Genomic DNA, 108,007 nt, shown 5'->3' with positions numbered 1-108,007 from the left:
TAAATTAACAATCCAAAGTTGTTTCTAAGCACAAAAGCGGATCTACTACACGAGAAGGAAGGAGTCCTAATTCCGCAAGGCTTTACCTTTTCTTCTAGCTGCCGTCTTCCTGCTGCCCCAAAGACCATTGCCAGGCAATTAACCTGGGTCGCGCTAAATGAGCCTTCCTCTTCGTTTACAATTCGCACGCTTGCCTCTCCCTCTCTCTCTGGCCACCTGACCGCCGTTCCCCGAAGACGGGAATTTGCCGTCTTGGAGCTCTTAAAGCACGACGCTTCACAGATGCAGAGAGTCACGCGCACGGAAACGGATGGACGCAGCGTCCTTTCCGTAACGCGGTACGCACCTTCCGTTAGATGTCGCTCATCTGTTATTCCGATCGCTATTACCGGCGAACCTTCCTCACCGGGAGGAACGGGCTTTCCCTTTCGGGGCGACGGAGACGGCTCTCGCTCGGTTCCCTTTAATTTTATTACTTCGGCTCGCTTACGTTTTTCTGTCTCTCAGCTTCAGCCGTGGCAACGAATCTAAAAATTAAATATCCTATCTTTCCTTTTCTACGTACGCGTGTACGATAAAAACAAAATACAAACGACCGAAGCAAAACTAAGGCAGCTACGTTAACAAGAGGCGCAGGGCAGCAACGGGTCGCTTAGTCCTCAGCGCTGCCTCCGGGAGGGAGGCCGAAAGAACGATTACCTTGGTTACCCGGGCCAGAACGCCTCCTACTGTCGCAGCTTCTGGGGAGATCGAGGGTCCGCTGCTGCATTTTTGCTTCCTCCTTTCAGCCCGCCCCTTCAGGAGTAAACGCAAAAAAACCGCTCGCTCGTCCGGCTTGCTCTTTGTCAGCATTTGCTATTGTCGGTTCCGCCTCTGTAACAAAGAAGACTACAGAAAATTGCATTTCGCTTCCAACAAAACACTTCGATTTACACGCGTTCTTTTCTCTTTCCCGTGGTTTTTTTTTTTTTCTTTCCCCCCTTTCTTTCTTTTTCCTTCTTTCCCTCAAAGGAAAGGTCTTAATACACCGCTTTGCATCGTACGTTACGGGGTAAGCCGTTTGGAAACACTACAGGGCCGACGCCGCGCCGCAACCCTGCTCCGGGGCCCGCCTGCCCCCCCGCTCCGCTCCGCCGCGCCGCCTCCAGCAGGGGCGAGCGCGTGCCCCGGCCCGCGCTGCCAACGAACTGGCGCCCTAAACGCCGCGCACGCAAAACGCAAAGTCACACCCGCGCTCCCGGCGCGGCGCCGGGTCCCAGCCCGCCGCCCCACTCGCCCCGCACCGCCGCCTCCACGCAGCGACGGCCGCAGCGGGCAGGATGCAGCCCGACGCCCCCCGAACCTATGCGTTCGCCTCACCCGGGGGCCCCACATCCTTCACTCCACGCCACCTCCGCACTCACCCGCCGCCGCCGCCGCCGCCGAGCGAAAAACGCCCTCCCTGCTCGCCGCCATCTTGCTTCCCCGCCGCCGCGCATGCGCCGCTCGCCAACGGACTGCGGCGGCAGTGACGCTTGAGCACCGCGCACGTGCCGGCTCGGACAGCGCGGGGGGGGGGAGCGAGGGAGCGGGAGGGGCGGGGGGGGAGCGAGGGGAGCGGGAGGGGAGCAGAGGGAGCCCGAGGGGCGGGGGGGAGCGAGGGGAGCCCGAGGGGGCGGGGCGGAGTGCGAGGGGAGCGCGAGAGGCGGGGGGGAGCGTGAGGGGAGCAGGGGGGCCCGAGGAGCGGGGGGGAGCACGAGGGGAGCCCGAGAAGCGGGGGGGGGAGCGCGGGGGCGGGGGGGAGCGCGAGGGGACCAGGGGGGAGCGCGAGGGGCGGGGCGGAGCGCGAGGGGAGCAAGGGGAGCCCGAGAGGAGCCTGAGAAGCAGGGGGGAGCCCGAGAAGCGGGGGGGAGCGCGAGGGGAGCAGGGGGAGTGCGAGGGGCGGGGCAGAGCGCGAGGGGAGCAAGGGGAGCCCGAGGAGCGGGGGGGGAGCGTGAGAAGAGCCTGAGAAGCAGGGGGGAGCCCGAGAAGCGTGGGGGGAGCGCGAGGGGAGCCGAGAAGCGGGGGGGGAGCGCGAGGGAGCAGGGGAGCCCGAGGGGCGGGGCGGAGCGCGAGGGGAGCAGGGGGAGCGCGAGGGGAGCAGGGGGGAGCGCGAGGGGAGCAGGGGGAGCGCGAGGGGAGCCCGAGAAGCGGGGGGGAGCGCGAGGGGAGCAGGGGGGAGCCCGAGGAGCGGGGGGGAGCGCGAGGGGAGCCCGAGAAGCAGGGGGGAGCGCGGGGGTGGGGGGGAGCGCGAGGGGAGCCCGAGAAGCGGGGGGGAGCGCGAGGGGCGGGTGGAGCGGGGAATCCCGAGGGGCGGGGGGGAGCCGGGGAGCCCGAGGGGCGGGGGGGGAGCACGAAGGGAGGCGAGACCCGCAATGGCATGCTCGCGCCGCGGCGCTGCAGCCGGGCGGCTCACGCGTGCGAACCGCAGCCCGCCGCGGCAGCCCGGACTCCCAGCGAGCGCCCGAGGCTGCCCGAGCCCGTGGCCGCTCCAAGAGCACCGGGAAGGGGCGACGAGCACGCTCCATTCGCTTACCCGTTACCGAAACGGCGGAGAGCAGCAGCAAACATGGCGACCGGCACTGAGCATGTGCGCGCCGGGCTGTCTGCGCATGCGCGCCCCCCCCCACCGGGTGCAGTACCGCTTTTTGGACACAGGGTGGCAGCAGTGAGCGCGGCGGAACGCTGTGCGCGTGCGCGCCCCCCCCACCGGGTGCAGTACCGCCTTTTGGACACAGGGTGGCAGCAGTGAGCACGGCGGAACCCAGTGCGCACACGAGCCCCCCCACAGGTTGCAGTACCGATTTTTGGACACAGGGTGGCAGCAGTGAGCACGGGCGGAACCCAGTGCGCATGCGCGCCCCCCCTTTATCGTGCCGTACCGCTTTTTGGACGCCCCGAGGGCAGCAGGGCGCGCGGCCGGCCGCCGTGCGCCTGCGCGCCCCCCTTTCCGTGCCGTACTGCTTTTTTGACGCCCCCGAGGGCAGCAGGGCGCGCGGCCGCCCCGGCACGCGCACACCGCTGCAGAGCCCCCCCGCCCGCCCTTTGCAGACATTTCACCACCCTCGCCTCGGCTCATCTGCCTTTATTTACAGCGCCTGCTGCGAGGCGCAGCGTCGCCGCGTGTCGTGCTCGAGCCGCTGCTCCTAGAGGCTTCAGTAACAGCGCTTTCCTTTGAACATCGTTGCAAAATACTCCACAGACAAAAAAGATCAGAGGCTGCACTTAAAAAAACAAAACGAAAACAAAAAAACCACCCACCTACTTAACGGGACAATTTGCAAGCGTTCCAAGAAGCAGCCGTTCTTCTTTAGAACTTTCGACCTCTCGCCTTTACTGATCGTTAAACAAAATAAACAGCCCAAAGCAAGCCGCGCTATTTGCTTGACAGACTGCTCGGTTTTTATTATTAAACGGTACGAGATGCTGGCACGCGGCATGTCTTCTTCGGATTCTTGGGCTGACGTTCCTTCGGGCCGCACGCACGCGGTCAAAGGCGTCTTTTTCACGTCCCGCCGTCAGGGCCTCCCAGCAATTCCCGCAGCGACTCCCCCCTCGGGACAAACAGCTCGAGGACACGCACGGTCTTGCTAAAAGAACGGGGGGGGGGGGGGAACAAACGCGTGCGCTGAGCGCGGCACTCGCAGACCCGATCTTCGGGTCCAAAAGAAAACTCTCTAAAGCGGACCAGGCGGGCCAAAGAGGTCCCTTCTTTGCGCCACGCTTCTTTCCTCGCACAGGACGTCGGCCGCCTCTGCCCGCTCTCACGGTATCCCCTACCGGCAAGGACACGGCGAAACGTTTCGGAAACGACGGCGTTTCCCAGAAGCGTTTCCGCCGCCTTGGGAAAACGGCCGAAGGAGAGGCTCACGCGGGGGCGCGTAGCTAGAAAGAACGCTCCGCACAAAGGCCTAAAATGACCAGCCCGGAGCAGGGATCCCGGCTCTCCGGGAGCGCAGGAGTTCTCACGTCCTTACTGAGCAGAGACCGCTGCCCGTGAAACACGAGACGCCGCAGCGACGCCGATCGTTGGAGGGAAGCCTGCAATAAGAGCGAAAGAAAAGCAGACGTTGAGGACAAAGACCAAGTTACGAGCCCCTCGCGATTCAGACACGCTTCTAGATTTACCGCCTATTTCAAGGCGCGCCTTCGGCAATTCCGTCCAATTGATTTTCCCCGAAGCCCGAGACGCGGACGAAACGCCTCTCAAAGGAAGGTACGGCATAACCGCTCTGGCCTATAAACTACCGGTTTCGACGCAGGAAAAGCACAGGGAAAGCACTAGCGTTCCCCCCAAGAAACCACGTCCAAGCGGACCGATGAAGTAGGCCCCAAGTCTGAAAGCGGACCTAAAGGAGCCCGTTTGGCGGTCGCGAGCTGGAATACACCGTTCTCCTTCTCACTAACAACCTCCCGTAGAGACCGGCAGCTGTACAGCGCCTTCTACGCTACACGGAGGAGTCGGATAGCGGGCAGATGCCGCGTCCCGAATGCGCAACTAGAGATTGGAACGCACGGACGTAAACAAACGCCCGTGACGTAGCGGAGGTCTAGCGTATTCACGTTTACCGTGCGTCAGTTCTCCTCTGCGGACAGGCCGTTCCATCTTCTTTACTCGTTAGCTGACAGACGCCCTAGGAGAAAGCAAAGAAAGGAAGAAATTCAAAAGGAAATGAAACAGATCGGAGGGAGCCTCAAAGGCTTTGATCCATCCCCCCAGGCAGCCGAACCACCTTCGCAAAGGCACACCTCAAAAGACACGTCCTTCCGGGATCGCTGCACAGCCCAGCCAGAAAAGAGGAACAGAAACAAACAGAACGAGAAGGCTGCAGAGGGGGACGGAGGGCCGGAAAGGAGCCTGCTGTCCAGCGATGGTATTTTACCGCTCCTTGCGCGTTAGCAGCCCCTTTCAGATGCTTAAGCCCAAATTCTCTCAGCCCTTAACAGCTTCAGTACCCGCGGCACCTAGTTTTTTCCACGCTCTCCAGTCTTCCTCGCTCTTTCCCGTCTCGGGCGAAAAGCCTCCCAGACCCCGTCTGCACTTACGCGCTTCCTTAAAACAGGATCGCCGAAATCACCCGAACGGGCTGAGCTGCTCCTCTTCCGCTCGCCGGCCCTCGGAACGTCAGCCTGCAAACGAATCGGACCACCGAGGTCACCGGCAGAGTCTCCTTTCGGAGCTCGGCCCCCCCCCCCAAGCCTTTAACGACGGTTTCCCAAGCGGGGCAAACGCAGGGCCTCCCTTCGGCCCCGGAACGGTTTTTATCGCGGGCTCCCAAGTCGCCGTTACGACACTAAGCGGCAAAGCAAGGCAAAGACAGCTGGGGTCGCAGCTTACCCACCTAGGCACGAAAATTCTTCTTTGAGGCCTCCCTCGCTGCTTTTGCCAGGTAAACACACCAAAACAAAGCTCCCGACAGGCAGCTGAGGCTTCACATGGACCTCGGGGCCCCGCTAGCAACGGCGACGCCGGAGCCGCCGGGCTACCAGGCGCTATTCCCCCCCCCCCTCCCCTCCCCCTCCCCTGCCCCTGCCGGCCCGCGAACCGCGGCTTATTACTCACGAGTCCGGGAAGGGACGCCGCCGACCTTCCCGCCGGCCCGAAGGCTCCTCGTCAGGAGCGGGCAGAACCTTTCCGCCGGCATTCGGAGTCTCCCGGCCGCTCTCGACACCCGATAACTTGCCGAGAAAGGGCTGAGGGCGGGAGCCTGCAGTTCTTCACGGCAGCACACAGTCGTTCCCGATGTGCCGAACGCCTAGCATTAACACAATTTAGAAATACAAAAATACCACCGCTACAGGGCGCAAAGCCAAGCTGAAATTTCGGCAGCCAAAGCAAACCTCTGCGCGCCCGACAGAACGAGCCACGTGCATCGGCGCCTACAGCTCCTCAAGGCTAGCGAGGCCTCGTGGGCGACGTTCCTCTGGCAGGCTGCGCAGCTGAACTCCCCCGTGTCGCCTAAGAGTCCGTGACGTGACGTATTCAAAGCTCAGCAGAAATTAACAATCCAAAGTTGTTTCTAAGCACAAAAGCGGATCTACTACACGAGAAGGAAGGAGTCCTAATTCCGCAAGGCTTTACCTTTTCTTCTAGCTGCCGTCTTCCTGCTGCCCCAAAGACCATTGCCAGGCAATTAACCTGGGGTCGCGCTAAATGAGCCTTCCTCTTCGTTTTACAATTCGCACGCTTGCCTCTCCCTCTCTCTCTGGCCACCTGACCGCCGTTCCCCGAAGACGGGAATTTGCCGTCTTGGAGCTCTTAAAGCACGACGCTTCACAGATGCAGAGAGTCACGCGCACGGAAACGGATGGACGAGCGTCCTTTCCGTAACGCGTACGCACCTTCCGTTAGATGTCGCTCATCTGTTATTCCGATCGCTATTACCGGCGAACCTTCCTCACCGGGAGGAACGGGCTTTCCCTTTCGGGGCGACGGAGACGGCTCTCGCTCGGTTCCCTTTAATTTTATTACTTCGGCTCGCTTACGTTTTTCTGTCTCTTCAGCTTCAGCCGTGGCAACGAATCTAAAAATTAAATATCCTATCTTTCCTTTTCTACGTACGCGTGTACGATAACAAAACAAAATACAAACGACCGAAGCAAAACTAAGGCAGCTACGGTTAACAAGAGGCGCAGGGCAGCAACGGGTCGCTTAGTCCTCAGCGCTGCCTCCGGGAGGGAGGCCGAAAGAACGAACGTTCCGCATCAAGAGTTACCTTGGTTACCCGGGCCAGAACGCCTCCTACTGTCGCAGCTTCTGGGGAGATCGAGGGTCCGCTGCTGCATTTTTGCTTCCTCCTTTCAGCCCGCCCCTTCGGGAGTAAACGCAAAAAACCGCTCGCTCGTCCGGCTTTGCTCTTTGTCAGCATTTGCTATTGTCGGTTCCGCCTCTGTAACAAAGACAGAAAATTGCATTTCGCTTCCAACAAAACACTTCGATTTACACGCGTTCTTTTTCTCTTTCCCGTGGTTTTTTTTTTTTTTCTTTCCCCCCTTTCTTTCTTTTTCCTTCTTTCCCTCAAAGGAAAGGTCTTAATACACCGCTTTGCATCGTACGTTACGGGGTAAGCCGTTTGGAAACACTACAGGGCCGACGCCGCGCCGCAACCCTGCTCCGGGGCCCGCCTGCCCCCCCGCTCCGCTCCGCCGCGCCGCCTCCGCAGGGGCGAGCGCGTGCCCCGGCCCGCGCTGCCAACGAACTGGCGCCCTAAACGCCGCGCACGCAAAACGCAAAGTCACACCCGCGCTCCCGGCGCGGCGCCGGGTCCCAGCCCGCCGCCCCACTCGCCCCGCACCGCCGCCTCCACGCAGCGACGGCCGCAGCGGGCAGGATGCAGCCCGACGCCCCCCGAACCTATGCGTTCGCCTCACCCGGGGGCCCCACATCCTTCACTCCACGCCACCTCCGCACTCACCCGCCGCCGCCGCCGCCGCCGAGCGAAAACGCCCTCCCTGCTCGCCGCCATCTTGCTTCCCCGCCGCCGCGCATGCGCCGCTCGCCAACGGACTGCGGCGGCAGTGACGCTTGAGCACCGCGCACGTGCCGGCTCGGACAGCGCGGGGGGGGGGGGAGCGAGGGGAGCGGGAGGGGCGGGGGGGGAGCGAGGGGAGCGGGAGGGGAGCAGAGGGAGCCCGAGGGGCGGGGGGGGAGCGAGGGGAGCCCGAGGGGCGGGGGCGGAGTGCGAGGGGAGCGCGAGAGGCGGGGGGGGAGCGTGAGGGGAGCAGGGGGGCCCGAGGAGCGGGGGGGAGCACGAGGGGAGCCCGAGAAGCGGGGGGGGAGCGCGGGGGCGGGGGGGGAGCGCGAGGGGACCAGGGGGAGCGCGAGGGGCGGGGCGGAGTGCGAGGGGAGCAAGGGGAGCCCGAGAGGAGCCTGAGAAGCAGGGGGGAGCCCGAGAAGCGGGGGGGAGCGCGAGGGGAGCAGGGGGAGTGCGAGGGGCGGGGCAGAGCGCGAGGGGAGCAAGGGGAGCCCGAGGAGCGGGGGGGAGCGTGAGAAGAGCCTGAGAAGCAGGGGGGAGCCCGAGAAGCGGGGGGGAGCGCGAGGGGAGCCCGAGAAGCGGGGGGGAGCGCGAGGGGAGCAGGGGGAGCCCGAGGGGCGGGGCGGAGCGCGAGGGGAGCAGGGGGAGCGCGAGGGGAGCAGGGGGAGCGCGAGGGGAGCAGGGGGAGCGCGAGGGGAGCCCGAGAAGCGGGGGGGAGCGCGAGGGGAGCAGGGGGAGCCCGAGGAGCGGGGGGGGAGCGCGAGGGGAGCCCGAGAAGCAGGGGGGAGCGCGGGGGTGGGGGGGAGCGCGAGGGGAGCCCGAGAAGCGGGGGGGGAGCGCGAGGGGCGGGTGGAGCGGGGAATCCCGAGGGGCGGGGGGGAGCCGGGGAGCCCGAGGGGCGGGGGGGAGCACGAAGGGAGGCGAGACCCGCAATGGCATGCTCGCGCCGCGGCGCTGCAGCCGGGCGGCTCACGCGTGCGAACCGCAGCCCGCCGCGGCAGCCCGGGACTCCCAGCGAGCGCCCCGAGGCTGCCCGAGCCCGTGGCCGCTCCAAGAGCACCGGGAAGGGGCGACGAGCACGCTCCATTCGCTTACCCGTTACCGAAACGGCGGAGAGCAGCAGCAAACATGGCGACCGGCACTGAGCATGTGCGCGCCGGCTGTCTGCGCATGCGCGCCCCCCCCACCGGGTGCAGTACCGCTTTTTGGACACAGGGTGGCAGCAGTGAGCGCGGCGGAACGCTGTGCGCGTGCGCGCCCCCCCCCACCGGGTGCAGTACCGCTTTTTGGACACAGGGTGGCAGCAGTGAGCACGGCGGAACCCAGTGCGCACACGAGCCCCCCCACAGGTTGCAGTACCGATTTTTGGACACAGGGTGGCAGCAGTGAGCACGGCGGAACCCAGTGCGCATGCGCGCCCCCCTTTATCGTGCCGTACCGCTTTTTGGACGCCCCGAGGGCAGCAGGGCGCGCGGCCGGCCGCCGTGCGCCTGCGCGCCCCCCTTTCCGTGCCGTACTGCTTTTTTGACGCCCCGAGGGCAGCAGGGCGCGCGGCCGCCCCCGGCACGCGCACACCGCTGCAGAGCCCCCCCGCCCGCCCTTTGCAGACATTTCACCACCCTCGCCTCGGCTCATCTGCCTTTATTTACAGCGCCTGCTGCGAGGCGCAGCGTCGCCGCGTGTCGTGCTCGAGCCGCTGCTCCTAGAGGCTTCAGTAACAGCGCTTTCCTTTGAACATCGTTGCAAAATACTCCACAGACAAAAAAGAGTCAGAGGCTGCACTTAAAAAAACAAAACGAAAACAAAAAAACCACCCACCTACTTAACGGGACAATTTGCAAGCGTTCCAAGAAGCAGCCGTTCTTCTTTAGAACTTTCGACCTCTCGCCTTTACTGATCGTTAAACAAAATAAACAGCCCAAAGCAAGCCGCGCTATTTGCTTGACAGACTGCTCGGTTTTTATTATTAAACGGTACGAGATGCTGGCACGCGGCATGTCTTCTTCGGATTCTTGGGCTGACGTTCCTTCGGCCGCACGCACGCGGTCAAAGGCGTCTTTTTCACGTCCCGCCGTCAGGGCCTCCCCAGCAATTCCCGCAGCGACTCCCCCCTCGGGACAAACAGCTCGAGGACACGCACGGTCTTGCTAAAAGAACGGGGGGGGGGGGGGAACAAACGCGTGCGCTGAGCGCGGCACTCGCAGACCCGATCTTCGGGTCCAAAAGAAAACTCTCTAAAGCGGACCAGGCGGGCCAAAGAGGTCCCTTCTTTGCGCCACGCTTCTTTCCTCGCACAGACGTCGGCCGCCTCTGCCCGCTCTCACGGTATCCCCTACCGGCAAGGACACGGCGAAACGTTTCGGAAACGACGGCGTTTCCCAGAAGCGTTTCCGCCGCCTTGGGAAAACGGCCGAAGGAGAGGCTCACGCGGGGCGCGTAGCTAGAAAGAACGCTCCGCACAAAGGCCTAAAATGACCAGCCCGGAGCAGGGATCCCGGGCTCTCCGGGAGCGCAGGAGTTCTCACGTCCTTACTGAGCAGAGACCGCTGCCCGTGAAACACGAGACGCCGCAGCGACGCCGATCGTTGGAGGGAAGCCTGCAATAAGAGCGAAAGAAAAGCAGACGTTGAGGACAAAGACCAAGTTACGAGCCCCTCGCGATTCAGACACGCTTCTAGATTTACCGCCTATTTCAAGGCGCGCCTTCGGCAATTCCGTCCAATTGATTTTCCCCGAAGCCCGAGACGCGGACGAAACGCCTCTCAAAGGAAGGTACGGCATAACCGCTCTGGCCTATAAACTACCGGTTTCGACGCAGGAAAAGCACAGGGAAAGCACTAGCGTTCCCCCCAAGAAACCACGTCCAAGCGGACCGATGAAGTAGGCCCCAAGTCTGAAAGCGGACCTAAAGGAGCCCGTTTGGCGGTCGCGAGCTGGAATACACCGTTCTCCTTCTCACTAACAACCTCCCGTAGAGACCGGCAGCTGTACAGCGCCTTCTACGCTACACGGAGGAGTCGGATAGCGGGCAGATGCCGCGTCCCGAATGCGCAACTAGAGATTGGAACGCACGGACGTAAACAAACGCCCGTGACGTAGCGGAGGTCTAGCGTATTCACGTTTACCGTGCGTCAGTTCTCCTCTGCGGACAGGCCGTTCCATCTTCTTTACTCGTTAGCTGACAGACGCCCTAGGAGAAAGCAAAGAAAGGAAGAAATTCAAAAGGAAATGAAACAGATCGGAGGGAGCCTCAAAGGCTTTGATCCATCCCCCCAGGCAGCCGAACCACCTTCGCAAAGGCACACCTCAAAAGACACGTCCTTCCGGGATCGCTGCACAGCCCAGCCAGAAAAGAGGAACAGAAACAAACAGAACGAGAAGGCTGCAGAGGGGGACGGAGGGCCGGAAAGGAGCCTGCTGTCCAGCGATGGTATTTTACCGCTCCTTGCGCGTTAGCAGCCCCTTTCAGATGCTTAAGCCCAAATTCTCTCAGCCCTTAACAGCTTCAGTACCCGCGGCACCTAGTTTTTCCACGCTCTCCAGTCTTCCTCGCTCTTTCCCGTCTCGGGCGAAAAGCCTCCCAGACCCCGTCTGCACTTACGCGCTTCCTTAAAACAGGATCGCCGAAATCAACCGAACGGGCTGAGCTGCTCCTCTTCCGCTCGCCGGCCCTCGGAACGTCAGCCTGCAAACGAATCGGACCACCGAGGTCACCGGCAGAGTCTCCTTTCGGAGCTCGGCCCCCCCCCCCAAGCTTTAACGACGGTTTCCCAAGCGGGGCAAACGCAGGGCCTCCCTTCGGCCCCGGAACGGTTTTTATCGCGGGCTCCCAAGTCGCCGTTACGACACTAAGCGGCAAAGCAAGGCAAAGACAGCTGGGGTCGCAGCTTACCCACCTAGGCACGAAAATTCTTCTTTGAGGCCTCCCTCGCTGCTTTTGCCAGGTAAACACACCAAAACAAAGCTCCCGACAGGCAGCTGAGGCTTCACATGGACCTCGGGGCCCCGCTAGCAACGGCGACGCCGGAGCCGCCGGGCTACCAGGCGCTATTCCCCCCCCCCCTCCCCTCCCCTCCCCTGCCCTGCCGGCCCGCGAACCGCGGCTTATTACTCACGAGTCCGGGAAGGACGCCGCCGACCTTCCCGCGGCCGAAGGCTCCTCGTCAGGAGCGGGCAGAGAACCTTTCCGCCGGCATTCGGAGTCTCCCGGCCGCTCTCGACACCCGATAACTTGCCGAGAAAGGGCTGAGGGCGGGAGCCTGCAGTTCTTCACGGCAGCACACAGTCGTTCCCCGATGTGCCGAACGCCTAGCATTAACACAATTTAGAAATACAAAAATACCACCGCTACAGGGCGCAAAGCCAAGCTGAAATTTCGGCAGCCAAAGCAAACCTCTGCGCGCCCGACAGAACGAGCCACGTGCATCGGCGCCTACAGCTCCTCAAGGCTAGCGAGGCCTCGTGGGCGACGTTCCTCTGGCAGGCTGCGCAGCTGAACTCCCCCGTGTCGCCTAAGAGTCCGTGACGTGACGTATTCAAAGCTCAGCAGAAATTAACAATCCAAAGTTGTTTCTAAGCACAAAAGCGGATCTACTACACGAGAAGGAAGGAGTCCTAATTCCGCAAGGCTTTACCTTTTCTTCTAGCTGCCGTCTTCCTGCTGCCCCAAAGACCATTGCCAGGCAATTAACCTGGGGTCGCGCTAAATGAGCCTTCCTCTTCGTTTTACAATTCGCACGCTTGCCTCTCCCTCTCTCTCTGGCCACCTGACCGCCGTTCCCCGAAGACGGGAATTTGCCGTCTTGGAGCTCTTAAAGCACGACGCTTCACAGATGCAGAGAGTCACGCGCACGGAAACGGATGGACGCAGCGTCCTTTCCGTAACGCGTACGCACCTTCCGTTAGATGTCGCTCATCTGTTATTCCGATCGCTATTACCGGCGAACCTTCCTCACCGGGAGGAACGGGCTTTCCCTTTCGGGGCGACGGAGACGGCTCTCGCTCGGTTCCCTTTAATTTTATTACTTCGGCTCGCTTACGTTTTTCTGTCTCTTCAGCTTCAGCCGTGGCAACGAATCTAAAAATTAAATATCCTATCTTTCCTTTTCTACGTACGCGTGTACGATAACAAAACAAAATACAAACGACCGAAGCAAAACTAAGGCAGCTACGGTTAACAAGAGGCGCAGGGCAGCAACGGGTCGCTTAGTCCTCAGCGCTGCCTCCGGGAGGGAGGCCGAAAGAACGAACGTTCCGCATCAAGAGTTACCTTGGTTACCCGGGCCAGAACGCCTCCTACTGTCGCAGCTTCTGGGGAGATCGAGGGTCCGCTGCTGCATTTTTGCTTCCTCCTTTCAGCCCGCCCCTTCGGGAGTAAACGCAAAAAACCGCTCGCTCGTCCGGCTTTGCTCTTTGTCAGCATTTGCTATTGTCGGTTCCGCCTCTGTAACAAAGACAGAAAATTGCATTTCGCTTCCAACAAAACACTTCGATTTACACGCGTTCTTTTTCTCTTTCCCGTGGTTTTTTTTTTTTTCTTTCCCCCCTTTCTTTCTTTTTCCTTCTTTCCCTCAAAGGAAAGGTCTTAATACACCGCTTTGCATCGTACGTTACGGGGTAAGCCGTTTGGAAACACTACAGGGCCGACGCCGCGCCGCAACCCTGCTCCGGGGCCCGCCTGCCCCCCCGCTCCGCTCCGCCGCGCCGCCTCCGCAGGGGCGAGCGCGTGCCCCGGCCCGCGCTGCCAACGAACTGGCGCCCTAAACGCCGCGCACGCAAAACGCAAAGTCACACCCGCGCTCCCGGCGCGGCGCCGGGTCCCAGCCCGCCGCCCCACTCGCCCCGCACCGCCGCCTCCACGCAGCGACGGCCGCAGCGGGCAGGATGCAGCCCGACGCCCCCCGAACCTATGCGTTCGCCTCACCCGGGGGCCCCACATCCTTCACTCCACGCCACCTCCGCACTCACCCGCCGCCGCCGCCGCCGCCGAGCGAAAACGCCCTCCCTGCTCGCCGCCATCTTGCTTCCCCGCCGCCGCGCATGCGCCGCTCGCCAACGGACTGCGGCGGCAGTGACGCTTGAGCACCGCGCACGTGCCGGCTCGGACAGCGCGGGGGGGGGGGGAGCGAGGGGAGCGGGAGGGGCGGGGGGGAGCGAGGGGAGCGGGAGGGGAGCAGAGGGAGCCCGAGGGGCGGGGGGGAGCGAGGGGAGCCCGAGGGGCGGGGCGGAGTGCGAGGGGAGCGCGAGAGGCGGGGGGGGAGCGTGAGGGGAGCAGGGGGGCCCGAGGAGCGGGGGGGAGCACGAGGGGAGCCCGAGAAGCGGGGGGGGAGCGCGGGGGCGGGGGGGAGCGCGAGGGGACCAGGGGGAGCGCGAGGGGCGGGGCGGAGTGCGAGGGGAGCAAGGGGAGCCCGAGAGGAGCCTGAGAAGCAGGGGGGAGCCCGAGAAGCGGGGGGGAGCGCGAGGGGAGCAGGGGGAGTGCGAGGGGCGGGGCAGAGCGCGAGGGGAGCAAGGGGAGCCCGAGGAGCGGGGGGGAGCGTGAGAAGAGCCTGAGAAGCAGGGGGGAGCCCGAGAAGCGGGGGGGAGCGCGAGGGGAGCCCGAGAAGCGGGGGGGAGCGCGAGGGGAGCAGGGGGAGCCCGAGGGGCGGGGCGGAGCGCGAGGGGAGCAGGGGGAGCGCGAGGGGAGCAGGGGGAGCGCGAGGGGAGCAGGGGGAGCGCGAGGGGAGCCCGAGAAGCGGGGGGGAGCGCGAGGGGAGCAGGGGGAGCCCGAGGAGCGGGGGGGGAGCGCGAGGGGAGCCCGAGAAGCAGGGGGGAGCGCGGGGGTGGGGGGGAGCGCGAGGGGAGCCCGAGAAGCGGGGGGGAGCGCGAGGGGCGGGTGGAGCGGGGAATCCCGAGGGGCGGGGGGGAGCCGGGGAGCCCGAGGGGCGGGGGGGAGCACGAAGGGAGGCGAGACCCGCAATGGCATGCTCGCGCCGCGGCGCTGCAGCCGGGCGGCTCACGCGTGCGAACCGCAGCCCGCCGCGGCAGCCCGGGACTCCCAGCGAGCGCCCCGAGGCTGCCCGAGCCCGTGGCCGCTCCAAGAGCACCGGGAAGGGGCGACGAGCACGCTCCATTCGCTTACCCGTTACCGAAACGGCGGAGAGCAGCAGCAAACATGGCGACCGGCACTGAGCATGTGCGCGCCGGCTGTCTGCGCATGCGCGCCCCCCCCACCGGGTGCAGTACCGCTTTTTGGACACAGGGTGGCAGCAGTGAGCGCGGCGGAACGCTGTGCGCGTGCGCGCCCCCCCCACCGGGTGCAGTACCGCTTTTTGGACACAGGGTGGCAGCAGTGAGCACGGCGGAACCCAGTGCGCACACGAGCCCCCCCACAGGTTGCAGTACCGATTTTTGGACACAGGGTGGCAGCAGTGAGCACGGCGGAACCCAGTGCGCATGCGCGCCCCCCTTTATCGTGCCGTACCGCTTTTTGGACGCCCCGAGGGCAGCAGGGCGCGCGGCCGGCCGCCGTGCGCCTGCGCGCCCCCCTTTCCGTGCCGTACTGCTTTTTTGACGCCCCGAGGGCAGCAGGGCGCGCGGCCGCCCCCGGCACGCGCACACCGCTGCAGAGCCCCCCCGCCCGCCCTTTGCAGACATTTCACCACCCTCGCCTCGGCTCATCTGCCTTTATTTACAGCGCCTGCTGCGAGGCGCAGCGTCGCCGCGTGTCGTGCTCGAGCCGCTGCTCCTAGAGGCTTCAGTAACAGCGCTTTCCTTTGAACATCGTTGCAAAATACTCCACAGACAAAAAAGAGTCAGAGGCTGCACTTAAAAAAACAAAACGAAAACAAAAAAACCACCCACCTACTTAACGGGACAATTTGCAAGCGTTCCAAGAAGCAGCCGTTCTTCTTTAGAACTTTCGACCTCTCGCCTTTACTGATCGTTAAACAAAATAAACAGCCCAAAGCAAGCCGCGCTATTTGCTTGACAGACTGCTCGGTTTTTATTATTAAACGGTACGAGATGCTGGCACGCGGCATGTCTTCTTCGGATTCTTGGGCTGACGTTCCTTCGGCCGCACGCACGCGGTCAAAGGCGTCTTTTTCACGTCCCGCCGTCAGGGCCTCCCCAGCAATTCCCGCAGCGACTCCCCCCTCGGGACAAACAGCTCGAGGACACGCACGGTCTTGCTAAAAGAACGGGGGGGGGGGGGGGAACAAACGCGTGCGCTGAGCGCGGCACTCGCAGACCCGATCTTCGGGTCCAAAAGAAAACTCTCTAAAGCGGACCAGGCGGGCCAAAGAGGTCCCTTCTTTGCGCCACGCTTCTTTCCTCGCACAGACGTCGGCCGCCTCTGCCCGCTCTCACGGTATCCCCTACCGGCAAGGACACGGCGAAACGTTTCGGAAACGACGGCGTTTCCCAGAAGCGTTTCCGCCGCCTTGGGAAAACGGCCGAAGGAGAGGCTCACGCGGGGCGCGTAGCTAGAAAGAACGCTCCGCACAAAGGCCTAAAATGACCAGCCCGGAGCAGGGATCCCGGGCTCTCCGGGAGCGCAGGAGTTCTCACGTCCTTACTGAGCAGAGACCGCTGCCCGTGAAACACGAGACGCCGCAGCGACGCCGATCGTTGGAGGGAAGCCTGCAATAAGAGCGAAAGAAAAGCAGACGTTGAGGACAAAGACCAAGTTACGAGCCCCTCGCGATTCAGACACGCTTCTAGATTTACCGCCTATTTCAAGGCGCGCCTTCGGCAATTCCGTCCAATTGATTTTCCCCGAAGCCCGAGACGCGGACGAAACGCCTCTCAAAGGAAGGTACGGCATAACCGCTCTGGCCTATAAACTACCGGTTTCGACGCAGGAAAAGCACAGGGAAAGCACTAGCGTTCCCCCCAAGAAACCACGTCCAAGCGGACCGATGAAGTAGGCCCCAAGTCTGAAAGCGGACCTAAAGGAGCCCGTTTGGCGGTCGCGAGCTGGAATACACCGTTCTCCTTCTCACTAACAACCTCCCGTAGAGACCGGCAGCTGTACAGCGCCTTCTACGCTACACGGAGGAGTCGGATAGTGGGCAGATGCCGCGTCCCGAATGCGCAACTAGAGATTGGAACGCACGGACGTAAACAAACGCCCGTGACGTAGCGGAGGTCTAGCGTATTCACGTTTACCGTGCGTCAGTTCTCCTCTGCGGACAGGCCGTTCCATCTTCTTTACTCGTTAGCTGACAGACGCCCTAGGAGAAAGCAAAGAAAGGAAGAAATTCAAAAGGAAATGAAACAGATCGGAGGGAGCCTCAAAGGCTTTGATCCATCCCCCCAGGCAGCCGAACCACCTTCGCAAAGGCACACCTCAAAAGACACGTCCTTCCGGGATCGCTGCACAGCCCAGCCAGAAAAGAGGAACAGAAACAAACAGAACGAGAAGGCTGCAGAGGGGGACGGAGGGCCGGAAAGGAGCCTGCTGTCCAGCGATGGTATTTTACCGCTCCTTGCGCGTTAGCAGCCCCTTTCAGATGCTTAAGCCCAAATTCTCTCAGCCCTTAACAGCTTCAGTACCCGCGGCACCTAGTTTTTCCACGCTCTCCAGTCTTCCTCGCTCTTTCCCGTCTCGGGCGAAAAGCCTCCCAGACCCCGTCTGCACTTACGCGCTTCCTTAAAACAGGATCGCCGAAATCAACCGAACGGGCTGAGCTGCTCCTCTTCCGCTCGCCGGCCCTCGGAACGTCAGCCTGCAAACGAATCGGACCACCGAGGTCACCGGCAGAGTCTCCTTTCGGAGCTCGGCCCCCCCCCCCAAGCTTTAACGACGGTTTCCCAAGCGGGGCAAACGCAGGGCCTCCCTTCGGCCCCGGAACGGTTTTTATCGCGGGCTCCCAAGTCGCCGTTACGACACTAAGCGGCAAAGCAAGGCAAAGACAGCTGGGGTCGCAGCTTACCCACCTAGGCACGAAAATTCTTCTTTGAGGCCTCCCTCGCTGCTTTTGCCAGGTAAACACACCAAAACAAAGCTCCCGACAGGCAGCTGAGGCTTCACATGGACCTCGGGGCCCCGCTAGCAACGGCGACGCCGGAGCCGCCGGGCTACCAGGCGCTATTCCCCCCCCCCCTCCCCTCCCCTCCCCTGCCCTGCCGGCCCGCGAACCGCGGCTTATTACTCACGAGTCCGGGAAGGACGCCGCCGACCTTCCCGCGGCCGAAGGCTCCTCGTCAGGAGCGGGCAGAGAACCTTTCCGCCGGCATTCGGAGTCTCCCGGCCGCTCTCGACACCCGATAACTTGCCGAGAAAGGGCTGAGGGCGGGAGCCTGCAGTTCTTCACGGCAGCACACAGTCGTTCCCCGATGTGCCGAACGCCTAGCATTAACACAATTTAGAAATACAAAAATACCACCGCTACAGGGCGCAAAGCCAAGCTGAAATTTCGGCAGCCAAAGCAAACCTCTTCGCGCCCGACAGAACGAGCCACGTGCATCGGCGCCTACAGCTCCTCAAGGCTAGCGAGGCCTCGTGGGCGACGTTCCTCTGGCAGGCTGCGCAGCTGAACTCCCCCGTGTCGCCTAAGAGTCCGTGACGTGACGTATTCAAAGCTCAGCAGAAATTAACAATCCAAAGTTGTTTCTAAGCACAAAAGCGGATCTACTACACGAGAAGGAAGGAGTCCTAATTCCGCAAGGCTTTACCTTTTCTTCTAGCTGCCGTCTTCCTGCTGCCCCAAAGACCATTGCCAGGCAATTAACCTGGGGTCGCGCTAAATGAGCCTTCCTCTTCGTTTTACAATTCGCACGCTTGCCTCTCCCTCTCTCTCTGGCCACCTGACCGCCGTTCCCCGAAGACGGGAATTTGCCGTCTTGGAGCTCTTAAAGCACGACGCTTCACAGATGCAGAGAGTCACGCGCACGGAAACGGATGGACGCAGCGTCCTTTCCGTAACGCGTACGCACCTTCCGTTAGATGTCGCTCATCTGTTATTCCGATCGCTATTACCGGCGAACCTTCCTCACCGGGAGGAACGGGCTTTCCCTTTCGGGGCGACGGAGACGGCTCTCGCTCGGTTCCCTTTAATTTTATTACTTCGGCTCGCTTACGTTTTTCTGTCTCTTCAGCTTCAGCCGTGGCAACGAATCTAAAAATTAAATATCCTATCTTTCCTTTTCTACGTACGCGTGTACGATAACAAAACAAAATACAAACGACCGAAGCAAAACTAAGGCAGCTACGGTTAACAAGAGGCGCAGGGCAGCAACGGGTCGCTTAGTCCTCAGCGCTGCCTCCGGGAGGGAGGCCGAAAGAACGAACGTTCCGCATCAAGAGTTACCTTGGTTACCCGGGCCAGAACGCCTCCTACTGTCGCAGCTTCTGGGGAGATCGAGGGTCCGCTGCTGCATTTTTGCTTCCTCCTTTCAGCCCGCCCCTTCAGGAGTAAACGCAAAAAACCGCTCGCTCGTCCGGCTTTGCTCTTTGTCAGCATTTGCTATTGTCGGTTCCGCCTCTGTAACAAAGACAGAAAATTGCATTTCGCTTCCAACAAAACACTTCGATTTACACGCGTTCTTTTTCTCTTTCCCGTGGTTTTTTTTTTTTTCTTTCCCCCCTTTCTTTCTTTTTCCTTCTTTCCCTCAAAGGAAAGGTCTTAATACACCGCTTTGCATCGTACGTTACGGGGTAAGCCGTTTGGAAACACTACAGGGCCGACGCCGCGCCGCAACCCTGCTCCGGGGCCCGCCTGCCCCCCCGCTCCGCTCCGCCGCGCCGCCTCCGCAGGGGCGAGCGCGTGCCCCGGCCCGCGCTGCCAACGAACTGGCGCCCTAAACGCCGCGCACGCAAAACGCAAAGTCACACCCGCGCTCCCGGCGCGGCGCCGGGTCCCAGCCCGCCGCCCCACTCGCCCCGCACCGCCGCCTCCACGCAGCGACGGCCGCAGCGGGCAGGATGCAGCCCGACGCCCCCCGAACCTATGCGTTCGCCTCACCCGGGGGCCCCACATCCTTCACTCCACGCCACCTCCGCACTCACCCGCCGCCGCCGCCGCCGCCGAGCGAAAACGCCCTCCCTGCTCGCCGCCATCTTGCTTCCCCGCCGCCGCGCATGCGCCGCTCGCCAACGGACTGCGGCGGCAGTGACGCTTGAGCACCGCGCACGTGCCGGCTCGGACAGCGCGGGGGGGGGGAGCGAGGGGAGCGGGAGGGGCGGGGGGGAGCGAGGGGAGCGGGAGGGGAGCAGAGGGAGCCCGAGGGGCGGGGGGGAGCGAGGGGAGCCCGAGGGGCGGGGCGGAGTGCGAGGGGAGCGCGAGAGGCGGGGGGGGAGCGTGAGGGGAGCAGGGGGGCCCGAGGAGCGGGGGGGAGCACGAGGGGAGCCCGAGAAGCGGGGGGGGAGCGCGGGGGCGGGGGGGAGCGCGAGGGGACCAGGGGGAGCGCGAGGGGCGGGGCGGAGCGCGAGGGGAGCAAGGGGAGCCCGAGAGGAGCCTGAGAAGCAGGGGGGAGCCCGAGAAGCGGGGGGGAGCGCGAGGGGAGCAGGGGGAGTGCGAGGGGCGGGGCAGAGCGCGAGGGGAGCAAGGGGAGCCCGAGGAGCGGGGGGGAGCGTGAGAAGAGCCTGAGAAGCAGGGGGGAGCCCGAGAAGCGGGGGGGAGCGCGAGGGGAGCCCGAGAAGCGGGGGGGAGCGCGAGGGGAGCAGGGGGAGCCCGAGGGGCGGGGCGGAGCGCGAGGGGAGCAGGGGGAGCGCGAGGGGAGCAGGGGGAGCGCGAGGGGAGCAGGGGGAGCGCGAGGGGAGCCCGAGAAGCGGGGGGGAGCGCGAGGGGAGCAGGGGGAGCCCGAGGAGCGGGGGGGGAGCGCGAGGGGAGCCCGAGAAGCAGGGGGGAGCGCGGGGGTGGGGGGGAGCGCGAGGGGAGCCCGAGAAGCGGGGGGGAGCGCGAGGGGCGGGTGGAGCGGGGAATCCCGAGGGGCGGGGGGGAGCCGGGGAGCCCGAGGGGCGGGGGGGAGCACGAAGGGAGGCGAGACCCGCAATGGCATGCTCGCGCCGCGGCGCTGCAGCCGGGCGGCTCACGCGTGCGAACCGCAGCCCGCCGCGGCAGCCCGGGACTCCCAGCGAGCGCCCCGAGGCTGCCCGAGCCCGTGGCCGCTCCAAGAGCACCGGGAAGGGGCGACGAGCACGCTCCATTCGCTTACCCGTTACCGAAACGGCGGAGAGCAGCAGCAAACATGGCGACCGGCACTGAGCATGTGCGCGCCGGCTGTCTGCGCATGCGCGCCCCCCCCACCGGGTGCAGTACCGCTTTTTGGACACAGGGTGGCAGCAGTGAGCGCGGCGGAACGCTGTGCGCGTGCGCGCCCCCCCCACCGGGTGCAGTACCGCCTTTTGGACACAGGGTGGCAGCAGTGAGCACGGCGGAACCCAGTGCGCACACGAGCCCCCCCACAGGTTGCAGTACCGATTTTTGGACACAGGGTGGCAGCAGTGAGCACGGCGGAACCCAGTGCGCATGCGCGCCCCCCTTTATCGTGCCGTACCGCTTTTTGGACGCCCCGAGGGCAGCAGGGCGCGCGGCCGGCCGCCGTGCGCCTGCGCGCCCCCCTTTCCGTGCCGTACTGCTTTTTTGACGCCCCGAGGGCAGCAGGGCGCGCGGCCGCCCCCGGCACGCGCACACCGCTGCAGAGCCCCCCCGCCCGCCCTTTGCAGACATTTCACCACCCTCGCCTCGGCTCATCTGCCTTTATTTACAGCGCCTGCTGCGAGGCGCAGCGTCGCCGCGTGTCGTGCTCGAGCCGCTGCTCCTAGAGGCTTCAGTAACAGCGCTTTCCTTTGAACATCGTTGCAAAATACTCCACAGACAAAAAAGAGTCAGAGGCTGCACTTAAAAAAACAAAACGAAAACAAAAAAACCACCCACCTACTTAACGGGACAATTTGCAAGCGTTCCAAGAAGCAGCCGTTCTTCTTTAGAACTTTCGACCTCTCGCCTTTACTGATCGTTAAACAAAATAAACAGCCCAAAGCAAGCCGCGCTATTTGCTTGACAGACTGCTCGGTTTTTATTATTAAACGGTACGAGATGCTGGCACGCGGCATGTCTTCTTCGGATTCTTGGGCTGACGTTCCTTCGGCCGCACGCACGCGGTCAAAGGCGTCTTTTTCACGTCCCGCCGTCAGGGCCTCCCCAGCAATTCCCGCAGCGACTCCCCCCTCGGGACAAACAGCTCGAGGACACGCACGGTCTTGCTAAAAGAACGGGGGGGGGGGGGGGAACAAACGCGTGCGCTGAGCGCGGCACTCGCAGACCCGATCTTCGGGTCCAAAAGAAAACTCTCTAAAGCGGACCAGGCGGGCCAAAGAGGTCCCTTCTTTGCGCCACGCTTCTTTCCTCGCACAGACGTCGGCCGCCTCTGCCCGCTCTCACGGTATCCCCTACCGGCAAGGACACGGCGAAACGTTTCGGAAACGACGGCGTTTCCCAGAAGCGTTTCCGCCGCCTTGGGAAAACGGCCGAAGGAGAGGCTCACGCGGGGCGCGTAGCTAGAAAGAACGCTCCGCACAAAGGCCTAAAATGACCAGCCCGGAGCAGGGATCCCGGGCTCTCCGGGAGCGCAGGAGTTCTCACGTCCTTACTGAGCAGAGACCGCTGCCCGTGAAACACGAGACGCCGCAGCGACGCCGATCGTTGGAGGGAAGCCTGCAATAAGAGCGAAAGAAAAGCAGACGTTGAGGACAAAGACCAAGTTACGAGCCCCTCGCGATTCAGACACGCTTCTAGATTTACCGCCTATTTCAAGGCGCGCCTTCGGCAATTCCGTCCAATTGATTTTCCCCGAAGCCCGAGACGCGGACGAAACGCCTCTCAAAGGAAGGTACGGCATAACCGCTCTGGCCTATAAACTACCGGTTTCGACGCAGGAAAAGCACAGGGAAAGCACTAGCGTTCCCCCCAAGAAACCACGTCCAAGCGGACCGATGAAGTAGGCCCCAAGTCTGAAAGCGGACCTAAAGGAGCCCGTTTGGCGGTCGCGAGCTGGAATACGCCGTTCTCCTTCTCACTAACAACCTCCCGTAGAGACCGGCAGCTGTACAGCGCCTTCTACGCTACACGGAGGAGTCGGATAGCGGGCAGATGCCGCGTCCCGAATGCGCAACTAGAGATTGGAACGCACGGACGTAAACAAACGCCCGTGACGTAGCGGAGGTCTAGCGTATTCACGTTTACCGTGCGTCAGTTCTCCTCTGCGGACAGGCCGTTCCATCTTCTTTACTCGTTAGCTGACAGACGCCCTAGGAGAAAGCAAAGAAAGGAAGAAATTCAAAAGGAAATGAAACAGATCGGAGGGAGCCTCAAAGGCTTTGATCCATCCCCCCAGGCAGCCGAACCACCTTCGCAAAGGCACACCTCAAAAGACACGTCCTTCCGGGATCGCTGCACAGCCCAGCCAGAAAAGAGGAACAGAAACAAACAGAACGAGAAGGCTGCAGAGGGGGACGGAGGGCCGGAAAGGAGCCTGCTGTCCAGCGATGGTATTTTACCGCTCCTTGCGCGTTAGCAGCCCCTTTCAGATGCTTAAGCCCAAATTCTCTCAGCCCTTAACAGCTTCAGTACCCGCGGCACCTAGTTTTTCCACGCTCTCCAGTCTTCCTCGCTCTTTCCCGTCTCGGGCGAAAAGCCTCCCAGACCCCGTCTGCACTTACGCGCTTCCTTAAAACAGGATCGCCGAAATCAACCGAACGGGCTGAGCTGCTCCTCTTCCGCTCGCCGGCCCTCGGAACGTCAGCCTGCAAACGAATCGGACCACCGAGGTCACCGGCAGAGTCTCCTTTCGGAGCTCGGCCCCCCCCCCCAAGCTTTAACGACGGTTTCCCAAGCGGGGCAAACGCAGGGCCTCCCTTCGGCCCCGGAACGGTTTTTATCGCGGGCTCCCAAGTCGCCGTTACGACACTAAGCGGCAAAGCAAGGCAAAGACAGCTGGGGTCGCAGCTTACCCACCTAGGCACGAAAATTCTTCTTTGAGGCCTCCCTCGCTGCTTTTGCCAGGTAAACACACCAAAACAAAGCTCCCGACAGGCAGCTGAGGCTTCACATGGACCTCGGGGCCCCGCTAGCAACGGCGACGCCGGAGCCGCCGGGCTACCAGGCGCTATTCCCCCCCCCCCTCCCCTCCCCTCCCCTGCCCTGCCGGCCCGCGAACCGCGGCTTATTACTCACGAGTCCGGGAAGGACGCCGCCGACCTTCCCGCGGCCGAAGGCTCCTCGTCAGGAGCGGGCAGAGAACCTTTCCGCCGGCATTCGGAGTCTCCCGGCCGCTCTCGACACCCGATAACTTGCCGAGAAAGGGCTGAGGGCGGGAGCCTGCAGTTCTTCACGGCAGCACACAGTCGTTCCCCGATGTGCCGAACGCCTAGCATTAACACAATTTAGAAATACAAAAATACCACCGCTACAGGGCGCAAAGCCAAGCTGAAATTTCGGCAGCCAAAGCAAACCTCTTCGCGCCCGACAGAACGAGCCACGTGCATCGGCGCCTACAGCTCCTCAAGGCTAGCGAGGCCTCGTGGGCGACGTTCCTCTGGCAGGCTGCGCAGCTGAACTCCCCCGTGTCGCCTAAGAGTCCGTGACGTGACGTATTCAAAGCTCAGCAGAAATTAACAATCCAAAGTTGTTTCTAAGCACAAAAGCGGATCTACTACACGAGAAGGAAGGAGTCCTAATTCCGCAAGGCTTTACCTTTTCTTCTAGCTGCCGTCTTCCTGCTGCCCCAAAGACCATTGCCAGGCAATTAACCTGGGGTCGCGCTAAATGAGCCTTCCTCTTCGTTTTACAATTCGCACGCTTGCCTCTCCCTCTCTCTCTGGCCACCTGACCGCCGTTCCCCGAAGACGGGAATTTGCCGTCTTGGAGCTCTTAAAGCACGACGCTTCACAGATGCAGAGAGTCACGCGCACGGAAACGGATGGACGCAGCGTCCTTTCCGTAACGCGTACGCACCTTCCGTTAGATGTCGCTCATCTGTTATTCCGATCGCTATTACCGGCGAACCTTCCTCACCGGGAGGAACGGGCTTTCCCTTTCGGGGCGACGGAGACGGCTCTCGCTCGGTTCCCTTTAATTTTATTACTTCGGCTCGCTTACGTTTTTCTGTCTCTTCAGCTTCAGCCGTGGCAACGAATCTAAAAATTAAATATCCTATCTTTCCTTTTCTACGTACGCGTGTACGATAACAAAACAAAATACAAACGACCGAAGCAAAACTAAGGCAGCTACGGTTAACAAGAGGCGCAGGGCAGCAACGGGTCGCTTAGTCCTCAGCGCTGCCTCCGGGAGGGAGGCCGAAAGAACGAACGTTCCGCATCAAGAGTTACCTTGGTTACCCGGGCCAGAACGCCTCCTACTGTCGCAGCTTCTGGGGAGATCGAGGGTCCGCTGCTGCATTTTTGCTTCCTCCTTTCAGCCCGCCCCTTCAGGAGTAAACGCAAAAAACCGCTCGCTCGTCCGGCTTTGCTCTTTGTCAGCATTTGCTATTGTCGGTTCCGCCTCTGTAACAAAGACAGAAAATTGCATTTCGCTTCCAACAAAACACTTCGATTTACACGCGTTCTTTTTCTCTTTCCCGTGGTTTTTTTTTTTTTCTTTCCCCCCTTTCTTTCTTTTTCCTTCTTTCCCTCAAAGGAAAGGTCTTAATACACCGCTTTGCATCGTACGTTACGGGGTAAGCCGTTTGGAAACACTACAGGGCCGACGCCGCGCCGCAACCCTGCTCCGGGGCCCGCCTGCCCCCCCGCTCCGCTCCGCCGCGCCGCCTCCGCAGGGGCGAGCGCGTGCCCCGGCCCGCGCTGCCAACGAACTGGCGCCCTAAACGCCGCGCACGCAAAACGCAAAGTCACACCCGCGCTCCCGGCGTGGCGCCGGGTCCCAGCCCGCCGCCCCACTCGCCCCGCACCGCCGCCTCCACGCAGCGACGGCCGCAGCGGGCAGGATGCAGCCCGACGCCCCCCGAACCTATGCGTTCGCCTCACCCGGGGGCCCCACATCCTTCACTCCACGCCACCTCCGCACTCACCCGCCGCCGCCGCCGCCGCCGAGTGAAAACGCCCTCCCTGCTCGCCGCCATCTTGCTTCCCCGCCGCCGCGCATGCGCCGCTCGCCAACGGACTGCGGCGGCAGTGACGCTTGAGCACCGCGCACGTGCCGGCTCGGACAGCGCGGGGGGGGGGGAGCGAGGGGAGCGGGAGGGGCGGGGGGGAGCGAGGGGAGCGGGAGGGGAGCAGAGGGAGCCCGAGGGGCGGGGGGGAGCGAGGGGAGCCCGAGGGGCGGGGCGGAGTGCGAGGGGAGCGCGAGAGGCGGGGGGGGAGCGTGAGGGGAGCAGGGGGGCCCGAGGAGCGGGGGGGAGCACGAGGGGAGCCCGAGAAGCGGGGGGGGGAGCGCGGGGGCGGGGGGGAGCGCGAGGGGACCAGGGGGAGCGCGAGGGGCGGGGCGGAGCGCGAGGGGAGCAAGGGGAGCCCGAGAGGAGCCTGAGAAGCAGGGGGGAGCCCGAGAAGCGGGGGGGAGCGCGAGGGGAGCAGGGGGAGTGCGAGGGGCGGGGCAGAGCGCGAGGGGAGCAGGGGGAGCGCGAGGGGAGCAGGGGGAGCGCGAGGGGAGCCCGAGAAGCGGGGGGGAGCGCGAGGGGAGCAGGGGGAGCCCGAGGGGCGGGGCGGAGCGCGAGGGGAGCAGGGGGAGCGCGAGGGGACCAGGGGGAGCGCGAGGGGAGCAGGGGGAGCGCGAGGGGAGCCCGAGGAGCGGGGGGGAGCGTGAGAAGAGCCTGAGAAGCAGGGGGGAGCCCGAGAAGCGGGGGGGAGCGCGAGGGGAGCCCGAGAAGCGGGGGGGGAGCGCGAGGGGAGCAGGGGGAGCCCGAGGGGCGGGGCGGAGCGCGAGGGGAGCAGGGGGAGCGCGAGGGGAGCAGGGGGAGCGCGAGGGGAGCAGGGGGAGCGCGAGGGGAGCCCGAGAAGCGGGGGGGAGCGCGAGGGGAGCAGGGGGAGCCCGAGGAGCGGGGGGGGAGCGCGAGGGGAGCCCGAGAAGCAGGGGGGAGCGCGGGGGTGGGGGGGAGCGCGAGGGGAGCCCGAGAAGCGGGGGGGAGCGCGAGGGGCGGGTGGAGCGGGGAATCCCGAGGGGCGGGGGGGAGCCGGGGAGCCCGAGGGGCGGGGGGGAGCACGAAGGGAGGCGAGACCCGCAATGGCATGCTCGCGCCGCGGCGCTGCAGCCGGGCGGCTCACGCGTGCGAACCGCAGCCCGCCGCGGCAGCCCGGGACTCCCAGCGAGCGCCCCGAGGCTGCCCGAGCCCGTGGCCGCTCCAAGAGCACCGGGAAGGGGCGACGAGCACGCTCCATTCGCTTACCCGTTACCGAAACGGCGGAGAGCAGCAGCAAACATGGCGACCGGCACTGAGCATGTGCGCGCCGGCTGTCTGCGCATGCGCGCCCCCCCCACCGGGTGCAGTACCGCTTTTTGGACACAGGGTGGCAGCAGTGAGCGCGGCGGAACGCTGTGCGCGTGGGCGCCCCCCCCACAGGGTGCAGTACCGATTTTTGGACACAGGGTGGCAGCAGTGAGCACGGCGGAACACAGTGAGCACGCGAGCCCCCCCACAGGGTGCAGTACCGATTTTTGGACACAGGGTGGCAGCAGTGAGCGCGGCGGAACGCTGTGCGCACGCGCGCCCCCCCCACAGGGTGAAGTACCGATTTTTGGACACAGGGTGGCAGCAGTGAGCACGGCGGAACCCAGTGCGCATGCGCGCCCCCCTTTATCGTGCCGTACCGCTTTTTGGACGCCCCGAGGGCAGCAGGGCGCGCGGCCGGCCGCCGTGCGCCTGCGCGCCCCCCTTTCCGTGCCGTACTGCTTTTTTGACGCCCCGAGGGCAGCAGGGCGCGCGGCCGCCCCCGGCACGCGCACACCGCTGCAGAGCCCCCCCGCCCGCCCTTTGCAGACATTTCACCACCCTCGCCTCGGCTCATCTGCCCTTATTTACAGCGCCTGCTGCGAGGCGCAGCGTCGCCGCGTGTCGTGCTCGAGCCGCTGCTCCTAGAGGCTTCAGTAACAGCGCTTTCCTTTGAACATCGTTGCAAAATACTCCACAGACAAAAAAGAGTCAGAGGCTGCACTTAAAAAAACAAAACGAAAACAAAAAAACCACCCACCTACTTAACGGGACAATTTGCAAGCGTTCCAAGAAGCAGCCGTTCTTCTTTAGAACTTTCGACCTCTCGCCTTTACTGATCGTTAAACAAAATAAACAGCCCAAAGCAAGCCGCGCTATTTGCTTGACAGACTGCTCGGTTTTTATTATTAAACGGTACGAGATGCTGGCACGCGGCATGTCTTCTTCGGATTCTTGGGCCGACGTTCCTTCGGCCGCACGCACGCGGTCAAACGCGTCTTTTTCACGTCCCGCCGTCAGGGCCTCCCCAGCAATTCCCGCAGCGACTGCCCCCTCGGGACAAACAGCTCGAGGACACGCACGGTCTTGCTAAAAGAACGGGGGGGGGGGGGGGGGGGGGGAACAAACGCGTGCGCTGAGCGCGGCACTCGCAGACCCGATCTTCGGGTCCAAAAGAAAACTCTCTAAAGCGGACCAGGCGGGCCAAAGAGGTCCCTTCTTTGCGCCACGCTTCTTTCCTCGCACAGACGTCGGCCGCCTCTGCCCGCTCTCACGGTATCCCCTACCGGCAAGGACACGGCGAAACGTTTCGGAAACGACGGCGTTTCCCAGAAGCGTTTCCGCCGCCTTGGGAAAACGGCCGAAGGAGAGGCTCACGCGGGGCGCGTAGCTAGAAAGAACGCTCCGCACAAAGGCCTAAAATGACCAGCCCGGAGCAGGGATCCCGGGCTCTCCGGGAGCGCAGGAGTTCTCACGTCCTTACTGAGCAGAGACCGCTGCCCGTGAAACACGAGACGCCGCAGCGACGCCGATCGTTGGAGGGAAGCCTGCAATAAGAGCGAAAGAAAAGCAGACGTTGAGGACAAAGACCAAGTTACGAGCCCCTCGCGATTCAGACACGCTTCTAGATTTACCGCCTATTTCAAGGCGCGCCTTCGGCAATTCCGTCCAATTGATTTTCCCCGAAGCCCGAGACGCGGACGAAACGCCTCTCAAAGGAAGGTACGGCATAACCGCTCTGGCCTATAAACTACCGGTTTCGACGCAGGAAAAGCACAGGGAAAGCACTAGCGTTCCCCCCAAGAAACCACGTCCAAGCGGACCGATGAAGTAGGCCCCAAGTCTGAAAGCGGACCTAAAGGAGCCCGTTTGGCGGTCGCGAGCTGGAATACGCCGTTCTCCTTCTCACTAACAACCTCCCGTAGAGACCGGCAGCTGTACAGCGCCTTCTACGCTACACGGAGGAGTCGGATAGCGGGCAGATGCCGCGTCCCGAATGCGCAACTAGAGATTGGAACGCACGGACGTAAACAAACGCCCGTGACGTAGCGGAGGTCTAGCGTATTCACGTTTACCGTGCGTCAGTTCTCCTCTGCGGACAGGCCGTTCCATCTTCTTTACTCGTTAGCTGACAGACGCCCTAGGAGAAAGCAAAGAAAGGAAGAAATTCAAAAGGAAATGAAACAGATCGGAGGGAGCCTCAAAGGCTTTGATCCATCCCCCCAGGCAGCCGAACCACCTTCGCAAAGGCACACCTCAAAAGACACGTCCTTCCGGGATCGCTGCACAGCCCAGCCAGAAAAGAGGAACAGAAACAAACAGAACGAGAAGGCTGCAGAGGGGGACGGAGGGCCGGAAAGGAGCCTGCTGTCCAGCGATGGTATTTTACCGCTCCTTGCGCGTTAGCAGCCCCTTTCAGATGCTTAAGCCCAAATTCTCTCAGCCCTTAACAGCTTCAGTACCCGCGGCACCTAGTTTTTCCACGCTCTCCAGTCTTCCTCGCTCTTTCCCGTCTCGGGCGAAAAGCCTCCCAGACCCCGTCTGTACTTACGCGCTTCCTTAAAACAGGATCGCCGAAATCAACCGAACGGGCTGAGCTGCTCCTCTTCCGCTCGCCGGCCCTCGGAACGTCAGCCTGCAAACGAATCGGACCACCGAGGTCACCGGCAGAGTCTCCTTTCGGAGCTCGGCCCCCCCCCCCAAGCTTTAACGACGGTTTCCCAAGCGGGGCAAACGCAGGGCCTCCCTTCGGCCCCGGAACGGTTTTTATCGCGGGCTCCCAAGTCGCCGTTACGACACTAAGCGGCAAAGCAAGGCAAAGACAGCTGGGGTCGCAGCTTACCCACCTAGGCACGAAAATTCTTCTTTGAGGCCTCCCTCGCTGCTTTTGCCAGGTAAACACACCAAAACAAAGCTCCCGACAGGCAGCTGAGGCTTCACATGGACCTCGGGGCCCCGCTAGCAACGGCGACGCCGGAGCCGCCGGGCTACCAGGCGCTATTCCCCCCCCCCCCTCCCCTCCCCTCCCCTCCCCTCCCCTGCCGGCCCGCGAACCGCGGCTTATTACTCACGAGTCCGGGAAGGACGCCGCCGACCTTCCCGCGGCCGAAGGCTCCTCGTCAGGAGCGGGCAGAGAACCTTTCCGCCGGCATTCGGAGTCTCCCGGCCGCTCTCGACACCCGATAACTTGCCGAGAGCGGGCTGAGGGCGGGAGCCTGCAGTTCTTCACGGCAGCACACAGTCGTTCCCCGATGTGCCGAACGCCTAGCATTAACACAATTTAGAAATACAAAAATACCACCGCTACAGGGCGCAAAGCCAAGCTGAAATTTCGGCAGCCAAAGCAAACCTCTGCGCGCCCGACAGAACGAGCCACGTGCATCGGCGCCTACAGCTCCTCAAGGCTAGCGAGGCCTCGTGGGCGACGTTCCTCTGGCAGGCTGCGCAGCTGAACTCCCCCGTGTCGCCTAAGAGTCCGTGACGTGACGTATTCAAAGCTCAGCAGAAATTAACAATCCAAAGTTGTTTCTAAGCACAAAAGCGGATCTACTACACGAGAAGGAAGGAGTCCTAATTCCGCAAGGCTTTACCTTTTCTTCGAGCTGCCGTCTTCCTGCTGCCCCAAAGACCATTGCCAGGCAATTAACCTGGGGTCGCGCTAAATGAGCCTTCCTGAAAGCCACCTCTTCGTTTTACAATTCGCACGCTTGCCTCTCCCTCTCTCTCTGGCCACCTGACCGCCGTTCCCCGAAGACGGGAATTTGCCGTCTTGGAGCTCTTAAAGCACGACGCTTCACAGATGCAGAGAGTCACGCGCACGGAAACGGATGGACGCAGCGTCCTTTCCGTAACGCGTACGCACCTTCCGTTAGATGTCGCTCATCTGTTATTCCGATCGCTATTACCGGCGAACCTTCCTCACCGGGAGGAACGGGCTTTCCCTTTCGGGGCGACGGAGACGGCTCTCGCTCGGTTCCCTTTAATTTTATTACTTCGGCTCGCTTACGTTTCTCTGTCTCTTCAGCTTCAGCCGTAGCAACGAATCTAAAAATTAAATATCCTATCTTTCCTTTTCTACGTACGCGTGTACGATAACAAAACAAAATACAAACGACCGAAGCAAAACTAAGGCAGCTACGGTTAACAAGAGGCGCAGGGCAGCAACGGGTCGCTTAGTCCTCAGCGCTGCCTCCGGGAGGGAGGCCGAAAGAACGAACGTTCCGCATCAAGAGTTACCTTGGTTACCCGGGCCAGAACGCCTCCTACTGTCGCAGCTTCTGGGGAGATCGAGGGTCCGCTGCTGCATTTTTGCTTCCTCCTTTCAGCCCGCCCCTTTGGGAGTAAGCGCAAAAAACCGCTCGCTCGTCCGGCTTTGCTCTTTGTCAGCATTTGCTATTGTCGGTTCCGCCTCTGTAACAAAGACAGAAAATTGCATTTCGCTTCCAACAAAACACTTCGATTTACACGCGTTCTTTTTCTCTTTCCCGTGTGTTGCCCGTAAAGAAACACATAACTACGAAAGCAGTTATATGCGGTGCTTTATTCGGGGCCCGGGGTCTCAGGGACTCATGTCCAAAGCTGAGAATCCCAAATCCCCGTTTAACTTGGTTAATATTTATAGTGTTCGGTTACGTAACATAATCAACAGAATTGCTAAGCTACATGATTGTTTCCCATTTATAGTTTCTTCAGTTACTGTTGCCAAGATTTGCTTATCATTTACCTAGTTCATCAGATTGTGCTGTACCCAGTTCATCAGATTGTACTGTACCCAGTTCATCAGATTGTACTGTACCCAACACCTGCAATTATACCTTCATCTTGTCTACCAAGTATAACCTATTCTAATCAATATAATGTAACAATTCCCCCCTTTGAAAATACTTCAAGTCTTCCAGACTGCAAGGATTTTCATCATCAGTTCCGCAGATTTCCATATTCTTTGGACCGTCTCAAACTGGTGATTGTAGCTGCAATGAATTATTTCCAATGTCTTCATATCTCGGGGGAAGTTCATGATTCTTCCTGGTAACAGCTTTTAAAATTTTCCCCAAGTGTTGCCGTTCCTTATTAACAATATTTTGAATCAAACGCAACACTCCCATAATAGCTAACATAATAATTATAATTATTATACACCATTGAATTAAAGATGCTACCCAACCAGAGATGTTCAATCCAAATGACTTTGCTAAAGCAGCAACCCAATTATGGGTACTTTCTTCTCTTTCTTCCTCAGTTGCATGTTCAATTTGCGTTAGCTGAGACAAATCACGTTCTACCGCGGCTGTAACATTCGGAATATGTACACAACAATGATCAATCTTATCTCGTAAATAACCACATACTCCATGTTCTTTTAGCAACAGCATATCTAATGCCATTCTATTTTGCAGGGTCATTTTTGTGGTTGCCTGTAATTGTAAGTTTATTTCCTTAAATCCTTCTTTAGTCACTCTTGCTAGCCTTTCCGTTTGTCCTAACAACCGGTACAACATTTCTCTATTCCGATAAGTACTAATTGGAGCAAACAATGATTCTAAAGCCCAACCTAACTTCACACCGGATGATGGTTCTTGCCAATCATCATCATCCTTTATTTCTCTCTTCATTATCCATAAATTTTCTAATCTACCCTTAAATGGCGCTTTCTTCCAAATTGGGCAGAGAGTTGGTAACCCTAAAGTTATTTCAGTCACCAACCCATCCAAGGGGAGGTGAGTCGTCCATTGTCCATCACTTGTAACCCAAACTAAATTTCCTGTGCTCCTGATTGTAGTTCTACAATCTGTTCTCACTCCGAATTGTATTACAGGTTCACTCATGGAGTATTTAATTCCTCTACAGGCACAACCTGTCCTTAATGCAAGGACCACAGGTGGAAAGGTAACTTCACTTTCGGGGTGTCACAAGTGTATACTTTTGTACAGTTCTAGACTGGGTGTTTTTCAGCTAACTTTCTTTTGCATTAGATTTTCTTGTGTTTCCTGTTGTGGCGCCTGGATTATTTGTATTGGTTGCATTTCGTCTTTTTCCAAATCTTTTAACTCTCTCCTGGCTCTGTTTCTTTTCTGCATAGGTTCTGATTTTGCAGTAACCTCTAATGCCCTTTTTCCATAATCAAAACTCTCTTTAATCCAAACAATACAGGTGTAGTTTCCTACATCTGTCTTACTTACATTTCGCAATGATAAAATCATAGTACCCCTTCGTGTATCACTATCCCATCGGATTGTAAACCCAGTTGACAATTTGGACTCATTCTTCTGCCAATAGCAACTAATGTCTTGGATTGAACTTCTCATATCTCCAACAAAATCACAAGTCAAATTTACATCCATTCGTTCTTCTATATGTACAGTAGCATATGTATGTATTATTTGAGCGAAACCATTACTTAATCCTACCCAGCATAGTATTACCAAGATGTAAATCTCAGTTTTGTAGGAGTGATCATTTTTACCCCCCATTGTGATGGTACCTTCTTCACTCTGGTATAATGAATCCAATTATCAATTCCTGCTACTTTCACAGCGGTAAATGTTATCAATAGCACCAAATAAAGTCCATGCCACTGTTCCTTTAAAGGCTCCGTTTGCCAATTTCGAACATACGCTTGGTCTCCTGGTTGATTCTCCAACGGCAAAGGGCGATTCCAGATGATCGCGGCACGTAAGGCTGTGAGTAATCTGCTTAAAGAAATTATATAACTATAAACATCTTGATCTCCTTGGAGGTGTAAATCTGCACTTCCCATTCCCTTCGTTGGTGCAGTATATGGCTTACCGTACAGAATTTCATAGGGACTTACAGACAACCCTTCTCTAGGTTTTATACGAATTCTCAATAAAGCAAGGGGCAATGCCTGTGGCCATTGGATTTGAGCTTCCTGGCATATCTTTTTAATTTGTCCTTTTAATGTTTGATTCATCCTTTCTACCTTTCCACTAGATTGTGGCCTCCATGGTGTATGTAAATCCCAGCTAATTCCAAGCATTTCACTAATTTCCTGTACTATTTTAGCTATAAAGTGTGGGCCTCGATCTGAAGAAATTCCTAAAGGTACCCCAAATCTAGGTATGATCTCTTTTAACAAAGTTTTTACTACTTCTCTAGCTTGATTCGTTCTACAGGGAAATGCTTCTAGCCACCCTGAAAAGGTACATACGTATACCAATAAATACTTAAACCCTTTTGATTTAGGTAATTCTGCAAAATCCACTTGCCAATAGTCACCTGGTTCTATTCCCACTTTCAAAGTTCCCATTGGAATTTGTTTTCGTATTACCGGATTATTCTTTAAACATACTGGACACTTCGCATTCACCCCTTTTGCTATTGTTAACATTTGTGCAGATATAATGCTCCGCTTTAAAAACTGCACCAATGCTTCTGCTCCCCAATGGCATTTATTATGTTCAGTTTGTATTATTCGTTTCATAATTGTAGCAGGCACTACTACTTGTCCATTACCTGTTACATACCATCCATGTGAATTCTTCTGTGCCTTTACCAAATCGGCTAATTTTTCATCTTCTTGGGTATAAAAGGGATTTACAGAGAGATGAGCAGTAATCGGGCTTACCTTAGTAGGTATTAGAGCTAATTCAGTCCATACTTGCCGTGCAGCAATTTTGGCTGCCTGGTCTGCCTTCATGTTTCCTTGTGCCACATCGCTGCCATCCCTCTGATGTCCTCGACAATGCATTACAGCCACTTGCTGAGGTAGTACCACAGCCTCTAATAACTGTAAGATCTCGGTTCGATATTTAATAATACTACCTTGAGCCGTCAACAATCCTCTTTCCTTCCATAAAGCTCCATGTATATGTATTATTCCAAAAGCGTATTTAGAATCTGTCCAAATATTCACTCTCTTATCCGTACTCGGTATTAAAGCCCGAATTAGAGCGACCAGTTCTGCCTTTTGCGCTGACGTTCCTGGCATTAATGCCTTTGCTTCAATTACTTCAAGCTTAGTAACCACAGCATATCCAGAATATCGTGTTCCATTCTCAACAAAGCTGCTACCGTCTGTAAATAATGTCCAGTCAGGATTTACAAGGGGAATATCTTTCAGATCTACCCTACTGGCGTAAGTTTGTTCGATCACCTCAATACAATCATGTTCCAGCTCGCCTTCCTCTATTTTGCTACCTAAAAATTCAGCGGGATTCAAACATGTTGTTATCTTTAAAAATATATCATCCTGTTCTCTCAATATTGCCTGATATTTCAACATTCTACTGGATGACAACCAATGACCCCCCTTTTGTTCCAAAACTGCAATCACCATGTGGGGCACAAATACTTCCATTTTTGTTCCCAATGTCAATTTTCTAGCTTCTTGGACTAACATTACAGTAGCAGCCACTGCTCGGAGGCAAGAAGGCCATCCGGCACTTACCATATCCAACTGCTTGGAAAAATAGCCCACCGGTCTCTTCCATGATCCAATTCGTTGAGTTAAAACTCCAAGCGCTAGTCGTTGCCGCTCATGTACAAAGAGTTGAAATGTTTTTGTCAAATCAGGCAATCCTAATGCTGGGGCTTCTTGCAGAGCCTGTTTTAAGTCTTGAAAAGCCCTTTTACACTCTAAACTCCAAACTAATTGTGGCTCTTTTAAAGCTGCATACAGTGGTTTGGCTAACAGTCCATAATTCAAAATCCAGAGTCTGCACCACCCTGTCATTCCTAGAAAAGTTCGTAACTCGTGCAAATTTCTAGGTTCAGGGATGGCACAAATCGCTTGTATTCTATTCACCCCCAACCGTCTTTGTCCTTGGGAAATTTCACATCCCAGATATATCACTTTTTCCCGGGCAATTTGGGCTTTTTCCTTAGAAACTCGATAACCGCTCTGTCCCAGTAAATTTAATAACGCAACTGTAACAGTAATGCAGTTTTCATACCTTTCTGTCGCCACGAAAATGTCATCCACATATTGCAACAATAAGTATGCTTTTGATGGTAATTGAAAATATCCTTGCTCCTTCCAATCCTCCAGTTCTCGTGCCAGCTGATTCCCAAACATTGTAGGACTGTTTTTGAAGCCTTGTGGTAACCTGGTCCAGGTCAGCTGTCGTTTTCGTCCTGTATCCGGATTTTCCCATTCAAACGCAAATAATTTCCTACTTTGTAATGCCAATGGGATGCAGAAGAAAGCATCTTTTAAATCAATTACAGAAAAGTATCTAAATTGTTCTGCCACAGATGTTAACAATGTATAAGGATTTGCTACTACTGGATGTATATCTTTAACTATTTCGTTTACAGCTCTTAAATCTTGAACTAACCTATAATCTCCGTTAGGTTTTCTTATAGGAAATATTGGTGTATTATATTCAGATTCACATTCTTCTAACACATTGTGCATCAAAAATTTTGCAATTAATGGTGCTACCCCTTTCCTAGCTTCTAACTGTATAGGATATTGTCTAACTCTTACCGGTTGGACACCTTCTTTCAATTCTACTATGACAGGTTTTGCTGCTTTCGCTAATCCCGGTACTTGTGTCTCCCATACCCATGGTACTACAGCGTTTTCTACCTCTATTGGTATTGTTGTATTAGCTATTTCTTTTACTATAAATATTCTAGCTATTTCTTCCTCAGGTATCTGCAACTTAGCTTTTCCATTTTCAAATATTATTTTAGCATTAAATCTTGACAATAAATCTCGTCCTAACAAAGATGTAGGACAATCCGGTACATAGAGAAATTCATGATCTAATTCTTTACCCCTAAAATTTAGATGCAATGGCCGCAGAAAGGGCCGTTGCTCTGTTTTTCCTGTAGCTCCTACCACAGTTATCATCGTATCTCCTATCTTTCCTAAACAAGTATTTAAAACAGAATAAGTTGCCCCAGTATCTACCAATAATTGTTTCTCTTCCCCATCAATTTCTGTTGTCACTTTTAATCCATCACTTAGTCAGCTACTATGTTGCCCCAAATGTCCTAACATCATTGTTTCTGCCATTGGTGTTCCTCCTACTGAAGTCTGCTGGGCCAAATTCATTTTCACTGGGCACTCATTTTTCCAATGTCCCTGTTGTCTGCAAAACGCACACTGATTTATCCCTAGCTGATTTTGAGGTATTCCCCGCATGCCTCCTACCCTGTATCCTCCTCGACCTCGTCCTCTACTTCTGCCTCTTATTCCTTGATTTACTCGTTGTAACATTGCTAATAATCCTGCCTGATTTCTCTTTGTGGGTTTTTTTTTTTTTCCCTATTATTGTACACTTTCCAGCTGATTGCTTCCAAATTACTAAATCTCCTGGGGAAAAAGGAACTTTCCCATATACTTTATCAGTCCCCGAAATTGCCTCTCGTAAAGGGGCTAATAATACTTTACTGTTTTGCTCTTGTTCCTTCCTCCCTTGTCTTGTTCTCTGTGCAATTGGGGTTCGTTGCGCTTGTCTTGGGCATGATGAATGCCCTGGCGAACCCTTCGGTGTTAACTTAATCTGGATCGCTCCAGTATTAATTGATTCTGACGGTTTTACCGCCTTAATACTATCAGTATCACTATCGTCCCCTGCATCTATATCGGACATCACAGGGGCCGTCGGTGATGCTAAAAGTGATACATCCTCTGGCTCTCTTATTGAATTTTGTATTGCCAAACAAGTCATACACTTCTTATTACCTACACATCCTTCACATTTTGTTTTATCTTTTTTTCGGGATGTACCAACAACATTCCACATTCTCTCTGCATATCTGGATGATTACGTATATCATAAAATAGATCAACATATGGTACTTCATCCCATTTTTCAAGTTCTTAACAATATCTCATTAATGGACCTATAACACCCGGATCTAAACTTCCGTGTTCAGGCCACCGGGGTCCATCATACTCATATTGTGGCCACCAATTCGTACAATAATCTATAAATCGACTTTTACTCATACTCTGAAAATATCCCGCACTTTTCCAATGCTTTAATAAACATCCTAACGGAGAATTATCCGGTATTACCATGGTCTTACACACTCACTCCACACACACACACACACACACTAAATCTACGGGGTAGAAAACGGAAAGATAGCCTCTGATGGGAAACAAAAGACCAAACCAAACTCACGAGACAGCCACGTATGTCCGTGAGTGCTGGACCTGCGGGGCTTTCGCTCCGTCTGACGGCCAGCGCCTAGGCTTCCACAGACCAGACCTCGAGCTCGTTAGCCCAACCTTGCGTGAATCGCCGTCACGTCTTATTAGGCAGGCACCCGACCAAATATTACAATAAAGCACCTTCGGGCTTACCACTTTGGGACGTCAGGAGCAGCGCAGAGCGGGCGCAGCCGATGGCTCCCCGAGAATTCCTCGGTGCCGGCACGGAACAAAATCGGAAAGCGAACCGTCAACACTACTCCCGAAGTCCCATCTGGGTCGCCAGAAAACTGTTGCCCGTAAAGAAACACATAACTACGAAAGCAGTTATATGCGGTGCTTTATTCAGGGCCCGGGGTCTCAGGGACTCATGTCCAAAGCTGAGAATCCCAAATCCCCGTTTAACTTGGTTAATATTTATAGTGTTCGGTTACATAACATAATCAACAGAATTGCTAAGCTACATGATTGTTTCCCATTTATAGTTTCTTCAGTTACTGTTGCCAAGATTTGCTTATCATTTACCTAGTTCATCAGATTGTGCTGTACCCACTTCATCAGATTGTACTGTACCCACTTCATCAGATTGTACTGTACCCAGTTCATCAGATTGTACTGTACCCAGTTCATCAGATTGTACTGTACCCAGTTCATCAGATTGTACTGTACCCAACACCTGCAATTATACCTTCATCTTGTCTACCAAGTATAACCTATTCTAATCAATATAATGTAACAATTCCCCCCTTTGAAAATACTTCAAGTCTTCCAGACTGCAAGGATTTTCATCATCAGTTCTGCAGATTTCCATATTCTTTGGACCGTCTCAAACTGGTGATTGTAGCTGCAATGAATTATTTCCAATGTCTTCATATCTCGGGGGAAGTTCATGATTCTTCCTGGTAACAGCTTTTAAAATTTTCCCCAAGTGTTGCCGTTCCTTATTAACAATATTTTGAATCAAACGCAACACTCCCATAATAGCTAACATAATAATTATAATTATTATACACCATTGAATTAAAGATGCTACCCAACCAGAGATGTTCAATCCAAATGACTTTGCTAAAGCAGCAACCCAATTATGGGTACTTTCTTCTCTTTCTTCCTCAGTTGCATGTTCAATTTGCGTTAGCTGAGACAAATCACGTTCTGCCGCGGCTGTAACATTCGGAATATGTACACAACAATGATCAATCTTATCTCGTAAATAACCACATACTCCATGTTCTTTTAGCAACAGCATATCTAATGCCATTCTATTTTGCAGGGTCATTTTTGTGGTTGCCTGTAATTGTAAGTTTATTTCCTTAAATCCTTCTTTAGTCACTCTTGCTAGCCTTTCCGTTTGTCCTAACAACCGGTACAACATTTCTCTATTCCGATAAGTACTAATTGGAGCAAACAATGATTCTAAAGCCCAACCTAACTTCACACCGGATGATGGTTCTTGCCAATCATCATCATCCTTTATTTCTCTCTTCATTATCCATAAATTTTCTAATCTACCCTTAAATGGCGCTTTCTTCCAAATTGGGCAGAGAGTTGGTAACCCTAAAGTTATTTCAGTCACCAACCCATCCAAGGGGAGGTGAGTCGTCCATTGTCCATCACTGGTAACCCAAACTAAATTTCCTGTGCTCCTGATCGTAGTTCTACAATCTATTCCCACTCCGAATTGTATTACAGGTTCACTCATGGAGTATTTAATTCCTCTACAGGCACAACCTGTCCTTAATGCAAGGACCACAGGTGGAAAGGTAACTTCACTTTCGGGGTGTCACAAGTGTATACTTTTGTACAGTTCTAGACTGGGTGTTTTTCAGCTAACTTTCTTTTGCATTAGATTTTCTTGTGTTTCCTGTTGTGGCGCCTGGATTATTTGTATTGGTTGCATTTCGTCTTTTTCCAAATCTTTTAACTCTCTCCTGGCTCTGTTTCTTTTCTGCATAGGTTCTGATTTTGCAGTAACCTCTAATGCCCTTTTTCCATAATCAAAACTCTCTTTAATCCAAACAATACAGGTGTAGTTTCCTACATCTGTCTTACTTACATTTCGCAATGATAAAATCATAGTACCCCTTCGTGTATCACTGTCCCATCGGATCGTAAACCCAGTTGACAATTTGGACTCATTCTTCTGCCAATAGCAACTAATGTCTTGGATTGAACTTCTCATATCTCCAACAAAATCACAAGTCAAATTTACATCCATTCGTTCTTCTATATGTACAGTAGCATATGTATGTATTATTTGAGCGAAACCATTACTTAATCCTACCCAGCATAGTATTACCAAGATGTAAATCTCAGTTTTGTAGGAGTGATCATTTTTACCCCCCATTGTGATGGTACCTTCTTCACTCTGGTATAATGAATCCAATTATCAATTCCTGCTACTTTCACAGCGGTAAATGTTATCAATAGTACCAAATAAAGTCCATGCCACTGTTCCTTTAAAGGCTCCGTTTGCCAATTTCGAACATACGCTTGGTCTCCTGGTTGATTCTCCAACGGCAAAGGGCGATTCCAGATGATCGCGGCACGTAAGGCTGTGAGTAATCTGCTTAAAGAAATTATATAACTATAAACATCTTGATCTCCTTGGAGGTGTAAATCTGCACTTCCCATTCCCTTCGTTGGTGCAGTATATGGCTTACCGTACAGAATTTCATAGGGACTTACAGACAACCCTTCTCTAGGTTTTATACGAATTCTCAATAAAGCAAGGGGCAATGCCTGTGGCCATTGGATTTGAGCTTCCTGGCATATCTTTTTAATTTGTCCTTTTAATGTTTGATTCATCCTTTCTACCTTTCCACTAGATTGTGGCCTCCATGGTGTATGTAAATCCCAGCTAATTCCAAGCATTTCACTAATTTCCTGTACTATTTTAGCTATAAAGTGTGGGCCTCGATCTGAAGAAATTCCTAAAGGTACCCCAAATCTAGGTATGATCTCTTTTAACAAAGTTTTTACTACTTCTCTAGCTTGATTCGTTCTACAGGGAAATGCTTCTAGCCACCCTGAAAAGGTACATACGTATACCAATAAATACTGAAACCCTTTTGATTTAGGTAATTCTGCAAAATCCACTTGCCAATAGTCACCTGGTTCTATTCCCACTTTCAAAGTTCCCATTGGAATTTGTTTTCGTATTACCGGATTATTCTTTAAACATACTGGACACTTCGCATTCACCCCTTTTGCTATTGTTAACATTTGTGCAGATATAATGCTCCGCTTTAAAAACTGCACCAATGCTTCTGCTCCCCAATGGCATTTATTATGTTCAGTTTGTATTATTCGTTTCATAATTGTAGCAGGCACTACTACTTGTCCATTACCTGTTACATACCATCCATGTGAATTCTTCTGTGCCTTTACCAAATCGGCTAATTTTTCATCTTCTTGGGTATAAAAGGGATTTACAGAGAGATGAGCAGTAATCGGGCTTACCTTAGTAGGTATTAGAGCTAATTCAGTCCATACTTGCCGTGCAGCAATTTTGGCTGCCTGGTCTGCCTTCATGTTTCCTTGTGCCACATCGCTGCCATCCCTCTGATGTCCTCGACAATGCATTACAGCCACTTGCTGAGGTAGTACCACAGCCTCTAATAACTGTAAGATCTCGGTTCGATATTTAATAATACTACCTTGAGCCGTCAACAATCCTCTTTCCTTCCATAAAGCTCCATGTATATGTATTATTCCAAAAGCGTATTTAGAATCTGTCCAAATATTCACTCTCTTATCCGTACTCGGTATTAAAGCCCGAATTAGAGCGACCAGTTCTGCCTTTTGCGCTGACGTTCCTGGCATTAATGCCTTTGCTTCAATTACTTCAAGCTTAGTAACCACAGCATATCCAGAATATCGTGTTCCATTCTCAACAAAGCTGCTACCGTCTGTAAATAATGTCCAGTCAGGATTTACAAGGGGAATATCTTTCAGATCTACCCTACTGGCGTAAGTTTGTTCGATCACCTCAATACAATCATGTTCCAGCTCGCCTTCCTCTATTTTGCTACCTAAAAATTCAGCGGGATTCAAACATGTTGTTATCTTTAAAAATATATCATCCTGTTCTCTCAATATTGCCTGATATTTCAACATTCTACCGGATGACAACCAATGACCCCCCTTTTGTTCCAAAACTGCAATCACCATGTGGGGCACAAATACTTCCATTTTTGTTCCCAATGTCAATTTTCTAGCTTCTTGGACTAACATTACAGTAGCAGCCACTGCTCGGAGGCAAGAAGGCCATCCGGCACTTACCATATCCAACTGCTTGGAAAAATAGCCCACCGGTCTCTTCCATGATCCAATTCGTTGAGTTAAAACTCCAAGCGCTAGTCGTTGCCGCTCATGTACAAAGAGTTGAAATGTTTTTGTCAAAATCAGGCAATCCTAATGCTGGGGCTTCTTGCAGAGCCTGTTTTAAGTCTTGAAAAGCCCTTTTACACTCTAAACTCCAAACTAATTGTGGCTCTTTTAAAGCTGCATACAGTGGTTTGGCTAACAGTCCATAATTCAAAATCCAGAGTCTGCACCACCCTGTCATTCCTAGAAAAGTTCGTAACTCGTGCAAATTTCTAGGTTCAGGGATGGCACAAATCGCTTGTATTCTATTCACCCCCAACCGTCTTTGTCCTTGGGAAATTTCACATCCCAGATATATCACTTTTTCCCGGGCAATTTGGGCTTTTTCCTTAGAAACTCGATAACCGCTCTGTCCCAGTAAATTTAATCACGCAACTGTAACAGTAATGCAGTTTTCATACCTTTCTGTCGCCACGAAAATGTCATCCACATATTGCAACAATAAGTATGCTTTTGATGGTAATTGAAAATATCCTTGCTCCTTCCAATCCTCCAGTTCTCGTGCCAGTTGATTCCCAAATATTGTAGGACTGTTTTTGAAGCCTTGTGGTAACCTGGTCCAGGTCAGCTGTCGTTTTCGTCCTGTATCCGGATTTTTCCATTCAAACGCAAATAATTTCCTACTTTGTAATGCCAATGGGATGCAGAAGAAAGCATCTTTTAAATCAATTACAGAAAAGTATCTAAATTGTTCTGCCACAGATGTTAACAATGTATAAGGATTTGCTACTACTGGATGTATATCTTTAACTATTTCGTTTACAGCTCTTAAATCTTGAACTAACCTATAATCTCCGTTAGGTTTTCTTATAGGAAATATTGGTGTATTATATTCAGATTCACATTCTTCTAACACATTGTGCATCAAAAATTTTGCAATTAATGGTGCTACCCCTTTCCTAGCTTCTAACTGTATAGGATATTGTCTAACTCTTACCGGTTGGACACCTTCTTTCAATTCTACTATGACAGGTTTTGCTGCTTTCGCTAATCCCGGTACTTGTGTCTCCCATACCCATGGTACTACAGCGTTTTCTACCTCTATTGGTATTGTTGTATTAGCTATTTCTTTTACTATAAATATTCTAGCTATTTCTTCCTCAGGTATCTGCAACTTAGCTTTTCCATTTTCAAATATTATTTTAGCATTAAATCTTGACAATAAATCTCGTCCTAACAAAGATGTAGGACAATCCGGTACATAGAGAAATTCATGATCTAATTCTTTACCCCTAAAATTTAGATGCAATGGCCGCAGAAAGGGCCGTTGCTCTGTTTTTCCTGTAGCTCCTACCACAGTTATCATCGTATCTCCTATCTTTCCTAAACAAGTATTTAAAACAGAATAAGTTGCCCCAGTATCTACCAATAATTGTTTCTCTTCCCCATCAATTTCTGTTGTCACTTTTAATCCATCACTTAGTCAGCTACTATGTTGCCCCAAATGTCCTAACATCATTGTTTCTGCCATTGGTGTTCCTCCTACTGAAGTCTGCTGGGCCAAATTCATTTTCACTGGGCACTCATTTTTCCAATGTCCCTGTTGTCTGCAAAACGCACACTGATTTATCCCTAGCTGATTTTGAGGTATTCCCCGCATGCCTCCTACCCTGTATCCTCCTCGACCTCGTCCTCTACTTCTGCCTCTTATTCCTTGATTTACTCGTTGTAACATTGCTAATAATCCTGCCTGATTTCTCTTTGTGGTTTGTTTTTTTTTTTTTTTTTTTTTTCCTATTATTGTACACTTTCCAGCTGATTGCTTCCAAATTACTAAATCTCCTGGGGAAAAAGGAACTTTCCCATATACTTTATCAGTCCCCGAAATTGCCTCTCGTAAAGGGGCTAATAATACTTTACTGTTTTGCTCTTGTTCCTTCCTCCCTTGTCTTGTTCTGTGCAATTGGGGTTCGTTGCGCTTGTCTTGGGCATGATGAATGCCCTGGCGAACCCTTCGGTGTTAACTTAATCTGGATCGCTCCAGTATTAATTGATTCTGACGGTTTTACCGCCTTAATACTATCAGTATCACTATCGTCCCCTGCATCTATATCGGACATCACAGGGGCCGTCGGTGATGCTAAAAGTGATACATCCTCTGGCTCTCTTATTGAATTTTGTATTGCCAAACAAGTCATACACTTCTTATTACCTACACATCCTTCACATTTTGTTTTATCTTTTTTTCGGGATGTACCAACAACATTCCACATTCTCTCTGCATATCTGGATGATTACGTATATCATAAAATAGATCAACATATGGTACTTCATCCCATTTTTCAAGTTCTTAACAATATCTCATTAATGGACCTATAACACCCGGATCTAAACTTCCGTGTTCAGGCCACCGGGGTCCATCATACTCATATTGTGGCCACCAATTCGTACAATAATCTATAAATCGACTTTTACTCATACTCTGAAAATATCCCGCACTTTTCCAATGCTTTAATAAACATCCTAACGGAGAATTATCCGGTATTACCATGGTCTTACACACTCACTCCACACACACACACACACACTAAATCTACGGGGTAGAAAACGGAAAGATAGCCTCTGATGGGAAACAAAAGACCAAACCAAACTCACAAGACAGCCACGTATGTCCGTGAGTGCTGGACCTGCGGGGCTTTCGCTCCGTCTGACGGCCAGCGCCTAGGCTTCCACAGACCAGACCTCGAGCTCGTTAGCCCAACCTTGCGTGAATCGCCGTCACGTCTTATTAGGCAGGCACCCGACCAAATATTACAATAAAGCACCTTCGGGCTTACCACTTTGGGACGTCAGGAGCAGCGCAGAGCGGGCGCAGCCGATGGCTCCCCGAGAATTCCTCGGTGCCGGCACGGAGCAAAATCGGAAAGCGAACCGTCAACACTACTCCCGAAGTCCCATCTGGGTCGCCAGAAAACTGTTGCCCGTAAAGAAACACATAACTACGAAAGCAGTTATATGCGGTGCTTTATTCGGGGCCCGGGGTCTCAGGGACTCATGTCCAAAGCTGAGAATCCCAAATCCCCGTTTAACTTGGTTAATATTTATAGTGTTCGGTTACGTAACATAATCAACAGAATTGCTAAGCTACATGATTGTTTCCCATTTATAGTTTCTTCAGTTACTGTTGCCAAGATTTGCTTATCATTTACCTAGTTCATCAGATTGTGCTGTACCCACTTCATCAGATTGTACTGTACCCAACACCTGCAATTATACCTTCATCTTGTCTACCAAGTATAACCTATTCTAATCAATATAATGTAACCATTCCCCCCTTTGAAAATACTTCAAGTCTTCCAGACTGCAAGGATTTTCATCATCAGTTCCGCAGATTTCCATATTCTTTGGACCGTCTCAAACTGGTGATTGTAGCTGCAATGAATTATTTCCAATGTCTTCATATCTCGGGGGAAGTTCATGATTCTTCCTGGTAACAGCTTTTAAAATTTTCCCCAAGTGTTGCCGTTCCTTATTAACAATATTTTGAATCAAACGCAACACTCCCATAATAGCTAACATAATAATTATAATTATTATACACCATTGAATTAAAGATGCTACCCAACCAGAGATGTTCAATCCAAATGACTTTGCTAAAGCAGCCACCCAATTATGGGTACTTTCTTCTCTTTCTTCCTCAGTTGCACGTTCAATTTGCGTTAGCTGAGACAAATCACGTTCTGCCGCGGCTGTAACATTCGGAATATGTACACAACAATGATCAATCTTATCTCGTAAATAACCACATACTCCATGTTCTTTTAGCAACAGCATATCTAATGCCATTCTATTTTGCAGGGTCATTTTTGTGGTTGCCTGTAATTGTAAGTTTATTTCCTTAAATCCTTCTTTAGTCACTCTTGCTAGCCTTTCCGTTTGTCCTAACAACCGGTACAACATTTCTCTATTCCGATAAGTACTAATTGGAGCAAACAATGATTCTAAAGCCCAACCTAACTTCACACCGGATGATGGTTCTTGCCAATCATCATCATCCTTTATTTCTCTCTTCATTATCCATAAATTTTCTAATCTACCCTTAAATGGCGCTTTCTTCCAAATTGGGCAGAGAGTTGGTAACCCTAAAGTTATTTCAGTCACCAACCCATCCAAGGGGAGGTGAGTCGTCCATTGTCCATCACTGGTAACCCAAACTAAATTTCCTGTGCTCCTGATCGTAGTTCTACAATCTATTCCCACTCCGAATTGTATTACAGGTTCACTCATGGAGTATTTAATTCCTCTACAGGCACAACCTGTCCTTAATGCAAGGACCACAGGTGGAAAGGTAACTTCACTTTCGGGGTGTCACAAGTGTATACTTTTGTACAGTTCTAGACTGGGTGTTTTTCAGCTAACTTTCTTTTGCATTAGATTTTCTTGTGTTTCCTGTTGTGGCGCCTGGATTATTTGTATTGGTTGCATTTCGTCTTTTTCCAAATCTTTTAACTCTCTCCTGGCTCTGTTTCTTTTCTGCATAGGTTCTGATTTTGCAGTAACCTCTAATGCCCTTTTTCCATAATCAAAACTCTCTTTAATCCAAACAATACAGGTGTAGTTTCCTACATCTGTCTTACTTACATTTCGCAATGATAAAATCATAGTACCCCTTCGTGTATCACTGTCCCATCGGATTGTAAACCCAGTTGACAATTTGGACTCATTCTTCTGCCAATAGCAACTAATGTCTTGGATTGAACTTCTCATATCTCCAACAAAATCACAAGTCAAATTTACATCCATTCGTTCTTCTACATGTACAGTAGCATATGTATGTATTATTTGAGCGAAACCATTACTTAATCCTACCCAGCATAGTATTACCAAGATGTAAATCTCAGTTTTGTAGGAGTGATCATTTTTACCCCCCATTGTGATGGTACCTTCTTCACTCTGGTATAATGAATCCAATTATCAATTCCTGCTACTTTCACAGCGGTAAATGTTATCAATAGTACCAAATAAAGTCCATGCCACTGTTCCTTTAAAGGCTCCGTTTGCCAATTTCGAACATACGCTTGGTCTCCTGGTTGATTCTCCAACGGCAAAGGGCGATTCCAGATGATCGCGGCACGTAAGGCTGTGAGTAATCTGCTTAAAGAAATTATATAACTATAAACATCTTGATCTCCTTGGAGGTGTAAATCTGCACTTCCCATTCCCTTCGTTGGTGCAGTATATGGCTTACCGTACAGAATTTCATAGGGACTTACAGACAACCCTTCTCTAGGTTTTATACGAATTCTCAATAAAGCAAGGGGCAATGCCTGTGGCCATTGGATTTGAGCTTCCTGGCATATCTTTTTAATTTGTCCTTTTAATGTTTGATTCATCCTTTCTACCTTTCCACTAGATTGTGGCCTCCATGGTGTATGTAAATCCCAGCTAATTCCAAGCATTTCACTAATTTCCTGTACTATTTTAGCTATAAAGTGTGGGCCTCGATCTGAAGAAATTCCTAAAGGTACCCCAAATCTAGGTATGATCTCTTTTAACAAAGTTTTTACTACTTCTCTAGCTTGATTCGTTCTACAGGGAAATGCTTCTAGCCACCCTGAAAAGGTACATACGTATACCAATAAATACTGAAACCCTTTTGATTTAGGTAATTCTGCAAAATCCACTTGCCAATAGTCACCTGGTTCTATTCCCACTTTCAAAGTTCCCATTGGAATTTGTTTTCGTATTACCGGATTATTCTTTAAACATACTGGACACTTCGCATTCACCCCTTTTGCTATTGTTAACATTTGTGCAGATATAATGCTCCGCTTTAAAAACTGCACCAATGCTTCTGCTCCCCAATGGCATTTATTATGTTCAGTTTGTATTATTCGTTTCATAATTGTAGCAGGCACTACTACTTGTCCATTACCTGTTACATACCATCCATGTGAATTCTTCTGTGCCTTTACCAAATCGGCTAATTTTTCATCTTCTTGGGTATAAAAGGGATTTACAGAGAGATGAGCAGTAATCGGGCTTACCTTAGTAGGTATTAGAGCTAATTCAGTCCATACTTGCCGTGCAGCAATTTTGGCTGCCTGGTCTGCCTTCATGTTTCCTTGTGCCACATCGCTGCCATCCCTCTGATGTCCTCGACAATGCATTACAGCCACTTGCTGAGGTAGTACCACAGCCTCTAATAACTGTAAGATCTCGGTTCGATATTTAATAATACTACCTTGAGCCGTCAACAATCCTCTTTCCTTCCATAAAGCTCCATGTATATGTATTATTCCAAAAGCGTATTTAGAATCTGTCCAAATATTCACTCTCTTATCCGTACTCGGTATTAAAGCCCGAATTAGAGCGACCAGTTCTGCCTTTTGCGCTGACGTTCCTGGCATTAATGCCTTTGCTTCAATTACTTCAAGCTTAGTAACCACAGCATATCCAGAATATCGTGTTCCATTCTCAACAAAGCTGCTACCGTCTGTAAATAATGTCCAGTCAGGATTTACAAGGGGAATATCTTTCAGATCTACCCTACTGGCGTAAGTTTGTTCGATCACCTCAATACAATCATGTTCCAGCTCGCCTTCCTCTATTTTGCTACCTAAAAATTCAGCGGGATTCAAACATGTTGTTATCTTTAAAAATATATCATCCTGTTCTCTCAATATTGCTTGATATTTCAACATTCTACCGGATGACAACCAATGACCCCCCTTTTGTTCCAAAACTGCAATCACCATGTGGGGCACAAATACTTCCATTTTTGTTCCCAATGTCAATTTTCTAGCTTCTTGGACTAACATTACAGTAGCAGCCACTGCTCGGAGGCAAGAAGGCCATCCGGCACTTACCGTATCCAACTGCTTGGAAAAATAGCCCACCGGTCTCTTCCATGATCCAATTCGTTGAGTTAAAACTCCAAGCGCTAGTCGTTGCCGCTCATGTACAAAGAGTTGAAATGTTTTTGTCAAAATCAGGCAATCCTAATGCTGGGGCTTCTTGCAGAGCCTGTTTTAAGTCTTGAAAAGCCCTTTTACACTCTAAACTCCAAACTAATTGTGGCTCTTTTAAAGCTGCATACAGTGGTTTGGCTAACAGTCCATAATTCAAAATCCAGAGTCTGCACCACCCTGTCATTCCTAGAAAAGTTCGTAACTCGTGCAAATTTCTAGGTTCAGGGATGGCACAAATCGCTTGTATTCTATTCACCCCCAACCGTCTTTGTCCTTGGGAAATTTCACATCCCAGATATATCACTTTTTCCTGGGCAATTTGGGCTTTTTCCTTAGAAACTCGATAACCGCTCTGTCCCAGTAAATTTAATCACGCAACTGTAACAGTAATGCAGTTTTCATACCTTTCTGTCGCCACAAAAATGTCATCCACATATTGCAACAATAAGTATGCTTTTGATGGTAATTGAAAATATCCTTGCTCCTTCCAATCCTCCAGTTCTCGTGCCAGCTGATTCCCAAATATTGTAGGACTGTTTTTGAAGCCTTGTGGTAACCTGGTCCAGGTCAGCTGTCGTTTTCGTCCTGTATCCGGATTTTCCCATTCAAACGCAAATAATTTCCTACTTTGTAATGCCAATGGGATGCAGAAGAAAGCATCTTTTAAATCAATTACAGAAAAGTATCTAAATTGTTCTGCCACAGATGTTAACAATGTATAAGGATTTGCTACTACTGGATGTATATCTTTAACTATTTCGTTTACAGCTCTTAAATCTTGAACTAACCTATAATCTCCGTTAGGTTTTCTTATAGGAAATATTGGTGTATTATATTCAGATTCACATTCTTCTAACACATTGTGCATCAAAAATTTTGCAATTAATGGTGCTACCCCTTTCCTAGCTTCTAACTGTATAGGATATTGTCTAACTCTTACCGGTTGGACACCTTCTTTCAATTCTACTATGACAGGTTTTGCTGCTTTCGCTAATCCCGGTACTTGTGTCTCCCATACCCATGGTACTACAGCGTTTTCTACCTCTATTGGTATTGTTGTATTAGCTATTTCTTTTACTATAAATATTCTAGCTATTTCTTCCTCAGGTATCTGCAACTTAGCTTTTCCATTTTCAAATATTATTTTAGCATTAAATCTTGACAATAAATCTCGTCCTAACAAAGATGTAGGACAATCCGGTACATAGAGAAATTCATGATCTAATTCTTTACCCCTAAAATTTAGATGCAATGGCCGCAGAAAGGGCCGTTGCTCTGTTTTTCCTGTAGCTCCTACCACAGTTATCATCGTATCTCCTATCTTTCCTAAACAAGTATTTAAAACAGAATAAGTTGCCCCAGTATCTACCAATAATTGTTTCTCTTCCCCATCAATTTCTGTTGTCACTTTTAATCCATCACTTAGTCAGCTACTATGTTGCCCCAAATGTCCTAACATCATTGTTTCTGCCATTGGTGTTCCTCCTACTGAAGTCTGCTGGGCCAAATTCATTTTCACTGGGCACTCATTTTTCCAATGTCCCTGTTGTCTGCAAAACGCACACTGATTTATCCCTAGCTGATTTTGAGGTATTCCCCGCATGCCTCCTACCCTGTATCCTCCTCGACCTCGTCCTCTACTTCTGCCTCTTATTCCTTGATTTACTCGTTGTAACATTGCTAATAATCCTGCCTGATTTCTCTTTGTGGTTTGTTTTTTTTTTTTTTTTTTCCTATTATTGTACACTTTCCAGCTGATTGCTTCCAAATTACTAAATCTCCTGGGGAAAAAGGAACTTTCCCATATACTTTATCAGTCCCCGAAATTGCCTCTCGTAAAGGGGCTAATAATACTTTACTGTTTTGCTCTTGTTCCTTCCTCCCTTGTCTTGTTCTCTGTGCAATTGGGGTTCGTTGCGCTTGTCTTGGGCATGATGAATGCCCTGGCGAACCCTTCGGTGTTAACTTAATCTGGATCGCTCCAGTATTAATTGATTCTGACGGTTTTACCGCCTTAATACTATCAGTATCACTATCGTCCCCTGCATCTATATCGGACATCACAGGGGCCGTCGGTGATGCTAAAAGTGATACCTCCTCTGGCTCTCTTATTGAATTTTGTATTGCCAAACAAGTCATACACTTCTTATTACCTACACATCCTTCACATTTTGTTTTATCTTTTTTTCGGGATGTACCAACAACATTCCACATTCTCTCTGCATATCTGGATGATTACGTATATCATAAAATAGATCAACATATGGTACTTCATCCCATTTTTCAAGTTCTTAACAATATCTCATTAATGGACCTATAACACCCGGATCTAAACTTCCGTGTTCAGGCCACCGGGGTCCATCATACTCATATTGTGGCCACCAATTCGTACAATAATCTATAAATCGACTTTTACTCATACTCTGAAAATATCCCGCACTTTTCCAATGCTTTAATAAACATCCTAACGGAGAATTATCCGGTATTACCATGGTCTTACACACTCACTCCACACACACACACACACACTAAATCTACGGGGTAGAAAACGGAAAGATAGCCTCTGATGGGAAACAAAAGACCAAACCAAACTCACGAGACAGCCACGTATGTCCGTGAGTGCTGGACCTGCGGGGCTTTCGCTCCGTCTGACGGCCAGCGCCTAGGCTTCCACAGACCAGACCTCAAGCTCGTTAGCCCAACCTTGCGTGAATCGCCGTCACGTCTTATTAGGCAGGCACCCGACCAAATATTACAATAAAGCACCTTCGGGCTTACCACTTTGGGACGTCAGGAGCAGCGCAGAGCGGGCGCAGCCGATGGCTCCCCGAGAATTCCTCGGTGCCGGCACGGAGCAAAATCGGAAAGCGAACCGTCAACACTACTCCCGAAGTCCCATCTGGGTCGCCAGAAAACTGTTGCCCGTAAAGAAACACATAACTACGAAAGCAGTTATATGCGGTGCTTTATTCGGGGCCCGGGGTCTCAGGGACTCATGTCCAAAGCTGAGAATCCCAAATCCCCGTTTAACTTGGTTAATATTTATAGTGTTCGGTTACGTAACATAATCAACAGAATTGCTAAGCTACATGATTGTTTCCCATTTATAGTTTCTTCAGTTACTGTTGCCAAGATTTGCTTATCATTTACCTAGTTCATCAGATTGTACTGTACCCAACACCTGCAATTATACCTTCATCTTGTCTACCAAGTATAACCTATTCTAATCAATATAATGTAACCATTCCCCCCTTTGAAAATACTTCAAGTCTTCCAGACTGCAAGGATTTTCATCATCAGTTCCGCAGATTTCCATATTCTTTGGACCGTCTCAAACTGGTGATTGTAGCTGCAATGAATTATTTCCAATGTCTTCATATCTCGGGGGAAGTTCATGATTCTTCCTGGTAACAGCTTTTAAAATTTTCCCCAAGTGTTGCCGTTCCTTATTAACAATATTTTGAATCAAACGCAACACTCCCATAATAGCTAACATAATAATTATAATTATTATACACCATTGAATTAAAGATGCTACCCAACCAGAGATGTTCAATCCAAATGACTTTGCTAAAGCAGCAACCCAATTATGGGTACTTTCTTCTCTTTCTTCCTCAGTTGCATGTTCAATTTGCGTTAGCTGAGACAAATCACGTTCTACCGCGGCTGTAACATTCGGAATATGTACACAACAATGATCAATCTTATCTCGTAAATAACCACATACTCCATGTTCTTTTAGCAACAGCATATCTAATGCCATTCTATTTTGCAGGGTCATTTTTGTGGTTGCCTGTAATTGTAAGTTTATTTCCTTAAATCCTTCTTTAGTCACTCTTGCTAGCCTTTCCGTTTGTCCTAACAACCGGTACAACATTTCTCTATTCCGATAAGTACTAATTGGAGCAAACAATGATTCTAAAGCCCAACCTAACTTCACACCGGATGATGGTTCTTGCCAATCATCATCATCCTTTATTTCTCTCTTCATTATCCATAAATTTTCTAATCTACCCTTAAATGGCGCTTTCTTCCAAATTGGGCAGAGAGTTGGTAACCCTAAAGTTATTTCAGTCACCAACCCATCCAAGGGGAGGTGAGTCGTCCATTGTCCATCACTGGTAACCCAAACTAAATTTCCTGTGCTCCTGATCGTAGTTCTACAATCTATTCCCACTCCGAATTGTATTACAGGTTCACTCATGGAGTATTTAATTCCTCTACAGGCACAACCTGTCCTTAATGCAAGGACCACAGGTGGAAAGGTAACTTCACTTTCGGGGTGTCACAAGTGTATACTTTTGTACAGTTCTAGACTGGGTGTTTTTCAGCTAACTTTCTTTTGCATTAGATTTTCTTGTGTTTCCTGTTGTGGCGCCTGGATTATTTGTATTGGTTGCATTTCGTCTTTTTCCAAATCTTTTAACTCTCTCCTGGCTCTGTTTCTTTTCTGCATAGGTTCTGATTTTGCAGTAACCTCTAATGCCCTTTTTCCATAATCAAAACTCTCTTTAATCCAAACAATACAGGTGTAGTTTCCTACATCTGTCTTACTTACATTTCGCAATGATAAAATCATAGTACCCCTTCGTGTATCACTGTCCCATCGGATTGTAAACCCAGTTGACAATTTGGACTCATTCTTCTGCCAATAGCAACTAATGTCTTGGATTGAACTTCTCATATCTCCAACAAAATCACAAGTCAAATTTACATCCATTCGTTCTTCTATATGTACAGTAGCATATGTATGTATTATTTGAGCGAAACCATTACTTAATCCTACCCAGCATAGTATTACCAAGATGTAAATCTCAGTTTTGTAGGAGTGATCATTTTTACCCCCCATTGTGATGGTACCTTCTTCACTCTGGTATAATGAATCCAATTATCAATTCCTGCTACTTTCACAGCGGTAAATGTTATCAATAGTACCAAATAAAGTCCATGCCACTGTTCCTTTAAAGGCTCCGTTTGCCAATTTCGAACATACGCTTGGTCTCCTGGTTGATTCTCCAACGGCAAAGGGCGATTCCAGATGATCGCGGCACGTAAGGCTGTGAGTAATCTGCTTAAAGAAATTATATAACTATAAACATCTTGATCTCCTTGGAGGTGTAAATCTGCACTTCCCATTCCCTTCGTTGGTGCAGTATATGGCTTACCGTACAGAATTTCATAGGGACTTACAGACAACCCTTCTCTAGGTTTTATACGAATTCTCAATAAAGCAAGGGGCAATGCCTGTGGCCATTGGATTTGAGCTTCCTGGCATATCTTTTTAATTTGTCCTTTTAATGTTTGATTCATCCTTTCTACCTTTCCACTAGATTGTGGCCTCCATGGTGTATGTAAATCCCAGCTAATTCCAAGCATTTCACTAATTTCCTGTACTATTTTAGCTATAAAGTGTGGGCCTCGATCTGAAGAAATTCCTAAAGGTACCCCAAATCTAGGTATGATCTCTTTTAACAAAGTTTTTACTACTTCTCTAGCTTGATTCGTTCTACAGGGAAATGCTTCTAGCCACCCTGAAAAGGTACATACGTATACCAATAAATACTGAAACCCTTTTGATTTAGGTAATTCTGCAAAATCCACTTGCCAATAGTCACCTGGTTCTATTCCCACTTTCAAAGTTCCCATTGGAATTTGTTTTCGTATTACCGGATTATTCTTTAAACATACTGGACACTTCGCATTCACCCCTTTTGCTATTGTTAACATTTGTGCAGATATAATGCTCCGCTTTAAAAACTGCACCAATGCTTCTGCTCCCCAATGGCATTTATTATGTTCAGTTTGTATTATTCGTTTCATAATTGTAGCAGGCACTACTACTTGTCCATTACCTGTTACATACCATCCATGTGAATTCTTCTGTGCCTTTACCAAATCGGCTAATTTTTCATCTTCTTGGGTATAAAAGGGATTTACAGAGAGATGAGCAGTAATCGGGCTTACCTTAGTAGGTATTAGAGCTAATTCAGTCCATACTTGCCGTGCAGCAATTTTGGCTGCCTGGTCTGCCTTCATGTTTCCTTGTGCCACATCGCTGCCATCCCTCTGATGTCCTCGACAATGCATTACAGCCACTTGCTGAGGTAGTACCACAGCCTCTAATAACTGTAAGATCTCGGTTCGATATTTAATAATACTACCTTGAGCCGTCAACAATCCTCTTTCCTTCCATAAAGCTCCATGTATATGTATTATTCCAAAAGCGTATTTAGAATCTGTCCAAATATTCACTCTCTTATCCGTACTCGGTATTAAAGCCCGAATTAGAGCGACCAGTTCTGCCTTTTGCGCTGACGTTCCTGGCATTAATGCCTTTGCTTCAATTACTTCAAGCTTAGTAACCACAGCATATCCAGAATATCGTGTTCCATTCTCAACAAAGCTGCTACCGTCTGTAAATAATGTCCAGTCAGGATTTACAAGGGGAATATCTTTCAGATCTACCCTACTGGCGTAAGTTTGTTCGATCACCTCAATACAATCATGTTCCAGCTCGCCTTCCTCTATTTTGCTACCTAAAAATTCAGCGGGATTCAAACATGTTGTTATCTTTAAAAATATATCATCCTGTTCTCTCAATATTGCTTGATATTTCAACATTCTACTGGATGACAACCAATGACCCCCCTTTTGTTCCAAAACTGCAATCACCATGTGGGGCACAAATACTTCCATTTTTGTTCCCAGTGTCAATTTTCTAGCTTCTTGGACTAACATTACAGTAGCAGCCACTGCTCGGAGGCAAGAAGGCCATCCGGCACTTACCGTATCCAACTGCTTGGAAAAATAGCCCACCGGTCTCTTCCATGATCCAATTCGTTGAGTTAAAACTCCAAGCGCTAGTCGTTGCCGCTCATGTACAAAGAGTTGAAATGTTTTTGTCAAATCAGGCAATCCTAATGCTGGGGCTTCTTGCAGAGCCTGTTTTAAGTCTTGAAAAGCCCTTTTACACTCTAAACTCCAAACTAATTGTGGCTCTTTTAAAGCTGCATACAGTGGTTTGGCTAACAGTCCATAATTCAAAATCCAGAGTCTGCACCACCCTGTCATTCCTAGAAAAGTTCGTAACTCGTGCAAATTTCTAGGTTCAGGGATGGCACAAATCGCTTGTATTCTATTCACCCCCAACCGTCTTTGTCCTTGGGAAATTTCACATCCCAGATATATCACTTTTTCCTGGGCAATTTGGGCTTTTTCCTTAGAAACTCGATAACCGCTCTGTCCCAGTAAATTTAATAACGCAACTGTAACAGTAATGCAGTTTTCATACCTTTCTGTCGCCACAAAAATGTCATCCACATATTGCAACAATAAGTATGCTTTTGATGGTAATTGAAAATATCCTTGCTCCTTCCAATCCTCCAGTTCTCGTGCCAGTTGATTCCCAAACATTGTAGGACTGTTTTTGAAGCCTTGTGGTAACCTGGTCCAGGTCAGCTGTCGTTTTCGTCCTGTATCCGGATTTTCCCATTCAAACGCAAATAATTTCCTACTTTGTAATGCCAATGGGATGCAGAAGAAAGCATCTTTTAAATCAATTACAGAAAAGTATCTAAATTGTTCTGCCACAGATGTTAACAATGTATAAGGATTTGCTACTACTGGATGTATATCTTTAACTATTTCGTTTACAGCTCTTAAATCTTGAACTAACCTATAATCTCCGTTAGGTTTTCTTATAGGAAATATTGGTGTATTATATTCAGATTCACATTCTTCTAACACATTGTGCATCAAAAATTTTGCAATTAATGGTGCTACCCCTTTCCTAGCTTCTAACTGTATAGGATATTGTCTAACTCTTACCGGTTGGACACCTTCTTTCAATTCTACTATGACAGGTTTTGCTGCTTTCGCTAATCCCGGTACTTGTGTCTCCCATACCCATGGTACTACAGCGTTTTCTACCTCTATTGGTATTGTTGTATTAGCTATTTCTTTTACTATAAATATTCTAGCTATTTCTTCCTCAGGTATCTGCAACTTAGCTTTTCCATTTTCAAATATTATTTTAGCATTAAATCTTGACAATAAATCTCGTCCTAACAAAGATGTAGGACAATCCGGTACATAGAGAAATTCATGATCTAATTCTTTACCCCTAAAATTTAGATGCAATGGCCGCAGAAAGGGCCGTTGCTCTGTTTTTCCTGTAGCTCCTACCACAGTTATCATCGTATCTCCTATCTTTCCTAAACAAGTATTTAAAACAGAATAAGTTGCCCCAGTATCTACCAATAATTGTTTCTCTTCCCCATCAATTTCTGTTGTCACTTTTAATCCATCACTTAGTCAGCTACTATGTTGCCCCAAATGTCCTAACATCATTGTTTCTGCCATTGGTGTTCCTCCTACTGAAGTCTGCTGGGCCAAATTCATTTTCACTGGGCACTCATTTTTCCAATGTCCCTGTTGTCTGCAAAACGCACACTGATTTATCCCTAGCTGATTTTGAGGTATTCCCCGCATGCCTCCTACCCTGTATCCTCCTCGACCTCGTCCTCTACTTCTGCCTCTTATTCCTTGATTTACTCGTTGTAACATTGCTAATAATCCTGCCTGATTTCTCTTTGTGGTTTGTTTTTTTTTTTTTTTTCCTATTATTGTACACTTTCCAGCTGATTGCTTCCAAATTACTAAATCTCCTGGGGAAAAAGGAACTTTCCCATATACTTTATCAGTCCCCGAAATTGCCTCTCGTAAAGGGGCTAATAATACTTTACTGTTTTGCTCTTGTTCCTTCCTCCCTTGTCTTGTTCTCTGTGCAATTGGGGTTCGTTGCGCTTGTCTTGGGCATGATGAATGCCCTGGCGAACCCTTCGGTGTTAACTTAATCTGGATCGCTCCAGTATTAATTGATTCTGACGGTTTTACCGCCTTAATACTATCAGTATCACTATCGTCTCCTGCATCTATATCGGACATCACAGGGGCCGTCGGTGATGCTAAAAGTGATACATCCTCTGGCTCTCTTATTGAATTTTGTATTGCCAAACAAGTCATACACTTCTTATTACCTACACATCCTTCACATTTTGTTTTATCTTTTTTTCGGGATGTACCAACAACATTCCACATTCTCTCTGCATATCTGGATGATTACGTATATCATAAAATAGATCAACATATGGTACTTCATCCCATTTTTCAAGTTCTTAACAATATCTCATTAATGGACCTATAACACCCGGATCTAAACTTCCGTGTTCAGGCCACCGGGGTCCATCATACTCATATTGTGGCCACCAATTCGTACAATAATCTATAAATCGACTTTTACTCATACTCTGAAAATATCCCGCACTTTTCCAATGCTTTAATAAACATCCTAACGGAGAATTATCCGGTATTACCATGGTCTTACACACTCACTCCACACACACACACACACACTAAATCTACGGGGTAGAAAACGGAAAGATAGCCTCTGATGGGAAACAAAAGACCAAACCAAACTCACGAGACAGCCACGTATGTCCGTGAGTGCTGGACCTGCGGGGCTTTCGCTCCGTCTGACGGCCAGCGCCTAGGCTTCCACAGACCAGACCTCGAGCTCGTTAGCCCAACCTTGCGTGAATCGCCGTCACGTCTTATTAGGCAGGCACCCGACCAAATATTACAATAAAGCACCTTCGGGCTTACCACTTTGGGACGTCAGGAGCAGCGCAGAGCGGGCGCAGCCGATGGCTCCCCGAGAATTCCTCGGTGCCGGCACGGAGCAAAATCGGAAAGCGAACCGTCAACACTACTCCCGAAGTCCCATCTGGGTCGCCAGAAAACTGTTGCCCGTAAAGAAACACATAACTACGAAAGCAGTTATATGCGGTGCTTTATTCGGGGCCCGGGGTCTCAGGGACTCATGTCCAAAGCTGAGAATCCCAAATCCCCGTTTAACTTGGTTAATATTTATAGTGTTCGGTTACGTAACATAATCAACAGAATTGCTAAGCTACATGATTGTTTCCCATTTATAGTTTCTTCAGTTACTGTTGCCAAGATTTGCTTATCATTTACCTAGTTCATCAGATTGTGCTGTACCCAGTTCATCAGATTGTACTGTACCCAGTTCATCAGATTGTACTGTACCCAACACCTGCAATTATACCTTCATCTTGTCTACCAAGTATAACCTATTCTAATCAATATAATGTAACAATTCCCCCCTTTGAAAATACTTCAAGTCTTCCAGACTGCAAGGATTTTCATCATCAGTTCCGCAGATTTCCATATTCTTTGGACCGTCTCAAACTGGTGATTGTAGCTGCAATGAATTATTTCCAATGTCTTCATATCTCGGGGGAAGTTCATGATTCTTCCTGGTAACAGCTTTTAAAATTTTCCCCAAGTGTTGCCGTTCCTTATTAACAATATTTTGAATCAAACGCAACACTCCCATAATAGCTAACATAATAATTATAATTATTATACACCATTGAATTAAAGATGCTACCCAACCAGAGATGTTCAATCCAAATGACTTTGCTAAAGCAGCCACCCAATTATGGGCACTTTCTTCTCTTTCTTCCTCAGTTGCACGTTCAATTTGCGTTAGCTGAGACAAATCACGTTCTGCCGCGGCTGTAACATTCGGAATATGTACACAACAATGATCAATCTTATCTCGTAAATAACCACATACTCCATGTTCTTTTAGCAACAGCATATCTAATGCCATTCTATTTTGCAGGGTCATTTTTGTGGTTGCCTGTAATTGTAAGTTTATTTCCTTAAATCCTTCTTTAGTCACTCTTGCTAGCCTTTCCGTTTGTCCTAACAACCGGTACAACATTTCTCTATTCCGATAAGTACTAATTGGAGCAAACAATGATTCTAAAGCCCAACCTAACTTCACACCGGATGATGGTTCTTGCCAATCATCATCATCCTTTATTTCTCTCTTCATTATCCATAAATTTTCTAATCTACCCTTAAATGGCGCTTTCTTCCAAATTGGGCAGAGAGTTGGTAACCCTAAAGTTATTTCAGTCACCAACCCATCCAAGGGGAGGTGAGTCGTCCATTGTCCATCACTGGTAACCCAAACTAAATTTCCTGTGCTCCTGATCGTAGTTCTACAATCTATTCCCACTCCGAATTGTATTACAGGTTCACTCATGGAGTATTTAATTCCTCTACAGGCACAACCTGTCCTTAATGCAAGGACCACAGGTGGAAAGGTAACTTCACTTTCGGGGTGTCACAAGTGTATACTTTTGTACAGTTCTAGACTGGGTGTTTTTCAGCTAACTTTCTTTTGCATTAGATTTTCTTGTGTTTCCTGTTGTGGCGCCTGGATTATTTGTATTGGTTGCATTTCGTCTTTTTCCAAATCTTTTAACTCTCTCCTGGCTCTGTTTCTTTTCTGCATAGGTTCTGATTTTGCAGTAACCTCTAATGCCCTTTTTCCATAATCAAAACTCTCTTTAATCCAAACAATACAGGTGTAGTTTCCTACATCTGTCTTACTTACATTTCGCAATGATAAAATCATAGTACCCCTTCGTGTATCACTGTCCCATCGGATTGTAAACCCAGTTGACAATTTGGACTCATTCTTCTGCCAATAGCAACTAATGTCTTGGATTGAACTTCTCATATCTCCAACAAAATCACAAGTCAAATTTACATCCATTCGTTCTTCTACATGTACAGTAGCATATGTATGTATTATTTGAGCGAAACCATTACTTAATCCTACCCAGCATAGTATTACCAAGATGTAAATCTCAGTTTTGTAGGAGTGATCATTTTTACCCCCCATTGTGATGGTACCTTCTTCACTCTGGTATAATGAATCCAATTATCAATTCCTGCTACTTTCACAGCGGTAAATGTTATCAATAGTACCAAATAAAGTCCATGCCACTGTTCCTTTAAAGGCTCCGTTTGCCAATTTCGAACATACGCTTGGTCTCCTGGTTGATTCTCCAACGGCAAAGGGCGATTCCAGATGATCGCGGCACGTAAGGCTGTGAGTAATCTGCTTAAAGAAATTATATAACTATAAACATCTTGATCTCCTTGGAGGTGTAAATCTGCACTTCCCATTCCCTTCGTTGGTGCAGTATATGGCTTACCGTACAGAATTTCATAGGGACTTACAGACAACCCTTCTCTAGGTTTTATACGAATTCTCAATAAAGCAAGGGGCAATGCCTGTGGCCATTGGATTTGAGCTTCCTGGCATATCTTTTTAATTTGTCCTTTTAATGTTTGATTCATCCTTTCTACCTTTCCACTAGATTGTGGCCTCCATGGTGTATGTAAATCCCAGCTAATTCCAAGCATTTCACTAATTTCCTGTACTATTTTAGCTATAAAGTGTGGGCCTCGATCTGAAGAAATTCCTAAAGGTACCCCAAATCTAGGTATGATCTCTTTTAACAAAGTTTTTACTACTTCTCTAGCTTGATTCGTTCTACAGGGAAATGCTTCTAGCCACCCTGAAAAGGTACATACGTATACCAATAAATACTGAAACCCTTTTGATTTAGGTAATTCTGCAAAATCCACTTGCCAATAGTCACCTGGTTCTATTCCCACTTTCAAAGTTCCCATTGGAATTTGTTTTCGTATTACCGGATTATTCTTTAAACATACTGGACACTTCGCATTCACCCCTTTTGCTATTGTTAACATTTGTGCAGATATAATGCTCCGCTTTAAAAACTGCACCAATGCTTCTGCTCCCCAATGGCATTTATTATGTTCAGTTTGTATTATTCGTTTCATAATTGTAGCAGGCACTACTACTTGTCCATTACCTGTTACATACCATCCATGTGAATTCTTCTGTGCCTTTACCAAATCGGCTAATTTTTCATCTTCTTGGGTATAAAAGGGATTTACAGAGAGATGAGCAGTAATCGGGCTTACCTTAGTAGGTATTAGAGCTAATTCAGTCCATACTTGCCGTGCAGCAATTTTGGCTGCCTGGTCTGCCTTCATGTTTCCTTGTGCCACATCGCTGCCATCCCTCTGATGTCCTCGACAATGCATTACAGCCACTTGCTGAGGTAGTACCACAGCCTCTAATAACTGTAAGATCTCGGTTCGATATTTAATAATACTACCTTGAGCCGTCAACAATCCTCTTTCCTTCCATAAAGCTCCATGTATATGTATTATTCCAAAAGCGTATTTAGAATCTGTCCAAATATTCACTCTCTTATCCGTACTCGGTATTAAAGCCCGAATTAGAGCGACCAGTTCTGCCTTTTGCGCTGACGTTCCTGGCATTAATGCCTTTGCTTCAATTACTTCAAGCTTAGTAACCACAGCATATCCAGAATATCGTGTTCCATTCTCAACAAAGCTGCTACCGTCTGTAAATAATGTCCAGTCAGGATTTACAAGGGGAATATCTTTCAGATCTACCCTACTGGCGTAAGTTTGTTCGATCACCTCAATACAATCATGTTCCAGCTCGCCTTCCTCTATTTTGCTACCTAAAAATTCAGCGGGATTCAAACATGTTGTTATCTTTAAAAATATATCATCCTGTTCTCTCAATATTGCTTGATATTTCAACATTCTACTGGATGACAACCAATGACCCCCCTTTTGTTCCAAAACTGCAATCACCATGTGGGGCACAAATACTTCCATTTTTGTTCCCAGTGTCAATTTTCTAGCTTCTTGGACTAACATTACAGTAGCAGCCACTGCTCGGAGGCAAGAAGGCCATCCGGCACTTACCGTATCCAACTGCTTGGAAAAATAGCCCACCGGTCTCTTCCATGATCCAATTCGTTGAGTTAAAACTCCAAGCGCTAGTCGTTGCCGCTCATGTACAAAGAGTTGAAATGTTTTTGTCAAATCAGGCAATCCTAATGCTGGGGCTTCTTGCAGAGCCTGTTTTAAGTCTTGAAAAGCCCTTTTACACTCTAAACTCCAAACTAATTGTGGCTCTTTTAAAGCTGCATACAGTGGTTTGGCTAACAGTCCATAATTCAAAATCCAGAGTCTGCACCACCCTGTCATTCCTAGAAAAGTTCGTAACTCGTGCAAATTTCTAGGTTCAGGGATGGCACAAATCGCTTGTATTCTATTCACCCCCAACCGTCTTTGTCCTTGGGAAATTTCACATCCCAGATATATCACTTTTTCCCGGGCAATTTGGGCTTTTTCCTTAGAAACTCGATAACCGCTCTGTCCCAGTAAATTTAATAACGCAACTGTAACAGTAATGCAGTTTTCATACCTTTCTGTCGCCACGAAAATGTCATCCACATATTGCAACAATAAGTATGCTTTTGATGGTAATTGAAAATATCCTTGCTCCTTCCAATCCTCCAGTTCTCGTGCCAGCTGATTCCCAAACATTGTAGGACTGTTTTTGAAGCCTTGTGGTAACCTGGTCCAGGTCAGCTGTCGTTTTCGTCCTGTATCCGGATTTTCCCATTCAAACGCAAATAATTTCCTACTTTGTAATGCCAATGGGATGCAGAAGAAAGCATCTTTTAAATCAATTACAGAAAAGTATCTAAATTGTTCTGCCACAGATGTTAACAATGTATAAGGATTTGCTACTACTGGATGTATATCTTTAACTATTTCGTTTACAGCTCTTAAATCTTGAACTAACCTATAATCTCCGTTAGGTTTTCTTATAGGAAATATTGGTGTATTATATTCAGATTCACATTCTTCTAACACATTGTGCATCAAAAATTTTGCAATTAATGGTGCTACCCCTTTCCTAGCTTCTAACTGTATAGGATATTGTCTAACTCTTACCGGTTGGACACCTTCTTTCAATTCTACTATGACAGGTTTTGCTGCTTTCGCTAATCCCGGTACTTGTGTCTCCCATACCCATGGTACTACAGCGTTTTCTACCTCTATTGGTATTGTTGTATTAGCTATTTCTTTTACTATAAATATTCTAGCTATTTCTTCCTCAGGTATCTGCAACTTAGCTTTTCCATTTTCAAATATTATTTTAGCATTAAATCTTGACAATAAATCTCGTCCTAACAAAGATGTAGGACAATCCGGTACATAGAGAAATTCATGATCTAATTCTTTACCCCTAAAATTTAGATGCAATGGCCGCAGAAAGGGCCGTTGCTCTGTTTTTCCTGTAGCTCCTACCACAGTTATCATCGTATCTCCTATCTTTCCTAAACAAGTATTTAAAACAGAATAAGTTGCCCCAGTATCTACCAATAATTGTTTCTCTTCCCCATCAATTTCTGTTGTCACTTTTAATCCATCACTTAGTCAGCTACTATGTTGCCCCAAATGTCCTAACATCATTGTTTCTGCCATTGGTGTTCCTCCTACTGAAGTCTGCTGGGCCAAATTCATTTTCACTGGGCACTCATTTTTCCAATGTCCCTGTTGTCTGCAAAACGCACACTGATTTATCCCTAGCTGATTTTGAGGTATTCCCCGCATGCCTCCTACCCTGTATCCTCCTCGACCTCGTCCTCTACTTCTGCCTCTTATTCCTTGATTTACTCGTTGTAACATTGCTAATAATCCTGCCTGATTTCTCTTTGTGGTTTGTTTTTTTTTTTTTTTTCCTATTATTGTACACTTTCCAGCTGATTGCTTCCAAATTACTAAATCTCCTGGGGAAAAAGGAACTTTCCCATATACTTTATCAGTCCCCGAAATTGCCTCTCGTAAAGGGGCTAATAATACTTTACTGTTTTGCTCTTGTTCCTTCCTCCCTTGTCTTGTTCTCTGTGCAATTGGGGTTCGTTGCGCTTGTCTTGGGCATGATGAATGCCCTGGCGAACCCTTCGGTGTTAACTTAATCTGGATCGCTCCAGTATTAATTGATTCTGACGGTTTTACCGCCTTAATACTATCAGTATCACTATCGTCCCCTGCATCTATATCGGACATCACAGGGGCCGTCGGTGATGCTAAAAGTGATACCTCCTCTGGCTCTCTTATTGAATTTTGTATTGCCAAACAAGTCATACACTTCTTATTACCTACACATCCTCCACGTTTTGTTTTATCTTTTTTTCGGGATGTACCAACAACATTCCACATTCTCTCTGCATATCTGGATGATTACGTATATCATAAAATAGATCAACATATGGTACTTCATCCCATTTTTCAAGTTCTTAACAATATCTCATTAATGGACCTATAACACCCGGATCTAAACTTCCGTGTTCAGGCCACCGGGGTCCATCATACTCATATTGTGGCCACCAATTCGTACAATAATCTATAAATCGACTTTTACTCATACTCTGAAAATATCCCGCACTTTTCCAATGCTTTAATAAACATCCTAACGGAGAATTATCCGGTATTACCATGGTCTTACACATTCACTCCACACACACACACTAAATCTACGGGGTAGAAAACGGAAAGATAGCCTCTGATGGGAAACAAAAGACCAAACCAAACTCACGAGACAGCCACGTATGTCCGTGAGTGCTGGACCTGCGGGGCTTTCGCTCCGTCTGACGGCCAGCGCCTAGGCTTCCACAGACCAGACCTCGAGCTCGTTAGCCCAACCTTGCGTGAATCGCCGTCACGTCTTATTAGGCAGGCACCCGACCAAATATTACAATAAAGCACCTTCGGGCTTACCACTTTGGGACGTCAGGAGCAGCGCAGAGCGGGCGCAGCCGATGGCTCCCCGAGAATTCCTCGGTGCCGGCACGGAGCAAAATCGGAAAGCGAACCGTCAACACTACTCCCGAAGTCCCATCTGGGTCGCCAGAAAACTGTTGCCCGTAAAGAAACACATAACTACGAAAGCAGTTATATGCGGTGCTTTATTCGGGGCCCGGGGTCTCAGGGACTCATGTCCAAAGCTGAGAATCCCAAATCCCCGTTTAACTTGGTTAATATTTATAGTGTTCGGTTACGTAACATAATCAACAGAATTGCTAAGCTACATGATTGTTTCCCATTTATAGTTTCTTCAGTTACTGTTGCCAAGATTTGCTTATCATTTACCTAGTTCATCAGATTGTGCTGTACCCAGTTCATCAGATTGTACTGTACCCAGTTCATCAGATTGTACTGTACCCAACACCTGCAATTATACCTTCATCTTGTCTACCAAGTATAACCTATTCTAATCAATATAATGTAACAATTCCCCCCTTTGAAAATACTTCAAGTCTTCCAGACTGCAAGGATTTTCATCATCAGTTCCGCAGATTTCCATATTCTTTGGACCGTCTCAAACTGGTGATTGTAGCTGCAATGAATTATTTCCAATGTCTTCATATCTCGGGGGAAGTTCATGATTCTTCCTGGTAACAGCTTTTAAAATTTTCCCCAAGTGTTGCCGTTCCTTATTAACAATATTTTGAATCAAACGCAACACTCCCATAATAGCTAACATAATAATTATAATTATTATACACCATTGAATTAAAGATGCTACCCAACCAGAGATGTTCAATCCAAATGACTTTGCTAAAGCAGCCACCCAATTATGGGCACTTTCTTCTCTTTCTTCCTCAGTTGCACGTTCAATTTGCGTTAGCTGAGACAAATCACGTTCTGCCGCGGCTGTAACATTCGGAATATGTACACAACAATGATCAATCTTATCTCGTAAATAACCACATACTCCATGTTCTTTTAGCAACAGCATATCTAATGCCATTCTATTTTGCAGGGTCATTTTTGTGGTTGCCTGTAATTGTAAGTTTATTTCCTTAAATCCTTCTTTAGTCACTCTTGCTAGCCTTTCCGTTTGTCCTAACAACCGGTACAACATTTCTCTATTCCGATAAGTACTAATTGGAGCAAACAATGATTCTAAAGCCCAACCTAACTTCACACCGGATGATGGTTCTTGCCAATCATCATCATCCTTTATTTCTCTCTTCATTATCCATAAATTTTCTAATCTACCCTTAAATGGCGCTTTCTTCCAAATTGGGCAGAGAGTTGGTAACCCTAAAGTTATTTCAGTCACCAACCCATCCAAGGGGAGGTGAGTCGTCCATTGTCCATCACTGGTAACCCAAACTAAATTTCCTGTGCTCCTGATCGTAGTTCTACAATCTATTCCCACTCCGAATTGTATTACAGGTTCACTCATGGAGTATTTAATTCCTCTACAGGCACAACCTGTCCTTAATGCAAGGACCACAGGTGGAAAGGTAACTTCACTTTCGGGGTGTCACAAGTGTATACTTTTGTACAGTTCTAGACTGGGTGTTTTTCAGCTAACTTTCTTTTGCATTAGATTTTCTTGTGTTTCCTGTTGTGGCGCCTGGATTATTTGTATTGGTTGCATTTCGTCTTTTTCCAAATCTTTTAACTCTCTCCTGGCTCTGTTTCTTTTCTGCATAGGTTCTGATTTTGCAGTAACCTCTAATGCCCTTTTTCCATAATCAAAACTCTCTTTAATCCAAACAATACAGGTGTAGTTTCCTACATCTGTCTTACTTACATTTCGCAATGATAAAATCATAGTACCCCTTCGTGTATCACTGTCCCATCGGATTGTAAACCCAGTTGACAATTTGGACTCATTCTTCTGCCAATAGCAACTAATGTCTTGGATTGAACTTCTCATATCTCCAACAAAATCACAAGTCAAATTTACATCCATTCGTTCTTCTACATGTACAGTAGCATATGTATGTATTATTTGAGCGAAACCATTACTTAATCCTACCCAGCATAGTATTACCAAGATGTAAATCTCAGTTTTGTAGGAGTGATCATTTTTACCCCCCATTGTGATGGTACCTTCTTCACTCTGGTATAATGAATCCAATTATCAATTCCTGCTACTTTCACAGCGGTAAATGTTATCAATAGTACCAAATAAAGTCCATGCCACTGTTCCTTTAAAGGCTCCGTTTGCCAATTTCGAACATACGCTTGGTCTCCTGGTTGATTCTCCAACGGCAAAGGGCGATTCCAGATGATCGCGGCACGTAAGGCTGTGAGTAATCTGCTTAAAGAAATTATATAACTATAAACATCTTGATCTCCTTGGAGGTGTAAATCTGCACTTCCCATTCCCTTCGTTGGTGCAGTATATGGCTTACCGTACAGAATTTCATAGGGACTTACAGACAACCCTTCTCTAGGTTTTATACGAATTCTCAATAAAGCAAGGGGCAATGCCTGTGGCCATTGGATTTGAGCTTCCTGGCATATCTTTTTAATTTGTCCTTTTAATGTTTGATTCATCCTTTCTACCTTTCCACTAGATTGTGGCCTCCATGGTGTATGTAAATCCCAGCTAATTCCAAGCATTTCACTAATTTCCTGTACTATTTTAGCTATAAAGTGTGGGCCTCGATCTGAAGAAATTCCTAAAGGTACCCCAAATCTAGGTATGATCTCTTTTAACAAAGTTTTTACTACTTCTCTAGCTTGATTCGTTCTACAGGGAAATGCTTCTAGCCACCCTGAAAAGGTACATACGTATACCAATAAATACTGAAACCCTTTTGATTTAGGTAATTCTGCAAAATCCACTTGCCAATAGTCACCTGGTTCTATTCCCACTTTCAAAGTTCCCATTGGAATTTGTTTTCGTATTACCGGATTATTCTTTAAACATACTGGACACTTCGCATTCACCCCTTTTGCTATTGTTAACATTTGTGCAGATATAATGCTCCGCTTTAAAAACTGCACCAATGCTTCTGCTCCCCAATGGCATTTATTATGTTCAGTTTGTATTATTCGTTTCATAATTGTAGCAGGCACTACTACTTGTCCATTACCTGTTACATACCATCCATGTGAATTCTTCTGTGCCTTTACCAAATCGGCTAATTTTTCATCTTCTTGGGTATAAAAGGGATTTACAGAGAGATGAGCAGTAATCGGGCTTACCTTAGTAGGTATTAGAGCTAATTCAGTCCATACTTGCCGTGCAGCAATTTTGGCTGCCTGGTCTGCCTTCATGTTTCCTTGTGCCACATCGCTGCCATCCCTCTGATGTCCTCGACAATGCATTACAGCCACTTGCTGAGGTAGTACCACAGCCTCTAATAACTGTAAGATCTCGGTTCGATATTTAATAATACTACCTTGAGCCGTCAACAATCCTCTTTCCTTCCATAAAGCTCCATGTATATGTATTATTCCAAAAGCGTATTTAGAATCTGTCCAAATATTCACTCTCTTATCCGTACTCGGTATTAAAGCCCGAATTAGAGCGACCAGTTCTGCCTTTTGCGCTGACGTTCCTGGCATTAATGCCTTTGCTTCAATTACTTCAAGCTTAGTAACCACAGCATATCCAGAATATCGTGTTCCATTCTCAACAAAGCTGCTACCGTCTGTAAATAATGTCCAGTCAGGATTTACAAGGGGAATATCTTTCAGATCTACCCTACTGGCGTAAGTTTGTTCGATCACCTCAATACAATCATGTTCCAGCTCGCCTTCCTCTATTTTGCTACCTAAAAATTCAGCGGGATTCAAACATGTTGTTATCTTTAAAAATATATCATCCTGTTCTCTCAATATTGCTTGATATTTCAACATTCTACTGGATGACAACCAATGACCCCCCTTTTGTTCCAAAACTGCAATCACCATGTGGGGCACAAATACTTCCATTTTTGTTCCCAGTGTCAATTTTCTAGCTTCTTGGACTAACATTACAGTAGCAGCCACTGCTCGGAGGCAAGAAGGCCATCCGGCACTTACCGTATCCAACTGCTTGGAAAAATAGCCCACCGGTCTCTTCCATGATCCAATTCGTTGAGTTAAAACTCCAAGCGCTAGTCGTTGCCGCTCATGTACAAAGAGTTGAAATGTTTTTGTCAAATCAGGCAATCCTAATGCTGGGGCTTCTTGCAGAGCCTGTTTTAAGTCTTGAAAAGCCCTTTTACACTCTAAACTCCAAACTAATTGTGGCTCTTTTAAAGCTGCATACAGTGGTTTGGCTAACAGTCCATAATTCAAAATCCAGAGTCTGCACCACCCTGTCATTCCTAGAAAAGTTCGTAACTCGTGCAAATTTCTAGGTTCAGGGATGGCACAAATCGCTTGTATTCTATTCACCCCCAACCGTCTTTGTCCTTGGGAAATTTCACATCCCAGATATATCACTTTTTCCCGGGCAATTTGGGCTTTTTCCTTAGAAACTCGATAACCGCTCTGTCCCAGTAAATTTAATAACGCAACTGTAACAGTAATGCAGTTTTCATACCTTTCTGTCGCCACGAAAATGTCATCCACATATTGCAACAATAAGTATGCTTTTGATGGTAATTGAAAATATCCTTGCTCCTTCCAATCCTCCAGTTCTCGTGCCAGCTGATTCCCAAACATTGTAGGACTGTTTTTGAAGCCTTGTGGTAACCTGGTCCAGGTCAGCTGTCGTTTTCGTCCTGTATCCGGATTTTCCCATTCAAACGCAAATAATTTCCTACTTTGTAATGCCAATGGGATGCAGAAGAAAGCATCTTTTAAATCAATTACAGAAAAGTATCTAAATTGTTCTGCCACAGATGTTAACAATGTATAAGGATTTGCTACTACTGGATGTATATCTTTAACTATTTCGTTTACAGCTCTTAAATCTTGAACTAACCTATAATCTCCGTTAGGTTTTCTTATAGGAAATATTGGTGTATTATATTCAGATTCACATTCTTCTAACACATTGTGCATCAAAAATTTTGCAATTAATGGTGCTACCCCTTTCCTAGCTTCTAACTGTATAGGATATTGTCTAACTCTTACCGGTTGGACACCTTCTTTCAATTCTACTATGACAGGTTTTGCTGCTTTCGCTAATCCCGGTACTTGTGTCTCCCATACCCATGGTACTACAGCGTTTTCTACCTCTATTGGTATTGTTGTATTAGCTATTTCTTTTACTATAAATATTCTAGCTATTTCTTCCTCAGGTATCTGCAACTTAGCTTTTCCATTTTCAAATATTATTTTAGCATTAAATCTTGACAATAAATCTCGTCCTAACAAAGATGTAGGACAATCCGGTACATAGAGAAATTCATGATCTAATTCTTTACCCCTAAAATTTAGATGCAATGGCCGCAGAAAGGGCCGTTGCTCTGTTTTTCCTGTAGCTCCTACCACAGTTATCATCGTATCTCCTATCTTTCCTAAACAAGTATTTAAAACAGAATAAGTTGCCCCAGTATCTACCAATAATTGTTTCTCTTCCCCATCAATTTCTGTTGTCACTTTTAATCCATCACTTAGTCAGCTACTATGTTGCCCCAAATGTCCTAACATCATTGTTTCTGCCATTGGTGTTCCTCCTACTGAAGTCTGCTGGGCCAAATTCATTTTCACTGGGCACTCATTTTTCCAATGTCCCTGTTGTCTGCAAAACGCACACTGATTTATCCCTAGCTGATTTTGAGGTATTCCCCGCATGCCTCCTACCCTGTATCCTCCTCGACCTCGTCCTCTACTTCTGCCTCTTATTCCTTGATTTACTCGTTGTAACATTGCTAATAATCCTGCCTGATTTCTCTTTGTGGTTTGTTTTTTTTTTTTTTTTCCTATTATTGTACACTTTCCAGCTGATTGCTTCCAAATTACTAAATCTCCTGGGGAAAAAGGAACTTTCCCATATACTTTATCAGTCCCCGAAATTGCCTCTCGTAAAGGGGCTAATAATACTTTACTGTTTTGCTCTTGTTCCTTCCTCCCTTGTCTTGTTCTCTGTGCAATTGGGGTTCGTTGCGCTTGTCTTGGGCATGATGAATGCCCTGGCGAACCCTTCGGTGTTAACTTAATCTGGATCGCTCCAGTATTAATTGATTCTGACGGTTTTACCGCCTTAATACTATCAGTATCACTATCGTCCCCTGCATCTATATCGGACATCACAGGGGCCGTCGGTGATGCTAAAAGTGATACCTCCTCTGGCTCTCTTATTGAATTTTGTATTGCCAAACAAGTCATACACTTCTTATTACCTACACATCCTCCACGTTTTGTTTTATCTTTTTTTCGGGATGTACCAACAACATTCCACATTCTCTCTGCATATCTGGATGATTACGTATATCATAAAATAGATCAACATATGGTACTTCATCCCATTTTTCAAGTTCTTAACAATATCTCATTAATGGACCTATAACACCCGGATCTAAACTTCCGTGTTCAGGCCACCGGGGTCCATCATACTCATATTGTGGCCACCAATTCGTACAATAATCTATAAATCGACTTTTACTCATACTCTGAAAATATCCCGCACTTTTCCAATGCTTTAATAAACATCCTAACGGAGAATTATCCGGTATTACCATGGTCTTACACATTCACTCCACACACACACACTAAATCTACGGGGTAGAAAACGGAAAGATAGCCTCTGATGGGAAACAAAAGACCAAACCAAACTCACGAGACAGCCACGTATGTCCGTGAGTGCTGGACCTGCGGGGCTTTCGCTCCGTCTGACGGCCAGCGCCTAGGCTTCCACAGACCAGACCTCGAGCTCGTTAGCCCAACCTTGCGTGAATCGCCGTCACGTCTTATTAGGCAGGCACCCGACCAAATATTACAATAAAGCACCTTCGGGCTTACCACTTTGGGACGTCAGGAGCAGCGCAGAGCGGGCGCAGCCGATGGCTCCCCGAGAATTCCTCGGTGCCGGCACGGAGCAAAATCGGAAAGCGAACCGTCAACACTACTCCCGAAGTCCCATCTGGGTCGCCAGAAAACTGTTGCCCGTAAAGAAACACATAACTACGAAAGCAGTTATATGCGGTGCTTTATTCGGGGCCCGGGGTCTCAGGGACTCATGTCCAAAGCTGAGAATCCCAAATCCCCGTTTAACTTGGTTAATATTTATAGTGTTCGGTTACGTAACATAATCAACAGAATTGCTAAGCTACATGATTGTTTCCCATTTATAGTTTCTTCAGTTACTGTTGCCAAGATTTGCTTATCATTTACCTAGTTCATCAGATTGTGCTGTACCCAGTTCATCAGATTGTACTGTACCCAGTTCATCAGATTGTACTGTACCCAACACCTGCAATTATACCTTCATCTTGTCTACCAAGTATAACCTATTCTAATCAATATAATGTAACAATTCCCCCCTTTGAAAATACTTCAAGTCTTCCAGACTGCAAGGATTTTCATCATCAGTTCCGCAGATTTCCATATTCTTTGGACCGTCTCAAACTGGTGATTGTAGCTGCAATGAATTATTTCCAATGTCTTCATATCTCGGGGGAAGTTCATGATTCTTCCTGGTAACAGCTTTTAAAATTTTCCCCAAGTGTTGCCGTTCCTTATTAACAATATTTTGAATCAAACGCAACACTCCCATAATAGCTAACATAATAATTATAATTATTATACACCATTGAATTAAAGATGCTACCCAACCAGAGATGTTCAATCCAAATGACTTTGCTAAAGCAGCCACCCAATTATGGGCACTTTCTTCTCTTTCTTCCTCAGTTGCACGTTCAATTTGCGTTAGCTGAGACAAATCACGTTCTGCCGCGGCTGTAACATTCGGAATATGTACACAACAATGATCAATCTTATCTCGTAAATAACCACATACTCCATGTTCTTTTAGCAACAGCATATCTAATGCCATTCTATTTTGCAGGGTCATTTTTGTGGTTGCCTGTAATTGTAAGTTTATTTCCTTAAATCCTTCTTTAGTCACTCTTGCTAGCCTTTCCGTTTGTCCTAACAACCGGTACAACATTTCTCTATTCCGATAAGTACTAATTGGAGCAAACAATGATTCTAAAGCCCAACCTAACTTCACACCGGATGATGGTTCTTGCCAATCATCATCATCCTTTATTTCTCTCTTCATTATCCATAAATTTTCTAATCTACCCTTAAATGGCGCTTTCTTCCAAATTGGGCAGAGAGTTGGTAACCCTAAAGTTATTTCAGTCACCAACCCATCCAAGGGGAGGTGAGTCGTCCATTGTCCATCACTGGTAACCCAAACTAAATTTCCTGTGCTCCTGATCGTAGTTCTACAATCTATTCCCACTCCGAATTGTATTACAGGTTCACTCATGGAGTATTTAATTCCTCTACAGGCACAACCTGTCCTTAATGCAAGGACCACAGGTGGAAAGGTAACTTCACTTTCGGGGTGTCACAAGTGTATACTTTTGTACAGTTCTAGACTGGGTGTTTTTCAGCTAACTTTCTTTTGCATTAGATTTTCTTGTGTTTCCTGTTGTGGCGCCTGGATTATTTGTATTGGTTGCATTTCGTCTTTTTCCAAATCTTTTAACTCTCTCCTGGCTCTGTTTCTTTTCTGCATAGGTTCTGATTTTGCAGTAACCTCTAATGCCCTTTTTCCATAATCAAAACTCTCTTTAATCCAAACAATACAGGTGTAGTTTCCTACATCTGTCTTACTTACATTTCGCAATGATAAAATCATAGTACCCCTTCGTGTATCACTGTCCCATCGGATTGTAAACCCAGTTGACAATTTGGACTCATTCTTCTGCCAATAGCAACTAATGTCTTGGATTGAACTTCTCATATCTCCAACAAAATCACAAGTCAAATTTACATCCATTCGTTCTTCTACATGTACAGTAGCATATGTATGTATTATTTGAGCGAAACCATTACTTAATCCTACCCAGCATAGTATTACCAAGATGTAAATCTCAGTTTTGTAGGAGTGATCATTTTTACCCCCCATTGTGATGGTACCTTCTTCACTCTGGTATAATGAATCCAATTATCAATTCCTGCTACTTTCACAGCGGTAAATGTTATCAATAGTACCAAATAAAGTCCATGCCACTGTTCCTTTAAAGGCTCCGTTTGCCAATTTCGAACATACGCTTGGTCTCCTGGTTGATTCTCCAACGGCAAAGGGCGATTCCAGATGATCGCGGCACGTAAGGCTGTGAGTAATCTGCTTAAAGAAATTATATAACTATAAACATCTTGATCTCCTTGGAGGTGTAAATCTGCACTTCCCATTCCCTTCGTTGGTGCAGTATATGGCTTACCGTACAGAATTTCATAGGGACTTACAGACAACCCTTCTCTAGGTTTTATACGAATTCTCAATAAAGCAAGGGGCAATGCCTGTGGCCATTGGATTTGAGCTTCCTGGCATATCTTTTTAATTTGTCCTTTTAATGTTTGATTCATCCTTTCTACCTTTCCACTAGATTGTGGCCTCCATGGTGTATGTAAATCCCAGCTAATTCCAAGCATTTCACTAATTTCCTGTACTATTTTAGCTATAAAGTGTGGGCCTCGATCTGAAGAAATTCCTAAAGGTACCCCAAATCTAGGTATGATCTCTTTTAACAAAGTTTTTACTACTTCTCTAGCTTGATTCGTTCTACAGGGAAATGCTTCTAGCCACCCTGAAAAGGTACATACGTATACCAATAAATACTGAAACCCTTTTGATTTAGGTAATTCTGCAAAATCCACTTGCCAATAGTCACCTGGTTCTATTCCCACTTTCAAAGTTCCCATTTGAATTTGTTTTCGTATTACCGGATTATTCTTTAAACATACTGGACACTTCGCATTCACCCCTTTTGCTATTGTTAACATTTGTGCAGATATAATGCTCCGCTTTAAAAACTGCACCAATGCTTCTGCTCCCCAATGGCATTTATTATGTTCAGTTTGTATTATTCGTTTCATAATTGTAGCAGGCACTACTACTTGTCCATTACCTGTTACATACCATCCATGTGAATTCTTCTGTGCCTTTACCAAATCGGCTAATTTTTCATCTTCTTGGGTATAAAAGGGATTTACAGAGAGATGAGCAGTAATCGGGCTTACCTTAGTAGGTATTAGAGCTAATTCAGTCCATACTTGCCGTGCAGCAATTTTGGCTGCCTGGTCTGCCTTCATGTTTCCTTGTGCCACATCGCTGCCATCCCTCTGATGTCCTCGACAATGCATTACAGCCACTTGCTGAGGTAGTACCACAGCCTCTAATAACTGTAAGATCTCGGTTCGATATTTAATAATACTACCTTGAGCCGTCAACAATCCTCTTTCCTTCCATAAAGCTCCATGTATATGTATTATTCCAAAAGCGTATTTAGAATCTGTCCAAATATTCACTCTCTTATCCGTACTCGGTATTAAAGCCCGAATTAGAGCGACCAGTTCTGCCTTTTGCGCTGACGTTCCTGGCATTAATGCCTTTGCTTCAATTACTTCAAGCTTAGTAACCACAGCATATCCAGAATATCGTGTTCCATTCTCAACAAAGCTGCTACCGTCTGTAAATAATGTCCAGTCAGGATTTACAAGGGGAATATCTTTCAGATCTACCCTACTGGCGTAAGTTTGTTCGATCACCTCAATACAATCATGTTCCAGCTCGCCTTCCTCTATTTTGCTACCTAAAAATTCAGCGGGATTCAAACATGTTGTTATCTTTAAAAATATATCATCCTGTTCTCTCAATATTGCTTGATATTTCAACATTCTACTGGATGACAACCAATGACCCCCCTTTTGTTCCAAAACTGCAATCACCATGTGGGGCACAAATACTTCCATTTTTGTTCCCAGTGTCAATTTTCTAGCTTCTTGGACTAACATTACAGTAGCAGCCACTGCTCGGAGGCAAGAAGGCCATCCGGCACTTACCGTATCCAACTGCTTGGAAAAATAGCCCACCGGTCTCTTCCATGATCCAATTCGTTGAGTTAAAACTCCAAGCGCTAGTCGTTGCCGCTCATGTACAAAGAGTTGAAATGTTTTTGTCAAATCAGGCAATCCTAATGCTGGGGCTTCTTGCAGAGCCTGTTTTAAGTCTTGAAAAGCCCTTTTACACTCTAAACTCCAAACTAATTGTGGCTCTTTTAAAGCTGCATACAGTGGTTTGGCTAACAGTCCATAATTCAAAATCCAGAGTCTGCACCACCCTGTCATTCCTAGAAAAGTTCGTAACTCGTGCAAATTTCTAGGTTCAGGGATGGCACAAATCGCTTGTATTCTATTCACCCCCAACCGTCTTTGTCCTTGGGAAATTTCACATCCCAGATATATCACTTTTTCCCGGGCAATTTGGGCTTTTTCCTTAGAAACTCGATAACCGCTCTGTCCCAGTAAATTTAATAACGCAACTGTAACAGTAATGCAGTTTTCATACCTTTCTGTCGCCACGAAAATGTCATCCACATATTGCAACAATAAGTATGCTTTTGATGGTAATTGAAAATATCCTTGCTCCTTCCAATCCTCCAGTTCTCGTGCCAGCTGATTCCCAAACATTGTAGGACTGTTTTTGAAGCCTTGTGGTAACCTGGTCCAGGTCAGCTGTCGTTTTCGTCCTGTATCCGGATTTTCCCATTCAAACGCAAATAATTTCCTACTTTGTAATGCCAATGGGATGCAGAAGAAAGCATCTTTTAAATCAATTACAGAAAAGTATCTAAATTGTTCTGCCACAGATGTTAACAATGTATAAGGATTTGCTACTACTGGATGTATATCTTTAACTATTTCGTTTACAGCTCTTAAATCTTGAACTAACCTATAATCTCCGTTAGGTTTTCTTATAGGAAATATTGGGGTATTATATTCAGATTCACATTCTTCTAACACATTGTGCATCAAAAATTTTGCAATTAATGGTGCTACCCCTTTCCTAGCTTCTAACTGTATAGGATATTGTCTAACTCTTACCGGTTGGACACCTTCTTTCAATTCTACTATGACAGGTTTTGCTGCTTTCGCTAATCCCGGTACTTGTGTCTCCCATACCCATGGTACTACAGCGTTTTCTACCTCTATTGGTATTGTTGTATTAGCTATTTCTTTTACTATAAATATTCTAGCTATTTCTTCCTCAGGTATCTGCAACTTAGCTTTTCCATTTTCAAATATTATTTTAGCATTAAATCTTGACAATAAATCTCGTCCTAACAAAGATGTAGGACAATCCGGTACATAGAGAAATTCATGATCTAATTCTTTACCCCTAAAATTTAGATGCAATGGCCGCAGAAAGGGCCGTTGCTCTGTTTTTCCTGTAGCTCCTACCACAGTTATCATCGTATCTCCTATCTTTCCTAAACAAGTATTTAAAACAGAATAAGTTGCCCCAGTATCTACCAATAATTGTTTCTCTTCCCCATCAATTTCTGTTGTCACTTTTAATCCATCACTTAGTCAGCTACTATGTTGCCCCAAATGTCCTAACATCATTGTTTCTGCCATTGGTGTTCCTCCTACTGAAGTCTGCTGGGCCAAATTCATTTTCACTGGGCACTCATTTTTCCAATGTCCCTGTTGTCTGCAAAACGCACACTGATTTATCCCTAGCTGATTCTGAGGTATTCCCCGCATGCCTCCTACCCTGTATCCTCCTCGACCTCGTCCTCTACTTCTGCCTCTTATTCCTTGATTTACTCGTTGTAACATTGCTAATAATCCTGCCTGATTTCTCTTTGTGGTTTGTTTTTTTTTTTTTTTTCCTATTATTGTACACTTTCCAGCTGATTGCTTCCAAATTACTAAATCTCCTGGGGAAAAAGGAACTTTCCCATATACTTTATCAGTCCCCGAAATTGCCTCTCGTAAAGGGGCTAATAATACTTTACTGTTTTGCTCTTGTTCCTTCCTCCCTTGTCTTGTTCTCTGTGCAATTGGGGTTCGTTGCGCTTGTCTTGGGCATGATGAATGCCCTGGCGAACCCTTCGGTGTTAACTTAATCTGGATCGCTCCAGTATTAATTGATTCTGACGGTTTTACCGCCTTAATACTATCAGTATCACTATCGTCCCCTGCATCTATATCGGACATCACAGGGGCCGTCGGTGATGCTAAAAGTGATACCTCCTCTGGCTCTCTTATTGAATTTTGTATTGCCAAACAAGTCATACACTTCTTATTACCTACACATCCTCCACGTTTTGTTTTATCTTTTTTTCGGGATGTACCAACAACATTCCACATTCTCTCTGCATATCTGGATGATTACGTATATCATAAAATAGATCAACATATGGTACTTCATCCCATTTTTCAAGTTCTTAACAATATCTCATTAATGGACCTATAACACCCGGATCTAAACTTCCGTGTTCAGGCCACCGGGGTCCATCATACTCATATTGTGGCCACCAATTCGTACAATAATCTATAAATCGACTTTTACTCATACTCTGAAAATATCCCGCACTTTTCCAATGCTTTAATAAACATCCTAACGGAGAATTATCCGGTATTACCATGGTCTTACACATTCACTCCACACACACACACTAAATCTACGGGGTAGAAAACGGAAAGATAGCCTCTGATGGGAAACAAAAGACCAAACCAAACTCACGAGACAGCCACGTATGTCCGTGAGTGCTGGACCTGCGGGGCTTTCGCTCCGTCTGACGGCCAGCGCCTAGGCTTCCACAGACCAGACCTCGAGCTCGTTAGCCCAACCTTGCGTGAATCGCCGTCACGTCTTATTAGGCAGGCACCCGACCAAATATTACAATAAAGCACCTTCGGGCTTACCACTTTGGGACGTCAGGAGCAGCGCAGAGCGGGCGCAGCCGATGGCTCCCCGAGAATTCCTCGGTGCCGGCACGGAGCAAAATCGGAAAGCGAACCGTCAACACTACTCCCGAAGTCCCATCTGGGTCGCCAGAAAACTGTTGCCCGTAAAGAAACACATAACTACGAAAGCAGTTATATGCGGTGCTTTATTCGGGGCCCGGGGTCTCAGGGACTCATGTCCAAAGCTGAGAATCCCAAATCCCCGTTTAACTTGGTTAATATTTATAGTGTTCGGTTACGTAACATAATCAACAGAATTGCTAAGCTACATGATTGTTTCCCATTTATAGTTTCTTCAGTTACTGTTGCCAAGATTTGCTTATCATTTACCTAGTTCATCAGATTGTGCTGTACCCAGTTCATCAGATTGTACTGTACCCAGTTCATCAGATTGTACTGTACCCAACACCTGCAATTATACCTTCATCTTGTCTACCAAGTATAACCTATTCTAATCAATATAATGTAACAATTCCCCCCTTTGAAAATACTTCAAGTCTTCCAGACTGCAAGGATTTTCATCATCAGTTCCGCAGATTTCCATATTCTTTGGACCGTCTCAAACTGGTGATTGTAGCTGCAATGAATTATTTCCAATGTCTTCATATCTCGGGGGAAGTTCATGATTCTTCCTGGTAACAGCTTTTAAAATTTTCCCCAAGTGTTGCCGTTCCTTATTAACAATATTTTGAATCAAACGCAACACTCCCATAATAGCTAACATAATAATTATAATTATTATACACCATTGAATTAAAGATGCTACCCAACCAGAGATGTTCAATCCAAATGACTTTGCTAAAGCAGCCACCCAATTATGGGCACTTTCTTCTCTTTCTTCCTCAGTTGCACGTTCAATTTGCGTTAGCTGAGACAAATCACGTTCTGCCGCGGCTGTAACATTCGGAATATGTACACAACAATGATCAATCTTATCTCGTAAATAACCACATACTCCATGTTCTTTTAGCAACAGCATATCTAATGCCATTCTATTTTGCAGGGTCATTTTTGTGGTTGCCTGTAATTGTAAGTTTATTTCCTTAAATCCTTCTTTAGTCACTCTTGCTAGCCTTTCCGTTTGTCCTAACAACCGGTACAACATTTCTCTATTCCGATAAGTACTAATTGGAGCAAACAATGATTCTAAAGCCCAACCTAACTTCACACCGGATGATGGTTCTTGCCAATCATCATCATCCTTTATTTCTCTCTTCATTATCCATAAATTTTCTAATCTACCCTTAAATGGCGCTTTCTTCCAAATTGGGCAGAGAGTTGGTAACCCTAAAGTTATTTCAGTCACCAACCCATCCAAGGGGAGGTGAGTCGTCCATTGTCCATCACTTGTAACCCAAACTAAATTTCCTGTGCTCCTGATCGTAGTTCTACAATCTATTCTCACTCCGAATTGTATTACAGGTTCACTCATGGAGTATTTAATTCCTCTACAGGCACAACCTGTCCTTAATGCAAGGACCACAGGTGGAAAGGTAACTTCACTTTCGGGGTGTCACAAGTGTATACTTTTGTACAGTTCTAGACTGGGTGTTTTTCAGCTAACTTTCTTTTGCATTAGATTTTCTTGTGTTTCCTGTTGTGGCGCCTGGATTATTTGTATTGGTTGCATTTCGTCTTTTTCCAAATCTTTTAACTCTCTCCTGGCTCTGTTTCTTTTCTGCATAGGTTCTGATTTTGCAGTAACCTCTAATGCCCTTTTTCCATAATCAAAACTCTCTTTAATCCAAACAATACAGGTGTAGTTTCCTACATCTGTCTTACTTACATTTCGCAATGATAAAATCATAGTACCCCTTCGTGTATCACTATCCCATCGGATTGTAAACCCAGTTGACAATTTGGACTCATTCTTCTGCCAATAGCAACTAATGTCTTGGATTGAACTTCTCATATCTCCAACAAAATCACAAGTCAAATTTACATCCATTCGTTCTTCTACATGTACAGTAGCATATGTATGTATTATTTGAGCGAAACCATTACTTAATCCTACCCAGCATAGTATTACCAAGATGTAAATCTCAGTTTTGTAGGAGTGATCATTTTTACCCCCCATTGTGATGGTACCTTCTTCACTCTGGTATAATGAATCCAATTATCAATTCCTGCTACTTTCACAGCGGTAAATGTTATCAATAGTACCAAATAAAGTCCATGCCACTGTTCCTTTAAAGGCTCCGTTTGCCAATTTCGAACATACGCTTGGTCTCCTGGTTGATTCTCCAACGGCAAAGGGCGATTCCAGATGATCGCGGCACGTAAGGCTGTGAGTAATCTGCTTAAAGAAATTATATAACTATAAACATCTTGATCTCCTTGGAGGTGTAAATCTGCACTTCCCATTCCCTTCGTTGGTGCAGTATATGGCTTACCGTACAGAATTTCATAGGGACTTACAGACAACCCTTCTCTAGGTTTTATACGAATTCTCAATAAAGCAAGGGGCAATGCCTGTGGCCATTGGATTTGAGCTTCCTGGCATATCTTTTTAATTTGTCCTTTTAATGTTTGATTCATCCTTTCTACCTTTCCACTAGATTGTGGCCTCCATGGTGTATGTAAATCCCAGCTAATTCCAAGCATTTCACTAATTTCCTGTACTATTTTAGCTATAAAGTGTGGGCCTCGATCTGAAGAAATTCCTAAAGGTACCCCAAATCTAGGTATGATCTCTTTTAACAAAGTTTTTACTACTTCTCTAGCTTGATTCGTTCTACAGGGAAATGCTTCTAGCCACCCTGAAAAGGTACATACGTATACCAATAAATACTTAAACCCTTTTGATTTAGGTAATTCTGCAAAATCCACTTGCCAATAGTCACCTGGTTCTATTCCCACTTTCAAAGTTCCCATTGGAATTTGTTTTCGTATTACCGGATTATTCTTTAAACATACTGGACACTTCGCATTCACCCCTTTTGCTATTGTTAACATTTGTGCAGATATAATGCTCCGCTTTAAAAACTGCACCAATGCTTCTGCTCCCCAATGGCATTTATTATGTTCAGTTTGTATTATTCGTTTCATAATTGTAGCAGGCACTACTACTTGTCCATTACCTGTTACATACCATCCATGTGAATTCTTCTGTGCCTTTACCAAATCGGCTAATTTTTCATCTTCTTGGGTATAAAAGGGATTTACAGAGAGATGAGCAGTAATCGGGCTTACCTTAGTAGGTATTAGAGCTAATTCAGTCCATACTTGCCGTGCAGCAATTTTGGCTGCCTGGTCTGCCTTCATGTTTCCTTGTGCCACATCGCTGCCATCCCTCTGATGTCCTCGACAATGCATTACAGCCACTTGCTGAGGTAGTACCACAGCCTCTAATAACTGTAAGATCTCGGTTCGATATTTAATAATACTACCTTGAGCCGTCAACAATCCTCTTTCCTTCCATAAAGCTCCATGTATATGTATTATTCCAAAAGCGTATTTAGAATCTGTCCAAATATTCACTCTCTTATCCGTACTCGGTATTAAAGCCCGAATTAGAGCGACCAGTTCTGCCTTTTGCGCTGACGTTCCTGGCATTAATGCCTTTGCTTCAATTACTTCAAGCTTAGTAACCACAGCATATCCAGAATATCGTGTTCCATTCTCAACAAAGCTGCTACCGTCTGTAAATAATGTCCAGTCAGGATTTACAAGGGGAATATCTTTCAGATCTACCCTACTGGCGTAAGTTTGTTCGATCACCTCAATACAATCATGTTCCAGCTCGCCTTCCTCTATTTTGCTACCTAAAAATTCAGCGGGATTCAAACATGTTGTTATCTTTAAAAATATATCATCCTGTTCTCTCAATATTGCTTGATATTTCAACATTCTACTGGATGACAACCAATGACCCCCCTTTTGTTCCAAAACTGCAATCACCATGTGGGGCACAAATACTTCCATTTTTGTTCCCAATGTCAATTTTCTAGCTTCTTGGACTAACATTACAGTAGCAGCCACTGCTCGGAGGCAAGAAGGCCATCCGGCACTTACCGTATCCAACTGCTTGGAAAAATAGCCCACCGGTCTCTTCCATGATCCAATTCGTTGAGTTAAAACTTCAAGCGCTAGTCGTTGCCGCTCATGTACAAAGAGTTGAAATGTTTTTGTCAAATCAGGCAATCCTAATGCTGGGGCTTCTTGCAGAGCCTGTTTTAAGTCTTGAAAAGCCCTTTTACACTCTAAACTCCAAACTAATTGTGGCTCTTTTAAAGCTGCATACAGTGGTTTGGCTAACAGTCCATAATTCAAAATCCAGAGTCTGCACCACCCTGTCATTCCTAGAAAAGTTCGTAACTCGTGCAAATTTCTAGGTTCAGGGATGGCACAAATCGCTTGTATTCTATTCACCCCCAACCGTCTTTGTCCTTGGGAAATTTCACATCCCAGATATATCACTTTTTCCCGGGCAATTTGGGCTTTTTCCTTAGAAACTCGATAACCGCTCTGTCCCAGTAAATTTAATAACGCAACTGTAACAGTAATGCAGTTTTCATACCTTTCTGTCGCCACGAAAATGTCATCCACATATTGCAACAATAAGTATGCTTTTGATGGTAATTGAAAATATCCTTGCTCCTTCCAATCCTCCAGTTCTCGTGCCAGCTGATTCCCAAATATTGTAGGACTGTTTTTGAAGCCTTGTGGTAACCTGGTCCAGGTCAGCTGTCGTTTTCGTCCTGTATCCGGATTTTCCCATTCAAACGCAAATAATTTCCTACTTTGTAATGCCAATGGGATGCAGAAGAAAGCATCTTTTAAATCAATTACAGAAAAGTATCTAAATTGTTCTGCCACAGATGTTAACAATGTATAAGGATTTGCTACTACTGGATGTATATCTTTAACTATTTCGTTTACAGCTCTTAAATCTTGAACTAACCTATAATCTCCGTTAGGTTTTCTTATAGGAAATATTGGTGTATTATATTCAGATTCACATTCTTCTAACACATTGTGCATCAAAAATTTTGCAATTAATGGTGCTACCCCTTTCCTAGCTTCTAACTGTATAGGATATTGTCTAACTCTTACCGGTTGGACACCTTCTTTCAATTCTACTATGACAGGTTTTGCTGCTTTCGCTAATCCCGGTACTTGTGTCTCCCATACCCATGGTACTACAGCGTTTTCTACCTCTATTGGTATTGTTGTATTAGCTATTTCTTTTACTATAAATATTCTAGCTATTTCTTCCTCAGGTATCTGCAACTTAGCTTTTCCATTTTCAAATATTATTTTAGCATTAAATCTTGACAATAAATCTCGTCCTAACAAAGATGTAGGACAATCCGGTACATAGAGAAATTCATGATCTAATTCTTTACCCCTAAAATTTAGATGCAATGGCCGCAGAAAGGGCCGTTGCTCTGTTTTTCCTGTAGCTCCTACCACAGTTATCATCGTATCTCCTATCTTTCCTAAACAAGTATTTAAAACAGAATAAGTTGCCCCAGTATCTACCAATAATTGTTTCTCTTCCCCATCAATTTCTGTTGTCACTTTTAATCCATCACTTAGTCAGCTACTATGTTGCCCCAAATGTCCTAACATCATTGTTTCTGCCATTGGTGTTCCTCCTACTGAAGTCTGCTGGGCCAAATTCATTTTCACTGGGCACTCATTTTTCCAATGTCCCTGTTGTCTGCAAAACGCACACTGATTTATCCCTAGCTGATTTTGAGGTATTCCCCGCATGCCTCCTACCCTGTATCCTCCTCGACCTCGTCCTCTACTTCTGCCTCTTATTCCTTGATTTACTCGTTGTAACATTGCTAATAATCCTGCCTGATTTCTCTTTGTGGTTTGTTTTTTTTTTTTTTTTCCTATTATTGTACACTTTCCAGCTGATTGCTTCCAAATTACTAAATCTCCTGGGGAAAAAGGAACTTTCCCATATACTTTATCAGTCCCCGAAATTGCCTCTCGTAAAGGGGCTAATAATACTTTACTGTTTTGCTCTTGTTCCTTCCTCCCTTGTCTTGTTCTCTGTGCAATTGGGGTTCGTTGCGCTTGTCTTGGGCATGATGAATGCCCTGGCGAACCCTTCGGTGTTAACTTAATCTGGATCGCTCCAGTATTAATTGATTCTGACGGTTTTACCGCCTTAATACTATCAGTATCACTATCGTCCCCTGCATCTATATCGGACATCACAGGGGCCGTCGGTGATGCTAAAAGTGATACCTCCTCTGGCTCTCTTATTGAATTTTGTATTGCCAAACAAGTCATACACTTCTTATTACCTACACATCCTTCACGTTTTGTTTTATCTTTTTTTCGGGATGTACCAACAACATTCCACATTCTCTCTGCATATCTGGATGATTACGTATATCATAAGATAGATCAACATATGGTACTTCATCCCATTTTTCAAGTTCTTAACAATATCTCATTAATGGACCTATAACACCCGGATCTAAACTTCCGTGTTCAGGCCACCGGGGTCCATCATACTCATATTGTGGCCACCAATTCGTACAATAATCTATAAATCGACTTTTACTCATACTCTGAAAATATCCCGCACTTTTCCAATGCTTTAATAAACATCCTAACGGAGAATTATCCGGTATTACCATGGTCTTACACATTCACTCCACACACACACACTAAATCTACGGGGTAGAAAACGGAAAGATAGCCTCTGATGGGAAACAAAAGACCAAACCAAACTCACGAGACAGCCACGTATGTCTGTGAGTGCTGGACCTGCGGGGCTTTCGCTCCGTCTGACGGCCAGCGCCTAGGCTTCCACAGACCAGACCTCGAGCTCGTTAGCCCAACCTTGCGTGAATCGCCGTCGCGTCTTATTAGGCAGGCACCCGACCAAATATTACAATAAAGCACCTTCGGGCTTACCACTTTGGGACGTCAGGAGCAGCGCAGAGCGGGCGCAGCCGATGGCTCCCCGAGAATTCCTCGGTGCCGGCACGGAGCAAAATCGGAAAGCGAACCGTCAACACTACTCCCGAAGTCCCATCTGGGTCGCCAGAAAACTGTTGCCCGTAAAGAAACACATAACTACGAAAGCAGTTATATGCGGTGCTTTATTCGGGGCCCGGGGTCTCAGGGACTCATGTCCAAAGCTGAGAATCCCAAATCCCCGTTTAACTTGGTTAATATTTATAGTGTTCGGTTACGTAACATAATCAACAGAATTGCTAAGCTACATGATTGTTTCCCATTTATAGTTTCTTCAGTTACTGTTGCCAAGATTTGCTTATCATTTACCTAGTTCATCAGATTGTGCTGTACCCAGTTCATCAGATTGTACTGTACCCACTTCATCAGATTGTACTGTACCCAACACCTGCAATTATACCTTCATCTTGTCTACCAAGTATAACCTATTCTAATCAATATAATGTAACAATTCCCCCCTTTGAAAATACTTCAAGTCTTCCAGACTGCAAGGATTTTCATCATCAGTTCCGCAGATTTCCATATTCTTTGGACCGTCTCAAACTGGTGATTGTAGCTGCAATGAATTATTTCCAATGTCTTCATATCTCGGGGGAAGTTCATGATTCTTCCTGGTAACAGCTTTTAAAATTTTCCCCAAGTGTTGCCGTTCCTTATTAACAATATTTTGAATCAAACGCAACACTCCCATAATAGCTAACATAATAATTATAATTATTATACACCATTGAATTAAAGATGCTACCCAACCAGAGATGTTCAATCCAAATGACTTTGCTAAAGCAGCCACCCAATTATGGGCACTTTCTTCTCTTTCTTCCTCAGTTGCACGTTCAATTTGCGTTAGCTGAGACAAATCACGTTCTGCCGCGGCTGTAACATTCGGAATATGTACACAACAATGATCAATCTTATCTCGTAAATAACCACATACTCCATGTTCTTTTAGCAACAGCATATCTAATGCCATTCTATTTTGCAGGGTCATTTTTGTGGTTGCCTGTAATTGTAAGTTTATTTCCTTAAATCCTTCTTTAGTCACTCTTGCTAGCCTTTCCGTTTGTCCTAACAACCGGTACAACATTTCTCTATTCCGATAAGTACTAATTGGAGCAAACAATGATTCTAAAGCCCAACCTAACTTCACACCGGATGATGGTTCTTGCCAATCATCATCATCCTTTATTTCTCTCTTCATTATCCATAAATTTTCTAATCTACCCTTAAATGGCGCTTTCTTCCAAATTGGGCAGAGAGTTGGTAACCCTAAAGTTATTTCAGTCACCAACCCATCCAAGGGGAGGTGAGTCGTCCATTGTCCATCACTTGTAACCCAAACTAAATTTCCTGTGCTCCTGATCGTAGTTCTACAATCTATTCTCACTCCGAATTGTATTACAGGTTCACTCATGGAGTATTTAATTCCTCTACAGGCACAACCTGTCCTTAATGCAAGGACCACAGGTGGAAAGGTAACTTCACTTTCGGGGTGTCACAAGTGTATACTTTTGTACAGTTCTAGACTGGGTGTTTTTCAGCTAACTTTCTTTTGCATTAGATTTTCTTGTGTTTCCTGTTGTGGCGCCTGGATTATTTGTATTGGTTGCATTTCGTCTTTTTCCAAATCTTTTAACTCTCTCCTGGCTCTGTTTCTTTTCTGCATAGGTTCTGATTTTGCAGTAACCTCTAATGCCCTTTTTCCATAATCAAAACTCTCTTTAATCCAAACAATACAGGTGTAGTTTCCTACATCTGTCTTACTTACATTTCGCAATGATAAAATCATAGTACCCCTTCGTGTATCACTGTCCCATCGGATTGTAAACCCAGTTGACAATTTGGACTCATTCTTCTGCCAATAGCAACTAATGTCTTGGATTGAACTTCTCATATCTCCAACAAAATCACAAGTCAAATTTACATCCATTCGTTCTTCTACATGTACAGTAGCATATGTATGTATTATTTGAGCGAAACCATTACTTAATCCTACCCAGCATAGTATTACCAAGATGTAAATCTCAGTTTTGTAGGAGTGATCATTTTTACCCCCCATTGTGATGGTACCTTCTTCACTCTGGTATAATGAATCCAATTATCAATTCCTGCTACTTTCACAGCGGTAAATGTTATCAATAGTACCAAATAAAGTCCATGCCACTGTTCCTTTAAAGGCTCCGTTTGCCAATTTCGAACATACGCTTGGTCTCCTGGTTGATTCTCCAACGGCAAAGGGCGATTCCAGATGATCGCGGCACGTAAGGCTGTGAGTAATCTGCTTAAAGAAATTATATAACTATAAACATCTTGATCTCCTTGGAGGTGTAAATCTGCACTTCCCATTCCCTTCGTTGGTGCAGTATATGGCTTACCGTACAGAATTTCATAGGGACTTACAGACAACCCTTCTCTAGGTTTTATACGAATTCTCAATAAAGCAAGGGGCAATGCCTGTGGCCATTGGATTTGAGCTTCCTGGCATATCTTTTTAATTTGTCCTTTCAATGTTTGATTCATCCTTTCTACCTTTCCACTAGATTGTGGCCTCCATGGTGTATGTAAATCCCAGCTAATTCCAAGCATTTCACTAATTTCCTGTACTATTTTAGCTATAAAGTGTGGGCCTCGATCTGAAGAAATTCCTAAAGGTACCCCAAATCTAGGTATGATCTCTTTTAACAAAGTTTTTACTACTTCTCTAGCTTGATTCGTTCTACAGGGAAATGCTTCTAGCCACCCTGAAAAGGTACATACGTATACCAATAAATACTGAAACCCTTTTGATTTAGGTAATTCTGCAAAATCCACTTGCCAATAGTCACCTGGTTCTATTCCCACTTTCAAAGTTCCCATTGGAATTTGTTTTCGTATTACCGGATTATTCTTTAAACATACTGGACACTTCGCATTCACCCCTTTTGCTATTGTTAACATTTGTGCAGATATAATGCTCCGCTTTAAAAACTGCACCAATGCTTCTGCTCCCCAATGGCATTTATTATGTTCAGTTTGTATTATTCGTTTCATAATTGTAGCAGGCACTACTACTTGTCCATTACCTGTTACATACCATCCATGTGAATTCTTCTGTGCCTTTACCAAATCGGCTAATTTTTCATCTTCTTGGGTATAAAAGGGATTTACAGAGAGATGAGCAGTAATCGGGCTTACCTTAGTAGGTATTAGAGCTAATTCAGTCCATACTTGCCGTGCAGCAATTTTGGCTGCCTGGTCTGCCTTCATGTTTCCTTGTGCCACATCGCTGCCATCCCTCTGATGTCCTCGACAATGCATTACAGCCACTTGCTGAGGTAGTACCACAGCCTCTAATAACTGTAAGATCTCGGTTCGATATTTAATAATACTACCTTGAGCCGTCAACAATCCTCTTTCCTTCCATAAAGCTCCATGTATATGTATTATTCCAAAAGCGTATTTAGAATCTGTCCAAATATTCACTCTCTTATCCGTACTCGGTATTAAAGCCCGAATTAGAGCGACCAGTTCTGCCTTTTGCGCTGACGTTCCTGGCATTAATGCCTTTGCTTCAATTACTTCAAGCTTAGTAACCACAGCATATCCAGAATATCGTGTTCCATTCTCAACAAAGCTGCTACCGTCTGTAAATAATGTCCAGTCAGGATTTACAAGGGGAATATCTTTCAGATCTACCCTACTGGCGTAAGTTTGTTCGATCACCTCAATACAATCATGTTCCAGCTCGCCTTCCTCTATTTTGCTACCTAAAAATTCAGCGGGATTCAAACATGTTGTTATCTTTAAAAATATATCATCCTGTTCTCTCAATATTGCCTGATATTTCAACATTCTACTGGATGACAACCAATGACCCCCCTTTTGTTCCAAAACTGCAATCACCATGTGGGGCACAAATACTTCCATTTTTGTTCCCAATGTCAATTTTCTAGCTTCTTGGACTAACATTACAGTAGCAGCCACTGCTCGGAGGCAAGAAGGCCATCCGGCACTTACCATATCCAACTGCTTGGAAAAATAGCCCACCGGTCTCTTCCATGATCCAATTCGTTGAGTTAAAACTCCAAGCGCTAGTCGTTGCCGCTCATGTACAAAGAGTTGAAATGTTTTTGTCAAATCAGGCAATCCTAATGCTGGGGCTTCTTGCAGAGCCTGTTTTAAGTCTTGAAAAGCCCTTTTACACTCTAAACTCCAAACTAATTGTGGCTCTTTTAAAGCTGCATACAGTGGTTTGGCTAACAGTCCATAATTCAAAATCCAGAGTCTGCACCACCCTGTCATTCCTAGAAAAGTTCGTAACTCGTGCAAATTTCTAGGTTCAGGGATGGCACAAATCGCTTGTATTCTATTCACCCCCAACCGTCTTTGTCCTTGGGAAATTTCACATCCCAGATATATCACTTTTTCCCGGGCAATTTGGGCTTTTTCCTTAGAAACTCGATAACCGCTCTGTCCCAGTAAATTTAATAACGCAACTGTAACAGTAATGCAGTTTTCATACCTTTCTGTCGCCACGAAAATGTCATCCACATATTGCAACAATAAGTATGCTTTTGATGGTAATTGAAAATATCCTTGCTCCTTCCAATCCTCCAGTTCTCGTGCCAGCTGATTCCCAAACATTGTAGGACTGTTTTTGAAGCCTTGTGGTAACCTGGTCCAGGTCAGCTGTCGTTTTCGTCCTGTATCCGGATTTTCCCATTCAAACGCAAATAATTTCCTACTTTGTAATGCCAATGGGATGCAGAAGAAAGCATCTTTTAAATCAATTACAGAAAAGTATCTAAATTGTTCTGCCACAGATGTTAACAATGTATAAGGATTTGCTACTACTGGATGTATATCTTTAACTATTTCGTTTACAGCTCTTAAATCTTGAACTAACCTATAATCTCCGTTAGGTTTTCTTATAGGAAATATTGGTGTATTATATTCAGATTCACATTCTTCTAACACATTGTGCATCAAAAATTTTGCAATTAATGGTGCTACCCCTTTCCTAGCTTCTAACTGTATAGGATATTGTCTAACTCTTACCGGTTGGACACCTTCTTTCAATTCTACTATGACAGGTTTTGCTGCTTTCGCTAATCCCGGTACTTGTGTCTCCCATACCCATGGTACTACAGCGTTTTCTACCTCTATTGGTATTGTTGTATTAGCTATTTCTTTTACTATAAATATTCTAGCTATTTCTTCCTCAGGTATCTGCAACTTAGCTTTTCCATTTTCAAATATTATTTTAGCATTAAATCTTGACAATAAATCTCGTCCTAACAAAGATGTAGGACAATCCGGTACATAGAGAAATTCATGATCTAATTCTTTACCCCTAAAATTTAGATGCAATGGCCGCAGAAAGGGCCGTTGCTCTGTTTTTCCTGTAGCTCCTACCACAGTTATCATCGTATCTCCTATCTTTCCTAAACAAGTATTTAAAACAGAATAAGTTGCCCCAGTATCTACCAATAATTGTTTCTCTTCCCCATCAATTTCTGTTGTCACTTTTAATCCATCACTTAGTCAGCTACTATGTTGCCCCAAATGTCCTAACATCATTGTTTCTGCCATTGGTGTTCCTCCTACTGAAGTCTGCTGGGCCAAATTCATTTTCACTGGGCACTCATTTTTCCAATGTCCCTGTTGTCTGCAAAACGCACACTGATTTATCCCTAGCTGATTTTGAGGTATTCCCCGCATGCCTCCTACCCTGTATCCTCCTCGACCTCGTCCTCTACTTCTGCCTCTTATTCCTTGATTTACTCGTTGTAACATTGCTAATAATCCTGCCTGATTTCTCTTTGTGGTTTGTTTTTTTTTTTTTTTTCCTATTATTGTACACTTTCCAGCTGATTGCTTCCAAATTACTAAATCTCCTGGGGAAAAAGGAACTTTCCCATATACTTTATCAGTCCCCGAAATTGCCTCTCGTAAAGGGGCTAATAATACTTTACTGTTTTGCTCTTGTTCCTTCCTCCCTTGTCTTGTTCTCTGTGCAATTGGGGTTCGTTGCGCTTGTCTTGGGCATGATGAATGCCCTGGCGAACCCTTCGGTGTTAACTTAATCTGGATCGCTCCAGTATTAATTGATTCTGACGGTTTTACCGCCTTAATACTATCAGTATCACTATCGTCCCCTGCATCTATATCGGACATCACAGGGGCCGTCGGTGATGCTAAAAGTGATACCTCCTCTGGCTCTCTTATTGAATTTTGTATTGCCAAACAAGTCATACACTTCTTATTACCTACACATCCTTCACGTTTTGTTTTATCTTTTTTTCGGGATGTACCAACAACATTCCACATTCTCTCTGCATATCTGGATGATTACGTATATCATAAAATAGATCAACATATGGTACTTCATCCCATTTTTCAAGTTCTTAACAATATCTCATTAATGGACCTATAACACCCGGATCTAAACTTCCGTGTTCAGGCCACCGGGGTCCATCATACTCATATTGTGGCCACCAATTCGTACAATAATCTATAAATCGACTTTTACTCATACTCTGAAAATATCCCGCACTTTTCCAATGCTTTAATAAACATCCTAACGGAGAATTATCCGGTATTACCATGGTCTTACACATTCACTCCACACACACACACTAAATCTACGGGGTAGAAAACGGAAAGATAGCCTCTGATGGGAAACAAAAGACCAAACCAAACTCACGAGACAGCCACGTATGTCTGTGAGTGCTGGACCTGCGGGGCTTTCGCTCCGTCTGACGGCCAGCGCCTAGGCTTCCACAGACCAGACCTCGAGCTCGTTAGCCCAACCTTGCGTGAATCGCCGTCGCGTCTTATTAGGCAGGCACCCGACCAAATATTACAATAAAGCACCTTCGGGCTTACCACTTTGGGACGTCAGGAGCAGCGCAGAGCGGGCGCAGCCGATGGCTCCCCGAGAATTCCTCGGTGCCGGCACGGAGCAAAATCGGAAAGCGAACCGTCAACACTACTCCCGAAGTCCCATCTGGGTCGCCAGAAAACTGTTGCCCGTAAAGAAACACATAACTACGAAAGCAGTTATATGCGGTGCTTTATTCGGGGCCCGGGGTCTCAGGGACTCATGTCCAAAGCTGAGAATCCCAAATCCCCGTTTAACTTGGTTAATATTTATAGTGTTCGGTTACGTAACATAATCAACAGAATTGCTAAGCTACATGATTGTTTCCCATTTATAGTTTCTTCAGTTACTGTTGCCAAGATTTGCTTATCATTTACCTAGTTCATCAGATTGTGCTGTACCCAGTTCATCAGATTGTACTGTACCCAGTTCATCAGATTGTACTGTACCCAACACCTACAATTATACCTTCATCTTGTCTACCAAGTATAACCTATTCTAATCAATATAATGTAACACGTGTTTTTTTTTTTTTCTTTCCCCCCTTTCTTTCTTTTTCCTTCTTTCCCTCAAAGGAAAGGTCTTAATACACCGCTTTGCATCGTACGTTACGGGGTAAGCCGTTTGGAAACACTATAGGGCCGACGCCGCGCCGCAACCCTGCTCCGGGGCCCGCCTGCCCCCCCGCTCCGCTCCGCCGCGCCGCCTCCGCAGGGGCGAGCGCGTGCCCCGGCCCGCGCTGCCAACGAACTGGCGCCCTAAACGCCGCGCACGCAAAACGCAAAGTCACACCCGCGCTCCCAGCGTGGCGCCGGGTCCCAGCCCGCCCCCCCCCCCACTCGCCCCGCACCGCCGCCTCCACGCAGCGACGGCCGCAGCGGGCAGGATGCAGCCCGACGCCCCCCGAACCTATGCGTTCGCCTCACCCGGGGGCCCCACATCCTTCACTCCACGCCACCTCCGCACTCACCCGCCGCCGCCGCCGAGCGAAAACGCCCTCCCTGCTCGCCGCCATCTTGCTTCCCCGCCGCCGCGCATGCGCCGCTCGCCAACGGACTGCGGCGGCAGTGGCGCTTGAGCACCGCGCACGTGCCGGCTCGGACAGCGCGGGGGGGGGGGAGCGAGGGGAGCGGGAGGGGCGGGGGGGAGCGAGGGGAGCGGGAGGGGAGCAGAGGGAGCCCGAGGGGCGGGGGGAAGCGAGGGGAGCCCGAGGGGCGGGGCGGAGTGCGAGGGGAGCGCGAGAGGCGGGGGGGAGCGTGAGGGGAGCAGGGGGAGCCCGAGGGGAGCCCGAGAAGCGGGGGGGGAGCGCGGGGGCAGGGGGGAGCGCGAGGGGACCAGGGGGAGCGCGAGGGGCGGGGCGGAGCGCGAGGGGAGCAAGGGGAGCCCGAGAGGAGCCTGAGAAGCAGGGGGGAGCCCGAGAAGCAGGGGGGAGCGCGAGGGGACCAGGGGGAGTGCGATGGGCGGGGCTGAGCGCGACGGGAGCAAGGGGAGCGCGAGGGGCGGGGGAGAGCGCGAGAGGAGCCTGAGAAGCAGGGGGGAGCGCGAGAAGCGGGGGGGAGCCCGAGAAGCGGGGGGGAGCGCGAGGGGAGCAGGAGGAGCGCGAGGGGCGGGGCGGAGAGCGAGGGGAGCAGGGGGAGCCCGAGGAGGGGGGGGGAGCGCGAGGGGAGCCCGAGAAGCGGGGGGGAGCGCGAGGGGAGCCTGAGAAGCGGGGGGGAGCGCGAGGGGCGGGGGGGAGCGCGAGGGGAGCAGGGGGAGCCCGAGGGGCGGGGCGGAGCGCGAGGGGAGCAGGAGGAGCGCGAGGAGAGGGGGGGAGGGCGAGGGGAGCCCGAGAAGCGTGGGGAGCGCGAGGCGCGGGGGGGAGCGCGAGGGGAGCAGGGGGAGCGCGAGGGGCGGGGCGGAGAGCGAGGGGAGCAGGGGGAGCGCGAGGAGGGGGAGGAGCGCGAGGGGAGCCCGAGAAGCGGGGGGGAGCGCGAGGGGAGCCCGAGAAGCGGGGGGGAGCGCGAGGCGCGGGGGGGAGCGCGAGGGGAGCAGGGGGAGCGCGAGGGGAGCGCGAGGCGCGGGGGGGAGCGCGAGGGGAGCAGGGGGATTGCGAGGGGCGGGGCGGAGAGCGAGGGGAGCAGGAGGAGCGCGAGAAGGGGGGGGGAGCGCGAGGGGAGCAGGGGGAGCCCGAGGAGCGAGGGGGGAGCGCGAGGGGAGCCCGAGAAACGGGGGGGAGCGCGGGGGCGGGGGGGGAGCGCGAAGGGAGCCCGAGAAGCGGGGGGGAGCGCGAGGGGCGGGTGGAGCGGGGAATCCCGAGGGGCGGGGGGGAGCCGGGGAGCCCGAGGGGCGGGGGGGAGCACGAAGGGAGGCGAGACCCGCAATGGCATGCTCGCGCCGCGCCGCTGCAGCCGGGCGGCTCACGCGTGCGAACCGCAGCCCGCCGCGGCAGCCCGGGACTCCCAGCGAGCGCCCCGAGGCTGCCCGAGCCCGTGGCCGCTCCAAGAGCACCGGGAAGGGGCGACGAGCACGCTCCATTCGCTTACCCGTTACCGAAACGGCGGAGAGCAGCAGCAAACATGGCGACCGGCACTGAGCATGTGCGCGCCGGCTGTCTGCGCATGCGCGCCCCCCCACCGGGTGCAGTACCGCTTTTTGGACACAGGGTGGCAGCAGTAAGCGCGGCGGAACCCAGTGCGCGTGCGCGCCCCCCTTTATCGTGCCCAACCGCTTTTCGACGCCCCGAGGGCAGCAGGGCGCGCGGCCGGCCGCCGTGCGCCCGCGCGCCCCCCTTTCCGTGCCGTACCGCTTTTTTGACGCCCCGAGGGCAGCAGGGCGCGCGGCCGGCCGCCGTGCGCCCGCGCGCCCCCCTTTCCGTGCCGTACCGCTTTTTTGACGCCCCGAGGGCAGCAGGGCGCGCGGCCGGCCGCCGTGCGCCCGCACGCCCCCCTTTCCGTGCCGTACCGCTTTTTTGACGCCCCGAGGGCAGCAGGGCGCGCGGCCGCCCCCGGCACGCGCACACCGCTGCAGAGCCCCCCCGCCCGCCCGCCCTTTGCAGAGATTTCACCACCCTCGCCTCAGCTCATCTGCCCTTATTTACAGCGCCTGCTGCGAGGCGCCGCGTCGCCGCGTGTCCTGCTCGAGCCGCTGCTCCTAGAGGCTTCAGTAACAGCGCTTTCCTTTGAACATCGTTGCAAAATACTCCACAGACAAAAAAAGAGTCAGAGGCTGCACTTAAAAAAACAAAACGAAAACAAAAAAACCACCCACCTACTTAACGGGACAATTTGCAAGCGTTCCAAGAAGCAGCCGTTCTTCTTTAGGACTTTCGACCTCTCGCCTTTACTGATCGTTAAACAAAATAAACAGCCCAAAGCAAGCCGCGCTATTTGCTTGACAGACTGCTCGGTTTTTATTATTAAACGGTACGAGATGCTGGCACGCGGCATGTCTTCTTCGGATTCTTGGGCTGACGTTCCTTCGGCCGCACGCACGCGGTCAAAGGCGTCTTTTTCACGTCCCGCCGTCAGGGCCTCCCCAGCAATTCCCGCAGCGACTCCCCCCTCGGGACAAACAGCTCGAGGACACGCACGGTCTTGCTAAAAGAACGGGGGGGGGGGGGGGGGGGGAACAAACGCGTGCGCTGAGCGCGGCACTCGCAGACCCGATCTTCGGGTCCAAAAGAAAACTCTCTAAAGCGGACCAGGCGGGCCAAAGAGGTCCCTTCTTTGCGCCACGCTTCTTTCCTCGCACAGACGTCGGCCGCCTCTGCCCGCTCTCACGGTATCCCCTACCGGCAAGGACACGGCGAAACGTTTCGGAAACGACGGCGTTTCCCAGAAGCGTTTCCGCCGCCTTGGGAAAACGGCCGAAGGAGAGGCTCACGCGGGGCGCGTAGCTAGAAAGAACGCTCCGCACAAAGGCCTAAAATGACCAGCCCGGAGCAGGGATCCCGGGCTCTCCGGGAGCGCAGGAGTTCTCACGTCCTTACTGAGCAGAGACCGCTGCCCGTGAAACACGAGACGCCGCAGCGACGCCGATCGTTGGAGGGAAGCCTGCAATAAGAGCGAAAGAAAAGCAGACGTTGAGGACAAAGACCAAGTTACGAGCCCCTCGCGATTCAGACACGCTTCTAGATTTACCGCCTATTTCAAGGCGCGCCTTCGGCAATTCCGTCCAATTGATTTTCCCCGAAGCCCGAGACGCGGACGAAACGCCTCTCAAAGGAAGGTACGGCATAACCGCTCTGGCCTATAAACTACCGGTTTCGACGCAGGAAAAGCACAGGGAAAGCACTAGCGTTCCCCCCAAGAAACCACGTCCAAGCGGACCGATGAAGTAGGCCCCAAGTCTGAAAGCGGACCTAAAGGAGCCCGTTTGGCGGTCGCGAGCTGGAATACGCCGTTCTCCTTCTCACTAACAACCTCCCGTAGAGACCGGCAGCTGTACAGCGCCTTCTACGCTACACGGAGGAGTCGGATAGCGGGCAGATGCCGCGTCCCGAATGCGCAACTAGAGATTGGAACGCACGGACGTAAACAAACGCCCGTGACGTAGCGGAGGTCTAGCGTATTCACGTTTACCGTGCGTCAGTTCTCCTCTGCGGACAGGCCGTTCCATCTTCTTTACTCGTTAGCTGACAGACGCCCTAGGAGAAAGCAAAGAAAGGAAGAAATTCAAAAGGAAATGAAACAGATCGGAGGGAGCCTCAAAGGCTTTGATCCATCCCCCCAGGCAGCCGAACCACCTTCGCAAAGGCACACCTCAAAAGACACGTCCTTCCGGGATCGCTGCACAGCCCAGCCAGAAAAGAGGAACAGAAACAAACAGAACGAGAAGGCTGCAGAGGGGGACGGAGGGCCGGAAAGGAGCCTGCTGTCCAGCGATGGTATTTTACCGCTCCTTGCGCGTTAGCAGCCCCTTTCAGATGCTTAAGCCCAAATTCTCTCAGCCCTTAACAGCTTCAGTACCCGCGGCACCTAGTTTTTCCACGCTCTCCAGTCTTCCTCGCTCTTTCCCGTCTCGGGCGAAAAGCCTCCCAGACCCCGTCTGTACTTACGCGCTTCCTTAAAACAGGATCGCCGAAATCAACCGAACGGGCTGAGCTGCTCCTCTTCCGCTCGCCGGCCCTCGGAACGTCAGCCTGCAAACGAATCGGACCACCGAGGTCACCGGCAGAGTCTCCTTTCGGAGCTCGGCCCCGGCCCCCCCCAAGCTTTAACGACGGTTTCCCAAGCGGGGCAAACGCAGGGCCTCCCTTCGGCCCCGGAACGGTTTTTATCGCGGGCTCCCAAGTCGCCGTTACGACACTAAGCGGCAAAGCAAGGCAAAGACAGCTGGGGTCGCAGCTTACCCACCTAGGCACGAAAATTCTTCTTTGAGGCCTCCCTCGCTGCTTTTGCCAGGTAAACACACCAAAACAAAGCTCCCGACAGGCAGCTGAGGCTTCACATGGACCTCGGGGCCCCGCTAGCAACGGCGACGCCGGAGCCGCCGGGCTACCAGGCGCTATTCCCCCCCCCCCCCTCCCCTCCCCTCCCCTCCCCTCCCCTGCCGGCCCGCGAACCGCGGCTTATTACTCACGAGTCCGGGAAGGACGCCGCCGACCTTCCCGCGGCCGAAGGCTCCTCGTCAGGAGCGGGCAGAGAACCTTTCCGCCGGCATTCGGAGTCTCCCGGCCGCTCTCGACACCCGATAACTTGCCGAGAGCGGGCTGAGGGCGGGAGCCTGCAGTTCTTCACGGCAGCACACAGTCGTTCCCCGATGTGCCGAACGCCTAGCATTAACACAATTTAGAAATACAAAAATACCACCGCTACAGGGCGCAAAGCCAAGCTGAAATTTCGGCAGCCAAAGCAAACCTCTGCGCGCCCGACAGAACGAGCCACGTGCATCGGCGCCTACAGCTCCTCAAGGCTAGCGAGGCCTCGTGGGCGACGTTCCTCTGGCAGGCTGCGCAGCTGAACTCCCCCGTGTCGCCTAAGAGTCCGTGACGTGACGTGACGTGACGTATTCAAAGCTCAGCAGAAATTAACAATCCAAAGTTGTTTCTAAGCACAAAAGCGGATCTACTACACGAGAAGGAAGGAGTCCTAATTCCGCAAGGCTTTACCTTTTCTTCGAGCTGCCGTCTTCCTGCTGCCCCACATACCATTGCCAGGCAATTAACCTGGGGTCGCGCTAAATGAGCCTTCCTGAAAGCCACCTCTTCGTTTTACAATTCGCACGCTTGCCTCTCCCTCTCTCTCTGGCCACCTGACCGCCGTTCCCCGAAGACGGGAATTTGCCGTCTTGGAGCTCTTAAAGCACGACGCTTCACAGATGCAGAGAGTCACGCGCACGGAAACGGATGGACGCAGCGTCCTTTCCGTAACGCGTACGCACCTTCCGTTAGATGTCGCTCATCTGTTATTCCGATCGCTATTACCGGCGAACCTTCCTCACCGGGAGGAACGGGCTTTCCCTTTCGGGGCGACGGAGACGGCTCTCGCTCGGTTCCCTTTAATTTTATTACTTCGGCTCGCTTACGTTTTTCTGTCTCTTCAGCTTCAGCCGTGGCAACGAATCTAAAAATTAAATATCCTATCTTTCCTTTTCTACGTACGCGTGTACGATAACAAAACAAAATACAAACGACCGAAGCAAAACTAAGGCAGCTACGGTTAACAAGAGGCGCAGGGCAGCAACGGGTCGCTTAGTCCTCAGCGCTGCCTCCGGGAGGGAGGCCGAAAGAACGAACGTTCCGCATCAAGAGTTACCTTGGTTACCCGGGCCAGAACGCCTCCTACTGTCGCAGCTTCTGGGGAGATCGAGGGTCCGCTGCTGCATTTTTGCTTCCTCCTTTCAGCCCGCCCCTTCGGGAGTAAGCGCAAAAAACCGCTCGCTCGTCCGGCTTTGCTCTTTGTCAGCATTTGCTATTGTCGGTTCCGCCTCTGTAACAAAGACAGAAAATTGCATTTCGCTTCCAACAAAACACTTCGATTTACACGCGTTCTTTTTCTCTTTCCCGTGTGTTGCCCGTAAAGAAACACATAACTACGAAAGCAGTTATATGCGGTGCTTTATTCAGGGCCCGGGGTCTCAGGGACTCATGTCCAAAGCTGAGAATCCCAAATCCCCGTTTAACTTGGTTAATATTTATAGTGTTCGGTTACGTAACATAATCAACAGAATTGCTAAGCTACATGATTGTTTCCCATTTATAGTTTCTTCAGTTACTGTTGCCAAGATTTGCTTATCATTTACCTAGTTCATCAGATTGTGCTGTACCCAGTTCATCAGATTGTACTGTACCCAGTTCATCAGATTGTACTGTACCCAACACCTGCAATTATACCTTCATCTTGTCTACCAAGTATAACCTATTCTAATCAATATAATGTAACAATTCCCCCCTTTGAAAATACTTCAAGTCTTCCAGACTGCAAGGATTTTCATCATCAGTTCCGCAGATTTCCATATTCTTTGGACCGTCTCAAACTGGTGATTGTAGCTGCAATGAATTATTTCCAATGTCTTCATATCTCGGGGGAAGTTCATGATTCTTCCTGGTAACAGCTTTTAAAATTTTCCCCAAGTGTTGCCGTTCCTTATTAACAATATTTTGAATCAAACGCAACACTCCCATAATAGCTAACATAATAATTATAATTATTATACACCATTGAATTAAAGATGCTACCCAACCAGAGATGTTCAATCCAAATGACTTTGCTAAAGCAGCCACCCAATTATGGGTACTTTCTTCTCTTTCTTCCTCAGTTGCACGTTCAATTTGCGTTAGCTGAGACAAATCACGTTCTACCGCGGCTGTAACATTCGGAATATGTACACAACAATGATCAATCTTATCTCGTAAATAACCACATACTCCATGTTCTTTTAGCAACAGCATATCTAATGCCATTCTATTTTGCAGGGTCATTTTTGTGGTTGCCTGTAATTGTAAGTTTATTTCCTTAAATCCTTCTTTAGTCACTCTTGCTAGCCTTTCCGTTTGTCCTAACAACCGGTACAACATTTCTCTATTCCGATAAGCACTAATTGGAGCAAACAATGATTCTAAAGCCCAACCTAACTTCACACCGGATGATGGTTCTTGCCAATCATCATCATCCTTTATTTCTCTCTTCATTATCCATAAATTTTCTAATCTACCCTTAAATGGCGCTTTCTTCCAAATTGGGCAGAGAGTTGGTAACCCTAAAGTTATTTCAGTCACCAACCCATCCAAGGGGAGGTGAGTCGTCCATTGTCCATCACTTGTAACCCAAACTAAATTTCCTGTGCTCCTGATCGTAGTTCTACAATCTATTCCCACTCCGAATTGTATTACAGGTTCACTCATGGAGTATTTAATTCCTCTACAGGCACAACCTGTCCTTAATGCAAGGACCACAGGTGGAAAGGTAACTTCACTTTCGGGGTGTCACAAGTGTATACTTTTGTACAGTTCTAGACTGGGTGTTTTTCAGCTAACTTTCTTTTGCATTAGATTTTCTTGTGTTTCCTGTTGTGGCGCCTGGATTATTTGTATTGGTTGCATTTCGTCTTTTTCCAAATCTTTTAACTCTCTCCTGGCTCTGTTTCTTTTCTGCATAGGTTCTGATTTTGCAGTAACCTCTAATGCCCTTTTTCCATAATCAAAACTCTCTTTAATCCAAACAATACAGGTGTAGTTTCCTACATCTGTCTTACTTACATTTCGCAATGATAAAATCATAGTACCCCTTCGTGTATCACTATCCCATCGGATTGTAAACCCAGTTGACAATTTGGACTCATTCTTCTGCCAATAGCAACTAATGTCTTGGATTGAACTTCTCATATCTCCAACAAAATCACAAGTCAAATTTACATCCATTCGTTCTTCTATATGTACAGTAGCATATGTATGTATTATTTGAGCGAAACCATTACTTAATCCTACCCAGCATAGTATTACCAAGATGTAAATCTCAGTTTTGTAGGAGTGATCATTTTTACCCCCCATTGTGATGGTACCTTCTTCACTCTGGTATAATGAATCCAATTATCAATTCCTGCTACTTTCACAGCGGTAAATGTTATCAATAGTACCAAATAAAGTCCATGCCACTGTTCCTTTAAAGGCTCCGTTTGCCAATTTCGAACATACGCTTGGTCTCCTGGTTGATTCTCCAACGGCAAAGGGCGATTCCAGATGATCGCGGCACGTAAGGCTGTGAGTAATCTGCTTAAAGAAATTATATAACTATAAACATCTTGATCTCCTTGGAGGTGTAAATCTGCACTTCCCATTCCCTTCGTTGGTGCAGTATATGGCTTACCGTACAGAATTTCATAGGGACTTACAGACAACCCTTCTCTAGGTTTTATACGAATTCTCAATAAAGCAAGGGGCAATGCCTGTGGCCATTGGATTTGAGCTTCCTGGCATATCTTTTTAATTTGTCCTTTTAATGTTTGATTCATCCTTTCTACCTTTCCACTAGATTGTGGCCTCCACGGTGTATGTAAATCCCAGCTAATTCCAAGCATTTCACTAATTTCCTGTACTATTTTAGCTATAAAGTGTGGGCCTCGATCTGAAGAAATTCCTAAAGGTACCCCAAATCTAGGTATGATCTCTTTTAACAAAGTTTTTACTACTTCTCTAGCTTGATTCGTTCTACAGGGAAATGCTTCTAGCCACCCTGAAAAGGTACATACGTATACCAATAAATACTGAAACCCTTTTGATTTAGGTAATTCTGCAAAATCCACTTGCCAATAGTCACCTGGTTCTATTCCCACTTTCAAAGTTCCCATTTGAATTTGTTTTCGTATTACCGGATTATTCTTTAAACATACTGGACACTTCGCATTCACCCCTTTTGCTATTGTTAACATTTGTGCAGATATAATGCTCCGCTTTAAAAACTGCACCAATGCTTCTGCTCCCCAATGGCATTTATTATGTTCAGTTTGTATTATTCGTTTCATAATTGTAGCAGGCACTACTACTTGTCCATTACCTGTTACATACCATCCATGTGAATTCTTCTGTGCCTTTACCAAATCGGCTAATTTTTCATCTTCTTGGGTATAAAAGGGATTTACAGAGAGATGAGCAGTAATCGGGCTTACCTTAGTAGGTATTAGAGCTAATTCAGTCCATACTTGCCGTGCAGCAATTTTGGCTGCCTGGTCTGCCTTCATGTTTCCTTGTGCCACATCGCTGTCATCCCTCTGATGTCCTCGACAATGCATTACAGCCACTTGCTGAGGTAGTACCACAGCCTCTAATAACTGTAAGATCTCGGTTCGATATTTAATAATACTACCTTGAGCCGTCAACAATCCTCTTTCCTTCCATAAAGCTCCATGTATATGTATTATTCCAAAAGCGTATTTAGAATCTGTCCAAATATTCACTCTCTTATCCGTACTCGGTATTAAAGCCCGAATTAGAGCGACCAGTTCTGCCTTTTGCGCTGACGTTCCTGGCATTAATGCCTTTGCTTCAATTACTTCAAGCTTAGTAACCACAGCATATCCAGAATATCGTGTTCCATTCTCAACAAAGCTGCTACCGTCTGTAAATAATGTCCAGTCAGGATTTACAAGGGGAATATCTTTCAGATCTACCCTACTGGCGTAAGTTTGTTCGATCACCTCAATACAATCATGTTCCAGCTCGCCTTCCTCTATTTTGCTACCTAAAAATTCAGCGGGATTCAAACATGTTGTTATCTTTAAAAATATATCATCCTGTTCTCTCAATATTGCCTGATATTTCAACATTCTACTGGATGACAACCAATGACCCCCCTTTTGTTCCAAAACTGCAATCACCATGTGGGGCACAAATACTTCCATTTTTGTTCCCAATGTCAATTTTCTAGCTTCTTGGACTAACGTTACAGTAGCAGCCACTGCTCGGAGGCAAGAAGGCCATCCGGCACTTACCATATCCAACTGCTTGGAAAAATAGCCCACCGGTCTCTTCCATGATCCAATTCGTTGAGTTAAAACTCCAAGCGCTAGTCGTTGCCGCTCATGTACAAAGAGTTGAAATGTTTTTGTCAAATCAGGCAATCCTAATGCTGGGGCTTCTTGCAGAGCCTGTTTTAAGTCTTGAAAAGCCCTTTTACACTCTAAACTCCAAACTAATTGTGGCTCTTTTAAAGCTGCATACAGTGGTTTGGCTAACAGTCCATAATTCAAAATCCAGAGTCTGCACCACCCTGTCATTCCTAGAAAAGTTCGTAACTCGTGCAAATTTCTAGGTTCAGGGATGGCACAAATCGCTTGTATTCTATTCACCCCCAACCGTCTTTGTCCTTGGGAAATTTCACATCCCAGATATATCACTTTTTCCCGGGCAATTTGGGCTTTTTCCTTAGAAACTCGATAACCGCTCTGTCCCAGTAAATTTAATCACGCAACTGTAACAGTAATGCAGTTTTCATACCTTTCTGTCGCCACGAAAATGTCATCCACATATTGCAACAATAAGTATGCTTTTGATGGTAATTGAAAATATCCTTGCTCCTTCCAATCCTCCAGTTCTCGTGCCAGCTGATTCCCAAACATTGTAGGACTGTTTTTGAAGCCTTGTGGTAACCTGGTCCAGGTCAGCTGTCGTTTTCGTCCTGTATCCGGATTTTCCCATTCAAACGCAAATAATTTCCTACTTTGTAATGCCAATGGGATGCAGAAGAAAGCATCTTTTAAATCAATTACAGAAAAGTATCTAAATTGTTCTGCCACAGATGTTAACAATGTATAAGGATTTGCTACTACTGGATGTATATCTTTAACTATTTCGTTTACAGCTCTTAAATCTTGAACTAACCTATAATCTCCGTTAGGTTTTCTTATAGGAAATATTGGTGTATTATATTCAGATTCACATTCTTCTAACACATTGTGCATCAAAAATTTTGCAATTAATGGTGCTACCCCTTTCCTAGCTTCTAACTGTATAGGATATTGTCTAACTCTTACCGGTTGGACACCTTCTTTCAATTCTACTATGACAGGTTTTGCTGCTTTCGCTAATCCCGGTACTTGTGTCTCCCATACCCATGGTACTACAGCGTTTTCTACCTCTATTGGTATTGTTGTATTAGCTATTTCTTTTACTATAAATATTCTAGCTATTTCTTCCTCAGGTATCTGCAACTTAGCTTTTCCATTTTCAAATATTATTTTAGCATTAAATCTTGACAATAAATCTCGTCCTAACAAAGATGTAGGACAATCCGGTACATAGAGAAATTCATGATCTAATTCTTTACCCCTAAAATTTAGATGCAATGGCCGCAGAAAGGGCCGTTGCTCTGTTTTTCCTGTAGCTCCTACCACAGTTATCATCGTATCTCCTATCTTTCCTAAACAAGTATTTAAAACAGAATAAGTTGCCCCAGTATCTACCAATAATTGTTTCTCTTCCCCATCAATTTCTGTTGTCACTTTTAATCCATCACTTAGTCAGCTACTATGTTGCCCCAAATGTCCTAACATCATTGTTTCTGCCATTGGTGTTCCTCCTACTGAAGTCTGCTGGGCCAAATTCATTTTCACTGGGCACTCATTTTTCCAATGTCCCTGTTGTCTGCAAAACGCACACTGATTTATCCCTAGCTGATTTTGAGGTATTCCCCGCATGCCTCCTACCCTGTATCCTCCTCGACCTCGTCCTCTACTTCTGCCTCTTATTCCTTGATTTACTCGTTGTAACATTGCTAATAATCCTGCCTGATTTCTCTTTGTGGTTTGTTTTTTTTTCCTATTATTGTACACTTTCCAGCTGATTGCTTCCAAATTACTAAATCTCCTGGGGAAAAAGGAACTTTCCCATATACTTTATCAGTCCCCGAAATTGCCTCTCGTAAAGGGGCTAATAATACTTTACTGTTTTGCTCTTGTTCCTTCCTCCCTTGTCTTGTTCTCTGTGCAATTGGGGTTCGTTGCGCTTGTCTTGGGCATGATGAATGCCCTGGCGAACCCTTCGGTGTTAACTTAATCTGGATCGCTCCAGTATTAATTGATTCTGACGGTTTTACCGCCTTAATACTATCAGTATCACTATCGTCCCCTGCATCTATATCGGACATCACAGGGGCCGTCGGTGATGCTAAAAGTGATACCTCCTCTGGCTCTCTTATTGAATTTTGTATTGCCAAACAAGTCATACACTTCTTATTACCTACACATCCTTCACATTTTGTTTTATCTTTTTTTCGGGATGTACCAACAACATTCCACATTCTCTCTGCATATCTGGATGATTACGTATATCATAAAATAGATCAACATATGGTACTTCATCCCATTTTTCAAGTTCTTAACAATATCTCATTAATGGACCTATAACACCCGGATCTAAACTTCCGTGTTCAGGCCACCGGGGTCCATCATACTCATATTGTGGCCACCAATTCGTACAATAATCTATAAATCGACTTTTACTCATACTCTGAAAATATCCCGCACTTTTCCAATGCTTTAATAAACATCCTAACGGAGAATTATCCGGTATTACCATGGTCTTACACACTCACTCCACACACACACACACTAAATCTACGGGGTAGAAAACGGAAAGATAGCCTCTGATGGGAAACAAAAGACCAAACCAAACTCACGAGACAGCCACGTATGTCCGTGAGTGCTGGACCTGCGGGGCTTTCGCTCCGTCTGACGGCCAGCGCCTAGGCTTCCACAGACCAGACCTCGAGCTCGTTAGCCCAACCTTGCGTGAATCACCGTCACGTCTTATTAGGCAGGCACCCGACCAAATATTACAATAAAGCACCTTCGGGCTTACCACTTTGGGACGTCAGGAGCAGCGCAGAGCGGGCGCAGCCGATGGCTCCCCGAGAATTCCTCGGTGCCGGCACGGAGCAAAATCGGAAAGCGAACCGTCAACACTACTCCCGAAGTCCCATCTGGGTCGCCAGAAAACTGTTGCCCGTAAAGAAACACATAACTACGAAAGCAGTTATATGCGGTGCTTTATTCGGGGCCCGGGGTCTCAGGGACTCATGTCCAAAGCTGAGAATCCCAAATCCCCGTTTAACTTGGTTAATATTTATAGTGTTCGGTTACGTAACATAATCAACAGAATTGCTAAGCTACATGATTGTTTCCCATTTATAGTTTCTTCAGTTACTGTTGCCAAGATTTGCTTATCATTTACCTAGTTCATCAGATTGTGCTGTACCCAGTTCATCAGATTGTACTGTACCCACTTCATCAGATTGTACTGTACCCAACACCTGCAATTATACCTTCATCTTGTCTACCAAGTATAACCTATTCTAATCAATATAATGTAACAATTCCCCCCTTTGAAAATACTTCAAGTCTTCCAGACTGCAAGGATTTTCATCATCAGTTCCGCAGATTTCCATATTCTTTGGACCGTCTCAAACTGGTGATTGTAGCTGCAATGAATTATTTCCAATGTCTTCATATCTCGGGGGAAGTT

The 108,007-nt window shown here is 48.2% G+C and overlaps 1 long non-coding RNA gene across 2 annotated transcripts; it reads right to left on the bottom strand.

Moving 5' to 3' along the window:
• Positions 1-30,083: 30,083 nt before the first annotated feature.
• On the bottom strand, positions 30,084-94,620 carry LOC136996154 (uncharacterized). 2 transcript variants are annotated; one of them, XR_010887464.1, is made up of 4 exons: positions 94,544-94,620; positions 31,092-31,265; positions 30,718-30,899; positions 30,084-30,119 (listed from the first exon to the last, which is right to left on the bottom strand). It is a non-coding gene; the product is annotated as an uncharacterized lncRNA (long non-coding RNA). The 2 variants fall into 2 exon arrangements; XR_010887465.1 differs by lacking the exon at positions 30,084-30,119 and adding an exon at positions 30,289-30,322.
• Positions 94,621-108,007: the final 13,387 nt, after the last annotated feature.

This window comes from Apteryx mantelli, unplaced genomic scaffold (assembly GCF_036417845.1).
Source record: "Apteryx mantelli isolate bAptMan1 unplaced genomic scaffold, bAptMan1.hap1 HAP1_SCAFFOLD_211, whole genome shotgun sequence".
NCBI classification, from domain to species: domain Eukaryota; kingdom Metazoa; phylum Chordata; class Aves; order Apterygiformes; family Apterygidae; genus Apteryx; species Apteryx mantelli.
This window is presented reverse-complemented; position numbering and strand designations above follow the sequence as displayed.